We start from the raw sequence: 123,001 nt of genomic DNA, 5'->3' as shown, positions 1-123,001 counted from the left end.
ATTTTTCATAAATTTTCTCATGGCATCATCTATGATTACAAATTTGTTTTTAAGTTTGCATTTCAGACCTTCAACACATATCAAAGTACCTGGTATATTCAATGGTGAAAATGTCTTGAAACATCATTAAAAAAATGAAATTAAGCAGTAAAGTAATATAATACTAAGGGAGATAGGCCTGAAAAAATCCAAAAATGATGAATTTACTTTTTAGTAAGCATCACCTTGAACTTTGGTGTGCCGAATATCCCACATTTCCTTTATCCATTGGAGACAATGCATATTCCTCACATCTCCTTTTATTAATTGAATTTGTGGCTTGTTTGCCATTTTTTTTTGTATTTTGTAGATATGATAATAATCCTTCCTGTAAAAGCATCCAAGCTGTTTTAATTTGGATTCAGGTTTATTCTAATGTAAGTGCTGTCAAAGCTTACATAATGCTAAAAACAAGTGTGAACTCATTCCTATATAACTGCTAAAAATCAACTCATTCCATAATGCTATTTGCATGTAAGTGTATGAAACCATGAAACCACTGCTTATGTCTGGATGGGTGTACAAAATTAGGAATAATGGGCCAGAAAAAATAAAGAAAAGAGAAAATAGGTACAAAAAAAATAAAGGGTAGAAAATAATGGGGTGCAAAAATATAAAGAATGGAGAATATTGGGCAAAATAAATAAAGAATAGAGAAAAATGGTCTAAGATTTTAACACAGAAATGAAGCCCCCTCCCTCCATCCAGACACTCTCATCTGCTTAAAATATATACGGATTCTTCAGATATTCTGTTACCTCTTAATTAGTAAAGAAAAATATGTAAATGCTTTTTTAAAACTTTAAAGATTGTAAGAATTGTTTTATTTTTAGATTAGCATAAGTATATGTTGGTGTGTCAGTTTTGTTTGTTTATGTCTATAATATCTTCTACCTCAGATCAGAAAGTTCTTACAGCCTTACAGACCGGGATTTGATGTAAGCAAGTTATTGCTCAGTTGGTTTTATTTAGGAGGAATACAATTACTATTAAGAAAAACAAGGATTTAGTGTGGCATGAAATATAGACAATATGAATTTGTTTTAATTACTTTATTTTTCAAAATTAATTATGCTTGATGATAAACAAAAACTAAAAATCATCTTAACAGTAGCTTTTTATAACATATTTGTATTAACGATATTTGACAATTTTTTTTCCCTATATTATAGCCTGCAAATATACAGGTATATTTATGATTTTTACAGTTGGGGATCCAGAAAAAAAGGGGGGCATCAAGGCAACAAGGCAACATTATGGGCTGGAATTAGTCCCTTCTAAATCTGCATTTTCTAAATGTCTATTCATTCATTCTTCTTACTTAAGGTCTCCAGATAATTAAATTGAACAAATCTTTTTATATTTTTAAACTATTCCACAACCAGTTTAAGTTTTGGTGGATTTGATAATTGACCTTGAAGAGTTATGGCCCTTGTTTATTCAAAAATCTGTGATTGTGAGAGAAGCAGGGAATCTTTAATTCTATTAGACCTCAGATCATCAGTCATATTAAATTATCTGATTAGAATTGTTTAAAGTATTATATTTTGACCACAGTTTTTTTGATGATTTTTTGTTATAACTTTTTCAACTTTTGAGGAAGAAACATAAATAATAATGGAATTAATTTAGATAATACAATTAAGTAACTATATCAGGGCTTTTGACTTAAAATGTTAAGTTGTTTTGTATGACTTTAAACAACCCCAACTAATTTTCTAACTAGCAACATCAGGGATGAAATTATACAGACTGAAACCATCCACCAATAAGCACCTGTTGTCTGATGTGACTTAGGGTTCAAGAAATCAGTGTATCTGTTTATGTAAAGTTATTGTCCCCCCTCCCCTCCCCACACACACACATATGACAAGGGTTTGTTGCCCACTCCACCATTTACAAAATTAGAAATGATAACAGTCTATTTGCATTTGATAGTTTAAAACAAAAAGGTGCATTTTCTTTCTAAGCATTGATTTCTGATATAGCTGTTAAGAATGTACTATTTTGTATCTATGATATTGAATACAAGTAGTCGGCAGCACATTTCTGTTCATAGTATATAGAATTTTCCTTATTTTATTTTTTCGAAAATATTTGTCATGTATTTTGTTTAAAACAGAGAAAAATGATACAAATGACAAAATGCATTAAATTGTTAATTTCGTTATCTTTCCATCTCTAGTGAAGAATGGGAGGCTCTTGTTACATTTTGAGACAACCCCTGGTAAAACTAAGTCAATTTTTGAAATGTCCCTTTATTTTGTAACTACTAGAAGATGCCCGCGAAATCGAGGTACAATTGAGCAAGTGTTGAAACAATCAGTGTGGACACCGTAAGGATTTGGACACGGTTAATGCTTTTAATTCTATTTCTTTAAAGAGATGAAAATGAGGAACATAATGCAAAAGACCCCATTCATTTGGGTTGGAAAATAAAAATATTAAATACCCTAAGAAAAGTGTGGCAAGGTGTGATTTTCAGAGTTTTTTTTTTACCCTTATAACTCAATAACCGTATGAGCTACGTAAAATCCGTTGACATTACTGAAAGGAATCAGAATGAGTAACACAATGGAAAAAATCATATCTAAATCGGATGAAAAATAAAATCTAAAACACTTCATCAGAAATCAACCCCTCTTGTATCTCAGAAACCGTTGACGCTACTCCAAATCTGTTGACATACTCAAGTTGCAGAATCTTATTAGCAATAAAAAAAATGCGCGAAAGCGTATAAGACACGGATCGATAATGGTCTCCGAATTTGGATATTTTCTCAAAAATTGGCGTTTTCTGTGGAAAAAAGATTGTTTCAAAGACAAATTTAGGAAGTACAAAACACTACATTTATATGTCATATCACAAATATTTCCGACTTTGTATGGTTTCAGAGGAGTTCAAGTGAAATCGGTCTCTTCTTTTAGTAGTATAGATATCATTCTGTTGTAGATTAGAAACGTTATAACCAGTGATTACCAAGTATATTATAAAGTCTTTTAAACAGAGCTCTTATGTATTGCTTCAGCTTAAATTGTGAACCAGCGAAATGTTCTATGTTTTGGATTGAAATTATATTGTTTTACAATATCAAATAATCTTTTTCTTGAGCTGCAAAGCAATATATCTGTTTTTAATCATTGAGTATTTTTAAAGCAACATATCATAAGATATTTATCTGATCTTAAATGGGAAAAGTATTATTACTAAAAATTTGACACCCAATTACAAGCTAGAAAAACAAAGGAAAACAATTACTGTGTATATTCGTTCATTTTTCTGGATACCAAATTTCATACATATTTTGAGAAAAAAATTGTACTCAAGAAATTTAATTTTAAACCTTGATAATTGAATATCATTTGGTTATTATTTATCAATATTTAAATTTGAGGTTTACTGGACCCAAGATAATCACATAAAATTGGGTATAAAAATGAATTCATTATATATATAAGATGCTCAAATCTGGTTGTATATGACTGAAAAGTTGTTTACAGGCTCCTAACAGAAGTCAAACACTCATACTTACTGTAATTTCAGAAATTGTTGTGTGCATTTATTATTGCAATTGTTAAATGATGGACAAGAATGTGAGATTAATTATTGCAATTTCAGGAAATGCTGCATACACATAAATGCTCTTGATTTTTGAAATGCGAGTTTATATTTTTGTGAAATATATCCCTTCGTAATTTTGGCAGTAATAAAAACATAGGAATAATTTTTGAACTTGCAGTATTTAAAACAATTCATAACTCTCCTTCGCAAGTATTTTTTCCCTTTCAGCTTCTGTAAAACAATCCAAAACATAGAATAGCACTGACGGTTTTTATATATTTCTCAGGTTACTGAAAGGTGTTGGTATATAAGCTCACCTGCTTTGTTAATTATTTGTTATTAATTTTCATTATTGCTGACTATGTGGTCACTTAACCATGATATTTAAGGGTTCTTTGTTTTTCTTGTCTGGATTAAACAGATGAAGTTAAAAAATATCACAACAGTTGCTGAATTTTCATGATCTCTTAGAAACAATGTGCATCCTCAAGCGTGGGGTCATATACATTTTATTTGATTTAATCGAAAAACAATTTAAATCAGTACATATAAACATTCTACACTTGAACACATGTCCTGGAAGTATCAAGAAATCATTTGATATCATGTTTTATGAAAGTAATCATTACAAAATTCATTAATTTTTTAAGAGTTTATTTAAACCAATAACTGGATCTACTTGAGTTTTTAAAATATATTATTAAACAGGGCTATTCCATTAAAATGATTAAAAGAGGGGCTTCCAACCCCTCCCCCTTCCACAACCAACATAATTGATTCAAGTTATTTTACATGTATCTAATGGACATACAACCATAGATAACCCATGACTTATGTCTAAAATGAAATTTCCCTCAACCCCTCCACTTGTTAATGGAACAGTCCTAAGTAAGACTACCATCATTGTTGGACAAGCTAGATTTATTGAATTCAATAAACTGCTAAAGTAATATATATTAATTGAAAGTAAGGACAAATCAGAAAGTTGTGCTATTGCATTGGTACCATTCACAAATCATAAACATATGCAGAGTTTTATAAGTGCTAATTTATCTGGATAAAAGCATAAAGAAACATAGGATTGCTTCACTTTGCACTTAAACACCCCATTTAGACATTTAAAAAACCTTTGTGGTTGAATATAAGTTTTAAACTTTTATACCATTACTGTGTGAATTAATAGTTTTTATTCAGAATGCTGTCATTTAATTTTTTAATAGTTTTTTTATTTCATTGTTGAAAATAATAGATGTGGCTGTCGTGCTTGAGGTTTATTTATTCGTTTTCACCTTTACTAACGAAATCCACACAAAAGTTGGTATCCCAATAATAATAATGATTCCATACTTTTGTTTTATGGGCTGACAGTACATTGAGATAACTCATGTACTGTTTGAGAATACTATAAAGTATGTTCTGAACCAACAAGATAAAAAAAATACACATTAAAGGTTCAAAGTTTTCAGGAGGTTTATTGAAATTCATTTGTTGATTTTATTTAGTTTTGTTGTGTTAAAATACATACATTCATGTAAGGATTTAAAAACGATATATTTATTTCTAAAATTTTGAGTTGACATGTATTTTCCGAGGTTTATGTATCAATTTTAGAGAATCTTAAATTTGTTTAGAGATGACAAAGTACTAAATGTTCAAAAATAATTGTCCACACAATTTAGTAATGTTTATTGCCAACCAAATTAATTGGTTATTATCATGCAAAACTGATTTCATTATTTACCAAGAAATCTTCAATAATGATGCTTTGAATATAAAGTATTTGTACTGTTTATGACTATGTTACATGTCATTTCTTACCACATGTCAGTTTTGTTACTACATTGGTTAATAAATTAACTTCGTATATGTAAGAGAATGATAATCCCTTTCTTCATGATTAAGTACGAGCGTTAGCGAGTACTTATCATGAAGTAAGGGATTATCATTCTCTTACAAACTTAGAATATTGTAAAGTGCTCAAGGCTCAAATGGTCTATTCAAAAATTAGTTTCATTGTCAGTGCAATGTTTATAATTGATGCATGACTTCCTTTTTCGGCATGTCATTTATAGATTAGTTTTAGTGAAGTGAGGACTTTCTTATCATTTGGGAAATATTTTAAAAAAAAATGCGTTATAGATATTAGGTGACACAACAGTAGAAAGAAAAGGTAGGAATTGTATGTTTCCTGATTGTGAGTTTGAATGTAAATCATGTAATATTTTAGTGAGGAATTATCCTTTATTTTATTTACAGTTTAAACCAATTAATACATTTGAGTTACAACTAAATTTTATTTTACAGCCAATATTTTGGTCCGGCTTTTTAAATCAAAAACTGTTTCATTATGTCAGGGAAATGTTCCAAAATAGTGCCCTTAAAAGTTTTTAATATGTTCAAAATTAAATTCCTATTTTTTTTATCGGAATACATGTATTGGAAATAACTATTTTCCCCAACCGCTGATCAAGTAATCAAAGTTTTGGAAAGCTAAAGATTTAGGTTATTTTTTATCTGAAAGATTTTTTTTCTTTTTTTTTTCATATTGGTATTGTTTAGTTTTATAGTAATTTGAAGTTATTAGTATTTTCATAATAACATTAATGGTACCAATTTTACTGCACCAGTAAACTTCAACTTATTTTGAGATTTTTGTTTGTTTCACAATTCAACTTTTAGTCAGTTTCAATCACTGTGTGATAAATTCTTTCAATCTGATAAATGTGCTTCGGGGCAGTTGTAACTCATTTATAGAAACTCTTTGTTTTGAACTGTAAATAGACTCAAATAATAGGATAATCCCTAAGAATTTACATTCATTCTTCACAATTAAGAGGCATCCAATCCTACAATTTCATTGGTCGAGAGTACTTTGCTATATTCTAAACAAAGTTGATATAATTGTCAAACTGTTTTTAAATTACTGAAAGAAGAATGTCAATTTGGAAGCATAGTTCAATTGTAAAACATTAAAATCTTATTTAAACATAAATAACAAAACTATTTATAACTTTTAATGATGTGGTTACAAGGTTATGATAAAGTTATTAAAACCCAGAAAAACCTCAGACTTTGCCCTCCATTAATATAATATGAAGGTGAAATAATTGAATATAATGATTTGTACAAAATAAATGACTACAAAATGTTAATATTATATAGAGTCTGGTTGCTAAAAATGTTGTGTTTTTATAATCGGTGATATAAATTTGTGTTCTCTACCTTCTGTGTTTATTTCTGTCCTCATCAGATTGTTGACATTTGTGTGTCCTTGTTTTAAGACATGTTGTTTCTTTAGATGTTTATATAGATATCTGTGATATAATTTTGTATTTATTATTATTATTATTGTTCAGAAAGAAATGTCAATATCATTCCTTAATTAAAACTAATTCATAACATTGTCAAATTGTTTTTTTTGTTTTGTGTATTATGCTCTGATATTAATTGAGGTTCAGTCTTCATTCTAGCAGGGGCCTCGGTGATGGAGTGATCTAAGTATTTGAACTACTGTATCACTAGCCTGTCAATGCTGAGGTAGTGATTTCAAAATCTCGCACTTGGTAGGTGTGCTTGACTCTAATCTCAAATCACTAGGATTGTCAGTGAAAGTATGTGGTGCTCTCTGGGCACTCTGGCTTCCTCCACCAATAAAAACTGACCACCGCCACTTTCAGCACAATGAAGTGCTGAAAGTGGCGTTAAACACCAATCAATCAATCTAACATTTTCATGTGGAGAAAGGAAAGATACAACAATATATCTATTATGCAAGTCATATCGCATAAAAAGTATGACAGTTGTAGCTCTCACCAGTGCACAAAATTATACACAATTCAGTTATTATACAAAATGCATATTTCAAATCTGATTGGTGTATAGAGAATCATGTGACAAACAAAATCAAATAAAAATTTGCCTCTTTGGAAAAGCTTTTGATACTATAACAACAAAACGATAATATACAATACCATATCTAAGAACGGTCACAGTTACAGTAGACCTGGGAACAGTATATCTAATATATATGTTCCTGAGTAGACAAGCTCAAAATAATCCATCTTTTGTTATAAAATCATACAGTACTACTTTAATATTGGTGGCTGTAACTGTAGGCAAGCTCAAAACAATCAATCTTTTGTTATAAAATCATACAGTGCTACTTTAATATTGGTGGCTGTAACTGTAGGCAAGCTCAAAACAATCAATCTTCTGTTATAAAATCATACAGTGCTACTTTAATATTGGTGGCTGTAACTGTAGGCAAGCTCAAAACAATCAATCTTTTATTATAAAATCATACAGTACTACTTTAATATTGGTGGCTGTAACTGTAGGCAAGCTCAAAACAATCAATCTTTTATTATAAAATCATACAGTACTACTTTAATATTGGTGGCTGTAACTGTAGGCAAGCTCAAAACAATCAATTGTTTGTTATGAAATCATACAGTGACAGTACTAATCTAATATTGGTGGCAGTAGCTGTAGGCAAGCTCAAAACAATCACTCAATCTTTTCTTATGAAATCATTCTGTCCTACTCTCTTATATTGGTGACTGAAACGGAAGGCAAACTCAAAATAATCAATCTTTTATTATGGAATTATACTGTCCTACACTTTGATAATGGTAGCTACAACAGAAGAAAAACTCAAAACAATCAGTCTTTTATTATCAAATCATACTGTTCTACTCTTTAATAATGGCGGCTACAACTGAAGGTAAACTCAAAATAATCAATCTTTTGTTATTAAATCATACTGTTCTACTCTCGAATATTGATAGCTGCAACTGAAGGAGACCTCAAATTCAGTACTCAATCTTTTGTAATTAATTCATCCTGTTCTATTCTCTAACACCTGTGTCTGTAACTGAAGGCAAGCTCAAAATACTCAATGTTTTGTTATGAAATCATATACAGTAGTTCCGTACTCTCTAATATCTGTGGTTGTAACTGAAGGCAAATTCAAAATACTCAATCTTTTGTCATGCAATCATACAGACCTTATCTAATATTGGTTACTGTAACTGAATGCAAACTCAAAATATTCAATCTTTTGTGATGAAATTACGAATCATATGGTTCTACTCTCTACTTGGTGACTGATACTGAGGGCAACCCCAAATTAACAGTGGCGGATCCAGAACTTTTCATTAGGGGGGGGGGAGGGGGCTCCAGTCATGCTTCAGTGATTCCCTATAACCACAAAAAAAACCAATCTTTTGTTATGAATTCATTCTGTCCTCTCTAATATCGTATGCTGAAAGTGAAGGCAACCACAAAATACACAATCTTTTGTTATGAAATCATACAGTCCTACTCTCTAATATCTGTGACTGTAACTGAAGGCAAACACAGAATACTCAATCTTTTGTTATGACTTCATTCTGTCACACTCTCTAATATTTGTGACTGTAACTGAAGGCAACCCCAAATAAAGTACTCAAATATTTTGAATTCATACTGTCTTATCTCTAATATTGTTAGCTGTACCTGAAAGCAACCTCAAATTTATCATTCAATCAGTTGTTATGAATTCATTCTGAATAACTCTCTAATATATGCGACTTTAACTGACAACAACCACAATATACTCAATCTTTTGTTATGAAATCATACAGTCCTACTCTCTAATATCTGTGACTGTAACTGAAGGCAAACACAAAATACTCAATCTTTTGTTATGACTTCATTCGGTCACACTCTCTAATATTTGTGACTGTAACTGAAGGCAACCACATAATACTCAATCTTTTTTGATGAAATCATACAGTCCTACTCTCTAATATCTGTGGTTGTAACTGAAGACAACCACAAACTACTCAATCTTTTGTTATGAAATCATTCAGTCTTACTCTCTAATATCTGTGGCTAAAACTAAAGGCAACCACAAAATACTTATTTTTTTGTTATGAAAACATACTGTCCTACTCTCTTATATTTGTGACTGTAACTGAAGGCAAACTCAAATACTCAATAGTTTGTTATGAAATCATAGTCCTGCTCTCTAATATCTGTGGCTGTAACAGAAGGCAACCACAAAATACTCAATCTTTGTTATGAATTCATTCTGTTCTCTCTAATATTGGTGGCTGTTACTGAAGGCAACCACAAAATACCCAATCTTTTGTTATGAATTCATTCTGTCCTCTCTAATATCGTAGGCTGAAAGTGAAGGCAACCACAAAATACCCAATCTATTGTTATGAAATCATTCTGTCCTCTCTAATATTGGTGGCTGAAACTGAAGGCAACCACAAAAAACTCAATCTTTTGTTATGAAATCATTCTGCCCTTTCTAATATTGGTGGCTGAAACTGACGGCAACCACGAATACTCAATCTTTTGTAATGAAATCATTCTGTTCTACTCTCTTATATTTGTGGCTGTACTTCAGAGTACTGATTTTAAGCAATAATATAAAATGCTTAGTAACATTTTGATATTATGGATGTGTTTAAAAGTATTAAAATATTTATGTATATCATTTCCATGTGAATATAAAATATTTGTGATGTACATCATTTAGACAGCAACCCATTGACACAGAATAACCTTTTCAAATAAATACAGCTAGATCTCATCAACTTTCAGTTTTTGATCCTACGAGTGAAACAATTTGGGTGAAATTTGTCCTTACACCTTAGCTTAAGTAGAATACCTGTCAAAACGATATGCACAATCGAAACACGGTCAGACAAAGCATGGGAACCACGATGGGATTATGTAAACCGTACATAAGGGTCTGGATGGGGGTCCTTCATTTCTGTAATTAAAAACAAAAGTTATACCATTTTCTCTTCCTATTTTTTTTATTTATTTTAACCAATATCACTATTCTTTATTTATTTTAACCAATATTATCTATTCTTTATTTTAACCAATATTATCTATTCTTTATTTTAACCAATATTTTATTTCAGCACCCCCATTATTTTCTTTTCTTTATTTTTCTTTCCTTTCATTGTTCTTTATTCTTTATTTTTCAACCCTTTATTCTGCACTTTTTGCCCATTTTTCTCTATTCTGTTAACCTCATCCAGACCCTTAGGCATGTTGATCTGTAATGTTTTTAGAACTTTCTACATAAAAACACACAAACCTAATGAATAACCGTATACAAATATTCGTCAGTGAATTTCTTCTGACCTTTATCCGCCAGCGATGTTTTAAAAGTAGGAGTTTCTTGTTTTATGGTGTTACTGTACAGGTATTTATTTTATCTTATAATGTACAAAGTTTACCAAACCTCATTTAATCCCATAGGGAGTGAACCTACCATGCATGTAAATGGGCTGAGACTACCATCTAAATAATAGTCCAAAGTATGGTTGATATAACGATATGTATTTTCATTGGTTTCTGTGAAAATCAGTAATACACTAGATGTGAATTTCAATTCACTAATAAAACAAAAAGACAATGTCAAAACAAAATAATTTATTTGGGAATTGTTTCAAAATATACGGGAACGGGGACACCACACCACACCACACAAACATCTCACGCATGACTAAACACAACAGTCGTTTAGTAGTTGTAGTTAAAGCCTAAAAATAGAAAAAAAAAATTAATGTTAAAATCACACCTACTTGCTTGATGTCATAAATGATCAAATGGTTACGTAAAAGACTAAATGTAACAATACTATACATGGAATTGGATTTCAGCAGCGATCTTTCATTGGATATAAACCACGCTCCATCTGCACGTGCCTGAACCAAGTCGGGAACTTCTTCAGTATTTCACAATTTTGTTCGTTATTTTGAGACTTGGTTTCAAAAGGCAGATCATTGATTGTTTCATTTGAACTAATTCGCCAATTTTTTTTAGACTAAGTATACGCTTGAGAGCTTGACGTACTGTATAGACACCTGTCTTTTATAAATATGGAATGTTATAACGCGATATGTACTTTTCTTGTTTTGCCGTAATTGGTTTCTGCATGAAAAAAATACAAGAATACAATAGATGTGAATTTTTGTAATACAGCTTTTAAACGAAATAGTTTATTTGGAAATTGTTGGAAATAAGAGATAACAGAGAAGCCACACACATTTCTAAAGCCCCGAGTGTTAAGTTAAAAGGGGGAGGGGTGACACCGGCGTGCTCTTTCCCTAATTACTTTTTTTTTTAAAAATTTTTCCCTATTTCCAACATTTTTTCCTTTCTTTTTTTTACCCCTATATCCCACATCTCCACGTCTATCCGATCCCACATCTCCACGTCTATCCCCTATATGATCCCACATCTCCACGTCTATCCCCTATATGATCCCAAATCCCATGCAAAAGCGTGTCATTCTTGTTGTTATGACTTTGTTCAATTTCGGACATTTCATTTTATTGCATCGTCGAACTGTTGGGATACAACACAACTCATGGATTTTTAATGGGAGAATCGTTATTTTCATGAGATTATTTATATCTGTCGGCCGAAGAATATACATATAAAAAAAACTTACTTGCGCTTCTTCTGTATCCTGATAAAGAAAAACAGTAGAGCATTATATATTGTACACTGTAGAAAATTGATATGTTACTTACTTTTTTTTTCATTTGTTTTACCGACCGTGCAAGGGCTGTATAGCCAGTCAAGGTCGTTAAAAACTTCCATATATATTTTCATTTGTTAAGTTACACATTAACAATGAGTAACAAGTTTTCTGGAATAGGATATTTCAAATAGCTTTAACTTCAATTTAATATAAATTATAGAAGAGTTGCATATTAGAAATCTAATACGAATACATATTTGATATTTGACTGATTAACAGCCACCGACTAATACTTCGTGCAAAATCCGAAAAAGCTCAATGATGTAATATAAAAAAAAACACTTACTCCTTTTGCCAAATCCACCACTAACACCAATTCCTCCGCCAATTCTTCCACCAAAACCACCTCCAGCACCGCCACGGAATCCACCACCGAGACCTCCGCCAAATCCACCACCACGACCACCACTTGAAAGGGCTAGACGAGCAGCAAGACTGGCACTGAGTGATGCACTGCTTCCTAATCCACCTAATCCTCCACCTAATCTTCCTCCGAATCCTCCTCCTAGTCCACCACCAAATCCTCCTCCGCCTAGTCCTCCGCCAAATCCACCAAGTCCACCGCCTAGGCCACCCCCTGAAATGTTTACGAAGAAATAATAGAACTTGTGTTTGGTTGACATTTGTTGTTTCATTTATCCTCAGGTAGACAATTTAACCACAAAGTATGTTATTCCATGAATTAATGACAAACCTTGTTTTCTTAAGTTATCTATCTACTGTGTGAGTGCTTGTTTGGTATTGCTGTTGTTCTTTTCGTTTTTCTTCTTTTGTCTTTTTGTACAGGCACGTGTTTTTTGTTGATTTTACTTTTATTCACAGCAAGTCATTCTCGCCACCAACTAATTACATACTTTTGTTTCACCAGCTATAAAACGCAGTTGTATAAAACATACCGTAGACTATTCCCCCTTTAAGTACCATAAAAATATCTACTATTTTCTTTTTAATGAAATATGAATTTTTCACAATCCTTTTTACTAGACCGGCATACTGAATCGAAGATTTAACGGGCCAGATTTTTAACAGTAAAGAAAGAAAAAAAATATGACGAACTATAATGGTTTTTCGGACTTACTGGGTGTAGAACTATCGGGTGTCGTAATACCGGAACGATCCGCCTAGATATGTTATTCGTACTCCGAGGCGGTCAATCTTTTCTCTTTGTTTGACTATCGAATATACTGTTTTTTTTGCATGTTTGTTTGGCCCGACAGCGATTGAAAAATCAAGAGGAGCACGTCTACAATGAAACCATCGAGGCAGTTGATTACAACTTTTGAAGTTTGTCGTCTGAATAGGCATATTTGCAATGTAAACATTGTCCCATGTAGAATATTAGATGCATTGTCTAGTTCCTGCGATGTAATTTTCTACTGATGAGAATATTCCAAAATGTATGCGCAGTAACCATATAATGGTTATGTTATATCGTCTGCTTACCTCCAATGCTACCACTTATACCACCTCCAATACTTCCACTAATACCACCCATACCACCACCCCAGCCTCCACGTCTGCCATATCCATTGGCATTAGCAGCAACAACCATTACTGCCATTACCATAGACATACATTGAAGGCGATTCATTTTTATCTACAAATAAACAAGTAAAAATTATTTTAGAAGATGTTGGAGCGATATCCCTTGCATTTTACATCGAAACTTTACTTGATTTTACAATTTTAAAACCTGATGTCTGTATTTTGAGGTTATAACAACAGTGTATCACATTTCTGAACGTATACAGTCAAGTTATAAATGCATTTCTATAGATACCTCTTAACTGTGTTCATAATAGTATTTGGCATATTGTCAGTGTATTTTTTTTAATGACAAGGACTTTTAAAAGACATTCCGATGCAAACCCAGAAGTCTATCGGAATTAAAGTACTGTTTTGTCGATTTCGTTACAGATCTTTTCTATGTAAAATTTACAATTTTGAATTGTATTGTATTCGACAGTGGTCTATAGCCTGAAAAACATAACGATTTTATAGATTTTAACGAATTGATAAAAAATATTTAGTATATCATTTACGTAAACATCTTAACATTCAAAATTCTACGAGGTTTCCTGAACTTTACGTTTTTCACCATGTTAATGAAGAAAAAAATCACAGGGGAATTTACCATAACTCTTACTAGTAATACCCGAATATATTTATTGTGTTACATAATAGCGTCCGACTGGGGCGAGACGCAATGATCACTGTAATGTATCGTCTTGCGACACAGCATTGATTTTGCCATTTTTGCCTTAATCATTTGGAAACCGGAGTTGACACGCGTATGAGTAAAACAAAATCAGAGATCAATATTTTAATTACATTGGGATATAATACGTTATATTGTTCTGAATTCTAAGGTTTGTTGAAATGTCAAATACGTAAAAACAGCAAGTATTGCGTGTAAGCCAATGAGATTTAAACGCATTAACGGCGAAAAAAATCCAAGAGATCTAGTGGTCAACATGATAATGAGTAACTGGTATATCTTTTTTAAAATATATATATAGATTATAAGAAAAAAGACAAATGATTGTTGAAAAAAACTCCCGGAATATGAAAAAAACGCGTGGCTTAGATACCAAATTGATACGCTGGCGGGAGATGTGTGGGTACCAGACCAGATTACATTATCTAGAATAAAAAATGTTGTTATTTGGAATCTACAGCAGATAATCGGAAACTGACGAACCAATTGAAATATCCCATGGCCGACAACGATACTAGTCAACAAAAGTAACTATTAATAGGCCCTATACAAGTTTGAACTCTAACAACTTAAATTTTAATAAATAGGGAAAACTGGTATTATAAATTACCATAAGAAAAACGTTCATTGCAAAGCAAATGCCTACGATTCTGAAAACCTGACCAAGTAGGAAAGTAAGAAAAATATCATATGATTGAACAAAGAGGTAATTTTTATTTTCTGACGAACAGCGGCATTTTGAAGATGAGAATTTTGCATTCAAATAATTACGAAGGCATTCATTTAAACGTGTAAAATTGCCATTAAAAGTTTCTCGTTTTAGCCTTTAATCAATGGTTTTGATAAAAGAAAAAAAGAAAAAAAAGCAATACACCAATTAGGCTTTTATTTAAAAACATAGTACCGTGCATCCAATTTCATTATATATGAAAAATGCATTGCCTTGAATCGTTTTTTAATGCTTGACTAATATATTGAAATCTACTTACCCTGAGTGCTGGTCTTGGTTCTTAAGAAGAAAATCGGGATGTACTACTCTTTTTATCTCTTCCCTTTATATACAATACATTTTTTAAACGGAAATATCAAATGACTTGTTCAACAGACGATAAATAATTAAATTTGTTAAATCAACTTAAAGTTTTGACCTGCATGTTAAATAAATAAGTATTTATTATTGTTTTACGATGAAATGGACATATACTATATCTTTAACATTTTGAAAACATAATAATTGTCATAAACATCAAAGAATGACAGCGTATGAATCATTAAAATTAAAACATGAAAAATTAAATAAAAAACAATATACAATGTGTAGTGAATAGTGCATATGTTGAAAAAAAAATATTTAAAAAAGGAAGTTTCAAGGCTAACATAATTATAAGTTCCCATAAAAAAAATTAACGAGAAGACACAATATTGTACTACCGTGTACTACGTATACCGAGGTCACGTCCATCAAATAACATGTACAAATGTTATGTGTAATATGTTAAAAATATCAAATTTGTAAAATGAATACAATTAATACGGACATATTTAGAATCTTTATGTTGAAAATTCCTTTTTGATTCAAAGTCTATGTTGACAACATTTATACGGGTATGCTTTATTTAGGGATAAGGTATGTGTAAATTCAAAACCTTTAGACAGCTGAGAGAGAGAGAGAGAGAGAGAGAGAGAGAGAGAGAGAGAGAGAGAGAGAGAGAGCTTGTGGTCTATAAACAGATTTGCTATTGTCCAGTGACCAACAAAACAGCCTCGCTTATGATTTATATAAAAATATGGAAAATATGGTATGATTGACAATGAGATAAACTATCCCATACAGGCCATTTTTCAAAGGACGTGGATGTATAAGCAACTATAGGACACCGCACGGTCTTCATCAATGAGCAAACCCATACACCCCGAGCTTAATGAACTTTTTACTAGAAAATTTGAAAAAGAAAATGATTCAATCTTTTGTTTTGGCTTTAAAAAGAATAAATGATTTTCTCTCTAGGATTATCTTAGTTTAACATTTACCTTGAAGCTTAATTTGTTCTTTACTAGAGATTTTAAGGGGGACAGAACACCTAGGGGAGTTAACTCTTTCAAATTCAGCTGAACGTTTGAATCACACACTATTTGTAAAAAGGAATCAACTTCTCAGTGATCAAAACTAGTCACGTTTGTCAAACTGCTATATATCCAATGAAATTAGTCCTATTAATTGTATGGTTCAAAGTTCAAATGGTTACCAATAGATCGAAATAAACATTTTGTCAAATTTTATGAAAATTAAAATGAGCCAAAACTATCTTAGTCAAAGTGTTGGGTATCCCTTAAAAAGGGAACTTGAAAACTTAAACATAATTAAAACATTTTCAAATGAATTATAAAACAAAGTTAACTCGACAGAAGACAGACGACAAATGACCTATATCAACAAATTAATCGAAGCATGTAAGTTCTAAATCATATTGTCATTTATACATGCATATTACATTTCCCTTAATATTATGCGACCTTTTCTAGTGGGAGAAATAAACCTTTATCATTCACTGGCGAACATGAAACACCCGTATGTAGAAGAAATGTATCCTATTCCATTAACTTTTTTATTATGCGCTTCACTTTTGAACTTTTTACTAATTTTATGTCAGTATTGCTCGTCAAGTTCCGTCAAATATTTATCCTTCAACGTATTTTCTATTTGATGAGTTCATAGAAAAATGATAGCTATACAGCAATTCAATTACAATATAGATCTTTGATTTCGTTGCTCATACGAGTACGCGAGTTCCGATAGATTTGATTTTTCATCAGATTGGCTAAACAGAAAAAACTATACATAATACAAACCATTGACGACACCATGTTCGAGTGCAAATAATAATTGGTTATTCTATAAATTCTAGATCTTACCAAAACAAGTATTTCAATAAACTTTATTTTTCCGATAGTAAATTTCCTTTTACTGTTAGCTTTTCATGAGCTAGGGGCAAATTCAGTAACCTTCTTAATAGAACAAAATTATTGCACACTCAGAAAATAACCATTCAGTTATAATTTATTGATAGATAGGAATTAACATTGAAAAAGTTAATATAGTATATGGTTGACATGACCGGACGATTTGGTTGACTATTTTACTAACAAGTGTCATCAAGTTGACATAAGACCTATTTCAATAAGGATCGAGTTCCTATTGGCTTTCAACAATTAACCGATCTGACAAATTATAACTGTCTTTGACAAACGCCGCTTGAATGCGTTTCAGGATATGCTTATATATCCTTCCGGTCGGTGCACCAGACATTACTCCCGATTTTAATTTTTTAAGCATGAATGCATGACAATAGTGTAAATTAAGAAATTATTGCGTGCATTTATTATTGCGATTGAAAAATGGACAAAAATACGAGATTAATTTATGATAATTCGATTGATTGATTGGTTGGTGTTTAACGCCATTTTCAACAATATTGTGTTATTTCGTGGCGGTCAGTTTTTATTTGTGGAGTAAGTTGGAGTGCCCGGAGAGAACTTCCAACCTTCGGTAGGAAATTGCGAATTCGAGAAAGTCTGCATATCAGAATGCGAGTTCTTATTATTGCGATATTCACCTAGTCGCATTATTCGCAGTAATAAAAACCACGCAACAATTTCTGAATTTACAGAAATTGTAAACTGTGATGATTTTTTTTTGTGAGATTGTCTTTTAAGATCGTTTTCATTAATATGAAAATCAGTAATGTGATATGATTGACGATATAAATAGGTCAGCTATCTACCAGAGACCAGAGGAAGAAGATGTAAACAGCTATATGGTTCACTGTTTGTCCCTCAGCGATGAGCAGAAGCCATACCTTATAGTAAGCTATAAGAAAATCAGTATCACAACATGTGAAACAATTCAAAAGAAAGAAAACAAAATCCTGATTAATGCTAAAGCAATAAACAAAAACGAAAAAAATTGGCAGACAGCAACGAACGACAACCACTGAGTTACAGGTTCCGGACTTGGGACAGGCACAAAAAGAACGTGGCGGGGTTACAAAAATCATAAGCGCCAAAATCCTCCTTAAACCAAGACTTGACTCATTAAACCCTAACAAAAGAGTATCCGTTATTACTGAAGCAAGCTCAAAGCCCAATTCCAACTAATGAATAAACCATGTTTTCCTAGACTAATATATCAATCAGTACACATCCAATGGATTTAATGTAAAGGCGACATTAATGTGTTTTTCTACAATTTTATTTATCCTTTGTTTTACAAACACATGTTTATTTTAGTCCATAAATAAACATATATGATATATAAAATACCGGAAATAGAAAGCGTAACATCTGGATGCATGGAAATTGAAAAAGCCGAGTAAAACATACTTCAAAACTTGATGACTTTTGTAATCACTTAAATCTATAAAACACGACAGACTTGTGACTGTTATTTAAAACGACAAGTTTACAGAAATCCCTACTAAATGTCACACTATAAGGATAGGAGATGCCATCGTCTTTTCTTAAGACAGTATCGTGAAATTTACCGTCTGGAGAAAGTCTCAGTATACTATGGGTATTATACCCAGCCAAGTACACGTTTTCATGTCTATCCATCGTTATACCGGCTACTCCGGAAATTTTGTTATACCGGTATACCGGCGTCCCATCTAATTTTACACAACGTAAATCACCTCTACTGCGAACAAGCAATTGACTGTTAAGTGCGTTATATACAATGAAATAAATAGGCGATCTGCAACATGGTATTTTAGACTGGTACAATCCGTTTGTATCTAATACATGAATGCTTCCTTGTTCATCGCCACAAAATATTTTATCTTCGGTCGCCGCAACGCCATTAAAAGCAAACCAAACGTGTACTTGATTTCCTATTGTCATGGAAGCGGTGTCGATAAATTGTACGGACTTAGCCAATGGCATTGTCACAACCGCTTTACTCGAGTGTGGAATCAATGCTATACCAAATGGATCACTCGGGAATGTCATTTCCTTCTCAAAATACTTGCACTCACTGTATACATAAACTTTTGGATATGACGGGTTATAATTGCAAAGTAGTAGTTTATTATCGCGAGTAACGACTAAATCTGTCAAATAATAATTTTCACCGGATTTCAAATTTAATTTTACACCACTCTTAAATTCAATTAACGGCTTTGCTGTATATGGCTGTGCTTGCGCTTTCTGATTCCTCAATGGTCGGTACTGGACACTACACGATCGGTTCCTATCGATAACTGATCCTATGGAACCCATATTTAGATTTTTTCTTTCATAAAACTTTATTTCAACTTGTTTTGTGGACGAAATTATGTAATCAAGTTTGCTCTCCGCTTTTTGAATTTCAGAAACGTTTTCGCGTAAAGCTAGAAAAAGTTGGTTGTTTGAGCCATGATTTTTCAGAAACTCAAGTTCGTTTTTACTGTCAGAGAGAGTCGTTGACAACTTTGATATGTCATCTTTTTGTTTCTGGATCTCAGCTTCATTTTTCTCTTGCATTGTTACAACCTTCGCTACCAGATCGCACTCTAAGTCATCAATGTGTTTTATCAACCGAATTTTGAGCATGCGTATTTGCTCTGTAATTGTTATTTTATTCTGTTCAAGCAATTGAAGGTTTTGTTCCCTATTCGCAAGAAGATGATCCAAAGTTTCTACAATGTGTGTTATATCTTTAAAGATGTCCACAAATAAAGAAGAGTTTTTTACACCCTTTGCCGCTTGGTCTAAAGGTAACACTTTTTCACATAGTCTGTGACAGTCCGGAATGCAGACACGACAACACACAGATTCGTGATCAGTGCAGTAATAATCCAATAATATATCAACATGAATGTTACAATATTTCTTTGCAGACTCAGGAACATGAATTGTGGAGCCAATTGTCGACAAATCAATCACATGGTGTGATTTGAACGCTTTGAAGCGCAGGTGAGATTCGGCGCAATCTTTACAAAGTTGTTCTTCACAGTCAGCACAATATCTCGTCGCAAATGAAGACTTGTCTTCTTCGGAACATGGGTCACAGAAAGCTTGAGACGCCATATTGTTCTTCGCCTGTAAATAATTAGAATATTTATCGTTATTTTTATGTCGTTATTTACGTCATAAAAAAGCAATGAAGTTCATACAAGCAAATATACTATATTAAAATAAGAAGATGTGGTATGCTTGCAAATGAGACAACTTTTCTATAGCTACTAAAGACCACATTACGTAGAAGTTAACAACTGTAGGTCACCGTACGCGGACTTCAACAATGAACAAAACCCATACTGCATAGCAAGATATAAATATAATGTGTTGCAGAGGCGGATTTAGAGGGTTTTCCAGGGGGGCCGCCCCCTTTTGTGGGAACAAATTGGTTGATTATTTAGGGAATCACTGAAGCATGACTGGAGCGGGCCTCCCTCTTAGGCAGTCAGTGCCCCCCTGAAATTTTTACAGTTTGTTTTAATGTTGTGGTGATGCACCACTGTACCATTTTTTAGAGTTTGGGGTTAGCGCTCACAAACATGTTTAACCCCGTCACATTATGTGCGTGACGCCAGAGCCTGTAGGCGCTCACAAATATGTTTAACATCGTCATATTATGTGCATCACGCCAGAACCTGTAGGCGCTCACAAACAGGTTTTACTCCGTCACATTATGTGCGTGACGCCAGAGCCTGTAGGCACTCACAAACATGTTTAACCCCGTCACATTATGTGCGTGACGCCAGAGCCTGTAGGCGCTCACAGACATGTTTAACCCCGTCGTTTTATGTGCGTGACGCCAGAGCCTGTAGACACTCACAAACATGTTTAAACCCGTCACATTATGTGCGTGACGCCAGAGCCTGTAGGCGCTCACAGACATGTTTAACCCCGTCACATTATGTGCGTGACGCCAGAGCCTGTAGGCAAGTGATCATTTATTGCTGTCTTCCATAATAATTGTTTTTGGTTACTTTTTAAGATAAATCAGGCCGGTGCTTTTCGCTTTTGAATGTTTTTATATTTTGTCATCCAGGAGTCATTGGTGTTCTTTTTTCATTGTGTCATATTTTGTCATCTCGGGGTCTTATATATCTTACTTTGTTGTATCAGCTTTGCTTATTATTGAAGGCCGCACACTGACCTGTAGTCAGTTTTTTGTGTCCTGTCTCAAGCGGATAGGTGTCGCGTTTGTAATCAAATCACAACTCCTTATTTTTATAAAGCAATCCTTTGAACCCTTTGGATTCGAGAATCAATATATAAAATAACAGCCTTTTTTATGCCCCACCTAGGGCATTATGTTTTTCGATCTGTGCGTCCGTCCGTCCGTCCGTCCGTTTGTTCGTCCATCCGTCCTTTCGTCCGTCCGTCTGTTCCGCTCCAGGCTAAAGTTTTTGGTCAAGGTAATTTTTGATGAAGTTGAAGTCCAATCAACTTGAAACTTGGTACACATGTTTCCTATGATATGATCTTTCTAATTTTAATGCCAAATTAGAGTTATGACCCCAATTTCACGGTCCACTGAACATAGAAAATGAAAATGATAGTGCGAGTTGGGCATCCGTATTCTATGGACACATTCTTGTTTTACAATTTGACGAAATCAAAAGTTATCAACGACGACATAATAGGAAGTGCAGAATTGCATTGTATGTTATGTAATCTTGCTTTCCATTGGTTAAGAAGGAACTTTTTGACATACTTTTTTAAGTTCTCAATTTTATCACGTATGTGGCCTGTTGCAAGTTTATGACTATCCAATATACCCTCATTTATACATGACCTATCTAGTGTCTTAATTGTTTGTTTGTTCCATCCTGAACATGCATGACATATTTGCCACTGGACGTAAAGCAAACAATAATCAATTAACCAATATCATCCTACATATAGTTCGAGTAATTCGAGTATACACCAAAGTTTTAAACCAATTCATTACACATCGGACTCTCTTGTCGGGTTTTGAACTAATGATAGTGATAATGAATTCCTAAGTAATTCAATGATATACTTACTGAAATGAATTTTGTAGTTGCTTCCTGTGATTTTAAGTAAAGATCGAAGACGCCATTTATTTCACAATAACAACAAAATATTTATCAAATGTTTATTTACTGTGCTTTAAATATTGATCGATCGAATACTTATAGTATATACGTTAAAGGTCTCCACTGAAAGGAAAATATTGAAATAATTGTACATTTTCTACGCTACGATGGTTACTACCATTGACATTATATTTTTTAAAATCTTGATTAGAGAGGTACTTTTAGGGAAGACGTAACTTTAAGGTATAGTACTACGGCATACCAAAGCCAACGTGGTGATCATGTCGTTTGGTGTTATAATGCATATTTATAAAGTTCGTTTTAGAAAATTATAAATCATCGACACGCTGCATAAAACCAAATTGTAATACTAAAAAATTAATTGAATATGAAAAGTTGAAGACGAAAGCACCAACAAACACATTAAATCGGTGTTTAAAATAAAGTTATTTTTACATCAGTTTTCAACAACTGATAGATTAAACATACGTGAATATCAGAGGCGGATTTAGGGGGCAGGGGACCCGGCCCCCCTTATGGAGCTTAATACAAGATAAAAGCATAGAGTTTTTACAGGTTTCAATCCAAACATAGGCTTGCCAGCCCCTTCCCCCTCTTTTTTCAAAATCCTGGATCCGCACCTGAACATTTCTATCAAATGACGGATAAACATAGGAAATTAGAAATGCTATCAACTCCAACGTATTATTTTTAAATTTCACATTTCCACAGTGAAAGAAAAAAGGAAATCGATAAAACAAACATCGTCTGTATTGTCGGGAGCTAGTACAGGCATTTTCAAAAATTAAGAAAATGTTATCGCTTATATTTTTGAATTGTTACATACATTTTCCGCCGGAATGTTAAAGATTACATTGTGTTTTTTTCCACGGGAATGTGAGAGGTTATATTCCTGAGTTGGTATAGGCATTTTTCACGGGGATGTGCTAGGTTATATCATTGCGTTGGAAATAAGGAAGTATGGGTGCAATTTATCCATTTTATCAATTTATCAAATGACACAGATATAGACAAAATGTAAAACACTTTAAACGAGAAAAAAATCTTTTTATGGAAAACCAATAATAGAAAAACGAATATAGCAGACATCAGCTAAAGCTAAATAAACCATTGAATTATATCTATATTTGTTTTTTTTTGTCATAAATCAGGGTGTTGGATTTCTTGCACAATTGACTTTTCAATTGGTCCTATTATGGCCTTTTAAGCTGACAGTATGGATTTACTCATATTATTAGGTCATATTAGCTTATCACAATGTCATTTGAACTCTGGTTGATTATATATATAAGTTTTATCATTTGCAATTAAAAAAAAAACTTCTTATTTTTATGTTGTTACATTTTCAACGTCGAGTAAACTAAAACTAGTTTGACTACAACAAAAAGGCCCTTTATAGTATACAAGTACAAGCAACTGAAAATCCCCCAAAATGGAATGTCATTGAATTTTTGATACTAATAATGCGAAGTTTATATTAATTAGTAGTGTTCACATTGGCATTCTGCATTTGACGGATTATAAAAAGCAATACTATTTTAATCCTTATTTACAGCAAATCCAGCAGATTTAGATGATAACCAGAAAAGATGGCTGGTTGTTGGAATATGTCTTCACAGCGTAATATCACCAGCATATGTTGTTTCAATTTTAACAGTACTCTATAATGAATTAACCCTCAAACTGAAGATTGATACGCAAACATATCCAGCACAATTAAAGCAACATCAACCAACAAACGCCTACCTGAATTACGAAGCTGTCAACAACAACAAAGCAATGTATATTTATCAGAAAGCAAAGTACGACTACACAATCAGGAGTGTTGTTGATTTATCCAAGCTATTTCTACAGACACACATGACACACTTTACACACTTTGATGACACATGCGACTCCTCCGCTGTGTTGGGATTAATCGTTAACATCGACAAGTTCCCTTCAGTGGTAAAGTCAGATGCGGATGATTTACGTATAGTATCTGTATAAATTGATATCTTACCGTTTTGCCCCCCCCCCCCCCCCCCCCCCCACCCAATTTTTTTTTTATGTGTTTCATAGAAATGATATTCCTTTGTAAAACTATTGTTTTTACTTTCTAAATCAATATTTTATCACTATTTGTCGAGAGATCCTAATTTTCTACAAAGCTATATTAAACATTAGTTGATATGTTCAAATGACTATAAATCACTATTTTTCGTTACAAAAGAACCTAAATTTACAAAGTTATAACAAACATTGGTTCAGTTTTTTCAAATTACTAGACAGAATTATAAACACACAACAGACACAATGCATATTGTGAACCAGTTCCTTTAATCTTGAACCAATCATCATTTGTGCGACGGAGAAATATTTAATAAATTAAAAACATAATTACACCTTATGTAAGAATCCTGGGTTTTGATTGGTTGATAGCCAGTGTATTTTTCACCAATTTACTTTTATCGAATGAATATCGTTCATTTTTAAACAGCGCCGGGGTATATGCAAAAAGGATATGCCTTTTTTACCCTCTCTGCCGTGGTATTTGCCAAAAAATTCTCTATCCGACTGGACGCTTGTAATGTCACGATCATCAATGCGTTTTATGTCACGATCATCAATGCGTTTTGTACGTTAACATTCGGTGTAATTAAACAGATATAGCATGTTCTTGAGGGGTATTTGCGAAAAATACCAGTCTTGAGAATGAATTTCCCTCGCCTTACGGCTCGTGAAATTTAACATTCTCTCGACTGGTATTTTTCGCAAATACCCCTCCTTAACATGATATATCTGTTCAAAATTAAGTGTTTGAAATGCTGTACTATCTGTAACAGAACATTAGAATTAAAACAAAAAATGTGTATATGTCAAGATAATGATTTATTGTCATTTAATAGTTATATAAGAAAACACGAAATTCACACGAGAAAAAAATCACGTGAAATTCACCCCCAACAAGCTGATACGTATTTTTATCAATGTGAATGTCACGTGGACTATACAAACAACACTCAAACTACATCATGAATTACACGTGAGATTCAAATAAATCTTAATTCACGTGAAATTCACGTGAGTGAAATTTACTTGTGTAGGTGGTAAAGCACTCGAATCTTGAAACACTCAATGATCAGTCAGTATTTCAAAGAACGAATGTGTTTAAAAAATAAAACAGTTAAACACGACGGGTGCCACTTGTAAAGCAGTATTTTTTCTACATAAGAAAATGCCTGTACCAAGTCAGGAATATGACAGTTGTTATCCATTCGTTTGATGTGTTTGTTTTTTTTTTTTTGATTTTGCCATTTGATTGGGGACTTTCCTTTTTGAATTTTCCTCGGAGTTCAGTATTTTTGTGATTTTACTTTTTTCTTATTATTCTTGAGCAGCTGAGATTACTCCCAATTTATGGTGGGGTTCGTGTTGCTCAGTCTTTAGTTTTCTATGTTGTGTTTTGTGTACTGTTGTTTGTCTGTTTGTCTTTTTTTCTTTTTTAGCCATGGCGTTGTCAGTTATTTTCGACTTATGTGTTTGAATGTCCCTTTGGTATTTTTCGCCTCTCTTTTAAAAAATTACGTTTATAATTTGTACAAGAAAGTCACTGTCACATGATAGCAAACAACAATCGTTCATTTGTTTATGAATAACAAGGAAAATGTAGTGACTGGTCATGATCATTGTGAAAAATTTTGATGTCTTTCTATTTAATCTGTCAAGAACTCCCTTATCTAAGTCTTTGAATACCAGTAATACATTGAATTTTATTTCACGTCAGGTACGAAGAAATATAAGGAATCCATGGGATCATTGTTATTTCACTGAGTGGGACGCTGTTAAGTATTCCGATTCATTCCAGCTGATGGAGAAGCTAGTTAAAGACCTCAGTCTGAGTTCCACCGAAGAACATCAAATCTTTAGGTAAATGAAAAAATGGGAAATAAATGGTAATGAACAAAAATTTATGAGATTTTAATTGAAAAAAAAAAATTTTAGTTTGCCGAATGTCTTTCGGAAAAGATTACATATTTGTAGGAAATATCACTTTTTTGAAACTACACTCAAATGATTTCATCCTTAATCTATATTCGCCGCGATATGCCGTTTTTCTGCCGAGGCGTAAAACCATCACCAAGCAACCAATCTATATATTTATCATTTGTATATTACAATGCAAAAATGTATTATATGAATGGTGTACTTGAGATAAACGGATTTTAACATGTGAAAATATATTTTTTATTCAATTGACAATTGAAAATCTATCAACGTAATAGAAATACGTTAATAATCCTGATAGATATAAGAAGATGTGGTATGAGTGCCAATGAGACAACTCTCCATCCAAGTCAAAATTTATAAAAGTAAACCATTATAGGTCAAAGTACGGTCCTCAACACGGAGCCTTGGCTCACACCGAACAGCAAGCTACAAAGGGCCCCAATTACTAATGTAAAACCATTCAAACGGGAAAACCAACGGTCTAATCTATATAAAAAACGAGAAACACTTATGAACCACATCAACAGACGACAACAACTGAACATCAGATTCCTGACTTAGGACAGGTGCAAACAATTGCAGCGGGTTAAACGTTTTAATGGTACCAAACCTTTACCCTTATCTGAAACAATAGTGTGACATCACAACATAGAAAGACACACTATAAATATCAATTGAAATGGCTTAATTCAATCAAAAGACATATTAACACCAGTGAACATACACTGAACAAATAAATTTGATCTATGATACAATGTAAATACAAAATAAATGATACCCATTAGTCACATACAAAAGCACTAGCTACTACCGTCAACGTTTGGAATACCAAACAAAGGCATTATAATTATGGTGGCTTGTTTGCCTTTATTTAGTTAGTTATCAGCTGAACGTATCGTAAACAGCAATGAGAAAAATTACAATTGACGGCGGTACTTCATAAGTTCTACTCAATCCATTTAGGAACAGATGAAACATGTTTAACGTTTATGTAGTTGTTCAGTCGTACAGTAAATTAAAATGTTTAATCAACCGAGTTCTTTCTGTTTAGATCAACATTTTTTGGGTGGTACAACTCTTGGTCTTGAATTAGTCAATGATATTCGTCAACACACACAGGTTTTAGCTGAATATACAAAACTTGTATCAAATGAAACAGATCATAATTCTATGAGGATCAAACAAGTACTGGAGAATTTTGATATCCTCCTGAATAAATTAACTCAGTTAGAAAAAGACATGAAGACAGGAGATTTGGAAATAAACAAAGTAAGTTAAACTTCGATAAATTTATTGGAAACCTCTGGAGATTTGTTTTATTATGGTCATTTGCAATCTGCATACAACTATCACCCATTGTTGGTAGGTGTTAATGATTAAGGCTTTATGGTTGAATATAAAGAGCTAATATTAATGTCCTGTTACTTTTATGTGACACTGTTGCAGTATATGTAAAGATTTTCTTACATGGAACTTGTAACTTGAATTTGTGACTAACAGCACATGCACAATAACGAATGTGCAGAAATTAAACAAGTTTATTTTATTGCAATTTATTTTTCGTATTTTAGACTAAAAGTTTCTGTAATGATGAACCCAAAAATACTTAGCTATGGCATCTATATCCAAAATAAAAATAAGGACATGTGGTATGATTGCCAACGAGACAAATGATATCAAATATATATGTCAAAAACGTCAGGTCCCTGCACGGCCTTCAATAATTTTACATTAATTTTTAGGTTTTAATTATATCACTTTTCCAGAATTTTTAATTAATCTAACGTTGAAAACTTTATTAGTCTCTTTATGATAACATTAATGCACTTTTAATTTTCTATAACTATAGAAAAACAAAAGAATTTTAATTTTTATTCTAACCTCAGTTATATTAGACATCAGTATAGAACTCATCAGATACCAGAATTATAGTTTTGTACGCCAGACGCGTTTCGTTGACAAACGCCTTATCAGTGACACTCGAATCAAAAGAGTTAAAAAGGCCAAATAAAGTATAAAGGTGACGAGCAGTGAGGATCCAAATATTAAGATAATCTTTTCTTAGGGTAGAAAATCCTTAGTATTTCTAAAAATTCAAAGTTTTGAAAGTAGTTAATTTAAAATTATGATAAATTATATGATAATTCATTTCAACACAGAAGTGCTATATTCCTTTAACATGAGACTGTGAAACATTAAAGTATAAATATGATCCCTATGGCCATGTATTTACACGGGAACAAACAATCGTTTAGGACCTAGAGGATATAAACTCTCTGAAAAAGAACCTATATATTGTCTTTCGTTGAAAATAAATTGGAAATTTAACAATGTCTTCAGGTCAAACAAGGTGTTCTTTTATCCTATTGTAAAAATGGTGTTAATGTGAGAAATCTGACAAAAATCCCGTGATACATATATATACATGTATTTGAAAATATATCTGAACATTGTGCATATTCCCATATCACACTTCGAAAAAAAAATGTAAAAAGAGTGTTATCACACTTCGAAAAAAATATATAAAGAGTGTTAGAAAAAAAAAAAAATAACGTAAATACCGATCTCCAAGGAAATTAAAAAACCGGAAGACCCTTACCAAATGACAAAATTCAAAAAGCTAAAATACATCAACTGAATGGAAAACAACTTTCATATTCCTGACTAGGTAAAGGCGTTCCCTTATGTAGAAAATGGTGGATTAAACCTGGTTTTATAGCTAGCTAAACCTCTCATTTATATAGCAGTCGCATAAATTTCCATTATATTGACAACTATGTGTGAACAAAACAAACAGACATTATACAGGTAAAAATGTCAAAAATATAGGAGTACAGCAATCATAATTGTGTAAAGGAAGAAAAAAATCCAAATAGACAAAGAACACAAGCAAAAATGATAGACAAGATTACAAAAAATGACCAAAGCACAATAACACAATGGCGGGATGTATAAGCACCAAGCCACACAAAACGGATATAATAAAAAATGAACTAAACAGTAAATGTTAATTATTTACAAGACCAAATAAAAGAACACTATAACACGTAATTTAGATGATAAACAACGTCAGTACATATAATTTATACTTCAAAACCATCATGTATTATTTGTGAAGTTCATACATATAAAACTAAGGAGATGTGGTATGATTGCCAATGAGACAACCATCCACCAAAGTTCATATGAAGTGGATGTAAGCAATTATAGACAACCGTACGGTCTTCATCAATGAGAAAAACCCATACCGTGTGGTCGGCTATAAAAGGCTGCGACATAAACATATTTATCAACATGGTCTTGGTATCTTGGTATGTTTTGATGAACTTTTTTTAGAAAAAGGACAAGACGTTCTTTGATATAATAAAATTGAGAATGGAAATAGGGAATATGTCAAAGAGACAACAACCCGACCAAAGAGCACATAACAGCCGAAGGCCACCAATTGGTCTTCAACGCTGCGAGAAAATCCCGCACCCGGAGGTGGTCCTCAGCTGGCCCCTAAATAAAAATGTGTACTAGTTCAGTGAAAATGGACATCATACTAAACTCCAAAACATATAAATGAACTAAATTTAAAAAAACATACAAGACTTACAAAGACCAGAGGCTCCTGACTTGGGACAGGCGCACACATGGGGCGGGGTTAAACATGTATTGTGAGATTTCAACCGTCCCCTATACCTCTAGCCAATGTAGTATATAAAGGAACCAATACCAATACGCACAGTAAAATTCAGTTTAAAAGAATTCCGAGTTCGATGTCAGAATAGTCAATAAAAGAAACTAAGGAAAATAACAATGATACATAAATTAACAAAGGACTACTAGCAGTTACTGACATGACAGCTCCAGACCTCAATTAAACTGATTGAAAGATAATGTCATCTTCATATGAAAATCAAGTACAATCCCTCCCGTTAGGGGTTTAGTATCATTCCATCATAAAATATATGAGGAGAGCATAACCCGTGTCATGCCAAAAACTGGTTTTAGAATAAATGTGTTTATTTCCGATGCAAAGACCCTATGAGTGAATTAATATTAATACCAAAATATGCATTCCTTTATGACCTGACAACAGTATCGTAACTAAATCCCTTCCGAAAAAGTCATCATATGAAAATCAAGTACAATCCCTCCCGTCACGGGTTTAGTATCATACCATCATAAACTATATGAGAAGAACATAACCCGTATCATGCCAACAACTGGTTTTATAATAAATGTGTTTATTTCCGATGCAAAGACCGTATGAGTGAGTCAATATTAATACCAAAATATGCAATCCTTAATGAACTGACAACAGTATCGTAACTATATCCCTTCCGAATAAGTCTGTTTAAAGGTTTGGTTAGCTTTTGAGGTGAATGCCGACATTTTTGTGCTTTGTAAATAATATCACCATAAAAGATTGGTTGTGAAATACTTGAACGTATAAGATGTCTGCATGTTGATTTTAAATTTATGAAATATGTCCTTGTACCGATGAAAAATTTAGTAAATGTTTTGACTAGTTTGTGATATTGAAAACCCTGGTGTAATAAGTTTTAATAAGTGGTGTAAACATGTAGTATTTTTTAGAAAGTTGTTTTGTTCGGTATAATAAAACACTTATTGACTTGTTATTAGGGTAATAGCAAGTTTGTTGTCGCTTTGATACTTACTATTGCACTCGGCTTCGCCTCGAGCAATAGTTGGTATCCAAGGGACAACAAACTTGCTATTAAAAACAAAACAACTTTCTAAAAAATACTACATGTTTACACCACTTGGAAAAACACCAAATAGTCATATAGACATGTACAAGATTAACTATCAGGTTTTTGTTATTTGCCCGTGTGGTATTTGTCAATATTTTGATTACTGTAATCAAGACCAGGAATCCTTGTGTAAAAACTCACGTGCATATAATAAACACTAGATAAGATATTTTACCATACACCAAAGCAATCCCTGATTATGAAGACGACGACATACCGATACCATAAATTTGTTATCTTTTAGTTCTTAAAATATGTCTTTTTCTTTTTTAATTACTTCTGGTAAGTAATATCTAAATTTGAAATTACGACGACAGACACATACAGATCATACCGTTTACGATATTTCAGAGTTTAACGTTGTCAAGCGCACAAATCCAAGCAAAATAGGCTATGACGTCATTGTTGTCCAATGAAAAGTTAATATGAAAAATCCGGGAAATATGTTGATAAAACTATTGACCGGGGTAATAGTCTTTGAAACTATTGACTGACAAAAAGTCTGTGGAATATAATAGCACAAATATTTCATTCTTTTTTATATAGAAAAACATACTGAGGTATAATAATTAACAATAATATCGCAACCACAACTCTGATAAGGGCTTTTCTGGACATCTTAATGTCCATACTATTGGCTACCTTAAATACACAAAAACACCGTCAAACAGTCTTTAATTTCTACTACCTATCTTTCTGTGACTTAAACAAGATTCCCAAATAACTTGTAATTTCATATTGTTTTAAAACATATAAAGTTAATAAAATCTAATTTATCTTCACCTTGACATCATATATGTACATTTCGGTTATACAATTTATCCATAAGTTGTAGATATTCCTATGGATTCAAATTGTTGCCTTTAATATCACACTTGTTCCTGTACTGTTACGAATCAAAGTTTTTGGTCAAACTCAGTTAAGATCCGTCTTCATTCCCTTTAATGGATAAATGGGATAACGCTAACCATGACCTTGGTGATATCTTTGCTAATAATGATATTAAATAAATAAAGTGTTTCAAATTATATTACGGAAATTTTACTCATTCCAACATATTCCAAATAAATTGAATTCTGTCGATATTATGTATTATATTTTGGCAATACACAAAGCCATTAATTTCTCTGCATGTCTACTACGTCCTAATATTAAATCCATTCGATGTTCGACAACATCATTTATTTCAGAAACTGCGAGTACTCTTTAGTTAGATCGCTACTCTGTGTCTTTTGTTATCATGTTTGCTGTTTGCTGTTTTCTGTAGTTCGTGTCGATCTTATGAGTCTAGTCATTACCAACTTATTTTTTGTTTGCTCTTATGCTGTGAGTTTACACAACTGTCACATGTAAGGAAGATAAGAAAGAGAGCTCAAATGCTCTATAAATGTAATTCCAAACTAATTAAAACGACATCTGAAATATATACAGCAGTATTTTTACAGAATACTTTGTTAATCCAGTTCAAATGTGTTCATACAGTAATGACAGTTTCTGGCTTTCACACATGACAAACTCGGAGGTAACTGATATACTACATGTATGTATTTTCTCAACTAACCCAAAGGGCCAAGTAAGATTTTATCATCACTTGGCGTCCATCGTCCGTCGTGTTAACATTTACATAAATCATCTCTTCTGAAATTGCAGAGTCAATTGGAACTTAAGGTGGCCATAATCATCCTTAGGGATCTGGCTTGAAAAAAAAGTGTCCGATGATCCCTTTTTTAACCAAAATGGTTGGTATGGTTTATCATACTGCATTGAGAAAGTTTTGTCTTTATCTTGAAAACCACCATAGAGTGATAGAAAATCTGACTGGTGCTTGAATGTATAAAATGTTGAGATAGACCTATTTAAATCATATATGTCACTCTACCTATAGTAGTTACTGCCCTTAAATGGTGATTTTTAACAATTTCTTGTAGTTTTGCATATAATTTGTAAAACTACAATAGATTGATCGAATCTTTAAATGGCAAAATGATCCCCAAGATAAGATCTGAAAATAATTTAAATATCCAAAATCCTTGGTGGACTCCTTATACTCCTTGGTACCGTTAATGTTATTATAGGAGTTATAGCCTCTAAATAACAATTTATATAATTTTATGCGTTTTGGCTTGTTATATTTAAAACATTATTAAAGACTAAGAGCAACTGTAAAATTGCAAATAAGATCAGCAGAACAAAATATACAAATTTTTTCAAATATGGACAAAATCGTAGTTGACTCTTTATAGAAATTATTGTCCGAAAATGATAATTTTTACCAATATTTATATCCTAGACCAAAAATATAGATTTAAAAAACTCTGTTAACAGCATAAATGATTAGTAGGACAAGATCGACGAAGTTTCAGGGGACTCAGTTTAGGAGTTATTACCCTTGAATGATGACTTTTATCTATTTTTGCATAAAAACTATGAAAAATAGCGAGAAACTGAAAACAAACAAATTTTACAGCAATACATGATGAACAAATGGTAGTCATGAAATATCTTCTAGTCAGTAATGTTGGAGATTAGCCATTTTTGATAATGTACATATACATAGGTGAGCGACATGGGCTCTTAGCCCTCTAGAATAATCTCGTTGATTGTGGGAATAAGAGATATATAGAAACAGATATTATATTTTTTCCTTAAAGAGGTTGTTGGCTGAAGAGGAAATTCATTTTACACTATTCGGTAAGTAATATAACTATATAAGATTAAAGATATAAGTTGTTCGATAGAATACGAGGAAACAATACAACTTAATTTTATTAACGTAACTATGTGGCAAATGCATAATGCATTTTAAAGAGTATTAATGAACATTTGCCTACATTTACTTTAATAACTACATGTACATAAAAATAAGTAATATTCTTCTGAATCAGCTATACATTTCCAGTTAATAAATTACCAATAAACTTATCTCTCCCCTGAGACTAACAGAACTTTGATATATTAAATTCTAACAACTTTCAAATGTATTGAACGATCTGAAAACGATTTGAAAGGAGACGACTATTTTTTAGGAAAAACGGGACTTGAAAAATATATCACTAAAATGTATTCTTCTTGTTCTACCAAATTGTTTTTGACAGCACTTCTTTAATTTGATTAAAATTGTCCATTAAATAGAAAAAATATGCATGCATGTCACTATATTAAACTCATTCCTAAGAAGAGTTCCCAACCGTCATGAAATTTAACTGATGAGGCTTCTTTAGACAGAAAATGTGTATGACGCACGAAAAAAAAAATTATTCTGATCGAACCAATACCGAAGCAATGCATATTAGGTGGAAATACTCTTTGGACTTATAATCAACTAGAACTGGAAACTGCAATGAAATGAAAGCATAGGATATTTTCGGTTTCACAACTTTTTTTTTAATTTGTAGGGTGTTATTCAGACTCTTGTTTCTGATTTTCTATCTATTGATGGACACATAAAGACGGTTTTCACTGCGAATTGCAATTTTACATGCACCACAGCAGTGCCTGTATGATACATTTTAGGAATGACTGTAATATTCTTTCTGTCTATGAAAAAATAACATAAAAAATGTGCTGCACACTGAATAACCCGCGTAGCGGGTTATTTTAAAGTGTGCACCACATTTTTTATGTTATTTCGAATAGACAGAAAAAATATTACAGTCATTTCTTATAAAATATAATTCTTAATTCCATTTTAAATCGGAGTAAATCATGAAAAAAACGTTGATGATGTCAAGGTCACATTACAAAATTATATCTATGAGCTGATAAACAAAACAACGTCAGCCAATCGGAAGACGCGTTACATCCAAAATTAAATTATTTTATAGTATGATACGACACAATCTGTTTAAACCGTAATTTTGTAACTAATAAAAATTTTCATTTACAAGTAGAAATTTTAAATGGTTAAAGTTCAGAAACAAAATAAATAGTATAAACAATTGAGAGTTATTTGAAAATAAGCAAAATTAAAACTTTACAAAGTTTAGATACGCAGAATGGCGAGATTGTGTTTTGAAAAGAACAAGAACATTTACTTATAGACAAAGGAAGTGATGTTAACCAAGTTGATTTTATGGAGTAGACACCTCTGACAGCTGCGAGTAATGAAGGACATGAGGAGATAGTACAGTTACTTTTTGACAAAGGAAGTGATGTTAAGCAGTTTGATGGGTTTAGGCTCACACCTCTGACAACTGCGTGTAGTGGAGGAAATGAGAAGATAGTACAGTTACTTATAGACAAAGGAGGTGATGTTAACCAGGTTGATGGTATGAAACAGACACCTCTTATTGGTGCTTGTAGTGGAGGACATGAGGAGATAGTACAGATACTTATTGACAAAGGAAGTGATGTTAACCAGTTTGATGGGTTTAGGCTCGCACCTCTGACAACTGCTTGTAGTGGAGGAAATGAGAAGATAGTACAGTTACTTATAGACAAGGGAAGTGATGTTAACCTGGTGGATGATTTGAAACAGACACCTCTGACAACTGCTTGTAGTGGAGAAAATGAGATGATAGTACAGTTACTTACGGACAAAGAAGTGATGTTAATCAGACTGGTAATATAGGACTAACACCTCTGACGACTGTTTGTAGTAGAGGAAATGAAAATATAGTAAAGCTACTTATAGACAAAGGAAGTGATGTTAACCAGGTTGATGGTATGAAACAGACATCTATGACAGCTGCTTGTAGTAGCGGAAAGGATAGACAGAGGATGTAATGTTAACCTGGTGAATGGTATGAAACATACACCTTTTACGACTGCTTGTAGTGGACAAAGTGGAGAGGGAACACTATTTCCATGTTTTGGTCACAGAGGAAATGAAAAGATGGTACAGTTACTTCTAGACAAAGGAAGTGATCTTAACAAGGCAGGTGCTTACGGAGGGACACCTCTGACAATTTCTTTGTGACAGAGAAAATGAGAAGATAGTTAAGTTACTTTTAGACAAAGGAAGTGAAGTAAATCAAGTTGATGGTATGAAATAGACACCTCTGATGGCTGCTTGTAGAAGAGGGAATATGAAGATAGTAAAGTTACTTATTAAGTTAGGATGTGATTAACCTGGTGGATCTTATAAAACAGACACCTTTGATAGCTGCTTGTAGTAGAGGAAATGGGAAGATGATAAAATAAACTGTTACTTTTAGACAGAGGAAGTAAGGTTAACCAGGTTGATGGTGGGAGAATGACACCTCTGACAACTGCTTGTAGTGGGGGAAATGAGAAGATAGTACAGTTACTTATAGACAAAGGAAGTGAGGTTAACCTGGTGGATTGTATAAAACAGACACCTCTGCCAGCTGCTTGTAGTAGAGGAAATGAGAAGATAGTAAAGTTACTTTTAGACAAAGGAAGTGAGCTTAACCTGGTTGATAGTATGAGAATGACACCTCTGATGGCTGCTTGTAGAAGAGGGAATATGAATGTTAAGGGTAAATAATGGTTGATTGCTCCTGACTGTTTAAAGATGTCTTATAGATATAGGAAGATGTGGTATGAGTGCCAATGAGACAACTCTCCATCCAAGTAACAATTTATAAAAGTAAACCATTATAGGTCAAGGTACGGCCTTCAACACGGAGCATTGGCTCACACCGAACAGCAAGCTATAAAGGGCCCCAAAAATTACTAGTGTAAAACCATTCAAACGGGAAAACCAACGGTCTAATCTATATAAAAACGAGAAACGAGAAACACGTATGAACTACATAAACAGACGACAACTACTGTACATCAGATTCCTGACTTAGGACTTGTTCATATTTGTGTAACTTTACTTGAACAGGTACCTTTAAAACCCTATCATTTTAAACCAGATAGTTTTGTCAGAATTTCATTTTAATTCATAATTATATATTGTCCTTCTGTATGAAGTTTGGTTTGATCTTACTTTTTTTAAATTGAATGCTAGAAATAGCAGATAAATCATTATATTTGAGAAACACTTTTCCCCGTTTACAAGTATTATTTTGATTATATAATATGACATGTTAATTATACTGATCAGACAATGCTGTGTTATTTTGGTGATTCTCTCAATGTAATACTGTTCTACTTACGTTTTTAATGACCCCTCTCCCCTGGTATCTTCCGTCTCTTTTCTGCTCTGGTTTGACTACATTGTCGTTTAAGAATCGATAAATGGACAGAAATTGTCGTTAGTCCTGAGTCGAAATTTCCTTGTACTGAGCATTTTTGCACTGATTTTAATTTAGATTAGATATCACCGCTTAACAAAATGTAACTATTAATAAAATTATATAACTGTTTCATGGGATAAAGCTATGCTCATGAAGCAGTCGATGTACTATTTCTAATTCAAAAACAAAAGCAAGAAATGAAATCGAATCCATTTCAGGTTTGTTTTCTACTATTTCATGATTTTTAGGCATGTGCACATTATAGTGCCACATGTGGAGCAGGATCTGCCTACCCTTCCGGAACACCTGAGATCACCCCAAATTATTGGTGGGGTTCGTGTTGCTTAGTCTTTAGTTTTCTATGTTGTGTCATCTGTACTATTATTTGTCTGTTTGTCTTTTTATTTTTGGCCATGGCGTTGTCAGTTTGTTTTCGATCTATGAGTTTGACTGTCCCTCTGGTATCTTTCGTCCCTCTTTTATAATGATTATAAAGGTTACACTTTGTAAATACAGCTGTTTTACAAACCACGCCTCTATTGGGAAGATATATAATATTCAGAGTTAATTAATTTTGTTTACGTACTGGTTCCCAGATATGTTCTCTATGTTTCATCTCGTAGAGACATAACTTGAAAATGTTACCAGTAAATATATTTATGCATAGCGGTCAAATTTTAATCTGTTCAGGTCGGGGTAGTTTTGAATTTTAGTGTAAGTTTAAACTCTTAGAAGTTTGGGGCATATAAACGTTTAAAATATGCCGCACAGCCCTATATTTTGACCTTTATAAAGTAGTAGTGCATATGAACTTTCCATTCTAGGATATATTTTTTTTTCTTCAAAACTTCAAAGTAAAAGTGATACAGTTTTAGCCGTAAAAGGAGTTCCTATGGGAAATTGCATTGTCGATATTTACAGAAATGCAACCTAAATAGTGCTTGTGATGATACTGACATATTTAACTTGTGCTGTTTTCTTTCTGCTTTTAAAAATATGCGTACATTGTAACACATTGATATCTTTTCTTTGCTCTAGCCAATCAATTGATCTCATATGGAAAGCATTGTGCTAAGTTGTGCTCGCTTCATGCATACCATGCAAATGAGTATAATCCGTGCCATTTCCTTGAGACTGAAATACATCTTTTAAAGTCAGTACTGTTTGTATCGCCCTCATTTAAACTGTAGCCGAATTGTTCCATTGTTCGTATCAAGAAGAGAAAAAATCATAAATATCTGTTTACAAATCAAAATCCGTATACAACTACATATAAAAATCCGAAACCTTTTAAAACAAAACAAAAGACGAGTTAGAGATGGACTCAGGTTTATTGGAATACTAAGCAGTTTATGTACACTTTGTTTGGTTGCATCCGCCGTGAAGCTTTTGACAAGTACAAATGCGGTCATAAGTCACATTTGGTTGTAAGTCGTATTCGTGATTTCGCGAACAAATAAAACTGGTCATTTGTAACACATATATTCTGTACTTCTCAACCAAACTATGATGAGATCCCAAAAATATTAGTTTATATTTTGAATACAAAATACAGCGCGAAAAATAGAACATACTTTGCTGAAAAATATATCCTATCCAAAATTATCATTCCTCCTACTATTATATTTCTTAGCAGCTAAAGTGTATTGACATTTAACAGAACATGAGATTACTTTCAAAACTATCACTGTATAAATGACCATCACACTACAAATGGAGTACTCCTGAAAGGGGCACTAGCTACGAGAAGTATAAAAAATCTAAAGTATGATTTTTTTGTTCAGTCATTAATGAAAGTGAAATAGTAAAATAATTATTTGCTTTTAGCAGCCAGTATGGTTCAATTTTGTCAAATTAAGCTAAGAAACATTGATGATGAATTATTCACTTGCAAGTGAATAATTCGACCTCATTGGATCCGTATTCATGTGAACTTCAATTTAACCCCTTAGCTAGAGATGGATAACGCATGAATTGTGCGTGTTCGGTTATTTAACATGTTTAAAGGAAAAGAATGTCAACATTGAAAGTGAGACAGAGGTAAATCATTTGATTGAATGATTCGCTCCACAAAAAATCATTATTATACAGGTAAAAACGTTAATTAATATATATTTTTATAATATGAAATTTAACAGACCTAGAAAAATCCAATTGCACGAGATAATTTTCTTTTTATATCTATATTAAAGTTTATATCGCTTGTATGGCCATCGAAGGTCTTCGGAGGTCAAATCGATAGTTAATTAGATGACGTCAAGACTAAAATACACACGAAGCGAAGCTACATATTATGGAGTCCATGCTCTGTAAATTGTTTATTTTAAACTTTTTATAATTTGGATAAATGTTTTACATGGTTATAAATCAAATATAAGAATTTGAGTCAAAGCGGTGAACATGAATTTGACAGCTAGTGCCCCTTTAAGAGGTACCTAATGTTGTGCTATGAGTTTCCACGTCGATCCCTGGTTGGAAAAGTAGCAGTATTGGAAGAAAAATCGTGCCATCTTGATACAATATCAACAATAACATGAATAATGTTCAACCGGCAATATTCAAATGATATTGTGCTATTTAGAAAGAAATACTACAGCCCCAATAAAGTATTGCACCTACTGTAATGTTGCTACGACTACGATGATTCACGTTTCCGAATTAAATAAGCAAATAACATACAATAATGCATTAACAAAAAATGCCAAGAGTAACCACTGCATCCATCACGAAGCTTTAAACTCTGTAATGTTTGTTTCTAGTTATTATAAAGTCTGCCAAAAGTTTTTTCGGCTGAACTTGTGTTCAAAGATAAAACGAGATCTGCATTAATGACTGATTGTTTATTTAAGATTAAACATTTAACTCAAACTTTGTTTGATTTGAATAAATCAATCGGCATGGAAACTTCAAATTCTTTGCGAAATTGAAAAACGCTGTTTTTTTAACAGAACACATGGAAAATCTAGAATGTGACCTAATTTGAGAATAGACGTGTATTCAGATGAAATAAGTGGCTGAAAACTGACGAAAATAAGAAAGACACGGTAACATTAAATCTTTTCCTGAGGAACAAATTGTAAGTCAAATAACCAACTCGTGCTATCTTTGCGGCAACTAGTCATCAAAATTATGGACAAAAAGTCGATAGAAAATTGCGATTTGCTAAGCTACAAAACATTACATTTGGACCACATGCACCATTAGTTACATACAAGTATTGTCCATTATAATGCATGCGATCATAAACTATATGTGTACAGCGATTGAATGGACAATGATTATTCTTTTGTGTGAATCGAGTGGTAATACAGCTACAGCGGTCGTTACCTTACCGAAGTAGAAATATCAAAAAAATCATTTTATACCTCAGTTGGACAAAGATATTAAATCTGATGTTTAAATAGGATGCTATGGTGTCACTTATGAAAAAAATAGAATTTTCGTAGGCGGCTTTTGCGAAATGAAAATAATGGAGGAAGACAGTTTCTGATAAGTATGTTATATATGGAGCGTTCTTGATATTCGTATATTCTGTACGATTGTCGTAAAAAAAAAGTTAACAGCAGTGAAATAATATTATCATCTATATTGTCTTAATTTTAAATAAATCCATTTATACAACAATGATGCATCTATGACAGGAGGAATAAAAACTGATAAATAAATAAAAAAATATTCTTCGTTGATAATCATGCTAGAATAATACACCGCCTTTCGTTGGTTTAGGCTGCTTCTGAGAAATAAGTTATATACACCTCGTTATGTGTCCCCTTAAACTAAAACTCGCAGACAACCCTGTAAAATCGGTCGTGATGGGGGTTTAAATCTAATGCTACACTATCCAAAATTAATTAGAAGCAATTTTTTCACAGGCATGACGTACATGTCCGTGTGTAAAGCAGCAAGACTTGTCGTTACTTGATTAGTGCTACATGTATATTGTTTAATCCTTGAATGAGACTCATGTTTTGAATACCCTTTTTTTTTTAACTATCTTTTACAAGTGTCATTATGTTTTTCGAAACAAAAAATAAGATCCCTTTACTTTCCACCCACCTAAAGGATTCTATAGTATTTTTTTTCAATCAAAAAACTTATGACACTTTTCTATACCAAATCAACTATCTTTGAGAATTTTGATTTTTGTAGTAAACTTCAAGGTCATTTTGTTTTCTCCGACCGTTTAAGACGTATTAACATTAATTCCGTTATACGTGTCTTGATTTTTGATACTTTATGTGTTGCAAAAGTGATTATTAATACTTGTTGTTGGCGTTGAACTACCTTTCAGTAGTCTGAATCCAATGGATATCACTAACAGAATTAACGCGCCATATTATTTATTTGTCTGTCAAATATTAATGTCAGGTTAATGTATTTTAGTGGTTGACGTTGGTTGCTGCATTATTGGTTGTCTATTATGGTATTGTCATAAATCAGATTTTTTCTTTTTTCGTAGCAACTGTTTTTATTTTATTTTATCATGTTGTCTTGCTATAAATACTTTTCAGATACTTAAATTGAAACGCACCATACTCGTTCAAGAGTTATGTCCGATTTAATCAATATTCGTCTCACTCATTTTGGAAAAAAAAGTTCTTGAAAATTCCTAGAAGCCGAATAAATTGTACTGATTTATCTGTTTCAATTCTTATATATAAGAAATCATAATTATATTGAAATTATATTTATAAATAAAACAGATGCGTGTTTTGACAAAAATATCTATTCAGTTCTGCATGAGGCCAACTTATTGAAGATAAAACACCTTATTTCAACGTTGGTGACTGATAAAAATAAAAAAAATAAAGGTTACACCCGGACATGGATTCAAAAATATGCATGAATTTTAAACATTCCTTAATTCGAAACGATTTTCAATCATTGATAACGGCAAAGATATTCGTATTTTCATGATGGTTCTGTGGTATTGCCTACTATACTGATGATATTCTTAGAAACTAGCAGTCTACCATGAGAGGTATTGATCTAATAGAATACATATCATTGTCAGCACGAATTCTGCTGCACTTTACCAACTTTCTGCTCGGATACTGGTAACGTTTGACAAAGAATATTTTATTGGGTCCTCAATGCTCTTCAATTTTATACTTGTTTGGCTTTCTAACTTTTCTGATCTGAGCGTCACTGATGGGTCTTATGTAGACGAAACGCGCGTCTGGCGTATCAAATTATACGCCTGATACCTTTGATAACTGTTCACACCACTGGGTCGATGCCACTGCTGATGGACGTGTCGTCCCCGAGGGTATCACCATCCCAGTAGTCAGCACTTCGGTGTTAACATAAATATCAATTATATGGTCATTTTTATAAATTTACTGTTTCCAAAAGTATGAATTATTCGAAATACTAAGGATTTTCTAATCCCAGGCATAGATTACCTTAGATGTATTTGGCACAATTTTTTTGAAGTTTTAGGTCCTCAATGCTCTTCAACTTTATACTTGTTTGGCTTTCTAACGTTTTTGATCTGAGCGTCACTGATGAGTCTTATGAAGACGGAACTCGCGTTTGGTGTATAAAATTATAAGCCTGGTACCTTTGATAACTAATTATTGTTATTTAAAGTGACACTGGAGTGCACATTCATTCAGGGAAATTAAAACCTCTCTTAAAATTTGTCAAGTATAATTTTAATGTTAATGTACCACTTGTATATTAAGATACGTATTACACTTCGTCTCGCTGTGTTGAAGAACCGTTGGTGGCCAAGGACTTTTCTTTACGTTGGTAGAATTTTTGTCTCTTTGACAAATTCCACGTTTCTATTCTCATTTTATTTTAAATAATAAAACACAGTAACCTATGACATAAGAATATCTTCGCGTTATATAAAGTCTACTTATGATATAATTAAAACCATTCCATAAAAAAACCCAAGAAACACGAATTAAAAATTTCTGATTTGTGCCTTTTTGTGTTTTGTCAAAAGAGAAATATGTAGAATTCCTTAATGAATATTGATAACTAATTCACATCCGAAATAAACATCTTGCAAATATAACAGTTAATCTGCAAACGCATTAAAATTATCCAACTCAAACACGTCTTATTAAATAAAGAAAAAATACGCATTAAGTTAATTTTTTAAAATAAATCCGCTACAATCATTGTTTTACAATGACAAATATATAAAACCGTAAGACGAAACATTTAATCATAAAGAAATAAAAAATCTAAACATACATGTCATGGTTTGTGAGTACTTCATTGTTTATTGGAATACTAAGCAGTTTATGTACACTTTGTTTGGTTGCATCCGCCGTGAAGCTTTTGACAAGTACAAATGCGGTCATAAGTCACATTTGGTTGTAAGTCGTATTCGTGATTTCGCGAACAAATAAAACTGGTCATTTGTAACACATATATTCTGTACTTCTCAACCAAACTATGATGAGATCCCAAAAATATTAGTTTATATTTTGAATACAAAATACAGCGCGAAAAATAGAACATACTTTGCTGAAAAATATATCCTATCCAAAATTATCATTCCTCCTACTATTATATTTCTTAGCAGCTAAAGTGTATTGACATTTAACAGAACATGAGATTACTTTCAAAACTATCACTGTATAAATGACCATCACACTACAAATGGAGTACTCCTGAAAGGGGCACTAGCTACGAGAAGTATAAAAAATCTAAAGTATGATTTTTTTGTTCAGTCATTAATGAAAGTGAAATAGTAAAATAATTATTTGCTTTTAGCAGCCAGTATGGTTCAATTTTGTCAAATTAAGCTAAGAAACATTGATGATGAATTATTCACTTGCAAGTGAATAATTCGACCTCATTGGATCCGTATTCATGTGAACTTCAATTTAACCCCTTAGCTAGAGATGGATAACGCATGAATTGTGCGTGTTCGGTTATTTAACATGTTTAAAGGAAAAGAATGTCAACATTGAAAGTGAGACAGAGGTAAATCATTTGATTGAATGATTCGCTCCACAAAAAATCATTATTATACAGGTAAAAACGTTAATTAATATATATTTTTATAATATGAAATTTAACAGACCTAGAAAAATCCAATTGCACGAGATAATTTTCTTTTTATATCTATATTAAAGTTTATATCGCTTGTATGGCCATCGAAGGTCTTCGGAGGTCAAATCGATAGTTAATTAGATGACGTCAAGACTAAAATACACACGAAGCGAAGCTACATATTATGGAGTCCATGCTCTGTAAATTGTTTATTTTAAACTTTTTATAATTTGGATAAATGTTTTACATGGTTATAAATCAAATATAAGAATTTGAGTCAAAGCGGTGAACATGAATTTGACAGCTAGTGCCCCTTTAAGAGGTACCTAATGTTGTGCTATGAGTTTCCACGTCGATCCCTGGTTGGAAAAGTAGCAGTATTGGAAGAAAAATCGTGCCATCTTGATACAATATCAACAATAACATGAATAATGTTCAACCGGCAATATTCAAATGATATTGTGCTATTTAGAAAGAAATACTACAGCCCCAATAAAGTATTGCACCTACTGTAATGTTGCTACGACTACGATGATTCACGTTTCCGAATTAAATAAGCAAATAACATACAATAATGCATTAACAAAAAATGCCAAGAGTAACCACTGCATCCATCACGAAGCTTTAAACTCTGTAATGTTTGTTTCTAGTTATTATAAAGTCTGCCAAAAGTTTTTTCGGCTGAACTTGTGTTCAAAGATAAAACGAGATCTGCATTAATGACTGATTGTTTATTTAAGATTAAACATTTAACTCAAACTTTGTTTGATTTGAATAAATCAATCGGCATGGAAACTTCAAATTCTTTGCGAAATTGAAAAACGCTGTTTTTTTAACACATGGAAAATCTAGAATGTGACCTAATTTGAGAATAGACGTGTATTCAGATGAAATAAGTGGCTGAAAACTGACGAAAATAAGAAAGACACGGTAACATTAAATCTTTTCCTGAGGAACAAATTGTAAGTCAAATAACCAACTCGTGCTATCTTTGCGGCAACTAGTCATCAAAATTATGGACAAAAAGTCGATAGAAAATTGCGATTTGCTAAGCTACAAAACATTACATTTGGACCACATGCACCATTAGTTACATACAAGTATTGTCCATTATAATGCATGCGATCATAAACTATATGTGTACAGCGATTGAATGGACAATGATTATTCTTTTGTGTGAATCGAGTGGTAATACAGCTACAGCGGTCGTTACCTTACCGAAGTAGAAATATCAAAAAAATCATTTTATACCTCAGTTGGACAAAGATATTAAATCTGATGTTTAAATAGGATGCTATGGTGTCACTTATGAAAAAATAGAATTTTCGTAGGCGGCTTTTGCGAAATGAAAATAATGGAGGAAGACAGTTTCTGATAAGTATGTTATATATGGAGCGTTCTTGATATTCGTATATTCTGTACGATTGTCGTAAAAAAAAAGTTAACAGCAGTGAAATAATATTATCATCTATATTGTCTTAATTTTAAATAAATCCATTTATACAACAATGATGCATCTATGACAGGAGGAATAAAAACTGATAAATAAATAAAAAAATATTCTTCGTTGATAATCATGCTAGAATAATACACCGCCTTTCGTTGGTTTAGGCTGCTTCTGAGAAATAAGTTATATACACCTCGTTATGTGTCCCCTTAAACTAAAACTCGCAGACAACCCTGTAAAATCGGTCGTGATGGGGGTTTAAATCTAATGCTACACTATCCAAAATTAATTAGAAGCAATTTTTTCACAGGCATGACGTACATGTCCGTGTGTAAAGCAGCAAGACTTGTCGTTACTTGATTAGTGCTACATGTATATTGTTTAATCCTTGAATGAGACTCATGTTTTGAATACCCTTTTTTTTTTAACTATCTTTTACAAGTGTCATTATGTTTTTCGAAACAAAAAATAAGATCCCTTTACTTTCCACCCACCTAAAGGATTCTATAGTATTTTTTTTCAATCAAAAAACTTATGACACTTTTCTATACCAAATCAACTATCTTTGAGAATTTTGATTTTTGTAGTAAACTTCAAGGTCATTTTGTTTTCTCCGACCGTTTAAGACGTATTAACATTAATTCCGTTATACGTGTCTTGATTTTTGATACTTTATGTGTTGCAAAAGTGATTATTAATACTTGTTGTTGGCGTTGAACTACCTTTCAGTAGTCTGAATCCAATGGATATCACTAACAGAATTAACGCGCCATATTATTTATTTGTCTGTCAAATATTAATGTCAGGTTAATGTATTTTAGTGGTTGACGTTGGTTGCTGCATTATTGGTTGTCTATTATGGTATTGTCATAAATCAGATTTTTTCTTTTTTCGTAGCAACTGTTTTTATTTTATTTTATCATGTTGTCTTGCTATAAATACTTTTCAGATACTTAAATTGAAACGCACCATACTCGTTCAAGAGTTATGTCCGATTTAATCAATATTCGTCTCACTCATTTTGGAAAAAAAAGTTCTTGAAAATTCCTAGAAGCCGAATAAATTGTACTGATTTATCTGTTTCAATTCTTATATATAAGAAATCATAATTATATTGAAATTATATTTATAAATAAAACAGATGCGTGTTTTGACAAAAATATCTATTCAGTTCTGCATGAGGCCAACTTATTGAAGATAAAACACCTTATTTCAACGTTGGTGACTGATAAAAATAAAAAAAATAAAGGTTACACCCGGACATGGATTCAAAAATATGCATGAATTTTAAACATTCCTTAATTCGAAACGATTTTCAATCATTGATAACGGCAAAGATATTCGTATTTTCATGATGGTTCTGTGGTATTGCCTACTATACTGATGATATTCTTAGAAACTAGCAGTCTACCATGAGAGGTATTGATCTAATAGAATACATATCATTGTCAGCACGAATTCTGCTGCACTTTACCAACTTTCTGCTCGGATACTGGTAACGTTTGACAAAGAATATTTTATTGGGTCCTCAATGCTCTTCAATTTTATACTTGTTTGGCTTTCTAACTTTTCTGATCTGAGCGTCACTGATGGGTCTTATGTAGACGAAACGCGCGTCTGGCGTATCAAATTATACGCCTGATACCTTTGATAACTGTTCACACCACTGGGTCGATGCCACTGCTGATGGACGTGTCGTCCCCGAGGGTATCACCATCCCAGTAGTCAGCACTTCGGTGTTGACATAAATATCAATTATATGGTCATTTTTATAAATTTACTGTTTCCAAAAGTATGAATTATTCGAAATACTAAGGATTTTCTAATCCCAGGCATAGATTACCTTAGATGTATTTGGCACAATTTTTTTGAAGTTTTAGGTCCTCAATGCTCTTCAACTTTATACTTGTTTGGCTTTCTAACGTTTTTGATCTGAGCGTCACTGATGAGTCTTATGAAGACGGAACTCGCGTTTGGTGTATAAAATTATAAGCCTGGTACCTTTGATAACTAATTATTGTTATTTAAAGTGACACTGGAGTGCACATTCATTCAGGGAAATTAAAACCTCTCTTAAAATTTGTCAAGTATAATTTTAATGTTAATGTACCACTTGTATATTAAGATACGTATTACACTTCGTCTCGCTGTGTTGAAGAACCGTTGGTGGCCAAGGACTTTTCTTTACGTTGGTAGAATTTTTGTCTCTTTGACAAATTCCACGTTTCTATTCTCATTTTATTTTAAATAATAAAACACAGTAACCTATGACATAAGAATATCTTCGCGTTATATAAAGTCTACTTATGATATAATTAAAACCATTCCATAAAAAAACCCAAGAAACACGAATTAAAAATTTCTGATTTGTGCCTTTTTGTGTTTTGTCAAAAGAGAAATATGTAGAATTCCTTAATGAATATTGATAACTAATTCACATCCGAAATAAACATCTTGCAAATATAACAGTTAATCTGCAAACGCATTAAAATTATCCAACTCAAACACGTCTTATTAAATAAAGAAAAAATACGCATTAAGTTAATTTTTTAAAATAAATCCGCTACAATCATTGTTTTACAATGACAAATATATAAAACCGTAAGACGAAACATTTAATCATAAAGAAATAAAAAATCTAAACATACATGTCATGGTTTGTGAGTACTTCATTGTTTACAAAATTATGAAAGTTTCAAATAACATATCAATAGAAAGTCTATAATAATGTCATTGTTTAAATACCTAATCAATACAAAGGCCGAAAGTTTAAAACAATACAAAAATTAACAGAAATTTAATGATTGGCTAAACATACGTGGGTTACACATTTATTTACTGTGTTAGAGATTTTTGTTGCCGTTGATTTGACCAAAATATTAAGAAGAAATGACGTGTTTTTATTCAAACCTCACCTAACATTGTTGATTGCTACATGTTTGTTTGGCCTACTTTGTTAAGCACCAACACATTTGATCAAACTATAATTGGGTAAGTTCTTTAAACAACATAATTAAAGGAATGTTTGACACTTTGATATATTTATACCTTTATTGAATCTCTAAGCTTGCCCTGAATAGTAGATGTTATGCATTACAATGGTTTTCAAATAAGCTTATAACATGTATAATCATGGTACAATAAAAAAACCTGATAATAAATTGTTCAAATAAGGCCTTTGAAAATAGAGGAATTAATTACTTTTGGAGTGTCAAATACTTGATAAATTTCATTCTTATATTGGTGATTTTGAATGTGTTCAAAATTTTGAATTTTCTACCCTATATACAACTTTGCCTCATATTCTTATTAAGAAAAAATTCACACACCTAATTAAATGGGCAGTTAAAAGGTCAGAATGCGAATATATATGTTCAAACTCTTTTAGGTCATTTTTTAGTAACAATAAACAAAAGAACTATGTCAATTGGACGTGCTTTGATATTATAACTGCACTTGAATTTTTAATAGATAACATTTTTGTTCGCTTTGGAGATTCCGTATATCGTCAAGCTATCGGAATTCCAATCGGGACTAACTGTGCACAACTTATTGCGGACCTGTTTGTTATGAGTTGCAATTTATGACTTAATTCAGCAAAAACCCATCGAAACAACATCTGATACAAAAATTTAATAATACTTTTAGATATTTGGATGATATATTGGCTCTCAATAATGATGATTTCAGTATGTACACTAAAGAGATTTATCCTGTTGAACTAACAAAGCTAATACTAACAATGAACACTGTCCTTTCCTGAATCTTGATATCTATATCATTAACGGGTAGCTTAAGACCAAAATTTAAGATATAAGAGATAATTTTTCGTTTCCAATTGTCAATTATTCATTTTTAGATGGTGACGTTCCCTTGTCATCATCTTATGGTGTTTTAATATCTCAACTTGTACGATTCGCTCGTGTATGTAACAACGTATCAGAATTTAGCTAAAGAAATCTATGTTTCACTGAAAAATTATTTCATCAGGGTTTTCGATATCACAAACTAGTTAAAACATTTACCACAATATATCATCGGTACAAGGACATCATTCGTAAATATAAATCAAGATGTAGATATCTTATACGTTCAGGTATTTCACATCCAATCTTTTATGGTAATATTATTTACAAAGCACAACAATGTCGACATTCAGCTCAAAAGCTAACAAAACCTTTAAACAGACTTATTAAGAAGGGATATAGTTACAATACTGTTGTCAGATCATTAAAGATGGCATATTTCGGCTTTAATATTGATTCACTTATAGGGTTCTTGCGGAAATAAACACATTTATTTAAAAACCAGTTGCTGACATGATACGGGTTATGTTCTTTTCATATATTTTATGCGGTATGATACTAAACCCCTAACGGGAGGGATTGTGCTTGATATTCATATGATGAAAACATAATATTTAATTCAGTTTATTTGCGGTCTGGAGCTGGCATGTCAATAACTGCTAGTAGTCCTTTGTTAGTTGATGTATCATTGTCATTTTGTTTAGTTTCTTTTGTTACCTATTCTGACATCGGACTCGGACTTCTTTTAAACTGAGTTTTACTGTGCATATTGCTGTGTGTTTGTTTTTTCTTCATTGGCTAGAGGTATAGGGGGAGGGTTGAGATCTCAAAAAACATGTTTAACCCCGCCACATTTGTGCGCCTGTCCCAAGTCAGGATTCTCTGGCCTTTGATAGTCATGTATGATTTTTAATTTTAGTTTCTTTTATATAATTCGGAGTTTAGTATGACGTCCATTATCACTGAACTAGTACACATTTTTGTTTAGGGGCCAGCTGAAGCACGCCTCTGGGTGCGGTATTTTCTCGCTGTATTGAAGACCCATTGGTGGCCTTCGGCTGTTTTCTGCTCTTTGGTCGGGTTGTTGTCTCTTTGTCGGTTGAAAACAAAACTTTACGACAAAAGAGATGAATTCAGCTTCCCTATTGTGAACTTTCCATTTCTATGTAGCAACTTTCCAGCAGCGCCTGCATACGAAGTATATATCTCCCAATTGATACGATATTCCCGGGCTTGTATTTCGTATCATGATTTCCTTGATAGAGGATTGCTGCTCACAAGGAAGCTATTAAACCAAGAATTCCAAATGGTGAAGTTGAAATCATCCCTTCGTAAATTGTACAGATGCCATCACGAGTTGGTTGACCGTTATGAAATAACCGTTTCACAGATGATATCGTATATGTTCCTTATGTCGTTACTACAATTCCCTTCCCTTTTCACGAATGTGACCTACTGAATTAGACTACTTACCAGATTTGTAATAACATAAGCAACACGACGAGTGCCACATGTTGAGCAGGATTTGCTTACCCTTCCGGAGTACCTGAGATCACCCCCAGTTGTTGGTGGGGTTCGTGTTGCTTAGTCTTTAGTTTTCTATGTTGTGTCATCTGTACTATTTGTCTGTTTGTCTTTTTATTTTTGGCCATGGCGTTGTCAGCTTGTTTTCGATCTATGAGTTTGACTGTCCCTCTGGTATCTTTCGTCCCTCTTTTGACACATTCCCCATTTCCATTCTCAATTTTATAATGTGCAAACAGAAATGAAATTTGTGTGAATATTATTTAAACTTCTAAAATAATAATAATTTCATTAATTTTAAAACATTGTTGTGACGTCTTTCTATTGTTTTGCACGTTCTTTATTTCAGTGATTGGACTATCATATACCTATAAGAAACCATGATGTTACCTTTAACTGTCCAATATTTTTAATAATAGCCCTCCTCTTTCTTTAAAAAAAATATTGGACAGCTCAAGGTTGCCTAACTGATTCTTACAGGTAAATGATAGTCCAATCACAGAAGAGAAAACATTATCAATTCCGCAAATTTGAAAAAAAATTACAACGAAAGCACAAATGACAATTACAGAAAAAAAAAACATTTTTATTAAAGTCACCTTCCAATACAATAATTTTGTCACTTATCAAAACGGTTTCTTGAGAAAAAAATCCCTTTCAAATTGATTTTAACACTACCAATACTTATATCACAGACATTTTTCCCAAGTTTTGGGTTGTCTCCTTTAGCACTAATTCAATTGGTTAATAAAGCTTATAAGTCTTGTTTTTGATGCTTTTTTGTATTCCTTTTTTCAAAAGATTTATCCTCGTCCGTTTTTGGTTACAAAATTGACCTCTGGCGTTGCTCTTATTCTTCTTAACATCATTTTCAGCTACAATTAAAATGAAAAACAAATAAAGTAATGCTTCTAACGTTTGATAGGTCATGCGGCAATACAAGAACTATAAACAACCTAATAAAGGTAGTATACCGCTATTCGAAATTCATAAATCGATTGAGAAAAAACAAATCCGGGTTACAAACTAAAACTGAGGGAAACACATCAAATATAAGAGGAGAACAACGACACAACAGAAACCTAAACCTCACCCTGTGTACAAAGTGCAAATCTAGAATTTGCTTCATGAACTAGGGGACTTTAATGGCTTTTGTTATTGTTGTTTTTTTAAGTCTGATATAATTGCTTGAATTTGAATATAATGCAACAATTCGCTTATGAACGACAATGAATATGGGAAGCTGGAAGACGTTACCGCAGGTTATCTGTTATACAAATTAATCGTGTGTCCGATTCGCACTTTGTTCGTAGTGATAGTTTTATGTTATAAAAGAAAATCAGAGAGTTTTTTTTTGCAAAAGGAAATCGAGAGACAACATTATGACTCGGTCACATTAAAAAAAAAATAAAACACACAAGGGACATCAATACACAAAAAAACGAAAAAAAAAAACAAAATGCGACACGACCTTGCAGAAAAAAAAACAGAAAAAAGGAGGGATATTCAGGTGGTACCGTTTTGGTAAACAATAACAGTCTCTTGACAATTCCGATGAACAACAAAAGAATTTAAAATGATTGCACGTTGTTATTTTTTCATTTGTTCATATTAAATATATATATGAAATAAATAAATGCGGTGCACTCGATATGGTTCAATGTGAACCTGTCTTTACATGTTTTCTTTTTTTTCTCATTCACCTAGTAAGAAATAAAAACCCCAGAAGAAACACGAAACTAAAAGGAGAGGACTACATTTTGAAATATAATAAATATAAAACTTGCCATTTTTAGATGCTATAACTATATCCTCTTTGTAATCCACTCTGAAATCGAATATATCTGAATACAGTACATATTTGATTTTAATCCAAAGTTTGAAACAACACAATCACTGAAAACGACATCACTTTCTCCGTTTTTTGCATTAAGAATATACTTTCATCGTCTTAATCCATTTTGAAACACAAAACACATGTAAAGGTATTAAGGAAATTATTTAGGGTAGTACTTGCGCACGAAAAAATCATGATACGCATACGCTGTGTCTTTATCTTCATGTAGCAGTATATGTTGTTTACCTTCAGCTGTACTTTCTTTTTGTCTATAGTTTAAGTTGAGCTACTGTTTAAAGAGGCCAACATGTAGGATACATTTTTATGTAAAGACAGTTTATTCACAAAATAATTTTCACACTTGATGAATATAAATCTTACCAAAAATTTGTATTTGCTTGCATTTTTTCACCTTTTTGACGTGTTAAACAATGTTTTAAGTAAGATATAAGCCTCTAGCAGTCCATTCTGCAAAATATTGAACATATTTTACAAAATGGACTGTTATCGGCTTATATCTTTACAGAATGATGTAAAGATTAAACTCAAATATCGATATACGCTATATACAAGTGTTGTTTAAAATTATGTGTATATACAATATTGACATAATCACTAAGATTAACTGTATAAGATAAATCAAGGAATACATTAAATTGATATTAATGGCACCGAAAGAAACACAATGCATGTAATTTGTTTGCTGTAGTTTGAATTTTTTGTGGACATGTACTGATGTTATGTTATGATGAAGCCCAGTCTTAACCTTAATAGTATTGAAAAAAAAAAGATGCAGAGTTCATTGTTTTTTTTGTTGTTGAAATTATGAAATTAAATTAAATTGGTTTGATCTTTTGTTACAACCTAGACGTTTGTCGTCCTTTCTCTTTCAAATCGTTCATGCGTGTCCTAATCTTAATATCTTTACTCAATTTTGCGCTGTTTGGAAAGCTAGGTAGTTCTTGTTTGCAAACACCAGAATTTAAACGAATTGTTTTATAAAGCTTACAGTTCTGTTCTTAGCTATCTTATTTTTGAAAGTGGGTGCATACATTGTACCATGTCAAAACAATACTCTCGAAAAGACATTTGTTTCTGTTTAGATATAGCTTGCTTTTCGGTAAATACATTTTAGTTTATAAATACAACATTGAATAATCAATTAATGTTTTCGTATTGATCACTCTCCGTTTTAAATACTAAGTTGATCATATTCTTATCTTGTTTTACTTTTCAAACATTTTTCTTTTTGTGACTTTCGTGTACAAAATGTTATGGAATAAACTCTCAAATGGTACTGGCATGCACATACGGATATTGTTTGATTAGATTTGCTGTTATAAATTTTTTGAAATTGTTTAAATTAAATTTCCATTTTGGAGATTCAAATATTTTTGTCTGTGAACATCACCAAAGAGAAACATTATTTTTAAAATGCTCGTCTGGTGTATTAAAATTGGTACCGTTTATGTTGGTACCGTTTATGTTGGTATCGTTTATGTTACACCCGTTAAGATAACCAAGGACAGATTTATTTTATCTTGTTCATTACATCGTAAATATTGGATAATGATACTTACTTTTAGTGTTTCACACGAAGGATATTTAATCTGCAGCTTTAAATTGAATGTATCTACAATATGTATCGTTGTTTTCTCATAAATCAGGCCATTATGTTTCTCATTTGACATTTTACCATGATGTACCTTCCTTTTATAGCTTACTATACGGTATGGAATTTGCTCATTGCTGAAAGACCAAATGTGACCTGTAGTTGTTTATATTCACGTTATTTGATATCTAGTGGAAAGTCTTGTCTCATTGACAGTATCAACAACTCTTTATTTTTTTCATGTTCATAGCAATTGTCTGTTGTAAGGTATTTATGGATCCATTGATACATTCCTTAATTAAAAACGATTTCCAATCTTTCAATTTGCAACAGAAAACACATTCGTATATTCATGAGAGTATGAAAGTATTGTCTACTTAGTTAATGATATTCTTAGTTTTATAATGGTCTATCACCAGAGCTATTTACCAAGTAGAATACATGACATTAACGGTACAAATTTTACTGCACCAGATGTGCATTTCTTAAATGTATCGTCATAGGTGATTGAATAAAAATATTTCAAGTTTCGTAACTTTGTTAAACGTTTAATATCTATAAAAAGGTAAAAGGAATCAGAATAATGCATAAGGGAGATAAATTCTATAATCTTAGACTGTTTCCTAAATTATGTAAAAAAGTATGCAAATTTAAAGAAACCGATATCAGTAGTTTCGTGCTACTATCAAAGATATGACTTCTGTAGCTGGTAATAGTATCGAAGATCAATAGACGTCCAGCAGAGGTATTGACCTAGTTATATAATAGAATTAAAGGACAAATGTTACTACTCTAACTACGCAGTATATCAAGTATGTTTAAAATAATGCATCTCGAGATAGATAAATTAAGATTTGTACATGCATATGTTTTGTGAATCGTCGGAAAAGATACATTTAGAATACTTTTTTGGATATCGATGACCAATTGGCATTTGAAATAAACATCTTGCAAGTATGACAAATAATCTACAAACGCTTAAAAGAACAAAGATCCAACATGTCTAAAGAAACACTATTTTTGTTTAGTTTATAAAAGACAGTTCCGCTTGAACACATATAATTTTAAAGAAACTTTTGTCCAAAATCGTTTATTTATAAAAGAATCAAAACAATACTATTTGACAATGAAAAACATCTAAAACCGTTAGACGACATATTTCATCGTAAAGAAACAAAAGATCTGAATAGTCATGTCATGGTCGTGTATTTCTTTATTGTTAAAAACTTTTGAAAGTTTTAAATTACCTATCAGGAGAAAGTCTATGCCAGTGTCTTTGTTTAAATAGTTAAATGCCATAAAGGCCGAAAGTGTTACACAATACAACTCATATAAAGAATTCAGTGATTGGTTGAAAGAACATTGGTTACACATTTCTCTACGGTAATAAAGATTGGTTACACATTTCGTCACTGTGTTAACGTTTTTGCTGTCACATATTTGACCAATTAATTGTTTTAGAGAAGATTTTTTTTTAAATTAACCAAAACAGTATGATTTTGATCGCTTTTTTGTTAAAATGCCAACTTTTCTTCTTTTTACCAGAAAAAAAAATGCAATGTTGTTTGCAATTAGTCATTTTAAATGTCAATATTCTACAGATATAATTGCTTAAACTGATATGTGAGTTCCATAAGAGAGAAATATTGCTTTTATCAAAATGAATATCATTCACCCTCATTGATTTTTGGTACGTTTTGAATATCTTGGTGCGTTGTTTTTAATAAGATATGATGAATATCAAAGAAAAAATACTAAAATTTGTTTGCAATGTTTAAAAACGCTAATAATTCTTCATTTTTTTTAAAGAATGCACTGTTTTTTCCAATCAGATATTTCAAATGGCTCTGGATGAGTTACATTTATTTTATAAAGTGTGGATAATATAAGGATAACGATACCTGAACATTATTGTGTGCTGAAAAAAAGTGCAATCGTTCCTTTATTTTAATGAAAATAACGAATCGACATTGGATTATTGGATGAATATCAGAGGAAAGATACTAAAATGTTGTTCGCATTGTGTAAAAATGACAATATCTCTTTTTTTATCACGAAAATGCATTGTTGTTTGCAATCAGTCATTTCAAATGCCTCTTAATAAATTAATTGTTCATAGCATGTCAATATTCTAAGGATAAAAATGCTTACACTTATGTGTAAGTATTGTGAGTTTCTTTTCCTTTTATTGAAATTAAAAAGATTCATCGTCAAAGATTTTTAATACTTTTTTGAATATCTTGAAAGGTTGTTTTTCAGAAGATATGATGAATATAAAAAAAAATACTTAAATTAAGTTTGCATTACAAATAATTCTTCTTGTCTTGAAAATCAATGCACTTTGTTTTGATATCAATCATTTGAAATGCCGCTGGATGAGGAGTTTTTATAAAATGTGAACAATCTAAGGATATAGATGCTTCAATTAATATGTGTGTTAAATAATAGTGCAATTGTTTCTTTATTTCAATGGAAATCATGATCCGCCTATCGAATTTGGAACATTTTATACATCAGGATTGCTGTTTTTTTTTTTTAATATCTGACGAATATCAGAGAAAAGATACCAACATTTTGTTCACGTTGTTTATATTAAAATGCTAATAATTCTTCTTTTATGAAAATCAATGCATTTTTTTGACAATTAGTCATTTTAAATGCATCCGAATCAGTAACTTTTATATAATTTTGTATAATTTAAGGATACACCATATGCTTAAGTTATGTCGGTTTTGAAAAAGGGTGCAAAATTTAATGTGATGTAATATCAAAATCATTTATCATCATTAATTTTTGTTTATTTTTTGAATATCTTGACGAGTAGTTTTTCAGAAAACATTGAAAAAAAAAACAAAAAAAAACAAGTAACACGAATAAAAAAAAAAACTGATTTGTGCCTTTTTGTGGTTTTTAAAACGTCAAAAGAGATATTTTAGAATACCTTTTTGGATATGGATGACTAATTCGTATCTTAAATAAACACCTTGGGAGGATAAATCCTACTTTGTAAAGAATCACTCTCATTCAAACAAAAAAATTCTCTGAAACTGACATTATCAAAATGCTTGATTTCTTGATTGACAACATATTGTTACGTTTGGAGGACGTGTTTTTCAACAGACTGTCGAAAATCCAATGGGAACCAATTGTGCCCTCTTCTTGCCGACTTGTTTCTTTATTATTATGAGGCTGACTTCATATAGGAACTTCTTAGGAAGAAAGATAAGAAGTTAGCAATATCCTTTAACTTTACTTTTCGCTATATAGATGATGTTCTCTCACTAAATAATACAAAATTTGGTGACTATGTTGAACGAATCTATCCCATCGAACTAGAGATAAAGGATACTACAGATACAGTTAAGTCTGCCTCATATCTTGACTTATATCTAGAAATTGACAATGAGGATCGGTTGAAAACAAAACTTTACGACAAAAGAGATGATTTCAGCTTCCCAATTGTGAACTTCCCATTTCTATACAGCAACATTCCAGCAGCGCCTGCATACGGAGTATATATCTCTCAATTGATACGATTTTCCCGGGCTTGTGTTTCCTATCATGATTTCTTCGATAGAGGATTGCTGCTCACAAGGAAGCTATTAAAATTAGAATTCCGAATGGTGAAGTTGAAATCATCCCTTCGTAAATTTTACGGACGCCATCACGAGTTGGTTGACCGTTATGGAATAACCGTTCCACAGATGATATCGGATATGATCCTTATGTCGTAACTACAATACCCTTCCCTTTTCACGAATGTGACTTACCGAATTAGACTATTTACCGGATTTGTAATAACATAAGCAACACGACGGGTGCCACATGTGGAGCAGGATCTGCTTACCCTTCCAGAGCACCTGAGATCACTCCCATATTTTGGTGGGGTTCGTGTTGCTTAGTCTTTAGTTTTCTATGTTGTGTCATCTGTACTATTATTTGTCTGTTTGTCTTTTTATTTTTGGCCATGGCGTTGTCAGTTTGTTTTCGATCTATGAGTTTGACTGTCCCTCTGGTATCTTTCGTCCCTCTTTTTCAAGTATAACAGATAATCTGCAAACGCTTAAACATAATCCATCCCAAACACGTCTTATTAAATAAAGAAAAAGAACGTCTTAACTTATTATTTTTCCTTAAATTAAATTCGCTCCAATTATAATTTTACAATATTTAAAACTGTAATACGAAAACTTTTATCTTAAAGAAATAAAAGATCTAAACATATATGTTATGGTCGTTGAGTACTCCATTGTTAATAAACTTATGAACGTCTCAAATAACCTATCAATAGAAAGTCTACACTAGTGTCTTTGTTTAAATATCTAATCAATACAAAGGCCGAAAGTTTAAGACAATACAAAAATTTACATAAATTTGATGATTGGCTGAATAAACGTCAGTTACACTTTACTGTGTTACAAACATTTGTTGTCGTTGATTTGATCAAAATATTTAGATTAACCGTAATATTCCGTACCTTGTCGTTTTTAACGTAGTAAACAGTAACAGAGGGACGAAAGATACCAGATGGACAGTCAAACTCATGGATCGAAAACAAACTGACAACGCCATGGCCAAAAATAAAAAGACAAACAGACAAATAATAGTACAGATGACACAACAGACTGTCCGAGCCCTGGCTGATCCCTAGCTATTCGTATTGCAACGTAATGAAAACGTGCCGTTCCGTGACAAACTCGTAACAAATCGTATTGTATCCTTAACAAATACGTGGTGTAACCATACTGTACGTAGTTCTCTGTAACTAATCGTAGAAATCATTCGGGCCTCCGAATAAGTACGTGTTAATACGGTTTTAATAAGGACTAATTTGAAAACGGATTTGTACGTTCTCATACGGTTTATAAAGGTTAACTACGGTTGTTTTATTTGTGGTCAAATTTTGCGCATGTTCAAAAATTGTCAAGGATATACAAGTACTACTACGTATATATGATTACGGGTACAATATGGAAATCTACGGACTTATAGGTGTCAGACCACCAACTACTCTCTCCAATTTAGAACGTATGTAAAGGTAGCCCTACTCTGACACAAAATAGTGCTTTTGATGTCCTTGATGTACTTAAACAAACCAACAAATTTGCAGAAATGAAACTTTTTGTGAAAGAAAAATATTTTTAGACCATTTTGAGCCAACATGTACTTGTCTATGAGTTTGCATTAACAATTGAGGATTAATGCGCTCCATAGTATACTAATTTAAGATTTCCAGAAAACCAGGGGTTATTTTTGGAGTACCTCTGTTTGAAGGTCAGTTTTTTTTCTTAAAAGTCTTTAAAGGTATGTTCAAAATTGTCATGTAGAAAGCTGAAACATGTACAATTCAGGATATACCTGGTTTCTATGAAGTTAAACTTAAGGTAAAATATTTAGAAAGCTGTGAAAATTGCTAATTTTGGTTGAACAGATAGGGATTTTTAATTGGTGGTCTGACACCTAGTACAGATTGCCACGAATGATGCCGGATCGTATCCGTAGCTTACCCAGCGTCAAATCCGTGAGTGTGTGACCTAGGCATAAGCCTGCCCAGAACAGTAGATGTTATACATTAAAATGGTTTTCAAATACAGTTTATTACATGTATGACGTGTTAACAGAAATCTAATTTGTGTGTAATATTATTGTTGTACTTTTTTTTGCTGTACTTTGAACTTCTTGTAGACAAGTACTGATGTTATGTTATGATGAAGCCCAAATCTTAACCTTAAAAGTATTTAAAAACAAGATGCAGAGTTCATTGTTTTCTTGTTGTTTTAGAAATGAAATAAGATTAAATTGGTTTGATCTTTCAATCGTTGATGCGTGTCCTAATCTAAATTTTGTTACTCAATTTTCGATGTTTAGAAAGCTTAGTAGTTCTGATTTGCGAACACCATAATTTGAACCAATTGTTTTTATATAGCTTACATTTCAGTTATTGGCAATCGTAATTTTTTGTTGATGAATACCATGTCGAAAACAGAACTGTCGAAATGACATTGAATCAAAGCTGTTTGAAATCAAAATGGCACTTTAAATATAACAATTTTATTGGTTTACATTCAATAGGAATACACGCACTCAATTATTTGAAAAGTAGGGATATATAAACTCATAAAAAATGTTTGCAACAAAACGACCAAAAGGAGCATAATTTAGGAATAGCCCGATCTATCTTTGCTAATTTTTTCCTGAGGACTATTGAGGCTTGCTTTCTTCATGTTCGTAGTGCCAGTTAATAAAATCAATTTTATCGGGTTTTTCTTAAAATGTCCTGTACCAAGTCAGAAAAATGGCCATTGTTATATCATAGTTCGTTTCTGTGTGTGTTACATTTTAATGTTGTGTTTCTGTTGTGTCGTAGTTCTCTCCTTATATTTGATGTGTTTCCCTCGGTTTTGTTTTCTCAATCGATTTATGAATTTCGAACAGCGGTTTACTACTGTTGCCTTTATTTGTTTAGACGTAGCTTGTTTTTCTGTAAATAAATTTTAGTTGATAGATACAACGCCGAATATTTTTTTAGTTTTTATTGATGACATGATTCCCAATTACATTATCAATACATTTTCGAAACAGATGCGTGTTTCGACAACAATGTCTTTTGAGTTCTGTACGAGATCAATCTGTTTACACCTTATAAAATTGAGAATAGACATGTTATATGGGAAAACCCGGACATAGATTCAGAGATATGCATGCGGGTGATACATTCCTTAATTAAAAACAATTTCCAATCTATAAACAGAAAACACATTCGTATGTTCATGAGAGTACGAAAGTATTATCTACTTGGTTCATGATATTCTTAGATTTTAATAGTCTATATCCAGAGTTATCAACCAAGTTGATTTATTTATGTGTAGAATACGTGACATTAATGGTACAAATTTCACTGCACCAGATGTGCATTTCTTAAATGTATATTCAAAGGTGATTGAATAAAAATATTTGAAGTTTCTTAATTTTGTTAAACGTTTAAGATCAAATTTCTTTTTTTGGGTTACAATAATTCATATTTTGTGAAGAACCACACTGAATCTACCAGAAAATATACTGAAGATGATATTATCAAAATGTTGGACTTTTTGATCGACAATATATTTGTTGATTTTGGAGGATTTATATTTCGACAGACAGTCGATATTCCAATGGGTACTAATTGTGCACCACTACTTGTCGATTTGTTTTTGTACTCGTATGAAGCAGAATTCATTCAGAACCTTCTAAAAGACAAAAAGAAAAAGCACCTTGCGAAATTCTTTAAATTTACTTTCCGATATATTGATGATGTCCTATCATTGAATAACCCATATTTCAGCCAATACTTACATCTCATATTTCCCAGTGAACTTGAAATTAAGGATACTACTGATACTAGAAGGACTGCTTCATACCTTGATCTTTTCCTCAATATTGACACAAATGGACGACTTCACAAGAAAATCTATGATAAACGGGACGATTTCAACTTCACAATTATCAATTTCCCATTTCTCAGCAGTAGCATACCCTCTGCCCCTTCGTATGGTGTTTACATATCTCAGTTGATACGTTATGCTCGTGCATGTTCACACTATACGGACTTCATATACAGGAGTGTGCTTCTAACGCAGAAACTGCTCCAACAAAGTTATGAGGACAGATTAAAAATGACACTCCGTAAATTTTACGGACACCATAACGAATTGGTCGATCCATATGATGTGTCTTTGTCCAAACTAACTAAGGACATTTTTACCACGTGTTAGATTGTGGATGACATTACAAAATGTACGTCGTCTGATCTTTTAATTACCGAACGTGACTTATTCCCGATTGTGACTGTTTTGCTGAGTGTGAATTCGCATTGCTATGAGACGTGTCACGGTACTTTTCTATCCAAAATTCATGTATTTAGTTTAGATGTTATACTTGTTATTCTCATCGGATTTTGTCAAATGTCTTATCGTTTGTAGTTGTATATCTTATTTTTTTCTGTTGTATTCGTGTGTTATGGTAAAGATAATTAATCACCCAGTTCATTAATTAGATTTTAGTTTGGGTCAACTAAATTTATACGATATATTTGGTTTACAGTTTGATTTAGAAGAAACACCGATATAGCTAGATAATACTATCAATTATCTAATTACTACCACATTTTATATTAATTAGTATTGTAATTTTCATTGTTATTAATAAATGTTATATGAGTGTTATAAACCAAATCTTGAATTCTATTCTAGTTCTATTCTATTTTGGGGAAATTTCAGAAATTCAAATGTGACGTCACTTTGTTTGCGTTGATCTCTTTAACTAACTCGGCTGTGAATTTTTATGTGCTGGTTTATGTTGTTTTATGTATCCGTTTTTATTCTGTAGTTAGTCACCACTTCGGTGTTATCATGTATATCTATTATATAGTAATTCTTTTTTATAAATTTACTGTTTGCATAAGTATGAATTATTCTAAATACTAAGGATTTTCTTATCCCAGACATATAACCTTCGCCGTATTTGGCACAACTTTTTGGAAATTTTGGTCCTCAATGCTCTTCAACTTTGTACTTGTTTTGGCTTTCGTACTTTTTTGATCTGAGCGTCACTGTTTAGTCTCGTGTGGACGAAACGCCCGTCTTGCGTATTAAATTTTAAACCTGGTACCTTTTGTTAGCTATTATTCGTACGTTTCTCTGTCCTATATGTTCTCCCATTTATTTGTATTGTAGTCCTGTCATGTATTGTTGTCATTTTAATGTTATATTTAACATTGCCATAAAAGCGGGAGGTTTGGCTAGCCACAAAACAAGGTTCAACCCACCATTTTTTTCTTCAATTGTCCTGTACCAAGTCAGGAAAATGGCCATTGTTATATTATAGTTCGTGTCTGTATGTGTTACATTTTAATGTTGTGTTTCTGTTGTGTCGTAGTTCTCCTCTTATATTTGATGTGTTTCCCTCAGTTTTAGTTTGTTACCCGGATTTGTTTTTTTCTCAATCGATTTATGAATTTCGAACAGCGGTATACTACTGTTGCCTTTATAATAAGATAAATTCCATAACTTAGAATGTCAAAGCACATTTAACATGTTGAAAGTAACCAATGTCAGTAGTTTTATGTTACTATAACAGATAGTACTTCTGTAGCTGGTAGTAGTGTCGAAGATCAACAGCATTGGTATTGACTTAGTTATCGTATAAAATTAACGGAACATATTTTACAGCACTACCTACGCGGTATATCAAGTATGTTTAACATAATACATCTCAAGATTAATAACCATATATTCGTGCCTGCGTATGTTTTGTGAATCTTTGGATACATTTAGTATACTGATTTGATATCGATGACCAACTTGCATCTGAAATAAACATCTTGTATCTTTGAAAGTATGGTAGGTAATCTGCGACCGTGTTTTAAACATGTTTAACTTATTGAAGACCGCTCTGCTTCAGCACATGTATTTAAAAGTTGTTTTTCTCCAAAATCGTTCATTTAGAAAGGAATTAAATTATTACAAATGACAAAATAATTAAAACTGTAAGACGAAACATTTTATCGTAAGGAAACAAAAGATCTGAATAGTCATGTCATGGTCGTGTATTTCTTCATTGTTAAAAAACCTTTGAAAGTTTAAAATTACATATCAGTAGAATGTCTTTGCCAGTGCCTTTGTTTAAATAGTTAAATGAAATAAAGGACGAAAGTGTTACACAATACAACTGATACAATAAATTCGGTGATTCGTTGAACACAAATTGGTTACACATGTCGTCGCTGTGTTAACGTTTTTGCTGTCACATATTAGACCAAAACATTCAGCAGTTTCTGTCTAGGGAAGACATTATTTTAAAAGTTTACAATACAGGGATTATTGCTACGGACTACGAGCATCAACACATTTATAAAAATAGAATCGAGTAAACTTTTCAATATATCAAAATCCAAAGAATATTACACTGCATTATATATCAACTTTGTATTTTGTAAGCTTGCGGTAAATAGCAGATGGTGAATGTACATCGTCTTCAAATCAGATATACACTCGTTGATAGCGGTACCATTTCGTGCAACGCATGCATCTCCAAACATACAAATCCACACAATTTGGGCACAGGAAAAAATTAGTAAAGCTACAAATTAGACGACTATTTTGGTTTATTGAATCTTAAGAATACGAAATTATTACTCTTGCGAGTTGATACACTGATTGTAGAGGTAAACCAAATCGCGACATTGACCTAAAAATGTATTTACAGTCGATTTCAATCATTCTTTCACATTCTAACAAGCAGATGTGTATACGTATTCGACTTAAAATGACCTTTTACGCACATCCTTTGATAAGATACCATTAATGAAAATATCGCAATATGTATAATACGGTTTGATTTAAAAAAAATAAGGTATGAAAAGTGGTCATATCATTCTTTTACTAAAATTGAAACACTACAAAATGTATTGTTTTGTCCGCATCAATCTGACTTTTTTATGTGTTTTCCACACACCAGGAACACTCAAACTCAAACAAGTGAAGGAGGACATATGACAAAAACGAACCTAGAAGAATGGGTAAATTCTTCTCAGGTCATAATTATGTGAAAGTTTATGACGAACTTCATATATTTGGTGAATAATAATATGTTTGCATAGTTCATAAAATTGACAGAAAACATCAGTGCTATTTTCAATACTTTGTTAATCTAATAACGGTTATGTTGCATATTACAAATTTCTTCCGAGATTTGTTTTATCGAATTAATATTGCCATGTAAAACTGTATATTCAAACATTTTTGCATATATTATTTTTTTGCGATGTAAACATGGTGCGTACCATTCATTTTGAGCATTTTGTGCTAGAAAAGGCTATCGAAAATACAGTAACCAGATATATCTGGTGCTGAAAATATGTAACAATGTCGGAGCTAAAATATCATCTTGATTTGAATTTTTTCTACAAGTCCCGCTACCCCTATAAGTGGACACGGTTTCTTTTACAGACAGTAAAACTAGACTAAGCTGATGATAATGTAGGAACTATGATTACTTAAAAGAGTTGTTGTATAGTTGAATTACAGTTCATTGAGTATACCATAGACATCTCCTTTTCTTAAAAATTGTATGCCTATTTTTTATAATTTTATTGGAATGTAAAAACCTTGAAGCGTGGAAGTATTCCTAGATAGTTGATGTTCAAACAGAAATAAAAAGAAATTTGTTATGGAATGTTTCGGCTCATTAAGATAATTTTGAAATTGCTGGAACTTATATGCAATATAATAATTAATCGTTTCAATATAACAAACTATAAATTTTGCAAATGGCAAAAGCAATGTTTTATTAGGTTTTTATGATGATAACCAAAGAAACATCATAATGCTATATAATACCTCTATGTTGCTTCACTGTTGTTTTATACGAATAAATTTTCCTGATCTTATGAAATATTGTCTGCATACATCAACATTTCAAACTCAATATGTCTTTTCTGATAACTGTAATTGGATATACTGGCTGGGACTTTAATTGAAATAATATCATAGAAAAATGTCAAGTTAGAGAAACAGAGTCTTAGGTAATCCATCAAATGTGGTTAAACTTAATAAAGTCAATATGCATTGAGACAGGACATTTCTTTTTAAATAACTCTTACGTACTCATTCCTACAATAATTGTTTAAAATTATTGTCGTTTGAATTTGAAAAAAAATGTTTATACTATATAATGTGCTGTTGTTTTTTCATTAGTAAAATTATATACAAAATAATACAATGTAAAATGAAAATCCATTGAACTCAAATAATTTCACATAAGGTGGACGCAACTGTGATTCATTTACTGTGCCTAATCTAAATTCTCAGTGAAAATAAATATATATATATAATAAAAAAGGCAAATAGAAAGGCACTTTGAGTTTAAAAGGTATGGTGATATTATGTGGATGTCACATGGTCTACTAATTGTGTTATTCTCTCAGAAATTCACAACATGTAATCAATTTGATATATTGATTTTTAAAGACCTCTACTCTTAGATAATCTTTGAATGCAGGGGTTTAACGGTATTTTACTACAATAACTTTCGTTTTCTTATATCTCATTGGCATTCATACATCCTGGTGAATCATGTGAATGTTAAATCAAAAAAAGCGGCGAACGCATGGAATTAATAAAGTGTTGTTTGGCTATTTGAAAATTTTCTGTTTTCTTATTTAAATTTATATTTCTTAATATAAAAATAGATTTGTAACTCTTTTTCTTAACTGATCGTCAGGTAATAATTATTCAGCTTATACTTATTCATACAAATATAGTCTGCAGAATAATTGATATCAATTAACTGCTTCGTAACTGGATGTTTTTCTTGAAATTTACAAAATATAGATGACCTGAAGGTAGTTCAGGGGTTTATCGCCATCTTGAATTGTACAATCACAGTAAATAATCGGTCTAGTTCTTTGCCCAAATCTGCAAATTTGGAAACAGATTTGCAATGTATTGGTAACACTGTTTATTTATATAAAGAAAACTTAGTTATTCATTGCATTATCGAAAATGTTTTAACAAATACCAAATGTTTGTGCTTATAGAATTATTTTTTCAAATAAGTCATTTAAGGGGTGACTCTTAGTATAAATTTATACTGGACATATAGGGAAATTTTCATTTTTTACTTGTAGCAAGAAAACAAGTTCGGTGACATCATTTTTTCTTTTTATTTTCTTAACACATATTATAAAACCTATCTTCTCATATTTTATTTCAAAATTCTGTCACATAGATTTCTTTGTATGCACACACATGTGTTTTTTACATGAACAATCTAAGCAAATTTTGGCAATTTTGAACGACTCGTACCTTGAAAAATAGCGCGGTGACCCATACTTTTTATCATTGTTTTGAAAAAGCATAAATCTTCATTTTGGCAAAGTATAACAAAATTTTGTCATTTTTTTTCTGTACCCCTGAACTACCTTAAACAAGAACCTCTGAATACGTGATGAGTTCAGTATTGTACCAAATAGGTAATCTAATCAGTTAGCAATATTTATAAAATTTCAGAGAAAGAACATTTAAAGCTTTCCATTTGTCAATACCAACATACATGTCCCATATCGTAGTTTAAACATATCTCATTGAATAGGTCAAGTGCGTCTATGCTCATTTTACTCATACTTCACAACGTAAATCTTCTCTACCAAGGTTTTATTAATGACCGACAGATATCGACTAATTTGTATCGATATCTTTACTACATACAAAAACCTGTAAACTAGCTTTTTATCTTGGATTCTTGTAAGTCTTATACATCTAATTGTTCTGCATTTAGCTGCTTCCCTAATTACAATTAGAAAGGTTGATATTCACTTTTGTAGAACAATTGAAGGCCTTTCTATCTTACATTGTGATAGTAAAGTGTACATGCACCTGATATTACCACCGTGTTTTTGTTGATACCATAAAAATATAAGGCTCCTTTGTTTGATTACATAACGGAGATGATAAACTACTTCCGGTCTAAAAAGGCAATTTTCGTAGGTATTATAATAGCTTTATTAACATTGATAAAAGAAACATGCAATTTCAGATATTTTTTCTTCAATTATTGAAGATAATTTGCCTTTTCCGATTTACATAGAAGTCTTTCGAGTTTAATAAGAAAGTAACACGTACTTGACACTTAATCATAAAGTACAGTTTCTTAATACTTGTACATTTTGTGTAAAAATAGCTTTTCCCGGTTAACATGGTTTATATAAAGATAGGTATTGTACAAAATAGGTAATTTAATCAGTTAGCAATATTTATAAATTTCAGAGAAAGAACATTTAAAGTTACTTACTTTAAAAAAAAATAAATATGTTTATAACATGTATAAATACAAGTTAAACAATCAATACAGATAAGAACCTTTTAACTGATCAATGACAAACTGTATGCTACTTTTATAATTCCAGAAATAATGGGCAATAAAAACATAGCTGCCAGTATTACCAAAAATACCGATGGAGAATAGAAAAACGATAACAATGCATTGAGAGGACATATACAGTACTAAAACTACTTGTTCAACATGGAGAAACTACCTTCAACATCAGGAGGCCTAAAAACTTCTATACCACAAGAATTACAGGAGGAAATCGACGGGATAGCTGCAAAACTACCACGAGTAACAGGTATCTATAGCTCATTCAATAAGCACATTAAGTTACCTGACATTATTACTCTATTATAATTTGTTTTTATTGAGAACATTTTTTTTTACGTTTGACGGACCGTTTTTTAGAAAGTGAATAATTGTAACTTAAAGACGCTCGTAAAGAAAGTAACGTCATTATAAAATTATAAAAGGGAGATAACGAGTAAAAATTGTCCTACAGTAAAATATGAAAAGCAAATTGTAACGCTATTGAAAATCTTGCGCATTGTCATTGGCTTGAATTTGGATACAAACTAAGTTTCTTGATTGACACCGTGATGTCACAGTCTGCATTGTCATGGAACGGGAAAATTTGAAAAAGCCCTCTTCCGCAACGATCTAAATGTTCGATCATTGTGATTTTCCTATATTGCGGCTGACTGGTGCGTTTTCGATAAATCTGCGTTCTCCCGATTGAAATACATCCGGTTTGTCCGTTGTTTTTCTTTTTTTGCATCCGCGGCATTCAATACAGCATATCAAATTTTCATTTTTACATGTCATGTTGGTATTATCAATTTTTGTTTGTCCGGTTTATGTCTTAAGTTCTCTTCCGATATACCTGTAGATTACTGCACTTTTACCACATCGAGTATCCTTACATATTGACACTTGGAATTGTTTTCCTCTCTGTTTGATCGAATTTTACACGGGTCGAAAGACATTTTAAGTTTTTCGGTTGCCGTTTTCAACTAGTTAATGTACTTGACTTGACTATAAGGATGCCACAGGTACAGTAACGTATACTTCATATCGTGACTTCAAACTATAATTTTAACATAACGGTCGGTTTGAAAAATAACTTTGCATGACTCTTTTGCAGAAGTGATAGTTAAAGATCTGTTGTTATATAATGGTTCATTTAAGAATATGTCAATGTAAACCAATGTTCATATCAGGTTACGTTCGCATAAGCAATGTTTAATCTCAGTACTATCCATTTACATTTATTTGGTTTATTCATCTTTATAGGATGTTAAAATATATCAATGTTTCTGATATACCATATAAAATGAAATAAAACAATTGAAAATGTGGTTTGCTAGATTAGACATTTATCATCAGAGACCAAATGCATATTTGCAACTGTAGATTAATTAATGACTTTCAAAAATGAGTTAAATCCAGACTGTATAGAAATCTTCAAAAGTCTCAGCATACTAGTACAAAAATGTGAAACAGTTTAGATAGGAAAACAAAGGAACTGTCCTATGACAAACCAATGAACGATAAAGAAATATGACAGAAAGCAGCTAAATACATCAATTGAATTGTCCCTTTTTCCGGTGATTTTGCAACAAAACATAAAACTAATTCTTAAAATGCAGTTGGAAAAGGTTTAACTCATCAGATCACACAAAGGGTTTTCATTGTCGAAGGCCGTACGGTGGCCTACATTTGTTTACTATAATTTTATTTGAATTTTTGGGGATAGGTGTTTAATTATCAGTCATACCACATCTCCTCATTTGTACACAAATGACATCTTTATTGCGCCTCAACTAATTTTTTTCCGGTAAGATTGATAAATCTACACTCTGTGTACAATTGTTCTTAATGAAAACTAAAACCAGTGATATCCCTTTCCCACACCATGTCAAAAAAGTAAAAATGCTGAACTCCGAGGAAAACTCAAAACGGAAAGTCCCCAATCAAATGGCAAAATTAAAAGATAAAACACATCAAACGAATTGACTACAACTGTCATATTCCTGACTTGGTACAGGCAGTTTCTTATGTAAGTGTAAGTCTTTTTATCTGCATTCCACTGTTTAAGATATAGACAATATGATGATTCGATCAACAGAAGCAGATTTGTGTCGTAACTGTGATTGGTAGATATATGTTACATATCAGTGGCTATATTTAGAGGATGTGTACTACACCAGCTGAATTGATGCAGTGGTTTGAAAGAAACAAATATACACAACTCATAAGCTGTTAAAACAAATACCAATACACAAATCTAAAATAACATTTCATTAATGTCGAAAATTATTTGGTTTTCTGCATTTGACGGATTATAAAAAGCAATAATATTTAAATCCTTATTTATAGCAAATCTAGCAGATTTAGATGATAACCAGAAAAGATGGCTGATTGTTGGAATATGTCTTCACAGCGTAATATCACCAGCACTGAGGAAATATATTGTTCCAATTTTAACAGTACTTTATAATGAACTAATTCGCTATCAGAAGATTGATACGCAAACATATCCAACACATTTAAAGCAATATCCACCAACAAACGCCTACCTGAATTACGAAGCCGTCAACAACAACAAAGCAACGTATGGTTATCAGAAGGCAAAGTATGACTACACAATCAAGAGTGTTGTTGATTTATCCAAGCTATTTCTACAACCACACATGGCACACTATACAGGTTTTGATGAAACATGCGACTCCTCCGCTGTGCTTGGATTAATCATCAACATTGATAAGTTCTTTCCAGTTGTAAAGTCAGATGCTGAAGATGTAAGCATCTGTGTAAACTGATATGACCTATCATTTGTGTCCCCAAAAATCGATGTTTCATTGTTAAGATATAATATTTGCCAGTGATTCATAGTAACGATCTTCCTTTGCAAAACAATGTTACACAATTTGAGTAACTTTTTGTCTAGAGACACTTCAATTACAAACTTATGTCAAACATTATTTAATATGCACAAACGACTATACATCACTATAAATCACTATGTGTGACTACGGGAGAACCTTCATTTAAAATAGTTTGTAAAATAAATTTAATTTGTTGAGATGACAATAAATCTCTATTTCTTATAACTAGAGAATCATCATTTACAAAGTTATGTAACGTATAAGCTTATATCCTCAAATGACTATAAATCTCTGTTTGTTATAATGAGAGAAACTACATTTACAAAGATATCTTAAACATAAATTGACATGCTCAAATTACTTTAACTCTCTATTTTTGTTTACGAGAAATGTATGTAAACCATTGGTGCAGATGATCAAATGACTAAAATTACAAAACAAACAGAACAGATGCAATGCATTATGTGAATCAGGCACTTAAGTATTGAAACACTCATCATTTGACGGAGATAAAATCAATAAAGTAAATACAAAAATCAAATGTTTGAAATGCTGTATTATCGGTGAAAGAGACTTTCGATTTGAAAACAATATCGTCTTCAAGATTAAAAGTTTTTTGTATCTAATTGATACCTGGTAAAGCTGTCGAATCTTTCAACTCTCAATAATCAGTCAGTTTTCCATAGAGTGAATATGTTTTTCAGAAAACATTTTATTCATCTTTTTTTCAATTTGATTAAGAAAGTCATTGTCACATGATAGCAAAATAACATTTTTTTTTTAATTTCTTTATGAGTACCACAGAAATGTAGTGACAACTGTGATGTTTTGGTAGCAATTGTAAGATTGCCAACAATTGTTGTATCTTAGTCGTTGAATACAAGTTATAAATGTAGTATACATTTCCTATCATGTCAGGTACGGAAAAATATAAGGAATCCCTGGGCTCATTGTGATTTCACTGAATGGGACGCTGTAAAGTATGCAGATTCATTCCAGCTGATGGAGAAGCTAGTTAAAGACCTCAGTCTGAGTTCCAACGAAGAACATCAAATCATAGGGGAAATGACAAAATGGGAAATAAATGGTAATAAACAAATAATTATTAGTATTTTACTTGTATTTGTAGTATTTGTATTTTATCCATCTAATGAGTTAAGCCTCTTTCAACTGATTTTTATAGTTCGTTCTTATATTGTACTGTTACACTACTGTCCCAGGTTAGGGGAGGGTTGGGATCCCGCTATAATGTTAACCCCGCCACATTCTATTTGTGCCTGTCCCAAGTCAGGAGCCTGTAATTGGGTGGTTCTTGCTGTTGGTTATATGAATTAATTGTTTATTGTTTTGTACAGTTGTTGTAGTGTCCTGTTGCACCACTGACCCAGGATTAGGGGGAGGGTTGGGATCCTGCTAACATGTTTAACCCCGCCACATTCTGTATGTATGTGCCTATCCTATATTGTCGTTTGTTTATGTGTTACATATTTGTTATTCGTTCATTTTTTGTACATAAATAAGGCCGTTTGTTTTCTCGTTTGAATTGTTTTACATTGTCATTTCGAGGCCTTTTATAGCTGACTGTGCTGTATGGGATTTGCTCATTGTTGACGGCCGTACGGTGACCTATAGTTGTTAATTTCTGTGTCATTTGGTCTCTTGTGGAGAATTGTCTCATTGGCAATCTTACCACATCTTTTTTTTTATATTTAGGTTGCTGAATGTCTTTTGAGACAAATTACATGTACATACTAGTAGACAATATTATGTTTTGATACTACTTTCACATGGTATCATCATAAATACTGTATATTCGTCATAACACTGCCTTTTATGTTAAGGCGGAGTACAGCCAACACCAAGCAATCACTAAAGAAATTGAGAGCTGTATTATCTAAAGTATACTTAAACATGTTGACATAAATGCATGAATTTTTTTTTATCTTGTATTTTTCTTACATTAACGGTGGTATTTCAATAAATTTCAGTCCTGTTATCTATGATGAGTGAATTTCATAAATTGACCTCAATTCATTTAGGAACATAAAAGACATGGCTAAAGATTATGTAGACTTTAAGCCGTGAATTATAAATTGTAAATTATAATGCTTTATTCAACCTTTTTCGTTCAGGTAAACATTTTTTGAGTGGTACAACTCTTGGTCTGGAATTAGTCAATGATATTCGTCAACAAACACAAGTTTTAGCTGAATATACAAAACTGGTAGCAGATGAAACAGATCAAAATTCTATGAGAATCAAGAATGTAATGGAAAATTTCGATATCCTCCTTAATAGATTAACTCAGTTAGAGAAAGAAATGAAGACAGGATTTTTGGAAATAAACAAAGTAAGTAAGACTTTAGTAATTTTGTTGGAAACCTCTGGCAATTTTTCTTATCGTGTTCATTGTGATCTTTTCGGGACATTATTAAATGGCTTCTTTGAAACCATTAACTAACAAAATCTGTCATCTGATCATTATGTTTTACTTGCAAAAAGGAGCGATCGGATTCATTTGTTAAAAGTTATATGGATCTGTAACTATTCCCATTGAAATAAAAAGTATTATGCATACCCCAATCGTTCATTTGTTGATGGTGTTAAACAAAATGACTTCACAGTTAAATATAAGAAATCACGAATAATGTCCTGTTCCTTTAATAAGTTTTAAGTGAAACTGATGCATTATATGCTAAATTTTCTAAAATAGTACAAGTAATATACATGTTCCTTTACCTGACTTTATGACAAGTACAATTACTTATATACAGACTATAAACAAGTTTATTTCTTCGGAATTTAGTATCCCTATTTAGGCTAAACGTTTTATGTCATGCTCAATCCAAAATATAACTTTACTTCAGGACTTAAATATAATGCAATGTTTGGCTTATATCTAAAACAACAAAGCATTTAGAGCTAATCTGATGAGAGGTAAAAATGTTTATTAGGCCAGCTCTATCAGCCCTGAAATTTTCAGATGAATCTAACAATCCATTGTGAAATTGCTGCCACTTAATTGGTAATTTTAAGGAAATTTTGCAGATTTTGGTTATTATCTTTAATATTATGAATGATAAAGATAAACTATAAAGAGCAAAAATGTTCAGCAAAGTAAGATCTACAAATAAGTTCGTATGACCAAAATTGTTAATTGGCCCCTTAAGGAGTTATTGTCCTTTAAAATCAATTTTTCACAATTTGTTCATTTAGTTTGCTTACTTTAAAAAAATCTACTCCTTTGAAACTGCTGAATCAATTTCAGCCAAACTTGGGCTGAATGAGTTTCAGAGTATCAAGTATAATTTTTGTATTTTATTTTCTTGTACGTCAAGAAACATAGCCATAGAAACATTGGGGTAAAATGAATTTCTTTGATTTTGAAGAAAATATGACAGATACAAAGAACATTTCAATGGAAGTTTTAAGCCATTCATTAATATATATTGAAAAGCAAAAATAATCATTGATGAAAGATTTAAGCAAAAAAATTACAGGTGAGCGATTCAGGCTCTTGAGAGCCTCTTGTTTATCATAACTTAAAACCACCTTTGATTTTCTAGTGCCTATACAAAACAAAAGAAGTTTCAATCATTCATCAGTTATATCTGAAACTTATATAGACAATAACATGAGACTGTAAAACATCAAAATCTAGATATAATCTCAATTGTAATGTATTTACAGGTGACCTTAACATCATTCAGGAGCTTTTGATTAAAACAAATTTATAAAATAGTTCGTTAAACACCAAGTTCAAGATTAAAATAAAATTTCAAGAACCTTGTTCCAGGTTAAAAACATGCAATAAAAACTTTCAAAGCATTTTGTGTTCCTACCGACCAACAAAGCAGACAACAATGGGGTAGTGGTATGCCGTTAAGTTTTCCAGAACTTCATTGAAGCAATCCACATAGAGTTAAATGGTAAACAACAGTATCACAACAACATAAATATTCCGTATCAACTTCACAAAAAATTACATAATGGTCTTGAATTATAGATTCTAGGTACTGAAGATGTTTATCATTTCAACTACGTGTTGAATATTCCATCTTTTGTCCTTGTGTATTTTGAACTGTTACTGTTTATTCATTTTTGATTATAAACGTATGACGTGGATTGGTTCTTATATATCCCACCATTTTGTTATTATGCTTTGATCAATTTTGAGTTCTTGTCTTTCATTTTTGCTTAACATATGTTTGCGCCTGTCCCAAGTCAGGAGCCTCTGGACTTTGATAGTTTTTGTATGTTTTTTAATTTTAGTTCATTTATATGTTTTGGAGTTTAATGTGACGTTCATTTTCACTGAACTAGTACACAATTTTATTTAGGAGCCAGCTGAGGACCATTTCCAGGTGCGGAATTTTCTCGCTGAGTTTAAGACCCATTGGTGGCCTTCGGCTGTTGTCTGCTCTTTGGTCGGGTTGTTGTCTTTTTGACATATTTCCCATTTCCATTCTCAATTTATTATGCCATTTTGTTTTTTGTTGAAACAGTCATTCGTATTATAGTGATTGACACTGTATTACAATGTTTACTGCTGTGCCCTATTGTTGACGTTTTTACCTATTATGTCAGTTTGTAATGTTCAAACATTGTCAATATAATGGAGTTATATGCGACTGTTAAACAAGTGAAAGGTATAGCTACCTATAAAAACGAGGTTTAATCCACCGTTTTCTACATAAGGAAATGTGTGTACCAAGTCAGGAATATGACCGTTGTTTCTATTCGTTAGATGTGTTTGAACTTTTGATGTTGGCATTTTATAAAGTACTTTTCCCTTTTTGTTATTTAATTTTTAAAGATAAAGAAAAACATAACAATGGCGTAACCCTGTATATGCTATATGTGCTTCTCCCAAGTCAAAAGCATGAATTCAATTGTGATTTTTTGCTGCTGTCTTTCATATTTTTGTATCGACTATACCGTATTATTTTTATTTTCAATGTTGTAACGTAGACGCAAAAGACGCTAAATCCCTCCACATTATACAAATGTTATATTTGTGCCTGTCCCTGGCGTGTGTTGCTGCTTATCAAAGATTTAAGAAGATGTAGTATGAGTGCCAATGAGACAACTCTCAATCCGAGTCACAATTTGTAAAAGTAAATCATTATACATGTAGGTAAATGTACGGTCTTCAACACGGAGCCTTGACTCACATCGAATAGCAAGCTATAAAGGGCACAAAAAATTACTAGTGTAAAACCTTTCTAACGGGGAAACCATAATGTATGTTCAACTTCCTAGGTCAAAGGTCAAGGTCAAAAACTTTGGTTTTAGTTGACAACCCCATGTCCTTTGGTAAAAATCGTGTCCGCTCTATATCGTGAAAACCGTTATGATTTCAAAGTTTATACTTGATATGTATATAAACAAACACCAGAGGGTGTGTCATAATTTATGTACAACTTCTTTGGTCAAAGGTCAAGGTCAAAAACTTTGGTTTTAGTTGACAACCCCATGTCCAATGATAAAGATACAAATGTTTTACCACACATTATTCACAGCAAGGCCCACAGAGATGACTCCCATCTCAATGATATCTAGTATCATATAGAAAGACACACTATAAAATATCAATTGAAATGACTTAAGTCAATCAAAAGACATATTACCACAAGTGAACATACACTAAACGAATAAATTTGATCTATGACACAATGTAAATACAAAATCAATAAAATAAGGGGTGAGATGTTAAACAAATTCAGAAAGACAACCATAACCTTGAACAAAATGCCGTAAAATCAAATAATGTACACAGGTAGATGAAAATAACTTTGTTGTAAGTTATACATACAGTGATGGAGAACGAACTGATTTATTTTCTTACTTGCTTTGAGTTTATTCTTTTGTAGATAAATAAGGATGTTTCGTTTCTTTTTTTAAGTTGTTGTACATTTTTCAATTTGAAGCGTTTTATTGCTTGGTATACGGTATGGGTCTTGATCATTGTTGAAAGTCGAATGATGACTTATAGTTGCTGACTTTAATGTCATCTGGTGAAATGATGTGTCATTGTAAATTTTTTCAAAAATGTTTGTTATTAGTCTTCTGCTACATTATATATCTTCTCTTCTATCTAAACAAAATAGGAAAAGATAAAATATAAAATATATATAAAATATTGATGGGTAGTACATCAGGGAATGTTTAGTATTGGAATGAATAATAGGTTGATTATCGATTCATAATATGATATTAAAGTTGTTTTTGTTCTGGGTCCAAATTCAAGTATATTCCTTCAGTATCTAAATGCTAGAAAAGATCACCACTCTTTTACGCATCTGGAACATCAAGAGTTGCATATGGGTCTGGTATCTTTAACATGTTTTTGTACCTATTATGAATTGCCGTTGATTTTTATACATCCCTACCTGTTTGTTTTTTAACAGTAGTCAGCACTCCTGTGTTGACATGAAATATTAATAATACGGTAATTTCCTTTTAAAAGGTACGTGTAGGACTAGTCCTGAATATAATTTAATTCACTCAAGAGTTATTTTTAAAATTTCATTCTATCTTCACTATAATAGAAGATTTAAAAATTATTCTGACAAAATTATAAATGCATAAATTTGCCTTAGAAACACAGTTTTACAAAAAAGAAAAGTTAATTTTTCGAAACACTAAGATTTGTTAACCCTAATTCCTAAGGCATAGATGACCATATCAAGAGTTGACACAAATATTTGGAATTTATGGTTTGTAATGCTCTTAAAAGAATGAATGAGATTTTATAAAGACAACATGAGAGACATGCCTACCAAAGTATAAGCCCGGTTTCTTAAATGAGTTTTTACGTCTTTAATTTATCATTGAAAATTCTATTATAATGTTCGTGGTATGTTTGGATACATCATGTAACTGTTTGATGACTAAGATTTGGTTTGAAATTATACACCAAACTCTTCCAAAATTTACATCGTTGAATTGAAGCATTTTCATTAGAGTTTCCTTATATTAGGTTTTCTTGAAACATTTACTATGCATTGCCTTTTCTTACAAATCGTGTTGAGCAAGATATTTGTGTTACTAAAGGTTATATGTCGTTTCCAATTTTGACGTTGCTTCAACGATATTTGCAGCGTAGAAGCTTTTCACTTAAATTCCAATATAAAAGACCGTACAATTATTGTTCTCCTAGAAGGATTTCGTTTTGCAGAGATTTTCGAAGTTCTTACATTAAAAAATGTTCTTTGATTATTCATTCTTTTAATTCAATAAATCTAATTGAATACTGACTCTATCTGTGTGTATATTCCTGATAACATTTAATTCATGCTGCTATACCAGATCATTCATCGTCAGTTCGCAATATTTGACGCTAGTTACTTATTCTTTCATATCGATAACTGTTCTTGATAAACCAAATGACAGCACAATCATGTGTACATGTACATATACAGTTAACATTTGAACTTCTTAAGCATATTAAGGTAAACCTTAATATTTGAAACGTACTTATTTGTTTTACATTGTCATTTCGGGGCCTTTTATAGCTGACTATGCTGTATGGGATTTGCTCATTTTTGAAGGCCTTATGGTGACCTATAGTTGTTGATTTCTGTGTCATTTGGTCTCTTGTGAGAATTGTCTCATTGGCAATCACACCTTTTTTTATTTAAATGTTTTAAATTTAGTATAAATATATATCTCATACTAACTCAACCGATGCATGAAATATATTGAACAGTATAACTAAAAAACTGAGACTTTGATGATGATTTTATTTTTGCAAACAGTACTTGCAACCATAGACTTTACAGTTTGACGGGTACTTGAATGATCGATGACTGGTCGGTATCGGATGTTTGACTGATCGATGACCCGTTTAATTCGTCAGATATGTCAAATAAGCTCTGTGAGGGTAACCGAGACAATGGTAAGCGATCGATTAGTCAATTTATTATATGCATGGATCAGACTTATACGTATATACTTAAACTCCATAGTATTTACATGCGATCAACGCGGATCTCTACAAACCTTTAATTCCTTTCATCTTGTTAACTTATTTTGATTCGAGTGTTACTGATGAGATGAGTCTTTTGTAGACGAAACGCGTATCTGGTGTACAAATTTCAATCATATTGTCTATGATAAGTTTATTTATCCGATAACGTGAAATCGACTTGTTGGCAATAGCATATTACATAAAAAATACATATTTCTTTGATTGCATTATATGTATTTTGGTTTTTTTTTACTATTGGTTCTTTTATATTTGCTTAATAGATTAAATAATTGCAGAATAATTACATGCTCAGTATGTTTCTGTATCACTAAAAAGAGGTAAAATATGTAATCATTTGAAAAAAAAGTACCCTGTTTAGCAAATCATCCATTTTAATGTCACTAGATGATAAAATGAAAATAATATAACAGTAAAAATACTCAAATATAGAAAAAAGATGTGGTAGGATTACCAATGAGACAACTCTCCACAAGAGACAAAATGACACAGAGTTTAACAACTATAGGGCACCGTACGGCCTTCAACAATGAGCAAAGCCCATACCGCACAGTCAGCTATAAAAGGCCCCGAAATGACAATGTAAAACAATTTAAGATTTAGAATGAAATCATTTCTTTTTTTTTATTTGAAATCATGATCCGACATTGGTTTTTAGCACTTATTTTAACATCCAGATTGATTGTTTTTCATAAAATGTGATAAATATACAAGATAAACTACTACAATTTTGTTCACATGTTTTAAAAAAAGCCAATAGGCCTATTTATTCTTTTCATAAAAATCAACGCACTTGTATTTGCAATCAGTCATTTCAACTATTTAAGCAATGAAACAGCTATGGGAAATCGTGGATGCGGTAATAAAAATTATAATGGTGAAAGACTAGCAGAACTATTACATGTATTATACCCCTTACAACTATGTAAAAGGAAGGCCAATATTTCAACATCATAACATTCATAAATTAGCATAGTGCCCTTCTAACCAAAGAGACAAGAACCAAACAGATCACATCATGATAAATTGAATGTGGAAACGATACCTGTTGGATGTTAAAGTCAAGAGAGGAGCTGATGTAAGAAGTGATCACCATTTGGTAAAAACTGACATTAAACTCATACTCAAGGCAAATCGAAAGAACACTAGATCTTGAAAGCAGTTTGACATATGCAAGATGAAAGAGAGCAAAGTAAGAAAAGAATATACAACCTTGATTGGAAATAGATATCGACTTTAAGAAAACATACATGATGAAGAAGACACATATAATTGATGATAAATGGGGGAAAATCCCTGAACTATTCGCTAAAAGTGCAGAAGAAAATATTGGATTTAAACAAAAGCAGAAACATAAAGATCAGATCACACCTAGAACATGGAACACTATTATTAGAAGAAATACAAAGAAGAGTTGAATGAGGCAAAATCACAACGTCAATAGGAAAGATGCCAACATGAATACAGCCAAATACACAAAAATTTCAATAGAATGGTACGTAATGACAAGCTAACATACATGGGTTGTCTTGCTGAAAAGGCAGAAAAAAGCGGCTAGCAAAGGTGAACAGAACAATCTCTAATATCACCAAAACTATTTTGGGCAAAAACAAAGCATCACAACATCTCTGTAAAGGACAAGCAAGGGAATTTGTAAACATCGGAAAATGAACAAGAACAAACATAGAGAGAACATATCAGCGAGCTACTTAAAAAAACCAACCCCCACAGAACTCCCATTTATAGCAGAAAATAAAAATGAACGTGAAATCAACATATGTTGAAATGCAGGAGATACTATCTGCAATCAAAAGTTTAAAAAATGGAATTACCTGGAAATGACTTTCTCAACGCCGAACTGTTTGAAATTGACCCAGGCTTATCTGCCATCCTGCTTCATGATATCTTTATATACATCTGGAAAGGCTCAGATAACATACAATTGGAATAATGGCACTATAATCCAAATACCAAAAATAACTTAATTATTGTAACAACTGGCGCGGCATTACACTACTTTCCATCCCAAGAAAGATGATGGCAAACACTATTATCAGAAGTATTGCATCTCCATTGATGACCTCCAGCGAAATGAACTTGAAGGTTTTCGCCCGATGAGAGGTTACGTCTACCAGATATTTACATTAAGAAATATTATAGAACAATGGAAAGAATGGCAACAGCAGCTGTATATAAAGTTTGGCGACTTCAAAAAAGCATTTGACAGCACCCACAGGAATAGTTTTTGAAAAATAGTACGATCATATGGCTTTCGAAAAATTCTAATAAAACTCATAAAAACATTCCAAATTTTGGTACAGTGATATATACTTCCTAGTAAAAAAAGGATTAAGACAAGGATGTTTCATGTCATCGACACTTTTCATCGTAGTCATAGACCGAATAATGTTAAAAAAAAAAACAAAACAGGACTTATTGGGCTTAAAATCAACATTAAGAAAATGAAATCATGACGCTCATGTAAACAAACCAAGGTCAGTTTTACTGGATAGAAACACATCTTCATAATGTGACACCTTCACATACATTGACACCACAGATACTTCAAATGCTTGAACACAATCTGACATCAAAAGGCGAGTATCTAAGGCAAGGTCAGCTCTTAACACCCTGCAGGCTGTATGGAGATCTGGGCAATATACAATTCGAATCAAACTTCAACTTTACAGCAGCTGTGTCTTGACAGTACTTTTGTATCGTTCAGTATGTTGAAAGATGACAGACCACACAAAACAAGCTGTCTCTATTCCGTACCATAAGCCCCAAAAGGGTTCTGCGAATCGTTTTGCCACAGGAAATTTCAAACCAGAACCTTCTTACCAGATGCCAACAAGCTGGATGTAGATTGGACATTACCTACGGAAAGACCAGGAAGATATCACTACGACAGCACTCAACTGAAACCCAAAAGGTAAAAGAAGAAGAGGAAAGCCCAAAATGAAGTTGAGGAGAACTGTAGGAGCAGAGGTTAGTAAACATCAACGGACATGTGGCATACTACAGAAAACTGCCAACGAACGACAAAATGGAAAATCTTTGTAACTGCCCTACACCAAATAATGTACCGATGGCGGTTACGTTATTAAGATGATTGATATGTTAAGACAATATTAAACTTTCTCCCAAACGTGTATTAGTTTCTCTGGCCTTATTCATCAACAGCAATATCAAAGGAGGATCTTGATGGGACCAGTTTTGTGGATTAATCATTTTGTACACCAGGAATGGTTTGTTTTTCAAATAAGAGCAAAAATACTAAAATTTTGTTCGCATTGTTTTTAAAAATGACAATATTTCTTCTTATTATGAAAAGAATTACACTCCTTTTTGCAAATAGTCATTTTAAGTCCATTCATATAAGTTATTTGAGTTTTTTTTTATAAAGTTGAAGAAACAAATAAATACAGATGGTTATTGTACTGAACAAGAGAGAGTCTAATTTTTCATTTTATTGAATTGGATTGAAATTATTTACCGTCTTTGGATATAACTATAATTGTACATCGGGATGGGTTATTCTTCAAAAAATATCATGAATTTTATATTTCGTCGCATCTTTAAAATGTGTCCCTTCCATATTTGTTAATTCTTTCGAAAAATTTACACCGACATTTGCAATTCTTGATTATCAGATTTTTTAGATAATTTTTAGCAATCGTAAATAACATTCTTCTTGTCCTACCTCCATGACAAATATGTTGTTGTCGCCGCAGATAAATCCCCAAACAACATCGTATTTGTGTTTAAATTACATTACATGAACTGCCTGATAATTGAATTAGGTATTGACAACTCACTTAGAAATTCAACATATACCCCCACGACAATTACTAAAGAGTAAGTTCTGGATAATCATAGGTCTGCTCTATGTTTCTTTGGAATTTCAACCAAAAATGAAGAACTAGATTTTCTATTACTGTATTGGATACCTTAACTATATACGTAAGTGTCCTTACAAACAACGGTATATTGCGAGGTCCTTCCAAGTGTTCCACGAAACCTCTTTCTTAATTATTATAACCAATTTTATCAGCAATCAAAGCCGGGCTTCATTTTATTGTGAAACTGTCTGTTCTAGAGGTGGTGTGAATCAGATGTGAATACTAAAAATTACAAAGCTCTTTAAGAGTACATACAATCTAAGCCTCTTTCATCTTGCTAAAGTATTACTTTTCTACACTTAAAACAAGTATTCCCAATTCCAAACCTAAAGACAAATTGAAAGTGTTGGTATGATTTTGTTTCATAAAAAGAATGGTCAATGTAAATACAAGTATCTTGTCTTAGAGATGGATACATCTTTCTTTGTTATAAAATCCCTCTGATTCAAACAAAACATTTTCTGAAACTGATACTATTAAGAAGATGTTAGATTTCTTGATTGACAACATATTTGTTACGTTTGGCGGGCGTGTTTCTCAACAAACTACCGGCATTCTCATGGATAACAAACTCCGGCATTCTCATGGAAAACAAACTGTGCCACTATTCTTGTCGACTTGTTTCTTTATTCTAATGAGGCTAACTTACTTCATACATGAACTTCTCAGGAAGAAAAAAAAAATAGCAATATCCTTTAACTTTACTTTCCGCTATAAAGATGATGTCCTCTCACTAAATAATACAAAATTAGGTGACTGTGTTGAACGCATCTATCCGATCGAACTAGGGATAAAGAATACAAGAGATACAGTTAAGTCTGCCTTATATCTTTAATCACATCTAGAGGTCGGTCGAAAACAAAACCTTACGACAAAAGAGATGGTTTCAGCTTCCCAATCGTGAACTTTCTATTTCTATGTAGCAACTTTCCAGCAGCGCCTGCATACGGAGTATATTTCTCCGAATTGATACAATATTCCCGGTCTTGTATTTCTTAACATGATTCCATGATAGAGGGTTACTGCTCACAAGGAAGCATTAAAGCTCGAGTTCCAAATGGTGAAGTTGAAATCATCCCTTCGTAAATTTTACGGCCGCCATCACGAGTCGGTTGACCGTTATAGAATATCCGTTACACAGATAATATCGGATATCCTTATGTCGTAACTACAATCCCGTTCCCTTTTCACGAATGTGACCTACCGAATTAAACTATTTACAGGGTTTGTAATAAAACGAGAAACACGACAGGTGCCACATGTCAAGCAGGATCTGCTTACCCTTCCTTTCGGAGCACCTTTAATTTTTGGTGGGGTTCGTGTTGCTTAATCTTTATTTTTCTAGGTTGAGTTTTGTGTACTATTGTTTGTCTTTCTCCTTTTTTTGCCATGGCGTTGTCAGTTTATTTTTTATCTATGAGTTTGAATGTCCCTCTCGTGTCTTTTGTTCCTCTTTTAGAACTCATCAGGTATGATATCACAATATACGCGGGTTATTCAGTGTACACCACATTTTTGATGTTATTTCTTCATAATTTGATTTTGGATGTAACGCGTCTTCTAATTGGCTGACAGTGTTTTGTTAATCAGTTCATAGACATAATTTTGTCATGTGACCATGACGTCATCAACGTTTTTTTTCAGGATTTTCTGCGGTTTAAAATGGAATTTAGAATTAAATTATAAGAAAAAAACTGTAATATTTTTGCTGTCTATTCGAAATAACAACAAAAAAGTTGTGCACACTTTAAAATAACCGGATACGGGTTATTCAGCGTGCACCACATTTTTGATGTTATTTCTTCATAGACAGAAAAAATATTACAGTCATTCCTTAAATAATTTAATTTTAGACGAAACGTGTCTTCTGATTGGCTGACAGTGTTTTGTTTATCATCTCATTAACATAATTTTGTCATGTGACTGTGACGTCATTAACGTTTTTCCATGATTTACGCCGGTTTAAAATGAAATTTAGAATTAAATTATAAGGAATGACTGATTGCTAAAAAGTAACTCCTAAGGTTGCAAGTACAGGAGTCAGTTCACAAAAAAAAAAAAAAAAACTTACGACTAAGATTGATCGTAAGTCATGAACAATTCAGTGTACTTACGATTGATTTTAATCGTAAATTCTTGTGTGTTGTGTGAAACCGACTCTTGAATTTTGACAACATTTTTAGTGATAAAACAATTTGACAAAAGTGAATACAAGATCGTGGTGAGTGACACAGGCTCGTTAGGGTAATTAGTTTAATCATTGATTGTAGAAATAACAGATATATAGAAACACATCTTACATGTATATCACTGTTCTTTTTTAGAGGTTGTTGGCTAAAGAGGAAAATCATGATACACTATTCGGTAAGATACTTAACTAAGATTAAAGACATGTAATGTAGGAAATGGAGAAACAAGGAAATTTATTTTATTAACGTATGTGACAAATGTATAAAGCATTTCAAAAGAGAAAATTTACATTAAAAATATTTTCCGACTTTACATTTGATAACTGCATGTACATTAGTTTTGAAAACGGACTTATTGGTTTGATAGCTGTATTACATACCACGCCTCGTTGGGGATGTATATCATATTCAGATATATTTCGTTTTGGTAACGTACAGGGTCCCAAATACGATAGAAAGATATCTTGGGAATGTAACCAGTATAAATACAAATGGATACAAACATTCGTATGTTTATGCTGATATCCATTGATAATTAAGAATAATTTCTTTGTATTCAAATGAAAGTTTTGTCATTTTTCTTTTGATTTGTTGAATCTTATTCATATCTTTTTTTCTAATTTCCTAATTGTTTTTAAAACACAAGGGTATTTTACTCTGATGCCCAAAATTGCATTTTTACAGGCTTCAAAATGAGGCGTACATGATACATTTTGTACCATCGCCTGCTCTTGATTCAAAACATATTTTGAGACGGTAATCAAATTTGTAAAATATGTAGATATGTTTAAATCTTTAGTTTTATTAACGCGACAAAAATATACTTTACATATTTGTAAAAATGTTGTTTTGATGTTTTCAGATTCCCAGAATGTTGAAATTATGTTTTGGAAAGAACAAGAAGACCTTTTTGTTGATACACCTGTAGTTAACGTGATTTCACAGATCCTTCAATCAGAAAATAGTGTCTTAATAGTAGGAGAACCAGGTATCGGTAAGAGCATGTTGTTGCATCAAGTTTCTTTGAAACTACAAAAGAAGCTTGATTATAATATAATTCCATGTACTGGTATAAAGGATATACTACAACATTACAAAGAAGACAAAAGACAGATGTTTGTTATAGATGACATTTATGGACGATTCACAGTCAGTTTGCCTGATATTGAGCATTGGATAAAAAATGAAGACTTGTTTAAACGAATTCTGGAAAAGAAGAAGACAAAAATAGCAGCAGCATGTCGATTGGATATTTTCAGTGATAAAAAAGTTCAAGTATCGTGTACTGTTTTCAAATCGAATATTTTTAACTTGTCTGTAAAATATGCAAGAGAGGACAAATTAGCGATCTGTAAAAAGTATTTATCTGAAACTAATATACAGCTGTTAAAAGATCAAAAGGTAGATTTTACACCACTGATGTGTTATCTTTATTCAAAAAACGAAACTTTTAATCTGACTGATTTTTTAGAATGTCCTTTCGAAACGTACAAAAAGGAATGGGACAAGTTAAAAGAATTTGATCCATACAAATATTGTTCACTATTCTTATGTGTAATTTATAATGGCATCATGAAGGAATCGTTTTTTGATATATATAATGAAAATAATAGCATAAAACAAACGGCCTTGGAACACATTTTTGAAATCTGCGAAATCAACCGTGGTACATCTAGATGTAAAATTAAGACAGTTTTGGACAGCATAATAGGAACTTATGTTTGGAAAAAAAGAATTGAATATAGGGTCATTCATGATCAAATGTTTGATTTTATGTGTTGTTATTTCGGTAACAAGGATACAATGGTCAGATGTATATTGCGTTATTCAGATATCAGAGTTTTCAATCAACGGACACAGCTTGAATCCTTAAATGAACATCATGGCAAATTTACTATTATGATATCAAAGAAGTATGAAAAGGAATATTTCACGAGAATAAAAAGCGAGATACAACTTGGAAAATTAAATCAATGTTTTTATAATACACAAATGAAGTATGCAGATTATAGAACTTCCTTCCTCAAAATGTTAAAGTCTATTGACGACAAGTTACTTATTGCACAAATAAACCAAAGAAAAACCAATCGCTTAAACCATCGAATTGCAAAATTACTTGAAACAATGGAATCTGGAAATTGTTCAGATGATGATGATGATGATGATGATGATGATGATGATGATGATGATAATGATGATGATGATGATGATAATGGTGATGATCATTTGACGGAAGGACCTTTTATAAAATCATGCTTGTGGGGATATTACGAAATATTTCAATACTTTATTTCCAAAAATGTTGATATTAAGAATTGTGAGTCGCTGTACTCACCTCTGACAGCTGCTTGTGCCGGAGGAAATGAGCAGATAGCAAAATTACTTATAGACAAAGGAAGTAATATAAACCAGATTGATGGTATGGGAAAGACACCTCTGACTGCTGCTTGTAAAGGAGGACATGAGCAACTAGTACAGTTACTTATAGACAAAGGAAGTCATGTTAACCATGACAATATAAAGGGGCAGAGTCCTCTGACAGTTGCTTGTAAAGAAGGACATGAGAAGATAGTACAGTTACTTATACAAAACGGAGGTGATGTAACCCAGGCTGGTGGTAATAGACAGACACTTCTGACAGCTGCTTGTAAGGGTGGGAATGAAAAGATAGTACATTTACTTATAGGCACCGAGAATGAGGTTAACCTGGTTGATCTTTTTGGACAAACACCTTTGACGGCTGCGTGTGACGTAGGGAATGAGAAGATAGCACAGTTACTTATAGAGAAAGGGAGCGATGTAAACCAGGTTGATCAAAGGGGACAGACACCCCTTATAGCTGCAAGTAATAGTAGAAATGTAAAGATTGTACAGTTACTAATAGACAAAGGAAGTGATATAAACCAGATTGGTATGTTAGGGCAAACATCTCTAACAACTGCTTGTATGAGAGGAAATGAGAAGATAGTAAAGTTACTTATAAGCAAAGGTAGCGATATTAACCTTGTTGGTCATATTGGGCACACCCCACTGACAGCTGCTTGTAAGAGTGGAAATTCGACGATAGTTCAGTTACTTATAGACAATGGAAGTGAGGTTAACAAGGTTATTCATTTAGAGGATACCCCTCTGACAGCTGCTTGTCGTGGTGAAAATGAGAATATAGTACGGTTACTTATAGACAAAGGAAGTGATGTGAACCTAGCTGATGGTAATGGACAGACACCTCTTATATCTGCTTGTAAGTCAGGAAATGAGAAGATGGTACATTTGATTTTAGAAAAAGATGGTGAAGTTAACCAGGTTGATCATATGGAACAAACACCACTGATAACTGCTTGTGAGTTAGGATATGAGAAGATAGTACATTTACTTTTAGACAAAGGTAGTGAGATTAATAAATTTGATCGTATGGGACAGACACCTCTGATAGCTGCTTGTTTTGGAGAAAAAAGGAGGATAGTACAGTTACTTATAGACAAAGGAAGTGAGGTTAATCAGGTTGATGCTTTGGGACAGACTCCTCTGACAGCTGCTTGTGATGTAGGCAACGAGAAGATAGTACATATACTTATAGACAAAGGAAGTGAGGTAAACCGAGTTGATCGTGTTGGAAATATACCTCTGATAGCTGCTTGTAACGCACAAAATGAGAAGATAGTCCAGTTACTTATAGACAATGGAAGTGAGATTAACGAGGTTGACGATTCGGGACATTCACCACTGATAACTGCTTGTTATAAAGGAAATGAAAATATTGTAAAGCTACTAATAGACAAGGTGAGTGAGATAAACCAGGTTGATGGTAAAGAACAGACACCTCTGACAGCTGCTTGTTATGGAGGTAATGATAAGATAGTACAGATACTTTTAGACAAAGGAAGTGATTTTAACCAGGTTTCTGGTTTTGGGCAGACACCTCTGACAACTGCTTGTTTTGGAAGAAATGAGATGACGGTACAGTTACTTATAAACAGAGGAAGTGAGATTAACCAGGTTGATCGTTTGGGACAGACACCTCTGACAGCTGCTTGTTTTGGAAGTAATGAGAAAATAATACAGTTACTCATAGATGAAGGAAGTGAGGTTAACATGGTGAATGGTTTGGGCCAAACACCTCTGATTGCTGCTTGTTTGGAAAGAAATGAGAAAATAGTACAGCTACTTATATACAATGGAAGTGATGTGAATCAGGCTGATAAAAATGGACAAACACCTCTGATGGCTGCTTGTGTCAGTAGAAATGAGAAAATAGTACAGCTACTAATAGACAAAGGAAGTGGTGTTAACAAGATTGATAAAAATGGACAGACACCTCTGATCGCTGCTAGTTTTGGAGGCAATGAGAAGATAGTAGATATACTTATAGAAAAGGGAAGTGATGTTAACCAGATCGATCGTAAGGGACAGACACCTCTGATAGCTGCTTGTTATGGCGTAAATGTGAAAATAATACAGTTTCTTATAGATAAAGGAAGTGAGATTAACAAGGTTGATTTTTTGGGACAGACACCTCTGACAGCTTCTTGTGGGATAGGCAACGAGCAGATAGTACAGTTACTTATAGACAAAGGTTGTGAATATGGCCAGGTTGATTGTTTTGGACAGACACCTCTGATAGCTGCTTGTTATGGAAGAAATGAGAAGGTTGTACAATTTTTTATAGACAAAGGAAGTAAAGTTAATGAGGCTGATAGTTTTGGGCAAACACCTCTGACAGCTGCTTGCTATGGAGGGAATGAAAATATAGTACAATTACTTATAGACAGAGGAAGTGATGTGAATCAGGTTGATGGAAAAGGACAGACACCTCTGATGGCTGCCTGTTATGGACGGAATGAGAAGATAGACCAGTTACTCATTGATAAAGGTAGTGAAGTTGACCAGTTTCCTGGTTTGGAAAAGGCACCTCTAATGGCTGCTTGTTTTGGGAGAAATGAAAATATAGTACAGCTTCTTATAGATGAGGGTAGTAATGTAAACAAAATTGATTGTAAAGGGCACACACCACTGACAATTGCTTGCAAAGGAGGCTGTGAGAAAGTAGTAAAGTTACTTATACTGAAAGGAAGTAGGGTTAATCTGGTTGGTGGTAAAGCGCAGACACCTCTGACAGCTGCTTGTGAAGTAGGAAATGATAGGATAGTCCAGTTACTTATAGAAAAAAGAAGTGATGTTAACCAGGTTGATGGTATAGGGCATACACCTCTAACCATTGCTTGTGAGGTAGGAAACGAGAAGATAGTACAATTACTTATACGCCATTCAAGTGATGTTAACCAGTTTGATGGTAAAGGGCATCCACCTTTGGCAGCTGCCTGTAATGGAGGAAATGAGAAAATAGTACAGTTACTGATAGGCAAAGGAAGTGAGGTGAATCAGGTTGATGGTAACGGATATACACCTCTGACAATTGCTTGTTGTATAGGAAACGAGCAGTTAGTACAGTTTCTTATACGCAATGGAAGTGAGGTTAACAAGGTTGGTGGTAAAGGGCATCCACCTCTGACAGCTGCTTGTAAAGAAGGAAATGAAAAGATAGTGCAGTTACTAATAGACAAAGGAAGTGATGTTAACCAGGTTGATGGTATGAAGCAGACACCCCTGACAGCTGCTTGTGAAGAAGGAAATAAAAAGACAATACAGTTACTAATAGACAAAGGAAGTGATGTTAACCAGGTTGATTCTAAAGGGCATACACCTCTGACATCTGCTTGTTGTTTAGGAAACGAACAGTTAGTACAGTTTCTTATACGTAATGGAAGTGAGATTAACAAGCTTGGTGGTAAAGGACATACACCTCTGACCGCTGCTTGTAAAGGAGGAAATGAGAAGATAGTACAGTTACTTATGGATAAAGGAAGTGAGGTTAACCAGGTTGATGGTTTAGGGCAGACACCTTTGACAGCTGCTTGTGAAATAGGAAATGAAAGCATAGTCCAGTTACTTTTAGAACAAAGAATTGATGTTAACCAGGTTGATGGTTTAGGGCAGACACCTCTGATAGCTGCTTGTGAAATAGGAAATGAACAGATAGTACAGTTTCTGAAAGATAAAGGAAGTGAGGTGAATCAGGTTAATTGTAACGGATATACACCTCTGACAATTGCTTGTTGTTTAGGAAACGAGCAGTTAGTAGAGTTTCTTATACGCAATGGAAGTGAGGTTAACAAGCTTGGGTATAAAGGACATACACCTCTGACAGCTGCATGTAAAGGTGGAAATGAGAAGATAGTACAATTACTTATGGATAAAGGAAGTGAAGTTAACCAGGTTGATGATTTTAAGCAGACACCTTTGACAGCTGCTTGTGAAATAGGAAATGAACATATATTACAGTTACTGATAGACAAAGGAAGTAAGGTGAATCAGTTTGATGGTAACGGATGTACACCTCTGACAATTGCTTGTTGTTTAGGAAACGAGCAGTTAGTACAGTTTCTTATACGCAATGGAAGTGAGGTTAACAAGCTTGGAGGTAGAGGACATACATCTCTAACAGCTGCTTGTAAAGGAGGAAATACAAAGATAGTACAGTTACTTATGGATAAAGGAAGTGAAGTTAACAAGATTGATGATTTTGGGCAGACACCTTTGACAGCTGCTTGTGAAATAGGAAATGAACATATATTACAGTTACTGATATACAAAGGAAGTGAGGTGAATCGGTTTGATGGTAACGGATGTACACCTCTGGCAATTGCTTGTTGTTTAGGAAACGAACAGTTAGTACAGTTTCTTTTAAGCAATGGAAGTGAGGTTAACAAGCTTGGAGGTAAAGGACATACGCCTCTAACAGCTGCTTGTAAAGGAGGAAATAAAAAGATAGTACAGTTACTTATGGATAAAGGAAGTGAAGTTAACAAGGTTGATGATTTCGGGCAGACACCTTTGACAGCTGCTTGTGAAATAGGAAATGAACATATATTACAGTTACTGATAGACAAAGGAAGTGAGGTGAATCAGTTTGATGGTAACGGATGTACACCTCTGACAATTGCTTGTTGTTTAGGAAACGAGCAGTTAATACAGTTTCTTATACGCAATGGAAGTGAGGTTAACAAGCTTGGTGGCAAAGGACATACACCTCTGACAGCTGCTTGTAAAGGAGGAAATGAAAAGATAGTACAGTTACTTATGGATAAAGGAAGTGATGTTAACCAGGTTGATGATTTTGGGCAGACTCCTTTGACAGCTGCTTGTGAAATAGGAAATGAACATATATTACAGTTACTGATAGACAAAGGAAGTGAGGTGAATCAGTTTGATGGTAACGGATGTACACCTCTGACAATTGCTTGTTGTTTAGCAAACGAGCAGTTAGTACAGTTTCTTATACGCAATGGAAGTGAGGTTAACAAGCTTGGTGGTAAAGGACATACACCTCTGACAGCTGCTTGTAAAGGAGGAAATGAAAAGATAGTACAGTTACTTATGGATAAAGGAAGTGAAGTTAACAAGATTGATGATTTTGGGCAGACACCTTTGACAGCTGCTTGTGAAATAGGAAATGAACATATATTACAGTTACTGATATACAAAGGAAGTGAGGTGAATCAGTTTGATGGTAACGGATGTACACCTCTGACAATTGCTTGTTGTTTAGGAAACGAACAGTTAGTACAGTTTCTTTTAAGCAATGGAAGTGAGGTTAACAAGCTTGGAGATAAAGGACATACGCCTCTAACAGCTGCTTGTAAAGGAGGAAATGAAAAGATAGTACAGTTACTTATGGATAAAGTAAGTGATGTTAACCAGGTTGATGATTTTGGGCACACACCTTTGACAGCTGCTTGTGAAATAGGAAATGAACATATATTACAGTTACTGATAGACAAAGGAAGTGAGGTGAATCAGTTTGATGGTAACGGATGTACACCTCTGACAATTGCTTGTTGTTTAGGAAACGAGCAGTTAGTACAGTTTCTTATACGCAATGGAAGTGAGGTTAACAAGCTTGGTGGTAAAGGACATACACCTCTGACAGCTGCTTGTAAAGGAGGAAATGAAAAGATAGTGCAGTTACTTATGGATAAAGGAAGTGATGTTAACCAGGTTGATGATTTTGGGCAGACACCTTTGACAGCTGCTTGTGAAATAGGAAATGAACATATATTACAGTTACTGATAGACAAAGGAAGTGAGGTGAATCAGTTTGATGGTAACGGATATACACCTATGACAATTGCTTGTTGTTTAGGAAACGAGCAGTTAGTACAGTTTCTTATACGCAATGGAAGTGAGGTTAACAAGCTTGGTGGTAAAGGATATACACATCTAACAGCTGCTTGTAAAGGAGGAAATGAAAAGATAGTACAGTTACTTATAGATAAAGGAAGTGAAGTTAACCAGGTTGATGATTTTGGGCAGACACCTTTTACAGCTGCTTGTGAAATAGGAAATGAACATATATTACAGTTACTGATATACAAAGGAAGTGAGGTGAATCAGTTTGATGGTAACGGATGTACACCTCTGACAATTGCTTGTTGTATAGGAAACGAGCAGTTAGTACAGTTTCTTCTAGGCAAAAAAAGTGAGGTCAACCAGGTTGATGGTCAGGGATTCACTCCTCTGATAAATGCTTGTTTTGTTGGAAGAAATGAAAAGATAGTACAGTTACTTATAGACAAAGGAATAAAGGTTAACCAGTCTGATGGTTTTGGACAAACACCTTTGATAGCAGCTTGTTTTGGACAAAATGAGAAGATAGTACAGTTACTTATAGACAAAGGAAGTGATATTAACCAGGTTGATAGTAAGGGACAGACACCTCTGATGGCTGCTCTTTATGGAGAAAATGAGAAGATAGTTCAGTTAATCAAAGAAAAAGACAGCGAGTTTCAAGAAATTGCATCTACTTGTAAGGAAGAAAATGAGGAAATACTATATTTACGTTTAGACCAAGGAAGTGAGATCAATCACGCAGGTGCTCTATGACAGACCTCCTTGCCAAATACTTGTCGACGAGGGCGTCAGATGGTAGTACAATTATCTGAGAGATATGGATGAGCTGTTTATCTGTCCAATGATAGGATAAAATCACCTCTGTTGTTAGAAAGAAAGAATAAGAGGATACCATAGTTATTTATAAGAAATGGAACTGACATATTAAATGAATTGAAATAAGGACATACGTAACCGAGAGCCACTTAAAAAAAAAGGTCGAACGAGAGCATGTGTTCAGTTTCTACCTGCGGACAGTATACTTAGAGGTTTTATGTTCATATTTTGTGATAATGCTTGTACCTGAAATTTCTAGAACATTTTTTACCCTATTGTTTCCAACTGGACAATTTTGTAAAACTTAATTAAACATATATATATATATATATATTGTGCTTCTCTATGACTATCAACATACTTTATTTCATTGTAAAATATATTTAGCACCAATTATATTGGCTAAAATTTTGTAATGCTGGGTTACTTTTTAAAACTTTTATGCCCTTAATCATTATTTCCTTCAAACTCATTTTTTAATTGATAGCAATACAAATTCGTTATTTGTTTGTTTTTCTTATTGTTTTGCATGTTTATAATTCTGATTTGATAACGATGTATTGTCATTGATGTCATTCTCAACTTGAGTTTGATTCTCCTCTGGTATCGTCTGCCTCTTTTCAACAGTACTTTAAAAACTTCATTATCATTTATACACCTACAGCTGAACAGAAATGTCCCGAGTAGATACTTGAAGTACATCATATAAAAGTACCTTGAATTTGTGCGTTGATTTATTTCTGTTGTTTAAGTTGTGATGTGCTTCCAGTACTTATCAATTTCAGTGATATTTATAACTAATCCAATATTCCTATATAATTATGTAATATATTCACAGCAGTAATCGTACAAAATTAAATGTTAGTCGATCGTTTGTTACTTTGAATATATAAGTATTGCCTGGTGTTGAGGTTTTCATATGATATGCATCTAACAATTTGTATTATTTTGGTACATATATAGATATTTTTATTTTGTATTAGTTAAATATTCCACCCTTATGATATTTAAAGTCTGTAATTTCTTTAGGATAACCAAAAATAACAACTTTATAAATCTTGATTATGCCAGCTAGCCAAACACCAAAACAATGACCATTAATAACGTATCGAAATACGACAAAATTTATTTTCAATTTCCACTTTGCTACTGAATTGGTAAGGTATATTTGTAAGCCTTAATTAATATAATTTGATATAAAGAACAACAATAACAGCGCTGTTCATCTGCTATTTGTAAAATGAATGAAAGGATTTATGATACGAATAAAAAAACTTCTTTTTCCTATTAAGACCTTTATCATGATGATTTCATCTACATCCTGTAAAAGGACTGTCTTAAATTGAAACATGTATTATTTTTGAGGATTTTTTATCAATGGATATAATTAAACATTTTAGATATGTATTTGTATGTTTATGTTTCGCTAATTTTTAATTATTGTCAAATATTATAACAATCCTGTAATTTTGAATTTGATACCAATAAAATATCTTTACTTTTATCTTTGACTGCATCGATAGTATCCATTGACACATATGATGATGCACAGTCCGACAGTTGTAGTCTCCACAGTGATACTGAAGCCAATCAATAGATCTCAGTTGGAAAGCATTGAACTACGTTGTTCTCGCCTCATGCATAACATACAATTGGTATAGTTCGGGCAATTTCTTTAAACCTTATATGCATATATTAAAATCAGTATTTTTTTCATCCACCTTTTGTAAACTGTTAGCGAGTCGTTCTATTATTCATGTCAAGAAGAGAAAATAATGGCCATCCGAAAAAAGATAAGCATGTGTTTACGGAACAAAATCAATATAAAAGTACATATTAAAATCCAAAACCTTTTAAAACAAAACAAGAGAAGAGTTCCAGCTGTACTAAGGCTTTTTGGAATACTAAGCAGTTCAGGTATCCTTGTATGGTTACACCGGTCATGAAGTTTCGACAAGTACAACTGCGGTCATAAATCACATTTCAATTGGTTATACGTCGCATTCCGTGATTTCTCAAACTAAAAAAAGAAATTGTTATTTATAACATAGATATTCTATACTGGTCATTCAAAATATGCTGATATAAAAAAAAAACGACATTATACTATGTTTTGAATTCGAAATACAGAGGCAAAAATAGAAAATACTTTGTTTAAAAAATATCAATCCAAAACTATCATTCCCCAACTAATATATTTCTCAGCAATTAAAGTGTACTGATATTTAACAAACCTTTAGATTACTTCCAAAACTACCACGGTGCAATGAACCAACATACTACTAAAAGATTACTCCTTAATGTGTTATACCACCAACTCATAGTACGTCACATCCGGTTGCATACGAAAAGGGGTCGTAAAAAATATTCCCTTGAATTTGAAAGTTGTAGGTAATTTTTCCCTATATTACATTGCAGTAATAAAAAATTCTGGGTCATAAACATATATCCTGTGTATTTTAAAGCACCAATATTTTTTTAATATGGTGTTTCTATGTAATATTTTGGAAACTTGAGGTTACATGGTTACTGAAGCTTGCATCAAAATTTGATTGGTTTTTCATGCCGTCACAATATGAAGTTCAGAAGAAAAGCAAGAAAGTTTGACATCATAATCAAGTTTTGACCAATAAAGAACAGAGATCAAACAAACTTCACATTGATTAAATAGTGATAAAAATAATCAACAGGTTGGGTAAAGGATAAATCGAGAAAGAATTATAGAAAAAAGATTATAACAACTGATTTCATATAAAACATCAAACACAAATTTTTAATTGTATGAAAAACAAATCGACAAGTAAACTTCAAATAATAAGCAAAAATGAGTGTACGTGTTTACTTAAGTAGCTAAATGCAAATGATCATAAATCATATTATATCCTGATTCAAGATATCTTTTATGTTCGAGTATTCTGTACGATAAAGTAAAAAAGCGGATAGCAGTCACAAGTGATAATTATCTTCATTGGATAATGTTAGACGGAACCCTTGAATAGACAAGGGACAGGGAAACATTTTCTTCAAAAATAAATTTTCAGGAAATACGCATCGGCTCTCGTCTATTGAGCAACTTTCGATAACTTACCGGACAAAAGTCATAGATCGATTCATCTTTCATCTGCCCTGTGTTTTAACAGCAAATTCTCAAAACTGTTTGTCATGAATTTTGAAGACAAGTTCATTTTTTATGTACGTGTGTATAAACATGTTAACCAGCAGAAGCACGCCTCCGGGTGTGGGATTTTTTCGCTGTATTGCAGACCCATTGGTAGCCTTCGTCTGTTTTATGCTCTTTGGTCGGGTTGTTGTCTCTTTGACACATGTTTCAATTTTAATTATATGCATACTGTCAAGCAAAAAAATTCGATGAGTTTTATTTTTGAATCTTCTTCGACTTCAATTTCCCTTTGACTGCAATTATCTTTAAAAACTAAGTTTACGCGACGGATATTTTTACGATTCTATTTTTTTCGCGAAATAAACAAATTCAACACTCCGCAAAAATTTAGCATTAGCATCGCATATCCATTATAAAAATATCTGTAAAATAGTATCAATAGCCTGTCAACTCTGAGGTTGTGAGTTCGAATCCAGCATATGGCAGGTGAGTTCAATCTTAATTCACTAGCATTATCAGTTTTCCTACCAAAGGTCGGTGGTTCTCCTCTCGCACTCTGGCTCCATCCACCAATAAAAATAACGCAACAGTGCTGAAAATTGTTTTCTTCAATTTATGAATAGGTGTTCTTGTTTGAGTAGCATGTAGAGCGTTAGAGTAAACTTTGTTGAATGTACCAAAATGTTATTGTAATATGATTCAAAGAAGATATGGAGTAAACGCCAACGAGACAACAACCAAACATCACTAAAAAATTACCATCAAAACGGCATATAGAAAGCAGCATAGTATTCAATGATAGAGTTATAGGAAAGTGTCGTACTGTTTGTCAAACTTAGAATCGTTCAGAGTCTAAAACAATTGAAAAAACTATCAAAGATCTTCCATCAACACCACATAAAGGATTGTTGACATGGGAATTATATCAAGGTGAAAGTTGAAAAGGTCATACCATTAGACATTAATTTTGGCATTTGCCTTATCGTTTTTACAATCAAATTAAGTCAATTAAAGGGCTTTACCAAACCTTCTTCAATATGTGTTATTCCATTTCACTGCTAGCTTTCATATTCTCACTCCTTGTTCACTGTCTTATTTACGCTCACCTACAAAACTGAAGATCGAAGCAAATTGGCTTTAATATATGGCTTATCTGGGAAGGACATTTTATTAATGAAGATCGGCCATATGTTGAATTAATCTTAGCCTGAAATTCTTCTGCTGTTTTGTATTGTTATGTTGCTGTTCCATTTACAATTATTTCAATTTTTTTACTAAACAGGTTTACTATCAAATTGTACTTTATTTTCACTTCTTTATTTTATTACAATAATTTGTACAATCCTTACTTTGTATAAGCAATTTAAAACAAAATCAAAGCAATGTCAAATTAAACAAAAAATGGAGACGATTTTATCTTCAGGAAGACATTTTCGAAGCGACATAGAGCTTGATCGAGAATCCAAATGTACCATCCCATTTTTCGAAATTTTTGGGTTTTTTGCTTGGTATTTTTTTTTTCTATTTTGGACTGCCCCTCTTCCAATCCTTTTTAAAAATCACAGATCTGACATTGCGACGTTTCTCAATAAGTATTGAAAAACGAAGCTGTGATTTAGTGAGATATAGGAGGATCTGGATAGGGGTCCTTCATTTCTGTATTCTTTGAACTTTTAGGGCAGTTTTCTACATTCATTATGTTTTTTTTGCCATTATCCTCTATTAGTAGACCATCATAACCCGACTAAATTGAACTCCATTTGCAACAATTAGCTTGATCCTCATTAGTCTTTTCATACGGTTTTGATGTGTATGAAATTGAGAATGGAAATTGGGAATATGTCAAAGAGACAACAACCCGACCAAAGAGCAGACAACAGCCGAAGTCCACCAATGGGTCTTCAACGCAGCGAGAAAATCCCGCACCCGGAGGTGGTCCTCAGCTGGCCCCTAAATAAAATTATGTACTAGTTCAGTGAATATGGATGTCACACTAAACTCCAAAACATATAAATGAACTAAAATTAAAAAACATACAAGACTAATAAAGGCCAGAGGCTCCTGACTTGGGACAGGCGCAAAAATGCGGTGGGTTAAACAGGTTTTGTGAGATCTCAACCCTCCCCCTATACCTCTAGCCAATAAAGGAACACATAGTAATACGCACAGTAAAACTCAGTTCAAAAGTAGTCTTAGTCCGATGTCAGAATAAGTAACAAAAGAAACCAAGCAAAATGACAATGATACATAAATGAACAAGAGACTACTAGCAGTTACTGACATGCCAGCTCCAGACCTCAATTAAACTGATTGAAAGATTATGTCTTCATCATATGAAAATCAAGTACAATCCCTCTAGTTAGGGGTTTAGTATCATACTATCATAAAATATATGAGAAGAACATAACCCGTATCATACCAACAACTGGTTTTAGAATAAATATGTTTATTTCCGATGCAAAGACATATGAGTGAATCAATATTAATACCAAAATATGCAATCCTTAATGACTTGACAACAGTATTGTAAATATATCCTTTCCTAATAAGTCTGTTTAAAGGTTTAGTTAGCTTTTGAGGTGAATGCCGACATTTTTGTGCTTTGTAAAGAATATTACCATAAAATATTGGATGTGAAATACCTAAACGTATAAGATGTCTAGCTGCATGTTGATTTATATTTACGAATGATGTCCTTGTACTGATGATAAATTTTGGTAAATGTTTTGACTAGTTTGTGATATCTAAAACCCTGGTGTAATAATTTTTCAGTGATACAGAGATTTCTTTCGTTAAAATCAAATACGTTGTTACATACACGAGCGAATCGAACAAGTTGAGATATATAAACACCATATATATGATGGTGACAAGGGAACGTCACCATCTAAAAATGGATAATTAACAATAGGAAATGAAAAATCATCTCTTTTATCATAAATTTTGATATTAAGCTTCCCGTTTAAGATATAGATATCAAGATCCAGGAAAGGGCAGTGTTCATTGTATGATTATGCTGTCAATCTAGCGTGTGAATTAGTATAATAATACAAATAAAAAGGGTTCCCCAAAGGAATGGGGGAAAGGGGTGTAGAAATATGCTCATTTAAGGGTTCTTCCGACTGCCATTACCACCCTTTCTAAATTTGGGCGTCCGTTTGACTGTGCGGGATGTACAAGTACGCAGCCACGTCGGGTCAGAAGGTAACGTTTATCCCGATGCCTCATGTAAAGAGAGTGCCACGCTCTCCACGCTCTCTGCACATTAAGGAACCTGTAACAACTCGTTCCGTGTTCGTAGGTGGTTGTTCCAAGGCAAAACTTCGGTCCTTATCCAGTAAACCCTCATTTTACATTTACTGTCGCAGTCCACATTTTCACGACTTTCAATGTATGGCCACTATAACTGGACCTGCCGATTTTATTTATTGTAAATTGTTCTTGTCCTAAACATGCATGAAATATATGCCACTGGACGTTAAGCAACCAACAATCAACTAATTAAAAAAAGGAAATTATTTAAAGACACCTTCATAAACATGGTCAAACTATCATTTTGAACAATGACTTTTCAACCAAACTTATTGGAAGTAAAAAAAAGTTAAACTGTTTTAACAGTTGGAAAACTATTTGTCTTGCTTAATCACACTAAACAAATTTCTGCAAATAATATTTTTTATCCAATCAAGTTGTTTGACAAAAACGTTTAAATTTATTTATTCCCACAACTAGTGCTATATATACATTATGTTTACAAATACAATAATAAACCTTATGCTGTAAAATGATCATACAAAGGTAACTTTGATCTCAATACACATTTTCTAACTAATATAACATGTATAAATACATTCTTACAGCTAAGACGGTCAAATAGAGGTTAGACCTCTGTCGGCTATGCTTTAACAATTGTTGTTATTTTTATTACATATTATCGGGAATAACAATTTTAAAAGCGTATTTCTTAAATGCTTACTACCATTCTCTCTACAGTCAAAGATCGCATTAACAAATATCGTGATGAGGTTTACTCAACCTGTCATGTCCGTCATAGGAGGATTCTGATTAAAAAGTTTAACGTAAAGATCTACTCAAAAATCTTCAAATCACAATAACTAAACTTTTATATTAAAAATTTCAAAACTTTTCCACACTTCATAATATTATTCCTTACGCTCACCTGAAAGGTCGACTACATCGTCTAAATAATATGTCTTTATACTAATAATACCGATGTGGGTAATAACTTAGAAACGGGTAGTTGGTAATAGGAAAACTGAAATCGACATAGTTTTTGATAAAGAATCTTGTTTGAAGTCAGCAATCTATGGCAATTTCAAGTAAGACATCCCGACAAGGAGCAGACTTTCTACTACTTTACACGATGTGTATTATAGGACTTGGCAATTAAGAAAAACTAAGGCGAAGGCACCTAAATCAAGCTATGTTTACTTGGCACTCAACAAAAAGCTAAGGCGAAGGCACCTAAATCAAGCTGTGTTGACTTGGCAATCGGGAAAAACTAAGTTGAAGGCACCTAAATCAAGCTGTACTGACTTGACAATCAAGAAAAGCGAAGACACCTACATCAATCTGTATTTACTGACGTTACACGCAAGTTACACAAATGTATGATGGAAAGTTACTCAAGTCCTTTTTATATTAAAATTTATTTAAAACAAATTCAAGAGAGAATCAAAGATACAGCCTTTCAAAAGCAAGAGACTGACCCCAATCAAAATTAAAAAAAAAATTAGACTTCTTTAATAATATACTATATAAGACCCTCATATGTTGATCAATGCACATCCAAATCTGATAGATCAACATTATGCAAATTTGGGATAAGTGCTCATACTTTATCTGTTGAAAGAGGGCAATATTTAAATATACCGAACCGGATATGTCTTTGCTGCAACAGTGGAGACTTTGAAGATGAACTACATTTTCTTTTAAAATGTTCTTCCTTTAAATATTTGAAAGATAACCTCATTAAAAAATTAAATAATGTTCTATTGAACAACAAATTACTATCTTTATCATATAATTTGCTTATACCAATTGTAATTAGTAATTCCCCAACAGTATTTTAAATTGTTGTGAACTATTTGAATGAATGCTTATTAGTGAGAAACTCATTGTCAAAAGGTACCTGATTTTTTTTTTCTCATACTAACTTATCCACTGTCACTCCTTCATTGTATATATATTATTGTAGTTTGTCTTTATTTTGTTGCCATAACCATTTATTGTTAATGTGTTAGTGCAAATAAAGTTATCTTATCTTATCTCAAAACGAGAACAAACACATTTTTATTTGATTTTCTGTAATTTGAATTCAAATCACCACGTTCAAAGTAAAAGTATGCAATGATATTGTTTTACAGTACAATGTACATAAACCCTGCAATAAGCAGGCTCACAATAAAAAAGTTGTTACCATATCACATAGATTTATCGATCCTTACTAATACTATACGGCTTTCCATACATTACATTTAATTACCGTATCACCATGGTGATACGGTCTGATTAGTCAAAGGCTGGACGTCTGGAATGTGGTAAATCTGATAACGGTATCTCATTGGTTATAAATAACATTAAATGGCTGCATCTCAGCTGCTTCCGGGCTGCTTCTGGGGGAAGTGAAGGATATCTTAACGTCTGATTGGCTATTATTGAGTTGTATGCATTATATGTCAACGCGTCCGAAAGTGGGGTCGGATAAAAATCATGATACCAGGTCATCGGTAGAAACTATAATGAAGTGTTCAATTGCTATCATAATTTAAGCAAAATTTAGTTCACGAAGCCCTGTCAATTTGAGCAAATAATATCATTCTGTGAGGATGAAATTTATGTTATCTTGGAATTTTGTTGCAATTTGGGTACACAGGTGTACATTTATGGATTATTAATGTTCTTTCAAAAACAAAACAATAATACACCTAATCTTCACTTTATAGTGAGTATTGAAACATATTTTGCTATATTTCTTCATAAACTATAAACTAAATGGGCATATCAATACCCACGCTACGTCAATTTTCAAAGACCCAAATGTTGCAAGACACTTGTCCTACCTCCATGACAAATATGTTGTTGTCCCCGTAGATAAAGCCCCAAACAACATCGTTTTTGTGTGTAAATATCATTACATAGACTGCTTGATAAATGAATTAGGTATTGACAATTCACTTGGAAACTCAACATATACCCTCACGACACTTACCAAAAAGGAAATCCTGGATAATCATAGGTCTGTTCTATGTTCCTTTGGAATTTTAACCAAAGATGAAGAACTGGATCTTCCATCACTGTATTGGATACCTAAACTACATAAGTGTCCTTACAAACAACGGTATATTGCTGGGTCTTCCAAGTGCTCCACGAAACCTCTTTCTAAATTATTAACATCTATTTTATCAGCAATCAAAGCCGTGCTCCAAAGTTATTTTGAAACTGCCTATTCTAGAGGTGGCGTGAATCAGATGTGGATACTAAAAAATTCCAAAGATCTTTTAGAGTACATACAATCTAAGAATCTCTCATCTTGCTATAGTATTAAAACATTTGACTTTTCTACACTTTACACAAGTATTCCCCATTCCAAACTAATAGACAAATTGAAAGAGTTGGTATTACTTTGTTTCATTAAAAAGAATGGCGAACGTAGATACAAGTATCTTGTCTTGGGGAGGGATAAATCCTACTTTGTAAAGAATCACTCTGATTCAAACAAAAAATTTTCTGAAACTGACATTATCAAGATGCTTGATTTCTTGATTGACAACATATTTGTTACGTTTGGAGGACGTGTTTTTTAACAGACTGTCGGAATTCCAATGGGAACCAATTGTGCCCCACTTCTTGCCGACTTGTTTCTGTATTATTATGAGGCTGACTTCATATAGGAACGTCTTAGGAAGAAAGATAAGAAGTTAGCAATATCCTTTAACTCTACGTTCCGCTATAGAGATGATGTTCTCTCACTAAATAATACAAAATTTGGTGACTATGCTGAACGAATCTATCCCATCGAACTAGAGATAAAGGATACTACAGATACAGTTTAGTCTGCCTCATATCTTGACTTACATCTAGAAATTGACAATGAGGGTCGGTTGAAAACAAAACTTTACGACAAAAGAGATGATTTCAGCTTCCCAATTGTGAACTTTCCATTTCTCTGTAGCAACATTCCAGCAGAGCCTGCATACGGAGTATATATCTCCAAATTGATACGATATTCCCGGGCTTGTGTTTCCTATCATGATTTCCTTGATAGAGGATTGCTGCTCACAAGGAAGCTATTAAACCAAGAGTTCCAAATGGTGAAGTTGAAGTCATCCCTTCGTAAATTTTACGGACGCCATCACTAGTTGGTTGACCGTTATGGAATAACCGTTTCACAGATGACATCGAATATGTTCCTTATGTCGTAACTACAATACCCTCCCTTTTCACGAATGTGACTTACCGAATTAGACTATTTACCGGATTTGTAATAACATAAGTAACACGACGGGTGCCACATTTGGAGCAGGATCTGCTTACCCTTCCGGAGCACCTGAGATCAACCCCAGTTTTTGGTGGGGTTCGTGTTGCTTAGTCTTTGGTTTTCTATGTTGTGTCAACTGTACTATTATTTGTCTGTTTGTCTATTTATTTTTTTCCATGGCGTTGTCAGTTTGTTTTCGATCTATGAGTTTGACTGTCCCTCTGGTATCTTTCTTCCCTCTTTTTTAAATAGTAAATACACAAAACGTGTGCTCTAGGAATAAAAATATTATCCTCATATTTTTCATTGCTTGGACATATTGATTAGAAAATATTCAAATCACGGAATTTACCGTATTGATACGAAGATGTCCTTTCGTTTTCCGTGCATTCACCGCTTCATTGATATCTGATGTAAACAAAACAGAAAACTGCCGATAAACAGCTGATTAGAAGAATAAAAATCAAACAAGGTGAGTAATATGGTTGCGTGTGTGCAAGGAAGCAAACACCAAGCATCACAGTTTAGTTATGGGCAAGGGTTTCAGTGCACTATAGTTTGTTTAATGACCCCTCTAGCTGGACGTCTACGACTAGAGATGGCTAGAGATGAAATTATAATTGAAGCTGAGACTACTATAAGTTAATACAATTTGAATTGATATGATCGCATCTTATTTCCTTATAACCCAAGATACTTGAAACACAGCGAGGTCCCAAATGATGTTCGCAAGTGGGGTAGACAGTGTAATGTACTCGTACATGATGATTTATTCTTTGGAGTCGTCGTACACCACGGGCGGATCATAAGGGGCTGGGGGCCGCCCCTCCCCTTGGTTGATTATATAGCCCCCCTTTATGAAAAGTTCTGGATCCGCCACTGTACACAGTGGCGCTCAGCAGTCATTGTTAATTGATATATCAACATCACTGAGAACTGCAATTGAAATCCAATTGTAATTTGTTCACATTACAATGTATCAGGTCTTACAATAAGTATATTTCGTCGTGATGATAATTACTACTTGTTTGATTCACAAGCTTGGAATAATCAAGGTTTCCCATTTTCAGATGGTGCTGCTATTTTGCTAACATTTTCAAATCTGAATGAGCTGATACTATATGTATAATCATCAATATACAATGGTGTTGAGTTTAATCTATCGGCTGTATTTGTATAAGTATTTGTAATATGTGATATTGGCAGATGGAACTGACTATGTAAAGGCTCTAGTTTATGACTTGGATGTGTTAACAATGATGGTGGTTGATAAGGAAATCCAGATCCAGGATGTTATTCCAAAACCGAACAGGTATTTTACGTATATATATATATATTAGAATTCGTCCTCCTGAACATAGTACCCATATATAATAACCATACACCTAATCGCTTTATGGAATTATGGAATTCTGTCCCAGCTGACCTGAGAATTTCCCGCTTCAACCATTGACATCATACAACAATCATTTTTCCATTTTGGCGTCAGATATTTTGTATTATGACGTCAACATTTTACGTGAACCTTTGTGATGGCCAGTAATGGCAGACAAATAGCAATAAGTAGGATTCAAAGCACTCTTCTTATATATATAGATTATCACATGACATCATGAACATAGACGTCCCTTAACTAGTGCCGAAAATAAATTTTTAAATGCATCTATTGAAAATAAATTATTGCATGCGTTTCATAAGTTCTGCTTTGGACATAACTGAATAACATTGCCGAATATAATGGAAGCATACATTAAGATAAATGTCTTTATTTTTCACATAGCATCTGACAGCATTGAATGATACGATATGAATCAGCAGATTTATCGTTGTTTTAGAAGTTCAACGAGCAGCTATATATTTTACTTCGTTGGGTGGATAACATAACATTTACCAATGTATCTTGTCATTATACATATAAAAAAAAAAGTTGTGGTATGATTGCCAATGAGACAACTCTCCAAAAAAGACCAAAATGACACAGAAATAAACAACTATAGGTCACCTTACGGCCTTCGCATAGTCAGCTATAAAAGGCCCCAAAATAACAATTTAAACAATTCAAACACTTCAAACGAGAAAACCAACGGTGTAATCTATGTTTGCTCAGCATTCATCATGAAAACGATCACATTATAAATCATTTTAGGAAAGCACTGTAAGCAGACATTTCAGGCAACATGTCTGTCATTGTCTGTAGGCTGACTGTTTATTATCTGAACAAGTTCATTTCTTATCAACTTCATAATTATTTCAAACATTTTAATAGATGTCACCCAAATTTGGTCTGTTTCTATTAGCTTAATATTTTTGCTTTTTCAAAGTCATGTTCATTTATTTTTCAACTGTGCCCAGAAATATGCAGTTACCTTTAATTTCAGAAACGGATTTAGGGAAAGGCGACCTGGGTCCCCCTTTTAAAACCTACATTTAATATTAATGCAGACATATTACTTGTTCCACACCAAACCTTGTCAAGTTTGGGGCCCCCGGGCACCCCTTCTTTCCATAATTCATCCTACATCTACTTTTGAATGTGTTGTTTATTTGTTCTTTGGTCGCAATATATTGACAATGAAACCACATCTTCATGGTCCCACAAAATGTTGATAATGTGTACATTTAATTTTTTTTCTAGCTCCTCTCATATGATAGCAGTACCTTTTTGGTCACTATTCTGTGTTGCGTCTAAATATTAATTGTAACACTTTATAGTGACTGAACAGGTAAAACAAATACTTCTGAAGAAACAGAAAAATAAGACTACTTGGAACAGCACCAGACTATGTATGAATAAAAACTCAGATCGGAATAGCATGGATGATATATTTATACATCCTTGGGGAAAAGCAAGGAGAGCTATTAATAATAGTGCATTTTTAAAAGTTTATTGGGTTTTTCATCGAATTTTCACACAATCTGTCGAAAAGGCAAAACTAACTTTACTGAAGCTTTCAAACAATATGAGAAGTGTTTCATTCACCAAAACACTCTTGCAATTCTGCAAAAAAAAAAATCATGCATGATTTTGTGAATGAAAGGGGAAAGAAGATCCTGACACAGCGCACCCGTGCGTGTCAATTGCGAACTGACCCAATAATTTATATATCACGACCAGTCAACTGATACTGACATTATCAGAGAGTACACATCAAAGGAAAAATGCACAAATTACCGATAAATTGTTATATATGATATTATAGAATTAAATATGTTTTATTACAAAAAAATGTGTTCTCAATCTTGTCGATAGATATAACAGAATGTCATATCAGTTCCAAAGACAACTCTTCATCCAAGTCACAGTTTGTAAAAGTAAACCATTATAGGTTGAAGTACGGTCTTCAACATGAAGCCTTGGTTCACACCAAACAGCAAGCTATATAGACTAAGTCCATATCAATCATGACAATGAACATAAACAAATAAACTAACAACTATCGCTTACTAATAATCCTGACTATATGTATTACATGAACTGGTTGCCATCAGAAATGAAAATATAAATATTCCAACTAACAAAAGCATATGCTTACACATGCAACCAAAAATAAAGCACTAAATGCTAATACCAATATGAAGCTCTCATCTATAGAACTTACAAAAAAAGATTACAAACCACAACAAAATATTAAAAAATATAAGAAGCCAGCTGACAACATGTACATGTTCTAGAAAATTGCAATTAATATTTCATTCCAAATCCATTACCACAAAACATCTTCTTACAGTAATACTACATCTGGAAATTAGTAATGGGGGGGGGGGGGGGGGGGGGGGGGGGGGTCTCAATATACATATCAGTCGACTGGCAAAAATATTTGAACGGCCAACTATAGTAGTCAGAGCTGGATTTAGAGTTTTTCAGGGGAACCCCCGCCCCCTTTTGTGGGAAAACTTCGTTGATCATATACATATACATAATCCTCAAAAGTAAATAATACTTTTTTCTTATCAACTTGATTATAACCTTGCAAACTATTACATAACGGTCAAGACACAGTATGCATGTTAAAACTACTTGCATTGTCATAAAGAGTAAACAATCATATTCCACAAAACAAAGAAAAAAGTGTTTGTGTCGTTACTCTAGCTATTACAAACCATATATATTATCATATGTGACTATAGAGCCTCCTTCCATGATAACCCTGATCCACCAATACTACAACTAAAATAAAAAACCAGGAGAAAAAAGACACTATATATTCATAGTGCTTGGAGTTCAAGATTCCAATAAAAAAACCTTTATTGTCTGCCATTACTGGCCATCACAAAGGTTCACGTAAAATGTTGACGTCATAATACAAAATATCTGACGCCACAATGGAAAAGTGATTGTTGTATGATGTCAATGGTTGAAGCGGGAAATTCTCAGGTCAGCTGGGACCGAAATCCATAATTCAATAAAGCGATTAGGTGTATTTTTATTATATAACAATTGCAAGAGTATTTGTCTCATTGGCACTCATACCACATCTTCTTATATCTATACCCACAAACCACCGATCTTAATATAAGCAGCTAAAATACGGCAAGCTTTTTAGAAAAGCTATTACTTGTTTTTACAATAATCGACGGGTTGTGTGGATTGTGAGTACAAATACATAGTTGACAACCCCATGTCCTATGGTAAAGATCGTGTCCGCTCTATATCTTGAGAACCGTTATGATTTCAAAGTTTATACTTGACATGTATATAAACCAACACCAGAGGGTGTGTCATAATTTATGTACAACTTCCTAGGTCAAAGGTCAATGTCATAAACTTCGGTTTCAGTTGACAACCCATGTCCAATGATAAAGATGCAAATTTTTTACCAGTCACATTATTCACAGCGGGGCCCACAGAGATGGCTCCCAACTCAATGATATCTAGTATAGTTCAATTAAAGAAAAGGCACTAATTTATATAAATATTTTCAAACTGTCCGCTTATTACAGTTAATTTTTCATTTATAAAGAATATAATCATGATAATGCTCTAGTTATTCAAATTTATTGATTGTAAATATTAATCATAAACATCGCCCATTGGTATGGTGCAGTAGAAGTGTCATAGTTATTTCCAATAAAACGTGTACATTATTGCTAACAACTGTGCTTCATTTTTACAAATTATGCTTAATTGATAGCTCATAGATAGTTTTACTTTATAACAAAGATAAAACTGATAACTATAGAACCATGCATATATATATATATATTGGAAAATTGTTTCCCTTAATGTAGGTGAGCAATTATTAGATATCCTTCATAGATAATGTAATTGGGGTTCCAGAAGGTAAATTATTGCACTATAGAGCTCGATGCTCAAAGGATGTAAATATAATATTTTAACAACATATTTGTCAGGGTTAATGTTCCCCAGAAGGGATTTCACTTTTCGAGTCTCAAAATAGTGTGAATGACAACAATGTTTATTTCCATTAGTATTATTAGTCAGATACACATACCCAACTATAGCAATCCTATTCAGGACCGATAACTTTGTCGATAAATATTGACGGGTATTCAATGTCGTTGAAATCAGAGCAATTGTCTGATATGTCTCTGTTGAAATGAATACAATAACATCTTTTGTACACAAGTTAAACTTTCTATATCGATTTTTTTAAGTGCCTGGATTTTGCTTAAAATATTAAATTAATAAAAATAAATGACAAAATTATATGCAATGAAATCTCGTTTAAATTTCTATGAAATAAAAAAAATCTATTTAATATAAAATTTGAATAGAATGTTTCTTTTATCAATTATCGTAAAACGTAAATTATATTTGATTATTTTTGTAAGCAAAAATCAACTTTTCAAAGAATTTTTCATAATATTTATATTTTCTTAAAGTTCTTTATGATATATATTTCTTCTGTTGTGTACACGGGGAAGAGAAGATATTTATTTATGAATTTGATGCGACTGTCATACAAGTGAGAGGTTTAGCGCTATAAAACCAGGTTCAATCCACCCTTTTCTACATTAAGAAAATGCCTGTACCAAGTCAGGAATATGACAGTTGTTGTCCATTCGTTTGATGTGTTTTATCATTTGATTTTGCCATTTGATTAGGGACTTTCCGTTTTGAATTTTCCTCGGAGTTCAGTATTTTTGTGATTTTACTTTTTTTTTGTATATCACAAAATCTAAACTCTGGAAATACATGTATATACAGGATGGCTTTTGGTTTGACACGATTCCTTTACACTGTCAACGTATACTTGTTCCGCCTAACAGAAGTTCCGCTGGAAACTTTGTTATAAACAATATCATAATATATGTTCTTGTTGGAACAAATATTCTATACCATTTATTCCGTTAGGAACATTTCATGCATTTACTGTAATATTTATTCCAGTGGAAATAATATTCCAGAATATTGTTTCCATTTGGAACTTATATTATGAAGGAACTTCTATTCCGTGACAACAATATATTGTTATGTAACATTATAACCCAAGTCAGAGTTCACCTGTTCGTCCAGAGACATTAGATTTTAAAGGTACAGAATATTTAATATCTATAATAAATTTTTTCTCTCTCTTGGGACGAAAACATTCTTTTTTCTAAAAGGAATATAAATATATATTTCTAAAGAAAGATGAATTATACAGAAAACAGGGAAAATACCTTTAAAAAAAGAAGCGAAAAAAAAATTTATTATAAATTTCAGTGTTAACTATTTTCTGGGAACAGTAAATCCTGGATATCTGTCAAAATAAATGTTCCCGTGTTATTTTTTTCACTTCACACTTGAAATAATTTATTTTTCAATAAGAAATTTTGAAATCAATCATATCGAAATATCATCAAAGAAAATAACAGCACAGATTTTGCATGAAAAATACACGATGATTTTAATTGATGCGACATTTCCATACACATCCGCCATTTTGAAAAATCCCGAAAAAATTACTTTTTTTAAATCGATGTGGGACGGAATTTGCTCTAAAATTAAACTGTTTTAAGTAGAATATTTCGCCAGATATATGTTTTAATATTGTGAATCGATTTGTAAAGTATTACTTTTATTAACGGAATTTGTGAATTTGAAGTACAAGTAGACATAGGGTCGCTAGATTTTAACATTGAATCAACGGGGAAATATCGAGAAAAAGTAAGATTTTAACGAATCTCCACGGACGTAATTTAATCAAAAATTAAATTGTCAGAACCAACATTTTTAGATAGAATTATGTTCGAATATCAAAGATTAATTTTAAAAGTTAAAAAACGGGTCAAGTTGATGAGAAAATTGAACTTTATTGAAGCATTATTTAAATGGCACAAAATTATTCAAATTGGCGGCTCGCTGTGCGTCACCAAAGCCACGTGATGTCTTACTTAGTTGGTTATGACCACCTCTCAAGTACAACACGACCAACCGAATGAGGTTCTGCATGTCAGAGAAACGCCTGTCTATTTTTAATGGGCACTAAAAGTGACTTTAATGTTTTGTGCAAAAATCGGGTCGATAGTTTTCTCATTCCAATTGTTTTGCATTCGTCATTTTGGGGCCTTTTATGGTTAGCTGTGCAGTATGGAATTTGCTCACTGTTGAAGGCTGTACGATAATTTTTATTTATTAACTTCTATGCCATTTGATCTCTGTTGGAGAGTTGTCTCATTGACAATCATACATGACTGTACATTTGTACCACATATTTATATATTTTATATATGGGTTAAGAATGTTGCAAATAACATAAAACTGGTTTGTTTTCTAGCAGTTTAAACAATTTACCGTCTTGTTTGGCAGTAAGATCTCTGTTGATTATGTGTCCGTTTTGGTGTGCAGAATGTATGAAAACTCAGGGAAAGGGATAAACCCAACAGTACGCCCCGTGTTGTCAAAGTACCGCGGTCTCTGCACGTGAGATAACTCTATTAAGTTAACCCTTTGAGGGATTAGTAGATGATATATCGCGAAGCAACATTTTTACATATCAATATCACACTCTTTTTTCAGTGGCAGGACAAAATTTCCGACCCTTTAATCCGGTTCAAAACTTTACTGCTTACCAAATGTGGGTACTTTAAAACGTACAGGATGTAATTTGCCTCATAGGTTTCGTGTAGCTTTTAACCATAAAATCGGGCAAACAGTAAGGATAGAACCAAATTTAACGATTAAAGATGCATATTATGTCTCCAATGAATAATCAATATCTGATATATTTACTGCATCGAATGTAACTGTTAGCTAGTAAACACGTGGTTTTAATCAGAAATAAGCGAAAACAATTTCATAATGATATCGTTACACTTTCGTTGTTATGTGTAGTAGGAAATTACATGTATTGAATATACTGGCACACACATTTTTTAATGAAGACTCTCCATATAATATAGTATAGAATTTGTATTCATCATTAATAGGGGCGAGCTGAAACCCGCCTCCGGGTGCGGGATTTTCTGGCTGCGTTAAAGACCCATTGGTTTCCTTGTGCTGTTTTCTGGTCGGGTTGTTGTCTTCTAGACACATTCCCCGTTTCCATTCTCCATTCTCAATTCTATCTACATTTCATACAAAAATAGACATTCCCATTTTCACAGAAATTGTGTTAGTGTCGCATGCTGTAAAAGTTAGATTAACATAATTTTTTAAGAACAAGTTAATTTTGAACATTGATATTGTGTTCATATAAGATTATACTGGAAGATATGGTATGATTGCTAATGAGACAACTCTCTCTCCACAAGAGACCAAATGACGTTGAGGTTTACAACTATAATAGGTAACTGAACGACCTTCAACAATGAGAAAAACCCATACCGCATAGTGAGCTATAAAAGACCCCGAAGTGACAAATTTAAAACAATTAAAGCGAGAAAACTGAGGGCCAGATAATGATTATTTACCCTGCAATAGACCTTTCTTCTATACAAATACTGGTTGACAGATAACATGAAGCGATACACATATATCATATGTTTATAGTCTCCTGGTATTTTAAAATTACAGTTGATCTCACAGTTCAATTTGGGATCCTCATCGTGGTCTGCGTTTAAGTCATGTTGATTTCATTAAAAAACATATCCGACGGTTTGGAAGTAAACTAAAACTATATTTTTTAGCGTAAATATTAAATTGTAGGATATAAATAATATTCATGATATTCGTACATTGTAGAAAAATATAAAAAGTATTTGCAATTATTGCTACGAAACAGGAAAAAAAATTCGTCGAGCCTGGCTTCTCTCTCTGTTTCTGAAGCTCATTTAGCTTGGTTTTTCTTTCTGTTTCTAAAGTTCGTTGAACCTTGCTTCTCTCTCTGTTTTTAAAGCTCGTCAAGTCTCGCTTCTCTCTCTGTTTCTAAAGTTTGTTGCTCTCTCTCTCTCTCTCTCTCTCTCTCTCTCTCTCTCTCTCTCTCTCTCTCTCTCTCTCTCTCTCTCTCTCAAGCTTGTACAAATACGTTTTATATTTTCCTTTTCATGAGGGGTATTTTTTAAGCAAATAAACAAGAAGAAAAAAGACCTGAGTCATGAATCCATCACGTCTCTAACCCCAATTACAAGCAATTAACTTTTATTTTTCAGATATCTTTAAATGACACCAATGAGTCTGTGTGATTCATGCTATGCAGAAAGTAAACAAACAACTGCATTACAACATTGCACCCACTGCGAAGAGCATTTATGTAAGGACTGCGCAGATTCACACGTCCGTATTAAGGATTTCAGATCACATGATATCAATCCATTGACATCCTCTACCTTAGCGAAAATTACGATGATCACCGGGAAATGCCCATAGATTGTTACTGTACACACCAGGAAGTCTTATGTTGTGGAATATGCGTTTCTAGTGATCATAAAACATGTCAAAATGTAATGCAGTTAGAACTTGCATCAACAAATGTAAAAAGCTCTACATTAATGACCGACATTAGGCAAGAAATAAGTCATATCGCTAAGACGTTAAATCAGTTAAACCATAACAGACAAGCAAACATCAACTCACTGACAAAGAAGAAGGTAGGTATACTCCAACAGTTGAGTGCAATTAAAGCGCAAATACCCGATGATAACATTGACGATTTTGAAAGTAAATGGGTCATTCCACACAGGTGCTGACTCTTTAGGGTAATCTTAAACTTTTATAAATTACGAGGTTATTTGTTGGAATTTTCAAATCACTTTTTTCATTTGAATAACATATATGTATTGAAGAAATAAAAATATATAAAAAAAATCTTATTAGTTATTGATAAAAAAATTTATTGAATAAAACAATCAATTTTGCCAGGAAAATAGTGACCTAAAAATGGGACATGACAAAGGTACTGAAGAGAAAATGTCTTATAAGTTATGTTTTATGGTAAAATTCAAAGACATAGATGTTTCCATTGTGTTCAGAAATATTTTGCGTGTGTTTTAAGTCCAAAATTTATGTTTATATCGATTTTTTACAGAATTATTCACATTTTTCTATAGTCAGTTTCGCTTGTTACAATCGTGTCCAAACACACTGCTGACATATATCATTTATTACGTAAAGTGTTGTTACTTCAACATACTGATATCATGATCAATAGGAATAAAACTCTTATCATAATTCTTTCATAGGAAGAATGTGTGTTTATAGAGACTGTTTAACGCTCCACAGAAGTTTAAACTTTTTTGGTATTTTCGTATCCACATTGTAACGATCATTATGATGACATGTACAATGATTGATTCAGATTGTTTCCCAATCTGGAAATATGAAACTGTGTAGCCCATCCCAAGCTCGCGTGATAACCTGTAAAACTATGATATTCTTCAACTACAGAGCAAGGTTGATGTATTTTGTGTTGGTGTCCAGAAAAGAAACGATCGAAACAGGTAACGAGCGACGTCTATTTTTATACTTTTATTTGTTTGCATGCATGATATTTACTTCCTGTTTATCATTTTTATGTATAATTCACAGAGAATAATGTTTACATAAGCGAATCGACTCAAATATTGACAATATCAATAATATTTTCTAAATGATAACTTGGAGAGACACGATTATTTATTCGCTCGTTACACGTGGAAACAAGGAAGTAGTTTCCAACCAAAAAATGTAACGATCATTACTTATTCTGTCGCTTATTTGCACTAAAGGAATTTCCCGCTTCACCGATATTTCTAAATCAGTTTTTACGGATGTTGATTAAAATATGTAGCATTCTTTTCCTCTGGAAATATCATGCACATGTTTTTCATTATGTCCTTTTCGTTCGTTACATAGGGACACCAGTATGATTAGTCGATCGTTACATGAGGAAACAAGGAAGCAGTTTCCAACCAAAAAATGTAACGATCATTACTTATTCTGCCGCTAATTTGTATTAAAGTAAATTCCCGCTTCACACACATTTCTAAATCAGTTTTTACGGATGTTGATTAAAATAAGTAGCATTCTATTCCGCTATAAATATCCGATAAATGTTTTTCACTATGTCATTTTCGTTCGTTACATAGGGACACCAGTATGATTAGTCGATCGTTACAAGTGGACACAAAATGGAAGTTTCCAACTAAGATATATGTAACGATCGTTGTCGAATTTGTTTTTCTCACGCACTTAATAACTTTTTCAGTTCAAAATATTTTCGCAACCAATCATTCATAAAACCTTGACGGCCAACTTGCAATTGTTCGTCTAGCTATGCTTGGAATGCAATTATTAACACAATTCTTACAATCGTTACACAGAGACACCTATCAATTCCGTCGATCGTTGTAAGTAGACACGATACATATCGTCTTTAATAAAACTCATTCAAAAAAAATAATTTGTGATTATCCAAACTAGATATCAATAATAATATTTTTTGTTTGCATTCAAGTAAGAAATACGTTTTCACATTTTAAATTCCGTCTACTTTCCTTTGTCATACAAAAACAAAACAAGTAACGATCGTAACCATTAAGTTATAAAGATTCATTAATTTTCAGAACATGCTTAAGATTAAGCTAAGATCAAGGACAAGAAAAACTGAAAACAAACAACCCTCAAATGCTTCATATAATGAGGGAAAACAATCAGCAACCCAGCAAAAATCAAACAAACAAAAAATGGTGGAATATAGGCAACGTTTGAAAGAAAGCCCAGATACATATCAGGCATACCTAGCTTCTGAGGCCGAGAGAAATAAAGCGTATAGAGCGAATTTAACAGAAGAAAAAAGAGCAACACAGAGAGAGCTAACACGTCTTAGAGTTAAAAGATTTAGGGAGAAAAAAAAGACTCAGTTAACCCTAAATGAACCGAACAAATCCAACGACAATGTGAATGATACAACACCTAAAACACCACAAACCAGACAAAAGGTAAAGGGACGAAGGGAGTATTGGAGGAAGAAAAAGCAAGATCAAAGACAAAACATGACTGCTCAAAAAAAGAGAAGGATTAATGAAAGACGACGACAAAAGTATGCGGAAAAAAAGGGAATCAAAATACTGGACGACTCAGAGAAACAGCAATCTCTATCAAGCGTCTCCCCAGGATATATTACAAAAGAAGCGGAGAGAAAAGCAATTTATCGCGCTAAAAAGTCATTACCAACGTCTCCAAACAAATTTGCAAGCGTTCTGTCAGGTATTGCAGCAATGGCAACACCAAGAAAAAGAGCTGCGCTGGACAAAAATGGTACTGTAATGACTCCTTCCAAAAGACGACGGTTGAAAATGTATGATGAAACCGTAGGAAAAATTATAGCTGAAGTCAAAAATAAGAAGTATAGAAGATCTAAGATTGCCTTACGTAGGAGGCGTGTTCTTGCGTCCAGTATACTGTGGTCTAGGCATTCAAGTTTAAGAAAACAATACTGCATGTCTTGGACTTTTGCTCACAAATGTTCTACATTAGAAGGTGTTTGGGACAACAAAAAAAGGAGTGACGCTTTAGACCAGAACACAATTAAAGCCGTCGAGGATTTTTTCAAACGACCGGCCAACTCTACCTATCTTCCTGACAAAAAGCATGTATCAAAGAAGACTTTGGAACCCAAAATAATTCTTGATAAAAGTCTACAAGATACATACAAGCAGTTCAGAGAGCAAAATCAGGAATGTAACATTAGCTTCAGCAAATTTTCTTCGTTGCGGCCATCCAACGTTAAGACTATGAACAAAAATACATTCAACAACTGCCTTTGCGAATACTGTACTAATATTGAGTTGAAGATTAAGGCAATCAGTAAGGTATTGGGAAACAGGACTGTTGTTAAAGATCGATATGACATTTCAAGACAAACTCTATGCCCCAAGTTAGATGGGATGCAGTTTTGCCAGAAAAAATGCATTGAAAGAGAGTGTGAACAATGTGGGACAGGTCCGCTCAAGACATCACTTGCAAAGCTCTTGAAAAATAAATGCAAATCTCTAGAATGGCATAAATGGGAAAATCAAACTTTTACAGATAAAGATAAGAAGAAAACCCGCAAAATGTTAAAATTGAGAAAAGATCACGTGGATGTATTCATCAGAGAGTTGATGTCAGAAATTGAACCTTTTAGTGGGCATATTCACAACGCTGCGTGGCAACATGAGCAGTTTTCCAAAGTTATCAGAAATATTCCGGACAAATGGGTAATTTTCTGCATGGACTTTGCCGAAAACTACACTTGCCTCTACCAGGATGAAGCACAGAGTGCCCACTGGAGCCATAACACGGTGACGCTCTTCTCAATTGTAGCGTATTACTACTGTCCATCTTGCCAAAATCCGATGAACGAAAGTATGATGTTTATCACAGAAGACAAGAAACATGACAGCCACGCTGTCCACCACTTTGTTGGTTTAGCAAACACCTACTTGAAAGATAAAGGCATAGGAATAAACAGAGAAATTCATTTTTCAGACGGAGCGCCAGGCCAATTTAAATCAAAAACTCCATTTGCAGACGTCAGCAAGAGCAATGAGGACTACGGCTTCCCTGTCGAGAAACACTTTTTTGGGACACGACATGGCAAGGGGCCATGTGATGGTGAATTCGGCGTAGTTAAACGATCAGTCTCCAACTCAATTTTAGCCCGATCAAGTATAGTCAGTGATGCCGAGGATTTCTACAAGTATGCAAGTGATGAATTATCAATACAAAAGGGTGAAGAAGACGATTGTTGTCATAAGATACGTTCTTTTTTCCTCGTCGACAAAACGGATGTCATACGAAAAAGACAGGATAGGATTGAAGTCAAAGCAGTGCCTGATACAAGAAAAAAACATGCAATCAAACCTGTTGCAAATGGAAATCTTGTAACTCGGCTATTGAGCTGTTTCTGTGATGGATGTGTAACACAGAATGGTGAATGTATGAATAAGGAACATGTTGATAGCTGGGAAGGTATAAACAAGCAAAAAAAAACAGCAAAGCCAAAATCAGCACAGTCGAATAAAAGCCGTCGTAAAGTCATCAGCAATGGGAATCAAAACAATGCAAAACCAGCTATAAAAAGGAAAAAACAAAATAAAAAATCCAGACCAAGAGGGAAGCGTGATGTCGCCCAAAACAGAGACAAATCAATTTGCCAAAAAACAATAGATACAACTTTGAATGTTAACATGAACGGAAAAGCGGAAGAAATACATGAATTACCTAGCATCAATACTGCAGATTTGCCTTGCGACCGTAGAGGCTTTTACCGCGTCGTTTTACTGTATCTCCAATCAGCAAGATCATTCAATGAATTACAGGCGAAATGTATAGAAATAAATGAACTTCCTAACTTCAAAGGATACACACTATTTGTGGACAAAAACATTGATATGGTCACCTATAACCTTACTGCTGACGGACAAGCATTGGACTTAATTCCAAAAGATGCTTTACATCCTGATTTCACTTCTTGGTTGCCAGTTCAAGTAATCGGAGATGGAAACTGTTTACCCAGATCTGCCAGTGTAGCCTGCTTTGGTACAGAAACTGACCACCAGGAAATAAGAGCCCGTATCGTAATTGAAATGTGTCTTCATGTGGAAAAGTACACATCCAATGAGTATCTGAACAGAGGAATTGACCTCCCAAAAAAAGAAGCTGAAAATCTTCGGAAATCATATACAATGTTTTCCGAACAATATACTGCTGGTGACAAAATAACAAATGCAGTTATTAATAGAGTATACCAAGCCGAAGCCTTGGAGGCCGTGAAAAGTGGAAATTTTATGGGAATATGGCAGTTGTTTGCACTCTCATCCTGTTTAAACTCTGTTATTGATTCCATATATCCAAAGATGGGATATTGTTTACCAAAATTAACTCTACATAGAGAAATATTGCCGAGAGCCAATATAGTCCAAATGGATAACCAGGCAAAATTTGTCGTGATGTGGAGTTCTACAAGGACTGATATGACAAGGGAAAATTGGATTCCAAACCACTTCGTTCCATTGATTCCACCATACCAAAGTAACATCGACTTCTTAGATGATCATGATGAAAATGATGGTTTTGCCATTGATGATAGCGTTATGATCACATTGTTACAGACAGTTACTGGGTAAGTTTTCTTCAATATTAAACTGTGATAATGTATATGTAGGGTTAATGTTATTTCAAGAGAGCAACATACTACAAACAAACATTTTTCTCATTACAAATATATGAGATCTTATTGTCAACACATAGCAGAAAATATTAACAGAAAGGGTTAATGTCAGATTACAAAAACATGATTTAATCTCATATATTCATTCTTATTTTCTGATGCACCGAGATTTTAGTAATCACCCCACAAGTTTTGCTGTCGTCATCACGAGTTGATTGACTTTGTTCCCGGGTTTGTATTTTATAAATTGATTGCCCATGTATTTGTTACGATTCGGTTGTCGGCTCTTTCTTTAAGTGTTATCATACAAGTTTTATTTGTTTTTTAGTGTTACGTTTGACGATGACCACTACACAACTGATGAACTGGCAGTTGAAACAAGTATAGGTGAAAAACTTACTGTTGATGTCGATAGACCATGGGATGATGATCAGTCATTGGACGCTGGTACCAAAACTGAGACAGCACATCCTTCAAATGTTTCATCAGAGACAAGTGGTGATCAGCCAAAGGTAGTTGTTTTCACGACTAGGGCAGAACAACTATCGGAGGTTTCAACCCTGAACTACGATCAGACTAAGGTAGATGATTCCATAAATGAGACAGAACAACCTTCGGAGGTTTCAGCTTTGAAATACGACCAGACTAAGGTAGATGGTTCCACAAATAAGACAGAACAACCTTCAGAGGTTTCAGCCCTAAAATACGACCAGAATAAGGTAAATAGTTCAACAAATGAGACAGAACAACCATCGAAGGTTTCAGCTCTGAACTACGACCAGACTAAGGTAGATGGTGCCACAAATGAGACAGAACAACCATCGGAGGTTTCAGCCCTGAACTACGACCAGAATAAGGTAGATGGTTCCACAAATAAGACAGAACAACCTTCGGAGGTTTCAGCCCTGAAAAACGACCAGACTAAGGTAAATGGTTTAACAAATGAGACAGATCAACCATCGAAGGTTTCAGCCCTGAACTTCGACCAGACTAAGGTAGATGGTTCCATAAATGAGACAGAACAACCTTCGGAGGTTTCAGCCCTGAACTACGACCAGACTAAGGTAGATGGTTCCACAAATGAGACAGAACAACCTTCAGAGGTTTCAGCCCTAAAATACGACCAGACTAAGGTAAATAGTTCAACAAATGAGACAGAACAACCATCGAAGGTTTCAGCTCTGAACTACGACCAGACTAAGGTAGATGGTGCCACAAATGAGACAGAACAACCTTCGGAGGTTTCAGCCCTGAACTACAACCAGACTAAGGTAGATGGTTCCACAAATGAGACAGAACAGCCATCGGAGGTTTCAGCCCTGAACTACGACCAGACTAAGGTAGATGGTTCCACAAATGAGACAGAACAATCTTTGGAGGTTTCAACCCCGAGTGACGACCAGCTGATGGTTGATAATTCCACAACTGATGACGAACAACCATATGAGGTTTCAGCCCTGGACGACGATCAGCATATGGCAGATGGTTCCTTAACACAGACAACAAGAGATTCAGAACAGATTGAAGATAAGGAAAAAGCGGATGTTGCATTGCACTTAGATGTAGATGAGACAGAAAAAGTTTCTTGTAATGGACCAATCAGGTGAGTCTTGATACTATAGGTTATTAGCATATATTTTTGACGTTTGTACAGAATCATTCATTTGTATTCTTTAATACATTATATTCATTCATAGCTACCAAAATCATTTCGAATTATTTTAAAGATCGGTTTTAACTAACTTTACTTCATTTCATTTCATTTCACGTCATTTTCATTGTTATATTTAATCATTCATATTCATCACAGCTATCAGCTCACAGGAACATATTTACTCGTTGCTCATGGTGCAAAAAGTTTTCCAGCTGTTGTAAGTTTGTTGGATGCAAAAATACGAACTAAATAATGATATAGCACATTGCAGAATTAGTTTATTATTGAATGACTATAGATTTCTAACTTGCATGAGTCTATACCATTTCCACAGCATGCTTTAAATTTCGTTTATTATGTTTGCTATCGTTGTAGGCCAATATTTAAGCATGTTTGCATGATCAATGTTAATGCAGGGCTCTTTGATATTCATTGCAGTGTTTTAGGACACCGGCAAATAGAAATAGAATTGTTAAAGAAATATTTAAATTTAAAAACAAATATACTATTCTTGGGCGTGCAGTCCTTCCTTTCGAATGTCATTAGAAAAGTGTCACAATTAGAAGTACAATATGCTCAACCATATTTGAAATGTTAAATTGGGAATATGTGAAAAGCATAAAAATGGAAATGAGGAATACGTTAAAGAGATGACAACCATATTTTTATTTCAGGTTATTGACTGGCCATGGGTTAAATTTTACTCCAACCAGAAAAGATCAAATGAGTGGTGGATAGAGAGTGAAAAGCAACATATAATCATCTTCGAGGATATTCTTCAAA

At 32.9% G+C, this 123,001-nt stretch overlaps 5 protein-coding genes and 1 long non-coding RNA gene across 15 annotated transcripts in view; 3 read left to right on the top strand and 3 right to left on the bottom strand.

Moving 5' to 3' along the window:
• Positions 1–11,133: 11,133 nt before the first annotated feature.
• On the bottom strand, positions 11,134–13,721 carry LOC127712930 (uncharacterized). Its single transcript, XM_052219521.1, has 4 exons — positions 13,604–13,721; positions 12,447–12,737; positions 12,068–12,085; positions 11,134–11,153 (listed from the first exon to the last, which is right to left on the bottom strand). Exons 1-4 carry the CDS (start codon positions 13,719–13,721, stop codon positions 11,134–11,136), a joined length of 447 nt encoding a protein of 148 aa, XP_052075481.1.
• A 4,888-nt stretch (positions 13,722–18,609) lies between these two features.
• Positions 18,610–22,500, bottom strand: LOC127711367 (tripartite motif-containing protein 45-like). The gene is made up of 2 exons (XM_052217393.1): positions 22,391–22,500; positions 18,610–20,453 (listed from the first exon to the last, which is right to left on the bottom strand). The coding sequence occupies exon 2, from the start codon at positions 20,439–20,441 to the stop codon at positions 18,783–18,785; it is 1,659 nt and encodes a 552-aa protein (XP_052073353.1). The 5' UTR covers positions 20,442–20,453; positions 22,391–22,500; the 3' UTR covers positions 18,610–18,782.
• Positions 22,501–26,358: 3,858 nt separating this feature from the next.
• LOC127710807 (uncharacterized) lies at positions 26,359–95,931 on the top strand. 8 transcript variants are annotated; one of them, XM_052216767.1, is made up of 9 exons: positions 48,646–48,801; positions 68,535–68,753; positions 70,835–71,256; positions 72,262–72,430; positions 73,476–73,693; positions 85,560–85,599; positions 86,287–90,806; positions 91,797–92,084; positions 92,382–95,931. In XM_052216767.1, the coding sequence occupies exons 2-9, from the start codon at positions 68,651–68,653 to the stop codon at positions 94,362–94,364; spliced, it is 7,743 nt and encodes a 2,580-aa protein (XP_052072727.1). In that variant the 5' UTR covers positions 48,646–48,801; positions 68,535–68,650; the 3' UTR covers positions 94,365–95,931. The 8 variants fall into 8 exon arrangements, with proteins under 8 accessions (XP_052072725.1, XP_052072727.1, XP_052072722.1 ...); XM_052216762.1 differs by having other exon boundaries at positions 86,287–90,905; positions 91,203–92,084; XM_052216763.1 differs by having other exon boundaries at positions 86,287–91,499.
• On the bottom strand, positions 35,363–35,894 carry LOC127710809 (uncharacterized). Its single transcript, XR_007986344.1, has 3 exons — positions 35,851–35,894; positions 35,580–35,653; positions 35,363–35,480 (listed from the first exon to the last, which is right to left on the bottom strand). It is a non-coding gene; the product is annotated as an uncharacterized LOC127710809 (long non-coding RNA).
• On the top strand, positions 36,392–39,970 carry LOC127712929 (ankyrin repeat domain-containing protein 1-like). The gene is given in 3 exon segments (XM_052219520.1): positions 36,392–36,631; positions 38,564–38,674; positions 39,932–39,970. Coding segments are annotated over 3 exon segments (390 nt in total).
• A 20,990-nt stretch (positions 95,932–116,921) lies between the features above and the next one.
• The window catches only part of LOC127711546 (uncharacterized), a 7,395-nt gene continuing 1,315 nt past the window's right edge, over positions 116,922–123,001 (top strand). The window contains exons 1-4 of one of the 3 annotated variants that reach the window (XM_052217629.1): positions 116,922–120,516; positions 120,893–121,352; positions 121,422–122,167; positions 122,893–123,001. The exon at positions 122,893–123,001 is cut by the window's right edge and continues 57 nt beyond it. In XM_052217629.1, coding sequence (XP_052073589.1) covers positions 116,978–120,516; positions 120,893–121,352; positions 121,422–122,167; positions 122,893–122,956 — 4,809 coding nt within the window. In that variant the 5' untranslated portion in view covers positions 116,922–116,977 and the 3' untranslated portion in view covers positions 122,957–123,001. Of the gene's footprint in view, positions 120,517–120,892; positions 122,168–122,892 lie in introns of all 3 variants that reach the window. The other 2 variants (XM_052217630.1, XM_052217628.1) reach the window with 2 other exon arrangements.

The sequence above is a fragment of the Mytilus californianus genome, unplaced genomic scaffold (genome assembly GCF_021869535.1).
Source record: "Mytilus californianus isolate M0D057914Y unplaced genomic scaffold, xbMytCali1.0.p SCAF_8, whole genome shotgun sequence".
Classification (NCBI taxonomy): Eukaryota; Metazoa; Mollusca; class Bivalvia; order Mytilida; family Mytilidae; genus Mytilus; species Mytilus californianus.
Note: the sequence above shows the minus strand (reverse complement) of the source record. Positions and strands in the feature narration are given on the sequence as shown.

Bases quoted from the DNA above. Each gene is read 5' to 3' on its own strand.
- LOC127712930 (XM_052219521.1), bottom strand. From the start codon at position 13,721: ATGGCAGTAATGGTTGTTGCTGCTAATGCCAATGGATATGGCAGACGT. The intron at 12,738-13,603 runs GTAAGCAGACGA...TAAACATTTCAG, and splicing joins TATAAGTGGTAGCATTGGAG to GGGGTGGCCTAGGCGGTGGA.
- LOC127711367 (XM_052217393.1), bottom strand. From the start codon at position 20,441: ATGGCGTCTCAAGCTTTCTGTGACCCATGTTCCGAAGAAGACAAGTCT.
- LOC127710807 (XM_052216761.1), top strand. From the start codon at position 68,651: ATGGAGAAACTACCTTCAACATCAGGAGGCCTAAAAACTTCTATACCA. The intron at 68,754-70,834 runs GTATCTATAGCT...CCTTATTTATAG, and splicing joins AAAACTACCACGAGTAACAG to CAAATCTAGCAGATTTAGAT. The intron at 92,085-92,381 runs GTGAATCGGTTT...AAAGGAAGTGAG, and splicing joins TGATATACAAAGGAAGTGAG to GTGAATCAGTTTGATGGTAA.